At 36.3% G+C, this 112,783-nt stretch overlaps 1 protein-coding gene, 1 long non-coding RNA gene and 1 pseudogene across 2 annotated transcripts; 1 reads left to right on the top strand and 2 right to left on the bottom strand.

Annotated features, from left to right (window-relative positions):
• Nucleotides 1-1,775: 1,775 nt before the first annotated feature.
• On the bottom strand, nt 1,776-7,677 carry LOC114503804 (annotated as a pseudogene).
• A 20,709-nt stretch (nt 7,678-28,386) lies between these two features.
• On the bottom strand, nt 28,387-95,275 carry ABCA5 (ATP binding cassette subfamily A member 5). Its single transcript, XM_028519881.2, is given in 43 exon segments — nt 28,387-28,685; nt 29,191-29,246; nt 30,486-30,565; nt 31,170-31,319; nt 32,698-32,817; nt 33,583-33,677; nt 33,792-33,867; nt 34,216-34,391; nt 35,205-35,296; nt 35,398-35,512; nt 37,495-37,621; nt 39,457-39,548; nt 40,101-40,175; nt 43,094-43,177; nt 43,179-43,229; nt 43,616-43,653; nt 43,656-43,728; nt 46,126-46,296; nt 48,893-48,934; nt 48,937-48,992; nt 48,995-49,007; nt 51,857-51,994; nt 52,398-52,525; nt 54,753-54,922; nt 57,967-58,168; nt 61,270-61,389; nt 62,318-62,457; nt 62,652-62,742; nt 64,006-64,144; nt 65,143-65,262; nt 65,729-65,904; nt 67,297-67,407; nt 72,567-72,625; nt 73,695-73,863; nt 76,521-76,668; nt 78,140-78,328; nt 79,234-79,375; nt 80,959-81,188; nt 82,750-82,838; nt 83,695-83,856; nt 86,712-86,916; nt 88,485-88,601; nt 95,257-95,275. Coding segments are annotated over 42 exon segments (4,920 nt in total). The 5' UTR covers nt 88,587-88,601; nt 95,257-95,275; the 3' UTR covers nt 28,387-28,577.
• Nucleotides 95,276-99,563: 4,288 nt separating this feature from the next.
• LOC118502156 lies at nt 99,564-111,301 on the top strand. The gene is made up of 2 exons (XR_004904845.1): nt 99,564-99,998; nt 110,562-111,301. It is a non-coding gene; the product is annotated as an uncharacterized LOC118502156 (long non-coding RNA).
• Nucleotides 111,302-112,783: the final 1,482 nt, after the last annotated feature.

Raw genomic sequence — 112,783 nt, 5'->3', positions numbered from 1 at the left:
GTGTTTAAGGACAACAGTGTTGCAGTTAGTGCATGTGCTCTGGAGCCAAACTCTGGTATGAATTCTGCCTCTGTCATAGATGTGTGACCTTGTACCATCTATTTAATTTCCCCCCTCAGTTTCTTTTTTTATGTTATCTTTTTTAAAATTTTATTTTAATCATTGTTCAAGTACAGTTTTCTTCCCCTCAGTTTCTCATCCATAAAAATGGAGATAATTGCCCTGGCTCAGTTGGTTGGAGCATCATCCCATAACCGAAAGGCTGTGGGGTTTGATCCTCGGTCCAGGGATATGTGGGAGGCAACCAACTGATGCTTCTCTCTTGCATTGCAGTTTCTCTCACTCCCTCTTTTCTCCCTTTCTCTCTCTCTAAAAGCAATGGAAAATGTACTAAGGTGAGGATAAAAAAATGGAGATAATAACTGTATATGTGTATGGTTATTTGGAGGATTAAATTCATTAATATAAGGAAAGTTCACAGAACAATGCCTAGAAAAGTATAAAAGCTCACAAAACTACTTGTTGTTACTGATAGTCTTCCTCCTTTTCTTACTGCTACTATTATCCTGGAGCCCTATGGAGAAGACAGAAAAAACCTATAGAGGTATGTCGAGAACACAAGGCACAAATATATTTATTCCTCCTAGCAACTATAATCAAAAGTCCACTATGAAAGAGAATCAGCAGGCCAAAATAATGGGACTATTGCCAACCTCAAGAACTTAATAATAATAAATAGTATGACAAAGACTATAAAGATATGTAATTAAAGAACTAATGTAAGTAAGTAAAAACAGGAGGCAATGAAAAGGAAGACTAATAGCATAATGATCCATTAGAATGTATAAATATTTATAAGGATTAATAAAAGTTAAATTTAAAAACTTAATGGGAAAGTTTAATAGCAGATGAGACACAGGTGAAGAGAAAGTTAATAAACCAGAAATACTTCTGATGAAATCATATAAAATTCAGTGCAAAGAGAAAATAAGATGCAAACATATTTGAGAGGTTAGAACATGAAAGACAGAATGAGGGCATCCAGAACATATTTAATAGGCATTTTTAATGAGGAAAATAAAGAGAATAAATAAGAATGTTCAAAGATAAAATGTGTAAGAATTTTCCAGGACTGGAGACATGAAGCCTGAGCTCAGAAAGACATACAAATATCCAGTAGTCTTTCTATTTTAGAGTAGTCTTTCAAAACGAGAGAGAGAGAAAGAGAGGGAGGAGAGAGAAAATAGGGAAATATTTAAAAACCAATAAAATAATAAAGATATATTACCAACTAAGGCTCAACAGTTAACCAAAAGACACCACAAAACAATGCAATAATGTCCTCAAAGAGCTGAGAGAAAAATGAACTATTGACTTCAAATTCTATACCCAGCTAAATGTACTTCACATTACAAACAGAGTGAAATAAAGATATCTCCTCTTCCATAGTCAGGCTGAAGGAATACCAAACAATGCACTTCACATTACAAAACAAAATAATTATCTAAAAGCAAACTGAACTCTGACAGAAAGAGTTGCATGTCAGAAGGATTTGATAAATGAGTTGCCAAAACTAAATACTCATTGTAAGCAATAATTTTGTGGGAAAGAAAGCAGAACCATCAACTTATACATTTTTTCAGTTTGTGCTCATGGAATCTTAGGGGTTTCTGTAATTTTTGCAGAGTGTTAATTACTAGTTAAGAAAAGAGACAGTCGGTATGGGAGTGAAGAATGTTAGGGGTTTTCACAAGTGTACTATGTCATTGTTCTCCTCAGAGTTTGTCACGGGGCCCGATGCTATCTGAATTACTGTTTTTTTTTAATGTATTTGTCACTAGAAATCCTTCCATTCTCCTTAAAAGGCAGCCCTCTTGAGCTGGAATCTTAAAATAATGCAGGCTGGTCGGGGAGGCTTTCAACAGAATATGTTCTCGAATAAGGGAGACGAGTGATGACGGGGTCGGGGGCACCACTGTGGATGACAGTCTCACACAGGAGCGCTGTGCTTTTTCGCTAATGAGAAGAAAGTCGGAGCGTATGGTATGGGGAAAGCTGGTTGGTTGCTGGGGTTGTGGAAGCTTATGACAACATCCTCATCTAATTTGTCTCCATTTCCATACTCAAGCGGGAAGCATGATCTTCTGCTGAGAGTGAGGAGAAGGTTATGTTAGAGTTTGAGAAGCAAGAAGGTGGGATAAAGTTATTCGTTATCCAATTCAGTGAAAGACTGAATCAATTAGGGGGCTGTAGTGTATGTAGTTGGCAGGCAGAACCAAGGCTGCCCTGGAAGTCAGTGATCATTTAAGTGAGACTAGTCATTTTGTTCATGTGGATCTTTTACCAGTGTTCACCTGCACACCATATGTTTAACCAAAATTTGGGTTTTACCAGGCAATTATGAGGAAGGGGGAGAGGGTCAAACATTCATGTTTATATAATAGAGCAGCTACGGGCTGAGGTAAGCCTCTCTCCGAAAAGCTGAGGACTCCTAAGTAAAGATAGTAGATGACTCTTCTTTCTTGCCAGCACCTTTTGGTCCACTAGCTCCTGCATTATGCTTTCAAGCCAATGGCAGAGGGCTGACTCGTGTCCAGGAAGGTAGTGGACTTTGGGCTTGGCTACCAAATACAATGTCAAGGCTGTATTGAGGTCAAACAAAATACGTGATCATGGTTCAGTTTCTAAATAAAGAAACTTTCCAAGTAAACCAGAACTTAGCAGTCTGGCATATTAGAGCAAACCACAAGCTTTCTGGAACTTCAGCACCAGCAGTAGTAATTTTATCCACCTATTTCTTGTGTTTTGCAAGATTTTCTCTTGCAAACTTTAAAATTTTGCTCATGTGAGTTTTGAAGAACATGAACAGACATGGCCAGAGGGACGAGGATCAACTTCTCGGCACCAAGTGTTCGCAGACCTCTCCACAGAGCTACGGCAGCTGCCAGCATCTCGGTGCCTGCCCAAACCTCTGGGACCGGCCCTGCTCCCGCTCCAATCTTTGTTATCCCCAGTTTGGTCACATGATGTGGGTGCAGGTGCTACTCCTATGAGCTTGCAAACAGGAGATAAAGCTGTTCCCAGAAAAAGGGAAATTGTTGTGACCTCAGTCAACATGTCCAAATGTGACCAACACAGAATTTTACATAGTATGTTTAAAATCTTCACTGTTTCTGGAATTGTTTCTTTCTCTAGAGAACTTTGCTGATTGTGCCACTTAGTTTCACTCTTTCTGTGGTCTAATTCTCCTCATCTGGCCAAAGACATTTTTCATTAGTGGTCCATAGTATAGAGATCTAGACTGCCTAACGTGGTGGTTGGTTGTTGACAACTCTCTCAGCAACTGACTTAGGTCAGTTTTTTCCCCAGTGCCCATAATGCACTGTGTGATCATCACAGCGATGGTGCTAATGAGGCCACAGGGGCTGGTGAGACTGCTTTTTCTCCACTACAGAAATATACCTGCCAAGCTAATAGCATAGGCAGAGGTGTACCAGTCTCTCCCTGAGAAAGAGAAATGGCTAAGTTCTTACAATCCAAGCACCCGTTTTCTACGACCACTCCGAGCCTGCTCACAAGTTGTCATCTCTTTCACCCGGTATAATTTTAGTACAATTTCATTACAGGTGGATGTTTTCTGGCTGGGTCAGCTCTTCCCTAATCACTTCTGGGACAGCAGAATAACCAGATAGATAACCTACAATTCCAAGAAGTTTGCCTGTAGACTGAAATGCCACTGATGGAATTTAGACACTAATGATTTTTTCAACTTTATTTTTATTGTTGACACCGTTACAGATGTCCCCATTTTCCTCCCCTTTGTCCACCTCCACCCAGCCCCTGGCCCCTCTTTTCTCTGGCCATCACCACACTGGTGTCTGTGTCCATGGGTCATGCATATATGTCCTTTGGCAATCCCCTCACCTTCTTTCACTCAGTCCCCCTCTTCCCCCTCTCCTCTGACAGCTGTCAGTCTGTTCCATGTATCCGTGCCTCTGTTTCTATTTTGTTTGTCAGTTTATTTTGTTATTAGATTCCACATATAAATGAGATAATATGGTATTTGTCTTCCTCTGACTGGCTTATTTCACTTAGAATAATACTTTCCAGGTCCATCCCTGCTGTGGCAAGAGGTAAGATTGCCTTCTTTTTATGACCAAGCAATATTCCATTGCGTAAATGTACCATGGCTTTTTTATCCACCCATCTACTGATGGGAACTTGAGGATACACAGATAGCCAATAGACATATGAAAAAATGCTCAGCATCTCTAATCTTCAGAGAGATGCAAATTAAAACCACAGTGGGATATCACTTCATGTCTGCCAGTATGGCTATCATCAGTAAATCAACAAACAACAAGTGCTGGTGAGGGTGTGGAGAAAAGGGAACCCTAGTGCACTGTTGGTAAGGATGAACACTGGTGCAGTCACCATTGGCAACAGTATGGAGTTTCCTTAATAAATTAAAAATGAAACTGTCTTTTGAGCCAGCACTCCCACTTCTGCAAATATATCCAAAGAACTTTGAAACACTCATTGGAAAGCATTTGTGCACCCCTACATTCCTAGCAGCATTATTTATAATAGCCGGGATCTGGACACTAATGATTTTTAATTCCAAAGGGTCTGGGCATCATGGATGTTGTCTATCTTTCTGATCTTTGTCTTCCATTAGCACATATGTACCCATCTTTCTGGTGTCTGGAGCATTGTCTACAAAACACAAAAACTAAAGATGAACATTTTTTTATTTACATCATGTACCAAGCACAGAGCTGCAAATGGTAGGTGGTTAAATATTTGCTGAAGTAAATTTTACAGTGTATATACTTTATCAGAAAAGTTGTATTATTATAAGAAATAAGAAAATGAGAAAGCTAATGAAGTTATATACCTATATATATATGGAAATTCTAGGTGTACCCTTTAACCTCATCTTACTGTTGGTGGTTCAAAAGCTCACAAGAGCCACAGGTTATAACCTCATAGGTAAGTTATCCCCCTCAGAGAGCCTCTCTGATAGCCTCAGACAGTGTCATAAAACATTCAGTATCACACAAAACCTCTTGTCAAATTTCAAAGCTGTGCACTTTTTAAAAAATATATATTTTATTATGCTATTACAGTTGTCCCATTTCCCCCCTCACTCCCCTCGACCCTGCACACCCTCTCCCACCCACATTCCCCCCCTTTAGTTCATGTCCATGTGTCATAAGTTCTTTAGCTTCTACATTTCCCATACTATTCTTGCCCCCCCTTCTATTTTCTACCTACCATCTATGCTACTTATTCTCCATACCTTTTCCCCCTCTCTCTTCCCCCTACTCCCCTGTTGCTAACCCTCCATGTGATCTCCATTTCTGTGGTTCTGTTCCTGTTCTAGTTGTTTGCTTGGTTTGCTTTTGTTTTTGTTTTAGGTGTGGTTGTTAATAACTGCGAGTTTGCTGTCATTTTACCATTCATATTTTTTAATCTTCTTTTTCTTAGATACATCCCTTTAACATTTCATGTAATAAGAGCTTGGTGATGATGAACTCCTTTAACTTGACCTTATCTGAGAAGCACTTTATTTGCCCTTCCATTCTAAATCAAAGCTTTGCTGGATAGAGCAATCTCAGATGAAGGTCCTTGCCCTTCATGACTTGGAACACTTCTCTCCAGCCCCTTCTTGCCTGTAAGGTCTCTTTTAAGATACCTTAAATCAGCTGACAGTCTAATGGGAACTCCTTTGTAGGTAACTGCCTCCTTATCTTGCTGCTTCTAGGATTCTCTCCTTCAGTTTTACCTCAGCTAATGTAATTATGATGTGCCTTGGTGTGTTCCTCCTTGGATCCAACTTCTTTGGGACTCTCTGAGCTTCCTGGACTTCCTGGAAGTCCATTGTCTTTGCCAGAATGGGGAAGTTCTCCTTTATTGTTTGTTGAAATAACTTTTCCACTTGTTGCTCTTTCCCTTCTCCTTCTGGTACCCCTATAATTCAGATGTTGGAACGTTTAAAGATGTCCTGGAGGTTTCTAAGTCTCTCCTCAGTTTTTTGAATTCTTATTTCTTCATTCTTTTCTGTGTGGTTGTTTCTTTCTTCCTTCTGGTCCACTCCATTGATGTGAGACCCAGCTCTCTTTCCATCACTATTGGTTCCCTGTGTATTTTTCTTCATTTCACTTATCGTAGCTTTCATTTTTTTCATCTAATTTGTGACCAAAATCAACCAATTCTGTGAGCTTCCTGATCACCAGTGTTTTGAACTGTGCATCTGATAGGTTGGCTATCTCTTAGTTGCTTAAAAGAATGGGTTCTGGGGCTTTCATTTGGCCTTCTGTTTGAGCCATCTCTTCTTTCTTTTTTTTTTTTTTGGTCTGGTCATACCTGTTATGGTGAGGGGCGGAGCCTTAGGTGTTCACCAGGGCTGAGCACCCCAGTCGCTGGGTTGTGACATTGTATGTGGGGGCAGGGTTGAGAGGGAACAATGGTGCTTGCTCTGTTCTTCATGGGACCTCAGTCCCTTCCACCGCTTCCTCTGAGCAAACTGGGCCCCTCTGGTGCCAATTCCCATGTAGGTGGGCTTGTGCACCCCGTGGGACCCTCCAAGGACCTCTCCTGTGAGGCTGGGTGTCTCTCCATGTGCCTCAACTCCCACAGGTGTCCTCAATCAGTGTCCTGAGGCTCTATTTCCCAGTGCTGGGATCCTGGGTTGTGTGCAGTGCCTTGTTTCACAATTGCCACCTCACTGGGTCTGCTGGTTGCCACCCCTCGGCCAGGGTCTGCCAGCTGCAGTGTTGTGCACCCCGGATGCCTTACGCTCCTGGTCCCAACGCTCTCTGCTCTCCAAACCCAGACCTGTGCCCGGCTGCCCAACTCCACCCCTCTCACCCGTCTGGGTGAATGGGTCTGTTTCAACTTCTTGGTTGTCTGACTTTCATTCAGACCAATTTTCTGTCAGTCCTGGTTGTTATTCTGTTTCTAAATTATTGTCCCTATCTTGGTTGTGCGAGGAGGCATAGTGCATCCACTTATGCCTCTATCTTGGCCAGAAATCAGCTGTGTACTTTTTAATGTCAGCTTCTACTATAAAATAATGACTTTTGCTATCCTCTATTTCTTCATTGATAAATCTGTGATAGAGATTCCTGGCCACAGAACTTCAAGACTTTTGGTTGGTATAGGATCTTATGTTTACTAACTAGTACCTTGTTGAGTAATAACATCATCATCACTTTGACAATAGGTTCAGTGAGATTTCATACATGCAGGCACACCACAGATCCCATTAGAAGTTATAAATGGCATTTCTTAAATATTTCTTTGTGGGTTCAGGCTCCTTACATTTCACTGGTTCTTCAGAGTCAAAATCTGATCTCTTAATACAGCTCTAGGACAGTGTTCCTTGGGGCAAGAGGGAGGACTGTTTTCTTTGAGATGTTTCAAATCTTTATACTATTTTTCAAGAGATTCACAGAGGTCTGTGAGTAAGCTGTCAGTTTGCTCTTGATACTGAATTCCCAATCCAAATTTATTTAGAAGTTCATTGACTAAAGCGATCTCATCTCCTATTTTATTTAAGGTAGTCTTCCAAGTAGGTTCTTGGTCATAGTTTCTTAATGGTAGAGTTTTAAAAATATTACCAATCTTCTCTTTAATATGAGAGCATAATTGTTCCAGATCTGAGGAGGCCATTCTTTATGCTTCTCAAGCCAGCCCAGGAGCAAAAGCCAATGATATTTCTTTTTCTTTTCTTCTATTTTTTTAACCCCTCTCTTTGCCTTTTGCTCTGCAAGATGAGAAAATTCGAGATTGCTTAGGAACAAAGTCCCTCTTTACTTAAATTGCTACCATAGCCAGGGGATGGCTTTAGCTAAGTATCCAAAGTCCTTGCTAGTATTTTTTCTTCATCCACATGAACCTCAAGCTGCTCTAAGAGGGGAGAAACACAATCATGAAGTAGCACCTAGTAGAGTGAGCATTGACCTGCGCATGTTTGGCCTCAGCTAAGCTCTCCCATCTGTTCAGCTGTGGAGCAGGCTTTCCTTGAGCTTGATCAAGCTTGCAGACGCCCCCAGTAGAGGAGGACAACAGAATGGGCACTTTCAGATCCCACTTCACGTCCCACGGGTCACAATGCTCTCAGAGAGATGTAAGCTGGCTGTCAGCATCTTCCTTTAGTTTAGAAAATAAGCGCTCCAGAAGCTAACACAGTTATGTAGGGGTTATAAGAGGTTGAGATCTTTCTTCATTCCATTTCTGACATCATTTTAGGGCTTTTGTTAGTTTTGTTCATTTTAGTAGATAAGAGTGAGGGCGTTATGAAATGGCACTTTCCTTCTCATCACAGCCAACAGTCTCTATTTCCTTCCTTTCTTGATAGATTTCTGCTCCAGAGGAGCCGCCTGTCATAAAGTCTGGGGACAACCTGACGTGGACTGGTGGAACTCCTCAGCGATACTTCTATCAGAAGCTCAGACACATACAGGACCTCTGAGCTAGGAACACATTCTAGGAACATATTCCAAGTGATCGAGTAGATAGATGTTGAAGATCTACACGCAATATTCTTAGTTGCAGCATTGTATATGGCAGGGGAATTTAGAAAGACCCTCTGTGTCTTTCCATTGATTCTTGACTAAAATTTTGGGGTATATCCAAACATTGAAATAATGCACGGACATTACCAAAAAATGACACAGATCTATAATAAGCCAGGGAGTATGTTGTGAAATAAGGCAGTCACAAAACAGTAAATATGTTATCGTGTGCACATATATGATGGAAAAGGCACTGGCTAAGCAACATAATTCTTATATATTATAGCCCTGTATAAATTGTATGATTTTTTAACAGAGAACATGTATGATGTCAGAATTATTTAAAATTATATTTTCAGAAGTTCAGTGGATTGAATTTGCCATTTTAACCATTTTTTTAGCCTACAATTCAGTGACATTAATGACATTCACAGTGTTATACAATCATCATCACAATCTGGTTTCAAAACTCTTCTATTAAGAAGAAATTTTGTAAGCATTAAGCAATAAATAACTTCCCCTTTGACCCTTCGTCTCCTTGCCCTGGTGAGCTCTAAGCCACTTTCCGTTGCCATGAATTTGCCTATTCTAGATATTTCATATGAGTATTCATAGTAATACAACATTCATGCCTAGTTTACTTCAAGTAAATTTTATGCTATACTTTACCACAATTGAAAAAATAAAATGAATTGAGACATTGAGAATTTGTGGGCAATGAATGCCCTTCCTTTTATCTACAACCATTGGTACATTTTCCCTTCATTTGCCAGATCTTCCTTGGCACGTGCTTCTGTACTCATCCTACCGGGGCCTGGCACTGCTCTGCCTCAGACCCTGCATCCTGCAGAGATTTACAAGTCAGCAACTGCCTGTGACCTCTGACCTTGCCTCCACCAGACCTACCATCTTGCTGCTGCTTCCGACTTTGCTTTCAGGGTGGCTTCTGTGGCAGTTGGCTCTCTTGTCATTTCTGAAGAAGCCACATTCTGCATAGACGTTGTTGCCTTCCTGACCTCCTCACCTCACAGGTGTTCCATGGGTCACTTTCAGGCTGACTTTTTTATCTTTATTAAGATATAATTAACATATCACATTGTGTAAGCTTGAGAGGTACAACCACTCATTTGACACACTTACATGTTGCAAAATGATTACTGCCATGTCCTTTGCTGACACTGCCATCATGCCACATGGTTATCACTCCTTTCTGGTGGTGAGAACATTTAAGATTTACTCTCTCAGCAAATTTCAAATATGTAACACAGTACTGTTAACTATTATCATCATTCTGTGGGTTAGACCCCAGAACGTCCTTATCTTATAACTGGAACTACGTACCCTTAGATCGACATCACGCCGTTTCCCCACCCGTGCAGCTCTCAGTGACCACCACTTGACCCTCCATTCCTCTCTTTTCATTTGGCTTTTTCAGATTCCACACATAAGTGATACCATACAGCATGTCTTTCTCTGGCTTATCTCACTCAGCCTGATGCCCTCCAGGCCCATAATGCTGTCACAAATGGCAGGATTTCCCTCTGCCTCATGGCTGAATGATACTCCAGTATAGATAATACAAATGCTGTATCTTCCTTCCCATTCATCTGCAGAAGGACACTTAGGTTGTTTTCACATGTTAGTTGTTATGGATAATGCTTCAATGAACTTGGGAATGCTGACAGCTTTTTACTCTCCCATTTTCATTCCTTTTGGTTATATAATCCATAGTGGAAATGCTGGAACATATGTCAGTTCTACTTTTAATTTTTTGAGGAAACTCCATGGTCTTTTCCAATATGTACCAATTTGCATTCCCTCCAACGGTGCACAAGAGTTCAGTATCACACTGGGCTTCTTCAACACAAGCTGAATCTTATTGCTCTGGTGGCATTAAAGTGGTTTTGTTCTATTTTATCCAGAATCTCATGTGTTTGCAATGGGAGGAGAATCTGTGTTAAAAGTCGTGAACTCTGTGGGTTGAACTCTATATATGAATTTTATTAAGTATGACAGGCATGGGGCTTTCCAGACTCATAGAGGCTTCATGGGAAACGGCCCTCTGAGGGATGGGGGCCAAGGCTGCTCCTAATGTAAAACTGACCATAATTTTTATCATAGATACAAGGCTATAGGATATTCATCCTATGTGTTGTTGATGGCAAAATGTTCAGTTCAAATACAGCCAAAGTTGATCACAAGCTTTGGCTCTCTGGAAACCCAACTGGGAAATTCGGTGTTGGCAACACTGTGCTCAGAGAGAGGCAATGAGGCAGGAGGGACAATGTAGGTCATGCGGAAAGTTAAAGCCAAAAGTAAACTGAAGCTCAAAGTCAGCAAAAGACGTAGGTGGAGAAAAGAGGTACCAAGCAGCAGGTGCTATAGCCAGTTAACTGGGGGAAGAAGCAAGGCTCTCTATATTGATAAGCACAGCAGAACAAGAAGCTGAGATTCTCATTGGTGGGCTACTCTGTTGAAGTTTCACAGTCTCTGGCCGTGAAGATTCCTGTGGCTATCTTGAATTCACACTGACCTTCAAGCTATATCTCTCAGTCCTCTGTTTACTCTTGGATCTGCCTGGGATTACACTAGCCCTTCGTTGCCTGAGTTAGCACATGTGAGTCTATTTCTTGCAACCAGAGAAACCACAAAAATGGAGAAATAACTATCAGAAACAGAATTCTGGAAATAAGAAACCACCAGGATTATGGAGATCTTGCAATTAGTTAGGACTTCCTGATTGGAAAGCACCGAGAACATTCTACCTGTTCCAAATACGAGTTTCCTTGGTAGCCACACCTGTGGCCAAAGACGATGAAGCAATGCGCAACGACTAACTTCAAGGGTGTAAAGAATGAAAGAATGCAGAGGTGAATGCTTTTGGTTTATAGAAGTAGGAAACTCATAAATTTAAGTCCCAAATGCCCTACTCAAAGCAGCTACAGAAATCAGTTAGAGGAAGTCTTTCATCTGACAGCTGAGAGTGTCCATTGCCAAGCAGTTGCCTCAGAAAGAATCACAGAACACTGCTGCATCTTTTTTTGGTCAAGGCAAATCCTGTTTCACAGGAATGAGAACATTGGTGGAAAGTGGAAGGCATTAGTTTTTCCTGAGCTCCTCTTTTTGACAAATTGTCATAATTTGTCATAAATACATGGCAAACCTGAAACCATCATCTTCTCTGCTGGTTAAACCATTAGCACCAGGAAGAAGACTCATTAAAAAAAGTCTCAAGACTGCAGTAGGAATGTGAGGCAATCTCATATGCTAGCTGTTGAGTAACCGAAGCTTAGAGAATGATCTCAAAGCTTTGATTTTGGTTCCACAAAATCAGGATGTCTCAATATGGGTACTATTGACATTTTGAGCTGGATAATCTCTGTTGTTTGGGGCTGTTCTGTGGATGGTAGGGTGTTTAGCAGTATCCTTAGCCTCTGCCCACTAGATGTGAGCAGCAACTCCTGGCTGAGATATAATAAACAACTGTTGCTTGAAGACACTGGGTTTTGGGGTAGTTTCACATGCAGCATTTTTCTGGCACTAGCTAAATTACACAGGTATTATATATATATTTTTCCTTCAAGTCATAGAAGCAAAACTCTTATTTATTCTCTACTGCTAACATCAGAAAATCTAACACAGGTAAACTAATTAATTAGAATGCTTGCAAGAAAAACTTGTGCATACATCCAATTTCTTTTATAACCTAGTGAGTTTCTCTATTTAATAGTATGTGATACACAGATAAAGGACACTTAGCAGAATGCTGACTCTTGGAAGACCCACCACTGTCATCAGTTTCTTAAATTGTTTCCTTTCTTTTGTAACATCTATGATGTAAACTATTTAAAAAGAGAGAATAAACTATATGCATAAAAATAAACCATTCATTTATAGTTTTTCCCTTAGAAATTAAAGCTAGTGTCCTCATATTTATTCCAATGGCTGATGTCAGCTCCTCCATCATAGAATGATTTGTTGTGATCTCATTTGGGATGTTAACAAATTCATGATGTCAACTATAAAAAAATATATTAGAAAGCAATCCAGCTTTTCTTTCTTTTCATGTTCAGTATTTATATATTTCCATTAATTTAAAAATGGTAAACTGTTAATATTACCTGAATAATCTTGATGATTTTTGGTATTAATGGACATTAACTATGAGTCATTTGAAAAATTATGGGGGGGAGTGTCTATTGTGACCAATTTATTGTGGCAGGTGATGGAGAGAGAGCAGCACTCCAGATGTGAACATTCTCACTTTCAGGAAGTTTCACAGTTTACAATGGAGCTGGAGAAAGAAGGAGAGACAGTAAGTAGCCCATTGCACAATCAGCTCTTTAATTATAATTGAATAACTGCATTAAAGGAGAAGTAGAGAGTGCTATGAGAGCAAAACCAGGGAAAGCTTCCCTGAAGAAGTGGCATTTATACTAATAGCTGAAGGCTGTGATCTTATCTAAACGAAGATTATGTAGAGAGAGTAGAGAGTGGAGAAATTCTGGGCAGCAGAGACAGCATGTGCCAAGGGAAAAAGAAACACATACAGTACAACACATTGGAGGCATGGAAAAGAGGTCTGCAGCAGAAATAGAAATAGATATGGCTATATAGCTAGGGAGTAGATGCAGCTACAGAGATAAACTACTCCCAGAGTTCAGGCTAGAGATGGCAATGGCTCGGACTAGTGCTGGGGTGGCGTTGAGGTACACAGACTTGAGTTTAGGACTAACAGGGCCAGATGAGAGATTAGAGGTAATGGATGAGGCAGAGAAAATGATCACTGATGATTCCCCAGGTTCTATTTGGTCCAGAAGGTGGGTGGCTTTGGCATTTACTAACATAGAGAAAAAAATTTTAACTTCAGTCACATCTAGAGAAAAATACCCATGTTCAGTTTTGAACACGCCAGTTTTCATTGTTTACGAGGCATCAAGGAACTGATCACAACTGCACAATCAAATACATGGGATGAGCACAATGGTCAGCAAACTACGGTCCACTGACCGAATCTGGTCCTCTGATCCGTGATAAGGTTTTATTGGGGCACAGCCACACTCATTTGTTACTGTGTTATCTAATGGCTGCTTCCACGATGCAAGAGCAGAGTTAAATAGCTGTAGGAGAGACGGTGTGGCCCTCAGAGCCTACAATATTCGCTATCTGGCCCTTTAAGAGAAACTTTGCTGGCCTACAAGTTGAACAGGCTTCTTAGAGTAATAAGCATTAAATTGTAATTAAAGTTACGGAAATGAATGACATCATCTAGAGAAAATCATAGGATGCAGAAAAATGCCTAGGATACAACCTTGTGGAACTACAATTTATGGAAGTGGGAGTATAAAAATACTTAAAATAAGCTGGCAAGGAGACTGGGAAGGAAGGGCTAGAAGAGTGCGAGGAAACCAGTGCCTGCTGTTGTTTAGTTAAAAGGCAGGGTAAGGCGAAGAATGAAAAAGGTCAGTTATTAACTGACACAGGAGTTATCACTGACCTTAGAAAAAGCCATTTGGGGGTAGCATGGGGATGGAAATCATATTGAGCTTAGTTAACGGTTAAGGGAAGGGGGCTAGAGTACTTGAGGGGGAAATGTGGATGAGGGAGGGTCTTGAAAACAAGTGAAGAAATTGATAGCTTTGAATCCTGAAGAGAAGAATCTAGTTGAGAGAGAATCTAGTTGAAAGGGGGAAGTTGAAAAAAGAGGAAACAGAAGGGAGCATTCACTGTGTGGCTTCCCTAGTAATGTTGACAGAGTGGGATCCAGCCTGTGAACTGAGGAAGGATGTTAGGAATGACTCAGAAGGGAAAGCATGGGTGTAGTGAGTATGTAGGCCTGTAGTTTCGCAGGAACCGAGAGGCACTATGTCATCTCTGAAGAGTGTAGGGACAAGGTGGAGAGTGAGGCAGAGGTTGGAAGAAAGAAAAATTACTGAAGATTTAAAAGGAATCTTTGATGTTAGGCACTCACCACTATGATGCAGCATTAATTGCAGTTTGAAAAGCCACAAACCCTCTTGCCCAGTACTTGTTGAGGAACAAGAAAATTCATCTTGTATAGCCCAACAGTGTTCTGTAAAGAAGAAAAACATGCCCATCGTTATGCAAAGGGATGAATTAACTGAATGAAAACCTTGACTTTGGCTCTATAGGAGAATATCTAAATGTCTGCTCAGAGCCCATGATTACACAATCTAGAGCACTTGAAAAGCACTCTGCAAAGATGAAAGAAAGAATATTATTGAATGGTTGCACATCCTGCAGCAAAGATTGGTCAAGTTCAGGAATAGAAGTATATTACTTCTTCTCCTGATTTTATTAAGTTTTCAATCAGTCATTCTCAACTAGAGATTTGATGAAGCAGTAGAACAGATTATAATCAGTTCTCATATCTTCACCTGAGTATTAAAGGTGTTCTTTTATAATTTTGACTCGATATCCCTGATTAAACTTCAGCCTGCATAAGAAAGTATCCTGTTTAATGTATCCTAAAATCGTGTATCTTAAAAAGATACAAACACATTTAAATGGGAAGTGCGGTGAGGGAGGAAGTAGTGGTGAGGATGAAAGCAAAGGCTCTCTCGTATTTTTGCTTCATACAAGTCTGTACTGCTCTTTTTTTTTTTCAGGGTGGCTACTGGCTTGGTGGTTAAAGTAATTACTAATTAAAAAGAAAAATACTTGAAATAATTAACAGAAATACTTGAGAATTCAGTGGAGTTTTTTTCCGCCAAGACTATAAACTGCTTTGTATCACATGAAAATAATATGCCAGTAAAAATGAACTCTATGCAAAGAATCAAGTATAAAAGTCAGAAGTAAATGGCCCTAAAGGATATTATGCTAATAAATATGGCAGATAGAGAAAGATAAATCCCATATGATTTTACTTATATGTGGAATCTAAACAACATAATATACATATAACCTCATAGATGCAGAGAACAAATTGACAGTTGTGAAGGGACAGGGGTAGGGAGGGTGGGTGAAAAAGAAGAAAGGATTAAGATGCACAAATCACCGTTAGAAAGACAATCATATGAATGCAGAGTACAACAGAGAGAATCTAGTCAGTAATATTGTAATAACTAGGTACAGTGTCACATTGGCACTAAGCTTATTGGGGTGATCATTTTGTAAGTTATATGAATGTCTCATCACAATGTTGTACAACCCAAAACTCATATAATATTGTATTTCAACTATAATTTTTTAAAAAAATTTTAAACAAAAAAATAATAAATGGGACTTTAGGAGTGGGAAATCAGAAGCAAAATTACACTCCACTGTAGGGAACCATTCCATATGGCGTGGGAATGTAGCCCAGCTCCCACTTGGAAAGGCCAGTGGGAAGTGAAGTTCTAGCACACAGGAGCCACGCCCACGGGTAAGTTCTCCCATGGGGAATCAGGCCTGCATTGTACCTAAGCTGCTTATGAGACCTCCTTTTGTTAAAACTCCCTCCCCCTGAATTGAGGCAGCAAGTGCTTACTGTAACTTCCTAAAATCTGAGCTAAACCTCCCAAGCATGGAGTGTAACCAGTCCAACCACTTTTCCCTTTACATTTGCAAATATCCTTCTTTGATGTAATTAGCAACATCCTCTCCTTTGTTATCTGTAAAAGGTAATCACCTACAGCGGACCTGTGCATAGTAAATGAGAACCATCCTCGAGGTAATGTACCCAGAAAAACAATAAAAGTCTGTCCAGGCAGGGGTCAGGGCCCTCTCTCTCTCTTAGAGAGCGGCCATGCCCTTCCTTTTTCTCCACAGGACTTCTGTAGTCCGTGTGAACTTGTTCATAGCCGCCACAACATACGGATCCTGCTGGCCAGGATCTGCATCACTCCACCTGAAGATTCTTTGCAGTCACTACACTCTAAGAATTAAGCCCACAACATACATAACAGATGACTTTACAATCTGCAGAAATAACCCAGCCAGTAGGTGGCAAATAAATCTGTTACTAATGGAAGTTTTGGAAACCTCTGAAGTCCAATTTTCAAACTCTTCTTTGAATACTTTCCTATATTTCATGTATTTTATGTTCTAAGATTTTTACTAATTTTAACACTGTTTAAATCTCACTCAGGGTGATATCTACATGAAGAAGAAAAAGGTGTTACTTTTTATAGTGTGGCCACATCTTTCAAAACCACTTATCTTTCTAAACATAGAGGAAAATGTGAAATTTTTAGAGGACAATGCTGATTTCACTGATTTTCTCTAGAGAGCTACAGACACTGTCACGGCCAGAACAGGAACACTTGTGCCAAACAGCATGTTAGACAACACACATTGAGATGGCGAGAGAGGAGCTGTGATGGGGACAGGCTGGCGTGGGAGCTGGAGTTGGGTGTTTGTATAAAAGAAGGACAGACTCAAATGATTTAGAATAGGGGCCTTTTTTTCGTACTCTAACCTTTCTCAGGAGTGCACATCACAATAATAATGACTCACAACAGTATGCATGTCAAGGATGAGAGAAGTGAAGTGTATGTACAGTTTAAAAAAAACCCAACTAGCCTTGGCTGGCATAGCTCAGTGGATTGAGCGCGGGCTGTGAACCAAAGTGTCGCAGGTTCGATTCCCAGCCAGGGCACATGCCTGGGTTGCAGGCCACCGCCCCCAGCAACCGTACATTGATGTTTCTCTCTCTCTCTCTTTCTCCCTCCCTTCCCTCTCTAAAAAATAAATAAATAAAATCTTTAAAAAAAAGTGACAATAAAGTGGCTGGGATCATATTATTTAAAAACAAACAAAGAAAAAAACCAACTAAATCTCTTTCACGTCTCACCCACCTAATCTTACCTGTAGTTCCACACCAACCCTTGCCATATAAAACATACAATAATTTAGAATTATCAGGACAATATAATAATTTTAACAATGTCAATTAAGATGCTTGGCATTGGCTATATACTTTATGTCTTAACTACCTTATACAAAGTGAAAGGTAAAAATTTCACTTACTGTCAGGAAAATAAGAGTGAGGAACATGCAGTGTTAAAGATCTATATTAAAGATCTACAAAGATCTTTATATTAACTATAGATAGAACTAAGATCTATTGAACCCATCTGTTCAATTTCAACATGTCTCATCTCAAGTTTACGATTTATCTTCCTAATACTTAGTTCACTTGATCTTCTCTTTTCTCTCAAGACACTGGTTCAAAATTTTAATGGTAGTTGTTGTTATTACTGTTATTATGTAATATCTCTACTTCACAATCAAAATTAATTTAAATAGCAAGCTCTACTGGCTCTTTAGGGCTTATGTATATCTCCAGAAAGGACATTGTTTTTATTTGTCCTGTTGGATTAGTCCTTTCCCTGAACTGTAGGCCATGATAAAGTAACCAATCCTTGTCTCACATTCATTTCTACGGTGACACTGAAAGGCTAGCTTCTTGAATTGTCTTCTGGTGTGGGTGGATCTATTTTAAAGTTTTCAATTAAGTGTTTTGCATCCCAGATTTATATTTTGAATAAAGAAAAATAGTCCAGATATCTTTCAAGAAGTAATTGCATTTTTAATACTCATTTTCTTCCCTTCTTGTTCCCTAACATGAATCATACAATTTGTGTTAAGAACAGCTTTAGCTTTAATGATTGAATCTATTATTTTACCTTCACTTAATTAATTTTTACTTCTATTATGAGCTCTTCTATTATGAAATGTCTAAAGAATATGGAACAGAGAAATGTAAGCAAATTTCATATGCAACCTCTTCAAACTCAAAAAAAAAAAGTTAACACACATTTGCTTCAGTAAGGAAAAAAGTTACACGCATACTTAAAATTCCCTTTGTAAGCCCTCCCCAGATCTTATACCTGCCCCTCCATCCCAGATCATCTCATCCTATTCATTTTTACTTTACTGTTTATATATGGATTCCTACACAGAATATAGCATCTTGTTTTTGTTATAAAAATGGCATGATACTTTATACAAGGCCTGTCAAGAAAGTATCCGGCCATGTAATATGAAAAAGAGAGATTTTTATTGAAGATACAAGGTACCAGAAGCATTGTACATAGGACAAAGATACCTCAGACTCCTTCAAAGTAGGCTCCTTGGGACTTCACACAGTTCTCCCAATCACCATCAGCTGCCCCATTATATTTTCCTGAATCTCATCAATAGTCTGAAATCTCTTCCCTTTCAGAGATGATTTTAGTTTGTGGAAAAGCCAGAAGTTGCAGGGTGCCAAATTTGGGCTTTAGTGGGGCTGAGTTGCCTGGGTGATTTGATGTTTTACCCAAAAACTCTCCACGAGATATGATGCATGAGCAGGCATGTTGTCATGGTGAAGCTGCCAATCACCAGTTGCCCCTAGCTACAGCCTTCTGAATCATTCGAAGTTTCCAAGGAGGAATGTTCAAGCTTAATGCAAAATTTGACGCAGATTCATCACTCTACTCACCCTGTCCGTTTGAATGTGACAGCCACATAGTGCATGTCCTCCCTCAATGACATCTACCACCCCCACTGACTAGTACAGTGAAGTCATCATTGTTCACACATGTGCATTCCAGTCCACTCGCCTTGGCTGCCAGGTTACATCGATGTTGTGCAACCTGTTCTTGTTATATTAACAGTGGCTGGACTTTTTCTGGACGGACCTTGTATATCATTCTGCAACTTGTCTTTTTCATTTAATATTTTATTTATATTTTATATATTCATGTTGATACATGTAGATCTAGTTAATGTTTTATCTTTTTTAAAAATGAAATACACCCCTGAGAATACATTCATGTGAAAATGTTTGAATTTCTGTGTACACTTATTTTTCACCAAAATATTAACAATTACTTATATTTAATAGATTGATTGAAAATGATGATCTTCCCCTGGCTGGTGTAGCTCAGTGGATTGAGTGTGGGCTTCGAACCAAAGTGCCACAGGTTCGATTCCCAGTCAGGGTACATGCCTGGGTTGCAGGCCATAACCCCCAGCAACTGCACATTGATGTTTCTCTCTCTCTATCTCCCTCCCTTCCCTCTCTAAAAATAAGTAAATAAAATCTTTAAAAAAATGTAAAAAAAGAAAAAGAAAATGATGATCTTATTCTGTATACCTGTAAATCAAAAATCTCTCACGGATACTACACCAAATATTTGAACTACAAGTGGGAGCCTCATAATACTAAGGCATTGTGGTGGCACATTTACCTTTTAACCATGTAAGGTTGGGTGCTTATATATATTTACATATTATACTATTTCAATTCACCCTCAACATGACTTAAAAGGATTTCTGCAAAGGGACTGTATACTGAAATTATTCTAATAATGAACATAAAAGTGGGAAATAAGATGGCAGTCCATATTACAAGGTAAAATTATGATCACACATTTATAATTGATAAAAACTCATCCTTGGGGGTTGATTTTTCTTTTTTTGATTTTATTTTTCAGTTTACACTCAATATTATTTTGTATTAGGTTCAGGTATACAGCATAGTAGTTAGACAATCATGAAATTTACAAAGTGGTCCCCCTAATACTTCCAGTGCCCACCTGGCACCACACGTAGTTACTACAATGCTATTGAGTATTTCCCTCTGCTGTACTTTACATTCCTGCGACTATTTTGTAACCACGAATTTATAGTTCTTAAACTCCTTCGCCTTTCTCACCAAGACCCCCAATCCCCTTCCCCTCTGTGACCACCAGTCTGTTCTCTGTATCTGTGAGTCTGTTTCTAGATTAAGAACTTTCATCTTTATCTTATCCTTTCTAGTTTGCTATTGTTAATGCTTCATATCAACTCAGTAATACATGTATATAATGTACTTTTAAATACTAAATTTGTACACATATCAGGAGTGTATGATCAAAATTATTTTACTAATAAAGTTTGTAAAATTTTAAAATGCAAGGACATTGCTTTAGAAGTGGGATTTCTTTGTCCTGAGATATGTACAGCCTTGGCTTTATTAATGTTATCAACCTGCAGCCCCCAATTTTTTAAATGTAAATTTTAACTAACAACATATTAAACTTCCCATTTCACTATCTCCTCGCAAACTTTCTGCTATAAGAATTGTTACTATTTTGAAAATTGTATATGAAGTAATTGTTGGGTCACGAACTTACAAATCCTCTGAGAGGAATATGATACTACCTGTACCAAGCACAAGGAAAGACCAGAGAAGAGGCAGACACTGCAGATTGGCAGGTGGTGGTTTTATGAAGCAAAGGAGGTTACTTACAAGAGTAGTCTTAGGTGACTGCAGACTGACCTCTTTACCCACCAGCATCTTCATACAGAGGTCTCAACTGGGTGGACACAATACTGTCCAGACGGTATCAACAACACACTGCCCTCTCAAAGCTGCACCCTGAGAATGACTCCCACTCTGGGAAGGGTGGGCAGAATGCACATTCCAAGGACAGGCAATGGGTGAGGAACCCCCAGTAGCCTGTCCAGCTTGGGAGTCAACCAGCAGTCACATCCTCTTGATGACCTCCTCCAGCAATATCTGATTTTTGCCATTATAGTTTAAGAGAATTTGCTTCTCTATCATGTTGCATTTTCCCTCACCTAATATGACAAAACTATTTATTTGGGTAACTTTAATGATCTTCAATAAAATGTTTATGTTTTATCCTAAAAGTCTTCCAGGCTAAATATTCCAAACTCTGTTTCTCTGAAGAACACTTACCTTCCTTCGCTGTCTCGCAACTTTTGTCCAGACCCCTCAGGTTGCCCTCTAGTCAAGATCTCAAAGCAGGAGATTCAGACACACACTTAAGTTTGAAAAACCACTGTTTTTAACTAATATCAATTCTCACTTTACCATGAATTTTGTAACTGGCCACCTTTGATTGTCTTCTGTTGACTTGGCAGGAAGAGAAAACAATAGTGGAAATTCAGCCCCCTCCTGCCCCCACCAGCCACCTTTGGCAACACACAACTGCACGTGTGTGTGGAGGTGTGTGTGTACCCAGAACAATGTGCCTACTACACGCACTGCTCTTACCGAGAGAATTTGGTATTTTACAAGTGCCATAGGCCAGAAGCCAGACACCATGAAAAAGCTAAGTAGCACTCTCTGTGAGAGGAAGAGATAACAAATAAAAGCTCTTGAAGTCACTATGCCTGGAGTCACATCCTAGCTCACAATGGTTATATTTTTATTAACAATGATACCCCTTTCCTAAAGTTTTTGTTTTACCGCCTCTGCCCATCCCCCTCCCAGTTATCAGTGAGATTTACTTTCAGGATAAGAGATGATTACAGAAAAAGACTCCTTGCCTGCCTTTTGGAGGGAGAGAGAATCTGAAAAGTTTCAGATTTTGTGGCTCCTTAAGGGGACCAAAGGAGGTACTTAGAACTGGTATTTTAAAATTGCATCTCAAAAGCTCTTATCTACCCATAATTCCTGCCTTTCCTAATCTATGGCTCTTCTGTCTTCTGTTGCGTGGTTTCAACTGTTTTCTGCCTCACCCTTCACTTCTTTTTTATTCTGACATCCTGAACTCTGTTCTCTCCTATTTTTCAGTGTGAACCAGCAAAGGATGACCTTTGGCTCAGTAGAGTTCAGCCTCTAGCTTCCCAGACAGCCTTCCTGGCTCCAGCCTGGGCTCTCCTTAAGCCACTGCTCTTGCAGCCTTGCTCCCACCCTGTTCTGGTACGAAGAAGGTGCTGCTATCGTCTGGTGGTCAAAGGGTCCATACTTTGCCCCCTCTCTACTAGGCCCCTGAAGCATACACTGCTGACAGAGTAAGACACTGTGCCGCATGGTCACTGAGATGTGATGAAGAAGGAGAGAAGAGGAAGAGGAGGAAGAGAAAGAAGAGGACAAAGGACAAAGAGGAGGAAGAAGAAGAAGAGAGAGAGGAGGGGAAGGGGGAAGGGTCCCCCTTGATCAGTCCATGAAAGTCTTTCTGGTCCTGTTTCTTTCCTTCGAATATTCTACACACACTACACCTCAGGGCCTTTGTATTTGCTGTTCCCTATCTATAATGCTCTTCCACCAGCTCATCTCCTCCTCAGCATGATGTCGCATTTCAGTGCAGTCTCACCTACAACATCCACTCCATCTCCATCACTCCTGTCTCCCTTTTTCCCCATCTAACACATTATGTATTTTTTAGTAGTTTGTATCACACTACCACAGTAAAAGTTCAGTGAGAGCAAAGTGTTTCTTGTTTAATAATATATTCCCAGTGTTTGTAACAGTGCTTAATTTATAATAGGCATGCAACAAAATATCTGTGAAAATGTAAGCAAGAAAACACGACCTTAATGGCTTTGGACACTGTCATGGATGGTTCCCAAGCACTATCTAGTGTCTTAAATTTGGGAAAGGTAAATTCTAAAGCATGCATGCTTAGCAAGTACAGTGGCCCTTTTTATTCAAGCAGCCAAATAAAAGTTGTATTTGCATGTATTTGAAGACCAGATCTTCTGTTTTCTACTTTCTAGAAAGATTTACTCTTTTCCTGGAGAGTCAGAAGAGCCAAATGACTTACTTTTCGCCTTTAGATGTTAAACTATGGTGCATGTACTGCCTATTAACTTTATTAAAAAGTTAAAGCAAAAAGGTAATCCATGAAAAGTTAAAATATGTAACGGCATTAGAATTTATCAGCTTGTAAAGCTTGACCAAGAATGATTTTGATCTCACTCAATTGATTTCACATACTATTGATATGTTTGAATGTAGTCAATAGAAAACAAATATCAACAAAATAATAATTATATAATAATAGTATAATTTGCCCCCCCCAATTATAGCCAATACATAAGTAAGACAATGAGCATTTAGTATCTTTTCCTACAACTATGTAACAATGACAATGTATTAATAAGAACTAGATAAGGTGATCCAAAACAATAATGATATCATTTTATTAGTAAAATGACCATATACTATGGTTACTGAAACACAGAAGAATTATAAAACAAAAAGGGAAATAAAATTGCAGCCCAAGTGAGGGATTCATTTAGCTAGTTTTTAATTAAAAGGTTATACTGTAGTCACAACAGAACTTGGAAAATCCTACAATGATAAAGTTAGGTGAAACCTAACAATAAAACTTAAGTGGAAAGAAAAATATTAGTTGTAAAAATCTGGAACTTTGGTAAGTCCCAGCTGAAAGCTCAAAAGGTCGAAGCACAAACATGAAACAAGGGCCACCTGCCGGCACAGCTGCCAGCCTCCTCTTTGCAAGGAGACCCAGGTGTCACGCTGACATTAGCACTGCCCTACATCACAGGCAGCCCTTGATCAGTTCCCGTCATTAACTGAACAACCTGACCAGCACTCGCTCCTTATCTCAAGTGATCAAATGTCTCCTTCATGACCCGAGAGGGTCCTTTTACTGGTATACGTGTAACCCTAGGAAAGGCATGGGCAGAAAAGGTAAAAATAAGTAATAAAAATAATGATTGTAGTGATATTTTTTGGCATCCTATATTTATGCAAGTGTGGTAGCAAGCCTTCTAACAGGTAGTTTTCTGTATGCTATTTTGAAAATGCTTGAAATTATTAAGAAGTTAATTTGCTTAATTTAACAGGTAATTGATCAAATTTGAGAGAGTTGCTTAGATGCTTGGAAAAAAGCTGTTCATTAAATTTAAAAATTTTTTAAAATTTATTTTTCAGTTACAGTTGACATACATTATATTAGATTCAGGTACACAACACAGTAATTAGACATTTATGTACTTCACAGTCAGCTTGATAAATCTACTACCCATCTGACACCATACATAGTTACTTATAGCCTAAGTGTTTGAGAGAATCAAATTTATTTGAAAATTCTAAGAAAATTAATAAGTAGGTAAGTAGTATTAAATATCTGGAAATAATTTAGTATGTTAAATATAATTAACATTTTTACACTGTACTTGAAAACAAAATTACTAACAATTATAGGGCCATATTTTTTCTTCATGTTTAATGAGTCACTCATTTTCATTTATCAGTAGTAAATAACAAATAATTCATTTCAGTATACAAAATAAAGTGTTGTCTTAAATTTTCAGTTCTTAAAGCTTATTGTTAACCATATTTATTTTTTTTAAAGGGCAACATTACCTACATATAACATCTTATGAATAAAAAATAAGTAAACTTTTACCTTATAAGAATAGCTGATATAAAAATTGTACACCCAAGAATAAATTTTCATTTTGTGTTATATGCTCTCTCAGAAAAGGAAAAATCAATGTTAGCAATATTAAAAATACATTAAGGATAAGCATTTCTATTTTTAAATAATTAATGCCTATATATGTATTACATAAAAATACAGTATGGTATTTCATCAGAGTACAATCAATATGAAATATTGACACAATTAAACAATGACAACACATTCTAAGTAGAATTGTGCTCCAATACAAGTGTGAATACAACTAGCAAAGTGTTTGTCACATCAGAGCCCTTTACATCAGGACCTCTCTTCCTCCCGTTGGACTCTAAGGTCTTACAAGACCAAACTGAGTCGTCTTCCTACCCAAAGGAACCACTGCTTGAAACACAGTCACTAATAAGCCTGTTAAATTAAGTAATTCTAAAAACATTTTCATGATTAAAATCGAAATATTGGTTTAAAGCAGTTTGTGTCGATTTAAAGGACAAAAGAAAATCTATAGCCTTTTACTACTAACAAACTGGAAAATAAAATTAAGAGCCCATGAAGTGAAGTGTAAAGTACACTTAATCAGGTTTTTAATTGTTGCCAACAGCTTGATTGCTAAGTGTTGCAGACAGAGGTTTGCCTTATTAGTCAGTACCCACAGACGGTCAGTCAAGTCCAGCTTTTACTTTTTTTTTTAAAGATTTTATTTATTTATTTTTAGAGAGGGAAGGGAGGGAGATAGAGAGAGAGAGAGAAACATCAATGTGCGGTTGCTGGGGGTCATGGCCTGCAACCCAGGCATGTACCCTGACTGGGAATCGAACCTGCAACACTTTGGTTCACAGCCTGCACTCAATCCACTGAGCTACACCAGCCAGGCAGCTTTTACTTTTAAAATTTGATCGTGGACAGAAAACATAAATGAGGTGATGAGTTTCTTGCCAACTGTTGCCTAATATATGCATTTATATGTATTTGTATTGCTATAGAAAAAATGTTTGAGATCCGTAATGTAAGACATTTTGAAATAAATATATATTCAATGACATGATCAGTACTCTGTAAATAAACATAAACTTTATATTTGACTTTCTTTCCTAAGAAATAGTTAAATTATACTTCTGAAGAGGAAAAACTTTATTATTGTGAAAAAGGGAACAGAATGTTCCTACAAATAATTTAATTCATGATCAAACTATTCACGCTAAGTATGTAAAAACTAAATAAAATTAATTAACATGTCTTTTCAAATACAGGAACACGATAATAAGAAAGGAACAATGTAGCAGAAAAGAACGTGATTATGACTAGTCAGCATAATCTCAACTCTCACTTTGTGAGAAAACAGTTTTACTTTCCATTGATCACACACACACAGTCGTGCGTGAAAGTGATCAAATACTGTGCAAGAGTAGGTCGTGTTCCACACTAGTCACACTCTACTTCAAAAGAATACACCCTTCTCAGTCTGGTCAGGTTCAAAAGAACTCCTTTTTTAGTCACTGCCCTAGTAAACTGTAGATTTATTCTTTACACTCAGTTGAAGTGTTCAAGATAATGTATAGCTACAAAAACACATCCCGAATGAGAAGCCCCTGAGTATTTATACGACTATTGGACACTAAACAACAGCTCTTTAAATTTATGACACCATTTATCAATGACTTGTTTAAAAAATGCAACGTGTTAGCCCTCGCCAGGTGGCTCGGTTGGCTAAAGCATCATCCCATACAGGTTGCGGGTTTGATCCCTGGTCAGGGCACATAGGGAAGGCAACTGGTCAAAGTTTCTCTCGCACATCATTTCTCTCTCACATCAATGTTTCTCCTTCTCCCTTCCTGTCTCTCAAATCAATTCTTTTAAAAATGCAATGTGCTATTTACTAATTTATCTACAAAGATAAAGATTTTTCTTTCAAATGTGTCTGGAATTATATTAATCATGCACTACCTATGTCTGGTACTGAAGACTTAAAGTAAGATTCTCAAATGAAGACTCCAACAGCTTGGTATCATGAGGCAAGTTACTGTCACTTAATAACAAAAGAGTAAAAACTAGTGCCAGCTACATCTTACAAGAAAAACTAACTTAGCTGTGGGTTACAGGTTCTAAGCAGAAACTGTAAGACAGCTCTTTCAGATCAGTTAGAAGGCCTCTGAGATAGCTGGTAAAGAGGGCATCCCCAGCAACGCAGGCAGCAGTTACCGAAGCAATGGGCTGGGAGGATACCAGTCTCGTACCTCGTGCCGAGACCAAAAAGGAACATTATTTTAAATCAGTTGCTAGAGTCTAAAAATCACAGATGTCTTATTATACAGCAGAGCTAAAAGTTCATTAAGTTTGCCTATTTTAAATAGTTAATAATTTCAATAAAGGGTTTGGCTATTCAAAGTATATAATTTAGTACCAGATTCTTCTGTTGCTGCCGTTACCACACTCCCAATATACTTGCTTTGGCAAAGTTAACATTTTCATTCATCTGGCTGAACTATAATGTCAATGAGTATTATTTATAGTACATTTTACATATAGTCTATACCTGGGCTCTACAAGAAGTACAGCTGACCCTTGAACAACATGCGTTTGAACTGTGCAGGTCCACTTACACAGTTTTTTTTTTTTTTCAATAAATATGTACAGAACAGTAAATGTATTTTCTCTTCCTTATGGTGTTCTTGGTAACATTTTCTTTTCTCTAGCTGAATTTATTGTAAGAATACAGTACATAATACTCATAACATACAAAATATGAATTAAATGACTGCTAACATTATCCATAAGGCTTCCAGTCAACAGCAGGCTATGAGCAGTTAAACTTCTGAGGCGTGAGAAGTTATACACAAATTTTCAACGGCATGGTGGGGAGGGGACCGGCACCGCTAACCCACGCGTTGTTCAAGAGTCAACTCTATTTTCTGAGATTATATTAACCACAACCTTATTTCAACTCCAACAGAGTCAAGGTCTGCCTTCTTCCTACAGACAATTATGTACATATGAATTTTACAAGAAGCAAAAGAAATGTAACTTGAAAAAGCTAAGTTAACGTATTTTGCCATGTATAATGTGCACTCTTCCCCAAATATTTGAGGGAAAAATAAGGACGCACATAAGTAGTACCTGAAATACCTTGTATCTGTTCTGGTGTTTTGTAATTATTTGTTACATAACATTTCTTGTACCATAATATGTTCAAAAATAAATGCTAAAATTCCTTTATAATACAAAGAAAACCAAATAAATAAAAAACTGAAATAAAAAAATAAAGATTTTTTCCCCCTGAAAGTTTGTGCCAAGGATGTGGGTGCACATTATACCGGCAAAATAGTGTAGTTAACTGTCTAAAATCAGGAACAGAAAAAGGTCTGATTTAATTTATTATGGCTGATGAGTGCCACCTAGTGGATGTCACTTCCCACACACTTCTATCTGCAGTAACATTGTTTAGCTTCTTAGAATGTCAACTTTCACTCAAAATTCCTTTTTAAAATTAAAAAGGAAAAGCAAGAAACTTTTGATTTCTGTCTCCTTTCTATGTATTATTTATATATTAGTTTTTTACTTAGTTTGGAACATTACATACTTGTGTAACAAGACTATACAAAATGAAAAATAAAGATAATTGAAATAAAACTATTCTATCACTATTTCTTTAAATCATAAATTTAGAAGCACAGTTTTTGAAAGGTAAAAGTGTCAATATTCAACTTCACATACAGACTATAGTTCATTATACTTTATATATAGACATGCAGTTGCAATTAATTATACATCAAGTTTAATTTGAAGAAAAGCAAAACAGACAACCACAGCATTTCAATTAAGGAAGTTAGGGAATTTCCAAGTGCTTTCACAGTTCTTCAGTTACCATTAAAATGATACATTTTTTTAAACCAAAGTTAAAATACAGTGAAAAACAAATTCAGTAAGCAGATTGAGCAATACAAATTCAAAACACTACTCTGTCCTCCTGTGTTCTGTCCCACCAAAGGGTGCTGTTGAAAGTTCCACAACTATTATCTTCTTCCTCTTGCTCTTTAGTGAGTTCAACAAAAACCTAAATGAAAGTCAATAAGTGAGTACAGTATTCTATATCTCAGTTACCTCACAGACTTTTTAACTAAAACAGAAAAGGTATAAGGCTATATACCTAATTACATTAACGATTCAAGTATTAAAAGATCTGTTACTATTAATAAATTTAAACAGAAAAATCTCCATTAATCACATAACAAAGATGAATATTTTGGTCAATTAATGGATTATTTTTTATTAACACATTTAAGTAGCAGTCATAAATAATTTATGTAAATATTTAAACAATGTAATTTGATACGCCAATATGAAATACCATCATCCTGGCCCATTTACTTTACTAAAATTTGAGCTATTCAAAATAAACTGATGGAACACCTAGAGTTTTTAAAAATTATACAAAAGTTTAGAAATATTGTATAACAATTTGTCTCTGGTTCATGAACTCCCTTTCCAATGTAAACCTGAACAGTTAGATATTAGACACTTCCTTCTGTAAAAGAATTTTAAAAAAATGTTTAAAGTACCTGTTCCAATGTTGCTTGAGAAAAGCTATATTCTTCAATGGCAAATGTATGTTTAGCTGTTAAAATATGAAAACAATATTTTACTTATTAATATTTTAAAGAATTAAAACAGCAGTAACTGCTAAGTAGATAACAATCTATCTTTCTAAAAAATCTCTGTAATCAACTCCTTGAAATCTGAAGCTGCCCAAACATGCCCTTCTCCTCTGTCCTGCTTCGTCTCTCCTCAGCACCCCGCAATCTATGGGCCTAGACACACCATAACTAACACCACTTGCCTCTCGTTGCCTTTTCCCAGAGTCTCCTCTTTATCTTCTTCCTCAGTGTTCCTTTTCCATCTCTTGTGATCTCTGCTCTCTATTTCCCATTGCCCAGCTCCAATACAGCCTGTTCTTGCCTTCTTGAATTAGATTCGGGACATTGCTCATATGTCTAATACACTTTTTAATATTTATTTCAGGTCTTTTTGCAACCTAACGCTAACTTTTCTGGTTTTTTATTTATTTAAAAAAATTTATTATTATTATTTTTTATTCCTGTTCATTCTATTACAGTTATCCCAATTTTCCCCCTTCATCCTCCTCTGTCCAGCCCACCCACTCCCTACCCCCGCTCTCACAGCCCATCCCCACACCTTTGTCCATGTCCATGGGTCTATTTATTCTTTTAATTTAATTCTCCCTAAGTAGTTTGGGTGTTCTCTTTAATAAAAAGGAAATCACCAGGAAATACAGGTTGTTTCATAGTTATAAATACTGTAAAATAACCTGCATTTGAAAACTTGGCCCATCCAGGAGCTTACCTCCCTCTACTGTCACCAGCACATCTTTATCCTACCTACCATGGATTTCAAATAGGCCAAGATTCAACTGAGCTTCTTCAAAGGTTTTAGGAATGACCATGGCCCTGCACTATGAATTTTCATCTCCTCTCTCCTGATGGGACTAAGTCTTGCTACCATTTCTACTTCTATGGATTCAAGAAACTCAATGTTCCCAGTTCCGGACTGAACTAGTGAGGGCTAACGCAGCTGAACTTTGCCAGAGACGCAATGTGAAAAACTGTTGTTATGTCTATCAAAATAGTAAAAGGCTCATGTTGCAATACATGTGATCTATCAAATCCCTACAGTATTAGTATTTACCTGTATCTTAGGTTAAATTAATAGAAGGTTATAATATTTTCCTGTTTATCACGGTACCTACAGCAAACTGAGTCCCAGCTTCTAAACTTTTAAAATAGAATTCTTTTATAATTTGAAAGCTATCTTACCATATTCTTCAAATATTACTTACCTTCTTCCAGCTTAGAAAAAGATTGTGAAAGGGACTGAACATCTTCTTTAGGAATTTTAAAAGCCAAAATTGAAGAAAAACTGAAAACAAAGATAAAATTTTAAATTACTACTACTGTGTTTTAAAGCTCAAGTTCAAACTCTTTTTACATTTTAAAATTATTTAGATAAACAGATTACAATTGTTTGACATCTTAAAATTTTCCACCCACAAAAAATGTTTGCAATCTTAAAAATTTCCATGCACAATAAAATAACTCTCATTACTACTAAGTAAGAACTTTAAAAAGTTTAAATAGTGTTATATATATCAATTGACTGGTTGATTGATTTTAGAGAGAAAGGAGAGAGAAAGAGAGAGACACACATCAATTTGTTGTTCCACTTATTTATTCATTCGTTGGTTGATTCTTGTACAGTATGTGCCGCCCTGACTGGGGGGATCAAGCCCACAACCTTGGCATATTGGGACGATGCTCCAGCCACCTGAGCACCCAGCCATGGCCAATAGTATCATGTACTGAAACATGTAATGCTAAATTAGATATAAAACTCCAGTCATTAGACTACATTAATCCAATATTAGTTACCAATACAGACTTTTCCCCCTTATCCTTAACATAATAACAAACTTTTATGATTATTACTCTACAAAAAAATATAATTGAAATGTTAAAATCTTTACCTTTCCTGACGGCTTGCGTTTGGGAAAATATACTGAATTTCTCTTTGAAGGCGGTCTATTTCTAAGTTTTCTATCCAGTCCTTTAATTTAATTTCCAAAAAGTAACCTTTTCCAAATTTACTCTTTAGATGCTGGACTGTCCCAATACATCTGTAGTGATTTTTAAAAGAAAGCTCAGATATAAGATGACAGTTTCAAAAAATAGTTTCTCAGCTAATCAATGACTTAAATAAAATGTTTATGAGGAAATAGTTTTAAATTTATAAAAAAGTTGCAAATATAATACAGAGAGTCTCCACAAACTCCTCACCCAGTTTCAGTGTCCCTAGTATTATCACCTTACAAGCCATAGCACATTTGTCAAAATTAAGAAACCAGCCTTGGTATATTACTGTTAACTGCATTTGGGTTTCACCAGATTTTCCACTCACGTTCTTTTCCTGCTCCAGGATCTACCCAGGATTCCACATTACACTTAGTTGTCAGGGCTCTTTCGTCTCCACTGATGTGTGACAGTTTTTTAATGCTTTCCTTCTTTTCCATGACTTTGGAGAATTTCAGAATGTTCCTCAGTTTGGAGTACTTTGATCTTTTCTTATGATTAGACTGGGGTTGTGGGTTTTTACAGAAAATGCCCCAGATCTGAAGTACCTTCCTTATCGTATCGTGCCGGGCGATACACGATACCCACAGGGCATTGTTTGGATCAGGAAGCCGTGTCTGTCAGGTTTGCCCACTGTTAAGTGAGTGTCCTCCCCTCTCTGAACCTTAGAAGAGGCTGGCTACATCCAGACCACACCTGGGGAGATAGGGGATTAAGCTCCCCTTTCCAGAGGGGGTAATATCCATGTATTTTTTTAAATTTATTTTCACTGTTTATACTATTAAAGATGTCTCCATTACCTCACCTTTCCCTGTAAGGAAAATTTGTTTCTTCATACACATTTATTTATTTATTTACTCATTTATTTATATGAGTATGTTCATGCATATTTATTTATATTTTGAATTATAATCCAATACACTGCCTAGCAACTTTTAAAAATAACAGACCTTACACCTGAGAGTAACACTCCGAATTGTTGAATAATTAAGCCAGTTCCCAATGCAAAGCAGCTAGCCATATTTTGGGGAAAAAATGTACATATCTCTGAGTAATTCTATAGAAAGCAAATTGATTCAAAAACTCAAACAAGAAAATAAATGTTTTTGATCCTCACCTGAGGATGTTTATTAATTTTAGATAAAGTGGAAGGGAAGAGAAGAAAGACAGAGACATCAATGTGAGAAACATCAATCAGTTGCCTCCGCACACGCCCGGACCGGGGGTCAAAGCCACAACCTGGGGAGGTGTCCTGACCCAGAATCAAACCCACAACCCTACGGTATACAGGACGGTGCTGTTTACAGAGCCACCCCACCAGGGCACGGGGAGTATTTTTAATGTTTAAATTAATATGCATTTGTCAATGATGACATTTAAAATCTACCCCCACCCCACTCCCCAAATGGCTATTCAGACATCTACCTTAACTGCCCAGACACCATGATGGCCACTCGGTCACAGACAGCCTCTGCCTCCTCCATATAGTGAGTGGTCAGAATAGCAGCCCGCTTTTTGTTTTTAAATGCAGTTCGAATTGCTCGCCTACAGAACGTAAAACAGAAAAAGAGGAAAGGATCTGAGTGTTGATAAAAATACCTGGGTTTTTAAAAATCTAACAAGTTGGTTAATTAGGGTTATTAAAGCACCAAATTTCAATTGCTACAGTTATATTTTTGCCCAATTATGGCTTTTCTATTTATTTATTCCCCTTATTTTTAAAAGCTTGTCAAATAGACAGAAATTCCATGATTTCAAATGTCTCCATGCTTTAAAAAATGAATTGTAAAGATTGATGTCTTTTCATATTATAACAAAATAGCCATAAAATCATAGAAAAACCTTAACATGAATCTAAACCAAACTTACATTTTATAGACATATACCTAAACCCAAAAAGCTGGTTACTTAATTGGCACTGTGAATTCTTAGAAAGAGTTCCAACATAAATTCAAGACAGTATTATTATGAGAAAGAACTACAATTTATATGTCAAATGACAAGAAAAAAGTCTTTTAAAAGCTCTTCAGACAGCAGTACTCTTTATTTTAATAATTACCTATATATACTCATTTTTGTTCTGAAGTATATGAAATACTCATACTTCATGAAAAATATGATAAAGTTTTAAAAGTTTAAGGGATTCTCTACAAATTAAAATATTTAATTTTAATTACTATTTCATTATTTGTATAGGATTTAAAATCAACAGGCATATATACAACTAATATAAAACCATTTGTATAATAAAATAAACTATTCTTTTATTTCAGCATAACGTGTCACCAGGGCATTTAATGTTATACTCACCACATGTGCTGTTTGGCCTTAGGATCCATACCTGTTGATGGTTCATCTAGCAAAGTAATCTGGGGGTTCCCCAGCATGCTCAGAGCAAAACACAACTAAATGGAAAGAAAATGGGGGAGGGGGCTTCAAAACCAGGAATTTTATCATGACAGTATCAGGCACTAAACTATCAATAAAACATGCACGTATTTGTTGTTTAATGAAAGTACCTTTCGCTTGATTCCTGCAGGTAGTTTCTTTACAGTTTTCTGAAGATGTTCTTTTAAATCAAGTGCGTTTGTTATTCTGTAAAATAGACAATATGAAATAAGTGCATTATCATTCACTCTGATCACTGACATCCTTTTATCCAGAACACTAAACTTTCTACAATCAGACCTCCAATTTATATTATTTTAAACAAATCAATGTCCTGACTAAAGGTCCACTTTCAATTAAAATAAGTTTAATTCTACAATTAGAAATGGAAAAATTCCGTTTATTTTCATAGTTGCCATAATTCTGTAAAGAATGTATTATAAGGTAATGACCATTTTCTATGAAAATTATGATACAAAGAAATGCCTGTTATAAAAATTTTTAAATGTGGAACATCAACTTTCATGTAGGTAACAAAAAGATTCTAAAGTTTACCGATTTGTGATTTCCTTTAGGTCACTTGGACTCATTCCCTTCACAGCTCCATAAATTTCAAAATGCTCCTGCAACGTAATATCTGGCCACAGTGGGTTCATCTGAGGACAGTATCCCATACACTTAATGGAATCATCATCCTCAGTTGGGTCTGATGAATAATCTCCTAGAAATACCTACAGAAATACAAACCAATTTTAAATAACTATTTTGCTTAATTTACATCATGAAGGAAGTAGCAGGTAAATTAAATCAAATTCCTTCCTAGAGCTAGGGCAAGATTTTTACTCCTTTTGATGAAGAAAAGACATGCACAGCTAAACAGAGTTCAGTGACATGGCCAATAATAGTGATTAGGAATGCAGCATTGATTTGGAAAGCAAGCCCAGTTTTAACTAGGATGATCCAGGGCTTAAACTGGAAGGTGAAATTGGAGCCAGGAACTTAAGCAAATCTGGTCACTGGGACTTCTACAAGGTAAAGAATAGCCAACATAAAAAATAATTAAGGCAAAAACCCAAAGAAAAGAGTGTGCCTGGCATTTTCCAGGAAAGCAATGAGCCAGTGCGGTTGGTGTGAAGTGAGCAAGAGAAGAGGAGTCAGGATCAGAGCAGTTTGTGACGTTTCCACAAAGTGATGAATGATGTCCTTGTGATCGAAGACCAACTGATGGTAATGAAAACACCAGCAGCCATGCCTCCTCGAGTTACCACTACTGCCTTCCATTAAGTTGGTGGACAAATCACTCATGCATGTAACAATTATAAAAGCAGAAACACTTTATATGTGTGTCTGCATGTATGTTATAAAAATTTTATTATGTGCATATTATTTTCATAGACAACTAAAAATCACAATTTTTATACTACAAATTTAATATTAAAAACATAATATTTAAGCATCGAAATCCTAATTTGCGATTAAAAACTGCCTTTAATGAAAATTATGAATCATACTCAATATATCCCACACATCCTTATGTGCCATACCTGGCCTGAAGTTGGTTCAAGTTCACCAACCAGAATGTTAATAATTGTGCTTTTGCCTGCGCCATTTGGGCCCAGCAGTCCCAAGATCTCTCCTACAGGAAATGAAAGAAAAATCATCATATGTAAATCAAATTTAAAATGGAAATTACCCTTCTGAAAACATTATTTAAGAAAAAACTAATTAAATACCAGCCTTTTTTCACACAGAAAGAGACGTATTTAGTTGCCACTTTCTTCACTTTTCTTGTAAGAAAATCTTTCTTGTTATCATATTCCTTATGCAAATTGCTGACCATAATGGCTGGTTTCTAACAAGGGAAACAGGATTTAAAAAGAGAGTTATAAATCAGAAACCTGTCATTAAATACCAGGCTGCACACAACTCACATCCATATCGTAAGAACTGTATTTGCAAACACGTATGAATGAGTCATGGACGGCGGAGGAGACTGACTATGAGAGAGCGGGTGGGCTGGCTGGAGGGGGGCACAGGGAAAAAACTGAGACTATAACAGAATAAAAAGTAAAAAAAATAAAGTAGAAAAAAAGAACTATATTTGCTAATAAAGGATACTATACAAATAAATGTCCATTTGTTGCTGAAATAATGTCATATTCAAAACTAACTGGACAATCTCACAGTGGTGGCCAGAGCAGCGGTCATGGGATGGCCACACGTGCCCAGCAGAGCAGAGGGGGGCAGCCCAAGAGCCCGGGGAACTTTCTGGAGCCAATAAGGGATACAGCAGTTCGGTCAATATTGTTTTAACATGCCTGAAATAAATCAGATGTTCTCAGTGCACCTGAGTCTTGGTGCGCAGACATGGGGATCCAAATGGAGAAGCATAAAGAAGGCCAACAAGCTGTTGCTAATAAAGCTTTGAACCTGCGCTTCCCAAACCAGTTCAGAAACCATCCAAAAGCAATGTTAATAATAGCCCAGCACAGACAGCACTCCAACCAACTGTGGGACGTGATTGGGCTTGCTATGGAAAGGGGAGAGCCTGCTCTCTACAGGCCTTTAGATCCAAAGCCTTTCCATACAATACAGAGCTAATTACAAATTCAGGACGGGCACCATCAGAGGACTTCTCAGAACTCATGATGTTTATACACATTATAACACTTCTACAAGCCCTGGCTGGCATAGCTCAGTGGATTGAGCTTGGGCTGTGAACCAAAGTGTCGCAGGTTCCATTCCCATTCAGGGTACATGCCTGGGTTGCAGGCCATGACCCCCAGCAACCGCACATTGATGTTTCTCTCTCTCTCTCTTTCTCTCTCCCTTCCCTCTCTAAAAAATAAATAAATAAAATCTTTAAAAAAAAAACTTCTACAAATGTACGTACTGTATAAGATTCCCCATACTCATTTGGCCATGGATCCTGTTATGTTAATGAATCACATGTGGATACAGAACAAAATTTAGGAAACGCTGGTTTTCGTGATTTGCTCGAGGTCCTCACAACTAGTTAAAAGATGATGCATTTCATTCAGTTTGACCAGGAATGTCAGAAACACCCAGTGAAGAGTCTTTGAAATAAATAAGCCATGGGTTGATGACTGAGTTTAACAATATCTTGGAAAATATTAAGTCTAGACTTTCAGTGGATGCAACTTTGTCAAACTGCCAGCAGAGCTGCAATTATGTTTGAAGTTACTCTGACTAAATCTTTTTAAAAAACAGTGTTTCAAATGACCCAAGTAGTATCTGTATTGTTTTTAGTGAGTTCAATTAATCAAATAGTGATTTAAAAAAAACCATTTGTACCTGCCATACTAGTTTCTCTTGGAATAGAACAGCTGTGTTTTGCTGTTGTTTTTAAAGAGGGGAATCTGTTTCCTTTAGTCTTACAGGTTTGGGAAATGCTGGGTCAAGGAAAAGCTGAAAGTTTTCTTAATGTAGAATTTCTCAGACCTCTTACTTTTCAACTTTTGTGTATATTTTATCTTTTGATTTTTTGTATTACTTTTATATATTAATATTTAAAAAATTAATTTGAAATTAATGTAAACATCAGGACATTCCTGCATTTCAGCATCTAATCTGCCATTGTCAGTTTTACAGATATGCTCTCAGGATATTCTCTGGACATATTTTTTTTTTTACTTTAAGAAAATTTCATTCTCTAACAATAATGTGAATCTTTTTTTAATTTGAAATATATCTTGAAGATCATTAAAAAAAGTGGACAAAATATTTTTCAAAAATACTTTTTTTCAGATTGATTCATATAGAAAGAAAACATATTTCAGGTTAATTCCTATTCGTGAATAAAGGCGGCATTACCTCTTCACAGCACTGGCAGCTCATCAGCTCTCTGACCTTTAGTCTTTCAGCTCTGACATCTTCATCTTCATCTTCATTGTTCGGTGGTTCTGGAACCTTCCTATTTTTGGATTTTGTTGAAAGGGTCCTAAACATATCAAGATAGTAGATTTTCAGATAATTAAAATAGTAAGAAACTAAAGCACTACAAAGAGAAAAATATGAAAAAATACACCAATATGAGATTCGTGGTTATCTGTGAAAGATGGAAAAGGAGCTATTTTTCATTCACTGATACCATTTAGATGATATTATCTAAATTCATTCATTTATACCAATATTATTTATGACCAGTATGTGTCAGGCACTACTTCACAAAAAAATAAAAAGATAAAACAACCACCACCAAAAAAAGAGGGGCCGCTCCCTCAAAAGAATTGACAGTCTGGGTATAAATCAGACTCCACTGAGCACATGTAAAGGGCTGACACTGGAACCAACAGAGACCACCACAAAGGTAGGCAGAGGAAAAAAATGCTTCCAAGGGAAAATCTGACTTTAAGTACAAGCGAGGAAAATAGGAGTCGACACATGGGAAAAAACAGAATAAGGGAAAAGTATACAGAGAAAATATCAAGCACATGGAGGCTGCAGATTAAATAAATTGAGCCTACTTGACAAGACAGAAGAGCAAGTCATTAGCTATCTTACTGAAAATAGTTTCAACAGAGAGATAAGGATAGAACACATGAATCACCAGGGAAATGCAAACGAAAACCACAACGAGACACCACTTCATACCCACTAGAATGGCTAAAATAAAAAAGATAAACAGTAGCAAATACTGGCAAGAATTTGGAGGAAACAGAACACGTCCCTAACGGGAATGTACAGTGGCCTCCCCTTTCGGGCAGTTCTGCAGTCTACAGTTTCAGTGACTTGCCATCAACATCAACGGCAGTCCAGAAAATATTAAATGGAAAACTCCAGAAACAAACATTCATAAGTTTTAAGTGTCATGCTGTTCCGAGTAGCACGATGAAATCTCACACCGCTCTACTCCCTACTCTGTCCCAGTGGGGACATGAGTCATCCCTTTGCTATCAAGTCCCCCCAGGTTATCAAATTGACCATTTCAGTATCACAGTGCTAATGTTCAAGTAACCCTTATTTTACTTCATAAATGTCCCTAAAGCATAAGACAGCAATACTGGCTATTCAGACATGCCAAGGAGAAGCCATAAAGTGCTTTCTTTAAGTAGAAAGGTGTGTATATATAAGAAAAAACACATCATACGTAGGGTGTGGCACTATCTGTGATTTCAGGCATCCACTGGGGGTTTTGGAGCATGTCTGCCACAGACAAGGGGACGCTAATGTAAAATGATGCAACCAGTTTAGAAAACAACAGTCTATCAGTTCTTCAAAAGGTTAAACATAGTTACCATGTGACCCATCAATTCCATTCCTAGGTATCCTCCCAGGAGAAATAAAGATGCATGCCCACACAAATACCTGTACACAAATATCCATAGCAGCTACATTTGTACTAGCCAAAAAGTTCGAACAACTAAAATGTCCATCAACTAACAAATAGAGAAAGTGTGGCATAATCATAAAATGTAATTATTACTCAGCATAAAAAAAGGAGTGAAGTACTACTACATGCTACAACATGGATGTGACTTAAAAACATTACACTAAGTAAAGGAAGCCAGACCCAAAATAAAAAGACGATGTATTGTATAATTCCACTTACATGAATGTTTGAAATTGGCAAATCTATTATTTGGAGATAGCAAGTAGATTTGTGATTATATAATATAGGGCTAGGGAGCATGGGTGCGTGCAGGGAAGAGTGACTACTAATGGGTACAGAGTTTCTTTTTGGGGTGATAAAAATTATCTAAAATAAGATTACAGTAAAAGTTGCACAACTCTAAACATGTTAAAAAATTTTAAAACTTAAAAAAATGAACTAACCTGAAAAAGGGATCCTTTCTTATTGATCTGCCTCCATATTTTTTCTCATAGTACTGTAAGAGGAAAACCCATAATACACACTGCAGGTAAGGCTGAAAAACACAGAATAGCTCATGAATGAATCTCTTTTTTCTCTGTCAACAGAACAAAGACCACATACCTTAGTTTCCTTACAACACCAAAAAAATTAACCAAATTTTTTTTGTATGTCTTATCATTTAAGAATAGATTTTGATACAAGCCAAGGTAGATTTTTAGTAAGATAATCTTTCATGTATTTTTCTCTCTGTAAAGTTCATTTCTATCTCTGTAAAGTTCACTGGTTATCAACTTCACAAAATAAAAAGAAAAAAAGAAAGAATAAAAAGAAAAAAAAGCATTCGTTTATAGCTTCTAAGGAAGACAGAATCATAATTAAACAGCATTGTTAACATGAAAAAGCCAAGAATATTAAAATGAACATATTCAGTAAATGAAAAGTATTACCATCAAAATGCACACCCACTCGTATTAACTAATGCACTTAACTTTTTATGCGCCTTCATATTTATGCAACAGGATAGAAACTAAAAAGAGTTAAATTCGTACAACCAAACTCTTCTCAAGGTAGCATGCTAACACAGAAACATTTTGTTATTGCTTACCGATATAACAGCCACGAAAAGCCTATCCCATGGATTATGAGTTTCCTCATTGTTTTGACCATTCTTCCAAGAAACCTAAGAAAAATGATTGAAAATGTATACGCTGCTGTGAGGCTGTGACATGATAATTAGTCTTTGACTCTAGTTCTGGTGCAGAGCGTCTGATACCGTTGGAATTTCCTGTGTGTCGGAGGTAACAAGAGTACCTTTTATTATTTGAAAAAAGCCCCTTTCTGTTTTGTTGCCTGTTCCTTTTGACGTGTGTGCAGAGGCTTTCTAGCTTGGTCAGTCCCAGTCATTTATTTTTGCCTTTACTTCCCTCGCCTTTGGGATCAAACTGATGAAATGTTGCCTGTGACCAAGGTCCATAAGTTTAGTACCTGTTTTCTTCTACATAATTTTATTGTTTCAGATCATATGTAGGCCTTTGGTGCATTTTGAATTAATTTTTGTACATGGGGACAAACTGTAATCCAGTTTCATTCTTTTGCATGTGGCATTCCAGCATCATGTATCGAAGAGGCTTTCTTTACTCCACTGTGTTTTTGGCATTTTGTTCCTTTTGTTGCAATTCCAAAAGGAATTGTTTTTTCATTTCTTTTTCTAAAGTTTTATTGTCATATAAAAGCAAGCTATGGATTTTGTACATTGGTTTCCTATCCTGCAACTTTATTGCATTTGTTTATTGTTCCTAATAGTTTTTTGGTGGAGTCTCTAGGGTTTTCTATGTACAGAATCATGTCATCTGCAAAAAGTTACACTTTCGATTCCCATTTCTGAACGGGAGATGGTCTTCGCAAACAACAGATCCAACAAGGGGTTAATACCCAAAATATGTAAAGAACTCACACAACTCAACACCAAATGAACAATCCAATTAAAAATGAGCTGAGGACCTGAACAGATACTTCTCCTAAGACACACAAATGGCCAACAGATATATATAAGATGTTCAATTTCACTATTAGAAAAAATGCACATCAAAACTACATTGAGGTACTACCCTACACCCATTTATCAACAAGATACATAATAACAAGTGTTGGAGAGGCTGTGAAGAAAAGGGAACCCCTCATTCACTGCTAGTGGGCATGTGATGTAGACTGGTACAGCCGCTATGAAAAACAGTCTGGCAGTTCCTTAAAAAATTAGGAGTAGAGTTATCACTTGAGCCAGCAATCCCTCTTCTGGGTATCTACCCAGAAAACTTGAAAACATTTATTGGCAAAGATACATGCACCCCTATGTTCACTGCAGCATTATTCACAGTGGCCAAGACATGGATACAACCAAAGTGTCCTTCAATAGAATAGTGGATAAAGAAGATGTGGTACATTTACACAATGAATACTGCTCAGCCCTAAGATTAGATGAAATACTGCCACTTGTGACAAGATGGATGGACCTTGAGGATATGCTAAGTGAAATAAGTCAAAAAAAGCTAAGAACCATATGATTTCACTCATGTATGGGATATAAAACTGAAACTCACTGACACAGACAACAGTATGGTGGTTACCAGAGGGAAGAAGATGGTGGGGCGGTGGGGTAAAGGGGGCCAAATATTTGGTGATGGAAAATGATTTGACTTTGGGTGGTAGTCACACAATGCAATATACAGCTCGTGTATCATAGGAATGTATACCTGAAACCTATATAATCCTATTACCAATGTCAATAAATTTAATACATTTAAAATAATAATGATGATGATGATGATGAAACAAACCCCTTTCAACTGAAGTTGAGGTGGCTGTTAGAAGATGAGGGCTGGTTGCCAGAGGAACCAACCAGGTGATTAGAGGGCTGGAACTTCAATGCCATCCATTCACGACCCATAAGGGGGGAAAGCAGTTTAGAGATTAAGTCATCATGCCTAAGTATGGAAGTTCATAAAAACCCAAAACACGGTTTGAAGAGCTTTCAGGTTGATGAATGCATCCACATGCTACAGAACGGCACACTCCACACTCCACAGGGGCAGAAGCTCCTGTACTGGGGACCTTCTGTACTTTGCCCTATGCATCTCTTAACCTGCCTATTCAATTGCATATAATAAGCTGGATAGGAAATACTGTTCCCTGAGTTCTGTAAGCCATAATAGCAAATTACTGGAGCTGAGAAGGGTCATAGGAACCCGGGTTTATAGCCAACTCAGACGGAAGGAACCCCACTACTTGTAACTGGCATCTGAAGTGGGGGAAGCAGTCTTATGGGACTGAGCTCTTAATCTTTTTTTAAGTGGAGTCTGTGCTAACTCAGGTAGTTCATGTAAGTATTGCTTCATGTGAGGAAAACAACCCACACATTTGGTGTCATAATAGTTTCATTTTAGCTGCAATGTGTAGAAATATTTGGATTAAAATTTTAAAAATGCATTTTGTTCAGCAAATATGTATTCTGTATAAACAAGTTAGCTATTACTATTAATAGCTATGATTGTTCTTAGATTACATTTTACCCCATCCCAAAATATGGGGGGAGAAAAAAACATATTAAACTGATCAAAAGGGAGGGGGGGTGGGTAAGAGATTAGTGAATAGAATTAATAACAATCATCCTAAGTCACTTAATTTTTTTAATCATATGGAATTTTTTAGTTATCCAGGCTAAATAAAACTAATCTGTGGCTTTTTCTTTGAAAAAATAAAACAACTCTATACTTTATTTCTATTATCCCTTTAAAGGACAATATATTATTTAATCCTTGCTAACTGAAGTCAGATCATACTTACAATTTATGCACATACACCATTTGGGGCATCAGAGAACATCTAATAGACATAGTCCTTCTCCTCTGAGACTTTAAGGTTTAAAAACATGCTTAAAAAGATTCCACAGTGATTTTAAACTGCTTCATTAATAACATTTAAATCAAGTAGTAGCAACTAACGTGGGGTTTTTTTAAGAATTGCTTTCAGTACAAGACCTAAGATGTCAAAGGTTAAGCACTATTTATGTTTTTTAAATATTAAAACACCTAATAGACCTACCTTTATGAAACAAATCAGACAACCTAAAAGTGGATAGATTGGAATGGCTATGCAAAAGGTATAATGGAGAACAACTGTAATCGTTGTATCCCAGAAAGTAAGTGATTTCGGTGACTGCAATGCAAACCAACGCTGTCTAAAGAAAAAAAATAAGAAACAAGTGAAAACGTGTTTAGAGATTTCATACTCAACATTAACTATGTTGTCAATCTTCTATTAAAACATGGAACCAGAGATGATACTTGGCAGGGAGTCCCAGCACTGGCACCAGTTGCTTTTGGCTGGCATCCTCGCCATGCAGTTCTAAAATGCTTTCAATATCACCCCTCACAGAGGGGATGATGCAGAAGACAAATACACAGACAATGAGATGCTGCCAGCTATCTAAGTCCTTAGAAAAGACACAGCATATTTTTCAGTATTAACCTGAGAGAATTCATGACTCTTTTTTCTAGTATAAACATGAGTTTCAAATAAGCTGCTATGAAAATTTGAAATGAAATAATATAAAGTGTGACTTACCACAGAATAGATAAATGACCAGATTTCTTTGGTATTTACAATTTTTTAAAAGTGAAAGAAGTAATATAGGTAAACAGAATAACTGATGGAACATAACCAATAAGACAAAAAACCTGTAAAACAAAAATAAGTAATTTTACAAAAATATGAATAACTAGCAATGCACAGAAATAAAGTATTAAAGTATTAAAGAAATTATTCTTCAAATTTTATTGCTTAAGAAATCACTCCAAAAATTGAAATTGTGGTTACTTGAGGAGTTACCATGCACATTGCTCCTGAACAATAAAACTCGTGCCTTTAACTAATTAATTAATTTAAACTGAACAGTTTTCTTTGCCAAGTACAATGCTATCTTTTAGTCTGTTCCAAAAGCAGATGAAGCTGGTTAAAACTTTTTCTCAATGAACTATTAGTTACCATTTTAATATATGGCACTTAATGCATTTTGTATATTTAAAAAAGCCTTATTAATTTACAATACAAAAATATGTAAAATCAGTATGATCTCTGGCAAAACAGAAGTTTACTTTCAGCAACCCAGACATCATCTAGCTCTATTTTCCTCACATAAATCATTCATATAAAAGGGTCTCTAGTAGTCACTTATTTACACATGAACATGAATGCAAATCATATGCTTCCTTAGTATTTCAAACCATATTTTAGATTATGAATCAAAGCAGTTCCTTGCAAAATTATTTTAAGGCACAGGGACAAGTAAGGCATTTTAAGAAAGAACTGCTTCAGTTTCAAGGAATTATTTTATAATGGTTGTAAGTTATTGCTTTAAAAATTATTTACTGGCTGGCGTAGCTCAGTGGATTGAGCGTGGGCTGGGAACCTAAGTGTCCCAGGTTCGATTCCCAGCCAGGGCACATTCCTGGGTTGCAGGCCAGAACCCCCAGCAACCGCACATTGATGTTTCTCTCTCTCTCTCTCTCTCTCTCTTTTCTCTCTCTCTCTTCCCTTCCTTCCCTCTCTAAAAATAAATAAATAAATCTTTAAAAAATTTTATTTAAATTACACTGATTACAGGTATCATATATTGGGCTGGCCAAAAAGTTTGTCCTGTTTTTAAATAGAAATAAGATACGCATTTTTCATTTTCACCGACTTTATTGAACAATGTATTCACCATTTTGTTCCACTACCTTAGACCATCTCTCACACAACTTTGTAACTGCATCTTCCAAAACATTTTGAGCAAAGAGCTGTTCCAGGTGCTTTTTGTAGTTTTCCAGGGAACTGAAATTTTTCCCTTTAAGAGAATTTTGTAAACACTGAAATAAATGAAAATCCAAAAGTGCAATGTCTGGTGAACACGGTGGGTGAATCAGAGCTTCCCAGGCAAGCTGTAACAGTTTTTGCATGGTCACCAAAAAACACACGGTCTTGTGTTATCCTGATGTAAGATTATGGGTTGTCTATTGACTAGCTCCGGGCGCTTTTCATGGAGTGCTGCTTTTCAGTTGGTCTAATTGGGAGCAGTACTTGTTGGAATTAATTTTGGTTTTCCAGAAGGAGCTCATAATAAAGGACTCCCTTCCAGTCCTACCATATACAACACCACCTTCTTTGGATGAAGACCAGCCGTTGATGTGGTTGGTGGTGGTTCATTTTGCATGCCCCATGATTTTCTGTCCTACATTACTGTAAAGTATCCACTTTTCATCAACTGTCACAATTGTTTTAAAAACAAAACATTTTGGTGAAGTTAAAGTAGAGAATCGCATGCAGAACAGTCAAGAATGGTTTTTTGTTTTTGTTTTTTTTTTTTTTTTTGCTTAACTTATGTAGAACCCGAACATCAAAGTGATTAACACAACTGAGCTGGTGCCAATGATTTTCAGTGCCTGATGTGGATATTTTGAGTGTGTCGGCTATGTCCTGCATGGTACAACACGACCCTGTTCTCAGTTAATGTCTCAATTTGATCCTTATTACTGCTAACTTCAACTGATCTATTTGACCGTGGAGCATCATCCAGTGAGAAATCTCCAGCATGAAACTTTGCAAACCACTTTTGACACGTTTGATCAGTCACAGCACCTTCTCCACACGCTATACAAATTTTTTTGTATTTCAGTTGCGTTTTATGTTTCTTGAAATAATAAAGTATAATATGCCAAAATATTGCTTTTTCATCTTCAATATTAAAATGACTACATAAAAATTCACTAAGTTTCATAATTGTTTTAAATGCATGCTGATATGACAGCTGTCACAATAACAGTCTAAGAAAATTGTTTTGAGTGAAGTTAAAGACAACTAAACACTACTAGAACCATCTTACAGGAAAAGACGAACGAACTTTTTGGCCAACCCAATACAATAATTAAATAGACACTGGTTCTGGCTGGTTGAGTAATTAGAAACTGCTCCCAATTAACTTTTCTAGTCAAAAAGTTAATATCCAAATTACTCAACCAGCCAATTGTCAGGTTTGTAAAGACTCCATTTTTTAAAATAGCATTTATATAGAATGAGTACAACTGATGATAACTTACCACAGAAAGGAATTTTACAGGATAAAAATATAATCCATAATGAAATGCAAATAAACTTCCCAGCATCAAAATAAGAACAGCATAAAATATAGGGATATCAACAATAGCTTGTCCAATCCAATATGCAGATGGCAAAAGACCTGAAAGTTTAAGTTGAGTATAAGCTTTGATCTAAAAATAAATAAAAGGAAAAAAGTGATTATACTTTTAAATATTTTACAAACAAAAACTCTAGCAAATTATTGTAGAACTCTTAATTTTTAGATCAACAACAAAAGTTTATATTCCAGGAATATAGGTAATAAAAGCCCTCCTTATAGCTGAATATAAATTCGATTTAGCATTTATAACTTCGATCATTATTTCTGAGTAATGATTTCAATGAAATTTTCAGAACCAGATTACAGCAGTGCTGCTAAGAAACACAAAACTAAGATAAAACAAAAAGTCACCGGGGTTAGAGCTATACAATAGTGATTCTACATCACAGTAGTCAAAACACGACTGCTTATGGAAACAGATGGAAAGATATGCTCTAAACAACAAAAAGAATCTCACTTTTAAAAAATGTCCTTTCTCAAAAACACTAATAAATGGCCAACTACCCTCTGAGCTTACATGAGGCTTTCAACTTATGTATAAATAATGCATTTAAAAGCTTTTTATATATTCTTGTGTAGTACATAAATGAAAGCTGTTATTGCTACCACAAGTAAATAGCATTTTCATGAATACTAAGAGTAACTTAATTAATGCTAGTTTTTCTTTCTAATGCTCTCATTACTTAATTTGAAATTTTAAAAACCTTTTACAAGTCCATATGCCTAATATTTTTATTCAGTTGATTTCTGTCATCTATTAAAAAATCACCCCTGATAATCAAAAGTTGTAAAATGAAAGAACTAGCCATAGAATGAGGTAAGGGAATCATGGGATATACAGTTAAGATGAAGAGGAGAATGATTTTTAAAAAGGGACAACTTTTATGTTCAATGAATTATAAAAACAAAAAAATAAATTTCAATATAAGGATAAAAACATAACCCAAGTCAAATACAATTATTTTTGATAACTCAGATGAATGTTTTTGTTATTCATACAATGCTGGTGGGAATGTCAAGCAGCAAATCCACTCTGGAAAACAGTTCGACAATTTTTATAAAACTACCAGCAAGCTTTCAGCATTTACACACACAGCACCATACTCTTGGGCATTTATGCCAGAGGCATAAAAACTTATGTTCACACAAAAATCTGTACACAAATGTTCACTGCAGTTTAATTCTTAATAGTCAAAAATTGGAAACAACCCAAACCCACACCATGAAATACTAACCAGCAATAAAACAATGAAGTAATGACACATGCAAATTGGATGGCTCTCCAGAGAATTATGCTGACTGACAACAGCCAATCTCAAAAGAAAACATGATGTTATTCCATTAAATATTTTTGAAACATCAAAATTATAGAAATGGAGAACAAATTAGTGATTTCCAGAGGTCAGGGAGGGGGCAAGGTGGATAGGTGGGCTTGAGAAAGGCATTAGAAGGGACCTTTGTGGGGACAGGACTATTCTGTCTCTTGATGTCAGTACCCTGGTTTTCTATGGACTACAGTTTTGCAAGATGTTTTTATTGGGGAAAAGTGAATAAGGGTACACAGGATCTCATTGTATTATTTTTTACAACCTAATATAAATCTACAATTACCTCAAAATAAAAATTTGAATTAAAACCATTTAAAGTGGAAACAAAAAGAGAAAAATGCAATTGTCCAGTAAGTTTTATCTAAGTAGCAAAGATTATAGGTCATTTTATTTTCTTTATACTTCCCTATATTTTCTAAATTATAGGTGTACAGGTGTAACAGGTTGTAACAAATTGAGTATACTTTTAAAATATCTACTGAGACTCATGTATTACTTTTATATGAGGCTTAACCTCATTATTAATCCACTGTATAAATTAATTTAATAAATTTGTTTCCATTGAACTAAGTAAAGAGACACAATGACCAATTTTTTGTAGAGGAGTAAGAAAGAGACAATCTCAGCAGAGTGGAAGAGTGGAAGACTTTGAACTGTCGAAAGCTGTTAAGATCACCTGCATCTGCTTGGGTGGAGGATATTAAAAAGAGAAAGGAACAGAAAAGAAGGTGAAAGATGCTAAAAACCTCTATACAACTGCAGTTTTTCCTCAGCCCTTGTGATGACAGTCATTTTCCACCTTCTTTTTTATCACTTAACATCAAATTAAGTGCCTTATACAATCAATATATTCCATTAAAGGTTAGAGGGGTGTGTACCAATAAGAACATAAGGTTCGTAGTTCCCAGATCCACTAGTTAAACAAGATGAGTCAACCTGGACCCATTATGTGAATATTCCCATCCTCCATTTACTGACCTAGAAAGTGGGTAACAAAAAACTTACCTCATACTGTTGTAAGGATTAAAGGATATAACTTTTAAAGAAGATGGCAAGAATTTGAGTAATAATTGATACTTATTACTACAAGGTGAGGCAAATGTAGGTTTACAGTTGTTCATATGAAAAATAATATAATAATAACAATACAAGAATAAACTCTGTGTTTCCTGTACTTACAACTACAAACCTACTTTGCCCTACCTGTATTACTATAAGAAATAATAAATGTATTTACACACCATTTGCTTACTCCTGAAATAATAATTATACATAAGTCTTGCATTCATGCAAATATGTTCTTATTAGCAAACTATACCTGTAATTTTCTGTCATTACCTTGTGATTCTCTGCATTTTCCATGGCAAAGTAAGGGTGGCATTGCAAGTAACACTGATTCCAAGTAAAGCTGCTTGAAAGTACAGCTCAATTTTAAAAATATATCTGTAATTTCCTGAAAAAGAACCACACAATAAGAAATGGAACTGAGAATCACTTGATATCATCTTAGGACCTTCTGTTTTCTTTTTTTTCTTCTTGTTAAACTTATTGGGGTCACAATGGTTAACAGGGTCATGTAGGTTTCAAGTATACATGACGGTGATACGTGATCTGTGTACTGCACGATGTGCCCACCACTGATAGCACTTTCTGAAAGACTGTTGGAACCCCTGGACAATACATTAGGGTAACCATCCTAGGCAGAGTCTGTACGAAGAAACGGGTGGCAGAGGTAACCGGCAGTGAGCCATAGTACCAACTTTGCTACGTACTAAATAGCTGTAAGATCCTGAGCAAATCACTGTACTTCCATTTTCTTATATACAACACTGAATATGGCATAGAAATTAAACTTTACCACTTAAAGTAATAATTGCATGAAAAGCTGTTAATATATCCATCAGTGGCCCCATGCAATGAACATGACTATCTCAGAATCATCTTTGGTGCCTTCATTAGTTTTCCTAGACTATAGGCGAGCTGGAGTCTTGGGGCCCTACTTCTCTCCAAACGGCCCCAGACCAGGAGCTGCTTCTCCCAAGCAGGGGGACTATAGCTGCCACAGGCCCCAAAGGTCCCTAGCTGTCCCAGGGGTGGTGCAGACAGCAACCTTTTCCAAACAACCTTGTAAACAGCTGGTGCCCAAATGCAAACAACTAAGAACCAAGAGCACTTTGTTACCTCCCATCCTCAACAAGGCCATTTCCTTGCCCTCGTTCTGTAAGATATGCCCATGGGACAGGGAAAATACTCTGCGCTAGAATGGAATCGTTTGACTGTCTAGTAGACACTGTGGCCCTGGCACACCCCTTCACAGGACTACGAGGAAACAGTGCATCTTGTTGACCCTGGCCTTCTGAGTTTTTAGCAATAGAGCCAATTCCTCAATTCATGCCATGTGACATTACAGAATTTTTTCCCCAAACTCTGGTACATTACAGTGGAGAGAACCAACAAATATGTAAGATAATTACATATCTTAGTACAAGAAGTGAAGATTAATGAGACTACAATTGGATTCAACCACACAGAATCTGATGAATTATGAAAAAGTGTGGACCATATAAGACTACGTCAATGAACAGTGAGCTTTAAAATATCTCATTTCCCTTCAGTTTTTAAAAATAGTATGGCTATATGTCAGTGTTTGATGGAAAATGAAAATTGCAAGATCTATTGTAAAAGTTATGGATACAGACAAATGAAGTAACATCATAAAAACAGGTATGAGAATCATAGATTTTGAATTGTGATTACTCTGGAGCTGGAGAAATGAGATCAAGTAAAAGTACACTGGAGATTTCAAATGTATCTTTGAAATTTAAAACTTTTTCCAAGTATAACAAGGTATTAACATTTGAAACATTTGGGTAATAGACAATGGTGATTTTCTGTAGGCTTGAAATATTTCACAATAAAAAAATAAGAAGGGATAACTTCTACAACTTTGATGATTTCAGTATCACCTACGCACTGGTGACTCATAAATATTTATTTCCTACCCAGAAATCTCCCCAGATTGATATAGCCAAATGCCCATTAAATGTCCAGCAGGCACAGATGCCAGAACAACTCAGTAGATTCAGTATCTGAAATCAGTATCTCTGTTCTCTCAAAACAAAACAAAAATCTCTCTTCTGCCTATATTCTCAAAATCAGTAAATGATACTACCATGCACCATATTACCCAAAACTATAAAAATTATAGGCTTCTTTCTTCTTTTCACCTCACAAATTCAACAGTGATGAAGTATGCCATATATTTCTTCAACATCTTTTTGCCCCGTCATTATGATTCTGCCCCTGAATTAACTCTCACACTCACCATCACCTCTCATTTAAGCTATTTAGTAAAAGAATCTTTGATTTGATTTCCTTAACTTTCTTCCAGCACAATTCTCCTCACAGAAATCCCTCACTACCCTGGTGCCAAGGAACTTTTTAAAATGTAAATTTAATGTTATTTTGTCCCCATATCTATATATAGCTGTAACAAAAGAATACTAAATTAATCTTTGGTGTGACTTCCATTTAAAGACGGCAAAAGATTACTAAAAAAGTTTTGGGTGTAGATCACATGGGCATAAGACAGAAAGTAGATTACTGGCCAGCTGGTGGTGGAGGTGGGAGAAACCAGGAGTGATTTACTAACAGATACAGGGATTCTGGGGGAATGATGAAATATAAAACTGATTATGCAATGGGTACAGAACTCTTCAAATGTAATAAAAACCACTGAGCCGTACACTTTAAATGGGTGAATTAGATGGTATAAGATGTACATACATGTCAATAAACTGTTAAAGACAGTATGGCAATAGAGAATAAAACACGCTATTACAGAAAGATATTTGCCCATTTATTTTTCAATATACAAAAACACAAGCGATAAGAACTAAGAGAAAATGTTGGGTATTTTTCTGGAGATGGGTTAATTTTCATATTTGTGACCAACAGTACCACCTAGAAGAATTGTCTGGGTGACTTCTCAAGTTTCTTTCAATATCCAGTTTCCAGATTTTAGTCCAACAATATTCATTTTTAAATCACATTAACTTTTCTCTGATTAATATAAAAAATACTTACACTTATAAATATATCAGCACCAACACAGAACACCTCCTTGATCCTGAAGCAAATGAATACTGAGGACTCCTAAACCCAGATGTAACCTATCCCCAACTCACGTTTCAAGAAGACTAGGAGATGTCAAAAGATGAGCTTCTTCACATTTTGTTACTATCGTTTATTTGGCTCTTAATACTTATTTTATACACACAAACACACTTTAAGTTTGCTTACTTGAATGAATGGGGTGTTCCAGACCTGGATGCTTTCAGTCACATTCAAATGATAAAGGTAGTAGTTGCTAATGATATTCATCAGCACAGGCAAAGAGTAAACCATAGTGCTGTTGAAAACAGCTGTAAAGACATACTCCTACAATTTAAAAAAGAGAGACTTATTACATACCATATATAAACAGATACACTGTTGCTAGGTACCAAGGTTTTCTCATTCACTAGGCTAATTCCCATTATCCACACTGACAGCTAGGCAGCAAATCGTAGAAATAATACTCAATGATAAAGATACCCTGGTTTGGAATCTATACATATTTTTAGTCTTTTAAATAAAAATATAACATAAAATTAAATCCCTTTAAGCTTTACTTATTGGTAATCCATCAGGGCATCAAATATATTATAAATATTACTATTTCCAGAAGTTAATCCTAATTTGCAACTAATGGGGCCAAATCAGCAAATGATTAATTTTAGAGGAAATATCATAATCTTTTATAACTTTCAAATGGGTACTCACTCGTGTACACTGCTCTTACCTTGTCTGAGGGCAGCACATTCAAAGCTGCGCTATGGGGAGCGGCGGATACATAGTCACTGCCATTAAACATCGTCACCACTATGTTCTGCTTTGTGAAGAAGCTAATGAGGTCACCGATATCTGAGTCTGGCATTAGAAAATAAGCAAAGAGTAAAGGATCAGTTCAAATGAGAAACATACACAGGCTTTTAATAATTTTGGAAAGGCTCTCCCTCCTTTACAAAATACTTTATCTTCGTAAACCAAGACACAGTTAAGAACACAAGCTCTGGAGCCAGTCAGCCCGGATTCAAATCCAATCAATACGTACATGGACCGTAGAACAGAACCTGAGAGAGTAACTGTGAAAATTTTAGCAGCTGCTGCTGCTACCGCTGCGGCTACAACTACTACTCACATTGAAATTCTATTTGTCATACCTGAAATTAGGTTACAGTTACAGTAAAAATCTGGCAATTTGATATAACAAGATAACCTGCAGGCTCAAAAAGGTAGAAGTCATGGTATGAAATTAGGTAACATCACTCCTTAGGGGATTTTCATGTGCTCTGAACAGACAAGTTTTATAAATATTAACTGCCTTAATTGCCTTAAAATATTAAAACACACAATTATCAAGTCTCCATCTATATTCTTTAAATTGCCCAGAGCCAAGGAAAAAACTCTGAATCTTGTCTAAGGTTTAAATTCATACCAGCATGCCTGATGAATGAAAAATTTCACTCATCACAAAAGCCAGGACTCAAGGAAAGACAAATGTGACTTTGAGAAAAATTGAAACCAACCAAAGGAAAACACTATCAGTGACTAAGTAGTATGGCAGGGTGGACCATACTACTGTGGCCTTGGTGACATTACATTTATTCCTAACCTCGTGTCTTAATTGATCGCTCACCCCCAGTTTGCCTGAGTGGCTCTGTACTCTTGAGAAGAGAGCTGTATTATAACTAAGGGAACTGTGTATACACAGGAGCCAATGATGCTTTAAGAAAACAGGGCTTTTTCTAGGACCAACAATAAGGCCGAAAAAAATATGGGATACATATGTAAGCAACTCCTGAAATACTAAAATATAACTGAAGGGTCAAAACTGAAAATACTAGAACTTCTGCGGATCACTTCAGAGTGAACTCAAAGCAGAATGATTGGAGGTACATGCACAATTCCCCAAACACACAAAAATGTCACAGGATCAGAGTATAAGGCTCCATGCAGTACCACATTTTAGTCACATGAAATGTGCATTAAAACTCAAAACAAGAATTATAATAAAATTAAAAAATTACGAAACATAACATTTTCTATCAAAAGTAGTTTTCTATTACTGAATACACTTTTCCTCCAAAAGAATAAAAGTTTTACAATAAACTGAGAGCCATATTTTAAGATTAAATGATTTTAAGAGTAATTTATAATCATCTCCAACTATGATTATTTGAACACTAGGCAAAGCTCTTCAGTTAACAATGAATTGAAAGGAAAGATACTAAAATAAAAGTGAAGTGCTGGGGAGATGTTAAACCCTAAAGAGTTTTGGAGTATAGAAAGGGTTGTATGAAATACAACTTTTAACATATTTCAGCAAGGTAAGCTAATGAAGAGGCTACTGTTTTGCTGCAAGTTTGCCAGTTAGCTAATCTAGACTTGTTCTTCAAGCCCCTGGGACTACTGTACAAACTATCTTTGCAGATGGGAGATGTTGAAGGAACTACTGATCATGTAGGAATAAAAGTCTGCATTTGGTTTTATTATTTTGACAAGCAGAATCCTATGCCAGTTGTTTTTTTAATTTGTTCTGCTTGTTGCTCAGGCCATGTGTTTTTAAATTATTCTTCATATGTGACAGTTACATAATAAGAATAATCCAAATAGCCACTGCAAATGTAATGTATTTAATTATAAATATTTACACCTAAGGCACTTATTCTTACTTCTGATTTTCCAGATAGCCCTTGAAAATTTTGGCTATACTGCAATAAATATTACATGCAGTAATTCTAAAGTGAGTGTTTCCAACTTTTGAAATTTATTTTGCTCATCACAAACTTTGAGTGAAACATGCTACTCCAGCATGTTTCAGAATAATGCTGCTACTATTAAAAAAGGAAACTCTATGATTATAAGCAATATAAATTAGAATATTTTTTAAAACTGTCATCTATACTTTAACCAAAATTTCATTTCTGTAATATATAGCTCAGCCACAATAAAGACTCTTATTAAATTTAGATTTGTGCAGACACAACATGCCTTTAACTTACATACATTCCTAAAATCCGTACCTTGGCCCCGTCTTCCCCCTCACCCCTACACCCCAACCAACACACATTCACAGACCTTCACACACTCTCACCAGTAGAATTTTGAAGAAGCAGACTGGTTTTGTATTTATGAGGTTTATCTCCAGGTTTTAGGAAATATAAGTCCGGAACAAGTTTAATGGGAACCACGGCATTTTTAAAAGAGCGATGCACCAAAAACATAAAAATCTGAACTGCAAAAAAAGTTAAAAGCAGAAGCAACCTGAAAGGAAAAAAGATAACACAACTCAAGGCACATTAACATGTAAATCTGTTTTTAAAATGTTCCTTTCCATGACAGTTAAGAGGTACTTATTTTTTTTTTTTAAAGTTAAAGGGAAAAACTTGTAAAACATAGCTCTTTTCAGTAGAATTTCTACTCTCCAAAACGATCTCATGACAATATTCAATAGAAATTCAGTATTTAATGACAAAATTAAAGGTTATAAAAGCATATTTTAGATCAAAGTTACTCTGAAATTTTATACGGTTTATAAATACGCAGTTACAGCTTTTAAAGAACCAGACATTATGTCAAATTTTCATCTCTATTCTCTTATAGAAACTATTTCCTGCTCTCTCTCTATTCTTAATTACTGTCCTTTTTTTTTATTTTAATTGTTATTCAAGTACAGTTTTCTGCCTTTTACTCCCATTCCAGCCCACCGCCCCCAGCCCTCCCCACCTCCCTCCCATTTCCACCCCCACCTTAGTTTTTGTCCATGTGTCCTTTATACTTGTTCTTGTCAACCCTTCCCTTTTTCCCCTGAAATTCCTTCCCTTCTCCCCTCTGGTCACTGTCCAAAAACACTGAAATAGAGAACAGGCTGATAATTACTGTCCTTGCATTTTAGAAAATGTGTGATATAAAAATATTTCAGATATAAGAAAATAAAAATACAGTGAAACTTTGAATAATTGATAACTTTGAAATTTTATCCTAACTGCAAAACAACATGTGCTAGAGTCAGTTATAAGGATCATTACTGGCAGCTGACCCACTACATAATTCTGTTACCCATTCAAAATGCCCTTCTGTCTGGAAGGCAGTCACCTTTCTATCTCATTGGGGGAAATAGCTCCACACTGTATGTGATGTGTGTCCCAGGTAGGCAGAGAGAGCTTGGATTATCACGCTTAAATATTCTGTCATTCTCAGAAACCCTACAATTTTTTAAAAAATCTTTCTTACCTTGTTGTAAATATACCTACATCAGCATTTCCAAAAGCATATTGCATGAAACTCCAGTTCCATAATAATAGGTGTTTTAAGTTTAAAAAATTCATGATTAAAAAACGTTTGAATGATAGGATTTGGATTTGGGGCTGGTGAGTCTCTAGGGAGATGCTGGGGGTTCTGAGGAAGGAGCAGGGCAGGCCCCTGCGGGCCTCACTGCTGTCCAGAGGAGGGGCTGGGTCTCGCTCCCCAGCAACTTTCTTTCAGATATTTGTGATTCTACAGAGTGAATTTTTTTAAAGGTTTTTTTAAATTTATTTATTTTTAGAGAGGGAAGGGAGGGAGATAGAGAGGGAGAGAGAGAAATATCAATGTGGGGTTGCTGGGGGTCACGGCCTGCAACCCAGGCATGTACCCTGACTGGGAATCGAACCTGTGACACTCAGTAAATTTTTGAGAGCATTAGTGATGGTGAAATGTGAGTCTGTAGGCAAAAAGATTTCAGGTAGGACCAAGGGGGGGTTTCCCAGGAACAGTCACAATGTATCTGCTGCTTTGGGAGGGGGTGTCATACCAGAAAGAACAAGGAAATATGTGGGCAAGTTTGCTTTTTGTATCCTATTTTAATGACAATAGAAAGATGTATTGTAGCTCTGGGCTTCAAGTGTCCTGTGTTTGTAACCATCTTTTTTGCTTTATTTTAATATTATTTTTCCTAAAGACACTGATTTTCCTGCATCTTTCAAAACAAAACAAAACACAACACACAAAAAAGACAAATTTGGAAACTGCAGGTTAAATAAAGTTGATGTAATTTCGTTACCATACAACCTCTCCTGTGTTTTATTATGCTAATGAACAATTCTTTAAGAAAGGAAATATAAAATAATCTCCTAAAGGTATAAATGGTCAAATGCATATTTGACTACAGAACAAGTTTTTGCTATGAACTGAATGAGTCACCCTTCCCCCCAATTCATACATTGGGGCCCTAACCTCTAATGTGATAGTATTTGGAAATGAGGCCCTTGGGAAATACTCAGGGTTAAATGAGGTCGTGAAGGTGGGGACCCCGTGAAGGGACACAGGAGGGCTTGCTCTGTGCCGTCTCCCTCTCCGCAGGTGCGCAGAGCTCACGTGGGCTCCACAGCAAGGTGGTGGTCCGCGTGCAAGCCAGGAAGCGGGAATCCTCACCGCACATGGACCATGCTGGGGCCCTGACCTGACCTCCAGCCTCTAGAACTCCGAGATGATAAATTTCTGTTGTTCAAGCCACTCAGTCTATATTATTTTATTATGGCAGCCCAAGCTAAGTAAGATACTTCTACTGTTTTTCAGGAAATATGAGGGTAATGTTCAAATAAACTGAAACATATATATTCTTTCAGTAATGCTGACAGAGGAATATATCAGATATTTATTTGATAATAAATTTGGACCAAAAAAGTAAGTGAATTCAGCATATTTCAAACATATAACAAAGCTCTTGATTCTTGATTGAGTTTTATTTCTACTGCTATTTTGAATCTAACAAGATAGGTGTATGGTATGTTAAAGTACTTAATAGCATTTCCAAACAATTCAATTGCCTAGCACCCCAGCACCGTATGGGACCCTCACAGAGAACAGGGAAGGTAAGTGAAAAGGACGTCATTTAGATCCCTGCTCTCGCAGCTGCAGAGCCTCCTTCGTATTTCAGTGTCTTCATCTAATGAATGGCGGGCGGTAAAACTTATTCATCCTGCTGTTTACTAATATGTATTAGTAACAGATGCAAAATAATTATGAAAACAGAATAAAATTTAAAAACAGTGACAGTAATTCAAAAATTTTACACAATTAGAGAATATTATGTCACTCTATTATTTTATAAATAAGACAAAAACTGCTAGTTTAAAAAAGGGTAAGGTTCTAACAGTGTTTGATGAAATTACCATAGTATATTTTTCTCTCTGACACATGAAGTTATAGTTTTAATCTTTCAAAACCACAGAGATTACTTACATATGTCTACATTTTACAAATTAAAATGGTAAACACATTTGTATCCTTAAAAAAACAATGTATCAGGTAAAAAGTGACATACTTACACTGATCTCACGGATTTGCTTTCGCGTTTCAAGGTAAGGAAATGAAACTTGGCTACCGTGTGCACCTGCTGTCTCCAAAGGCTCACGGTGCTCACTAGAGACGCCCGGGTCTCGGAAAGAATGAGTAAGCTCTGCTCCATCGCATCAAAGGATTTTGAATCCACTTCTTCCTCAAGTGGCTGCTGAGTAAATACACTGTAATCTATTTGCCAAGACAAAATAAAAAGGTAGAAAATTATGATACATTCCTTAGAAAGATGAAAATCTTTCTGAAGCACATGGGGGGATCAATGGTGATGGAAGGAGATTTGACCTGGGGTAGTGAACATGCAATACAGATGATGTATTATAGAGTTGTATACCTGAAACCTGTATAATTTTATTAAGCAAAGTCATCCCAATAAATTCAATATAAAAAATAAGTAAATAAATAAAGAAGCACACATATGGCAGTGATGTAGGGCAAACGGAACCCTCATATACTTTGGCAATACTATTAAAACTGAACAGACGCACAGCTTACAACCCAAGAAATGCTATTAGGTATAAACCCAACTGAAATATGTACATATGTTCACCAAAACACACATAGAAGAATATCCTTCGGGAGCACCATATCTAGAATAGTCATAAAGTGGGAAGAATTCAAAAGGCTATCAACAGGTGATAAATAAGTAAGTTGTGAAATACTCCTGTAATAAAATAGTATACAACAAGGAAAGTAAACAAACTACTATTCAAGTACGGTAGTATGAATCTTATAGTAGTATGAATAACATTAAGTAAAAGAAGTCAAACACAGCCCTGGCTGGTGTGGCTCAGTGGATTGAGTGCTGGCCTGAGAATCAAAGGGTCACCAGTTTGATTCCCAGTCAGGACACATGCCTGGGTTGCAGGCCAGGTCCCCAGTAGGGCGTGCACAAGAGGCAACCACATAATGATGTTTCTCTCCCTCCTTTTTTCTCTCTTTTCCTCTCTCTAAAAATAAATAAATAAAATATTAAGAATAAAAAAAGAAGTCAAATACAAAAGAGACCTGCTATGAGTGATTCCATTAGGCCAAAAACAGACAAAACTAATCAAGGAGGAACAGAAATCACAGTGTTATTTTTATAACAGTGACTTAACTTCAAACAGATTTAAAAAATAATAATTAAGATGGAAACTGGCTTCAGTATGAGCCACAAAGACTTTTTAGACTTATGCTAAATGTTAAACATGAATAAACATTAAAATTTTAAAGAGTGGAATGAGATAATGCATAAGATAACATTTATGCACAACCTGGCTGTTCTGGCATCCTACCAAATCAACAGTTTAGATGGATGACTTTATAAGATGAACAGTCTAATCCCTCTCTTCCCTGATTCAGCAAACTAATCAAATTAAAAGCAGGTGCTCAATACTGAACAACACAATCATGGTGTTCAGTAAGCACCAACTCACCTTCCATGAATTTGATATATACTAACACTTAAAAGTAAAACACTTAAAATTGGCCAAACTAAAGGCAAGCTGATGTTAGAAGGAAATTTATTTTTTACGGCGGACTTAATGGTACTATGGAAAAAAATCCAGCAATAGCTAAACAGAGTACACCCTTCTTAGCTTTATTCCCACTACTCAAACACTTCTACAAACTACTTCATATACCTCAAAATCCATAGGTACAAGCACTACATGCACAGGCATCTTCCCCGTCTAATTCTCTCCCACTCTCCGAGTTACTGCAAACATATTCACTGATAATGCATGCTACATCCTGACTTCTAACCTCCTCTCTTTCCTCTACCCCCATACCTTTATCTCCACTCCATTTCATCAAACTGGATGCATACTCAAATTTAAGATCTTGTTCTCTCTCCAACTGCATAAGATCCAAAATTTTTATGTGAAATTTCCCTCCGACTATGATCTGATATGATGTCCTCATCATAAACTTGACTTTTCTACTGTCTCCACATTGGAGGGAAGCACCCATTTCCTTTTCTCCCTGACCTTCCACTGCACCATCCTGCCACTTCAGTCATTACACGTCTCAACTCACAATCTCACCTTACACTCCACAGATTCAGCTTTGATCTTGACTGCACTGAAATGGCTCTTGTCAAGGTTACCACTGGCTTCCACACTGCCACATGCCTCAGTGTCTTCTATTTTACCAAAAACATCTCTTGTGTTCTCATCTTACTCTTCACAGCAGTCAACACAAAATTGCTCACTCTCTCTTTCCTAAAATGCCATTTTGTCTCAGCTTTTAACATCTTTTTCGGCTCCTCCTCAGTTAGCCCCTTTTGGCCCTTCATTGCTCTACTTCAGGGCTTGGCCCTCTATTTTTATCTACACTCTGCACCTAAGTGATTCCAGTCAATCCCGTGGCACCATTTATATATGAGTAACTCCAGAATTAATATTTTTCACTTAGCTCCAAGTATGTGAACCCAACTGCCCACTATACCACTTGTATGTCTAATAAGCATCTGAAACAATAAAGCCAAAATACAGGCCTAAATTCCCTCTTTCCACAAACCTGCTTCTTCCCCATTCTTAGGAAATGGCAATTCCATTCCCAGTTCTCAAGCCGAAAGCTAGAAATCATTCTTGATTCTTCCCTTTCCCCAGTTCCTAACACTTAATCCATCAGCAGTCATCACCAGTATCACTGCTATAACCCAAATCTGTTCACATTTCTCTATTTTCACTACCATCCTAGTTGAAGCTAATTTTTCTGACTGGTCTTCCCGCTTCCACGCTTCCTTTACAACCCACTCATCATTCAACAACCATCATTTACTCCTTTGCTTTGAAGTTCTCTGATAGCCTCACACAGCACAAGGAAAACAACCCAAATTCTTTTCCAGATGTTCAAGGATGATCGGGGCCCTTGCAGACCCCTCCGGCCTTCTTGGCTCACTCAACTCCTGCCCTGGTGCCCTTGTCAGTCACCAAAGACATTCAGCTCATTCCTCAATTAACACCTTTGCAGTAGCAGTTCCCTTTATCTGGAAAGCTCTGCAACAAAATCCTCACCTGGACTTTTCTTGCCTTCCAGGTCTCAGTTTGAGTTTCATCTCAGCAGAGTCCTCCTTGAAAACACAATCTAAAGTTATCTCCCTACCAAGACCACCCTATTATTTCCTTCATAACTCCTATCGCTATTAATAAATATCTCAATTACTTATTTACCTGTTGATTTCAGCCCTTTCTTTCCTAAAACATAAATTTCACATGTTTATAACTACTTGTCTTACTTGCCATCTGTCTGGTGCACTGCCTAAAACATTTTGTTACTTTTGTTTTTACCTGCTTGGTCAATTTCTGCTTCAACTTCTAGCTTTAAGAATACATCTTCCAAAGTTGTCATGGAAACACCATAAGAAATAACACCCAAACTTGAATGTGTGTCTAGAGCAGAAAATAAACCTAGAAGAGAATATGACAGAATGTCATGTAGTTAGGCATACTATCATGAATTATTCTAAAAATGTTCTTTAAAAATAGGATATGTCTGAATTTACTCCACTGGCACAGTGGTTCTCAAACTTTTTGGCCTTGGGGCCCTTTTAACATTCTTTTTAATTGGTAAAAACTCCAAGGAATGTTTGTTTATAGAAATATATCTGTTAGATATTTATCATATTATGAGTTAAAGGAAATATTTTACAGACAGAGTGATAGGCAGGGTATGTTAGGTTGGCATAGGTACTTCCTCCTGGTTAATGATTTTGTTTTAATTCTTGAAAGAAACCAATTAACACAAAAGCTTCTATCTGATTACGAGATAAATGCTATGGAAATTCTGCACATATATGCACATTACTAATATCCTTTTGGTTCTTAAGAGATCCCTAAACAGATACAGGAAACTGAATTTGAATTCCTTCCTCACTATAAAGTGGAAAACTAGGGCCACATTTAAAATAATTCAGTGGTTTACCATACAATCATGGATTTTATCTGAAACCAAGAAAATGGAAAAGCACTTGAGGACATACACAACTATATGTGTGTATGTATATATGTGTATATACAAATATATGTGTGTGTGAATATATGTACATGTATACATACAAGTACATGGAGCAATTTCTTTCCTGACAACAAAGCAAACACAGTTATTTACTTAAGTTAACAGACTAGTTACAGTTTCCTGCATGCTCTTTGTGAAAAAAGAAACATGTTAGCTAGTAGTATTTCTGACTTTCTAAAGCAAATAAGGCAGAAATGGATTATTAACTCTGGCCACCTGGGAGCATGTGAATATTACACAGAAGAGTAAACAAGGTAGAGCAAGAATATCTATTCCCAGTGCAAGATCCTGGTTTAACAACCCAGAAATTGAAAGTAATACCTGAAAATTTGTCCATGTCCTTTAAAGGCAAGCTATACACAAGCTGTTGGTCGTTCTGCTGCAGTAAAGTAGCTCCAGGTATATGTTGTTTAACAAGAGAAGACAGAGATTCTGTGGCACAGTATCTGTCTATGTACATGCTAGAAAAAAACAAAAACCATAATTTTTTATGATTACTCAGTAAATAACCAAAAGTAATCTCTGAATGCTTTCAATTAAAGTGAGTGCCATAAAAAAAAAAAAGGGCCAAAGCACATTATGGCAAGCCCTAAATATAATATCAATAGATCAAGAATATAATATAGAATAGAGCTAATAAAGAATGAATAGATACCTCAGGCGGTAGCCAATCCCCCATTTACTTTTGAGAAACAGTGAGGAACCAACACATTTCAACATTCCTTGTGATATGACAGCTTTCCTATCTGCAAACAGAGATTTGCGTTTTTCAATTTTTAAGTTAGTAAAAGCATTAACAATTGGCATTCATATTTTATGGGTTATCACATGAGAACCAATGTATTGGCTGGCTAGATTATCACAACTTTATGAGGAAGACACTAGGTTAGCATCACCTGTTCTTCAGATGAGTCCATTGAGGTGATGAGAAAACACACAATGTGTCCACGTTTCACATATTAAATGACAAGGCCATGAAGTATACCCAGGCTGTCTAACACTACCGTCTACTTTCCTAAAACTCTTCCAAATATGTGTCTCTTCCTAAGACTTACTAATGCAAGCACTTTCATGATTTCCTTTGTAACCAGAGGGAAAAACAATAACAAAAAGGCAACAAAAATAAAATATTAGTTTTTTTTTAAAAACAGAAATACTACTGGAAAAACGAATGGCACACCAAAGTTTTCTGTCTATATATTATAAACAGAAAGATGTTGCTCTAGAATTTCAAACTCCTGGATCTTGTCACAGTTATTAAAATCATGTGTTGGATTTTTTTTGTTATACATGTGTTTGTGTTGAGAATTGTGCAGAAAACAGTTAACACAGCAGACCTGAGACTATTATTATTAGAGAGCCCTGCTTACAATGTTGGTTCTTAACTCGTGTCTGGAAACCTGGATTTTAGGAGTGTTCCCACCATTCCTAAAACAGTTAGAGGTGGCTCACTGTACTTAAACTTCACAAGCAATGTAGAGTATACTTAGCACCTGCTTTTGTTCCGGGAGTCGTAATTTGGGTATATACTAGGCAGAGGGTGCCTACACAACCATGCCCAACAAAAACCTTAGGCCCTGAGTGTTAATGAGCTTCCCTAGTAGACATTCCACACACATTCTTAACAATGCATTGCTAGACAAATGAAGCATATCCTATGTGACTCCGCTAGGAGAGGATTCTTGGAAGTTTGTGTCTAGTTTCCTCCGGACTTTGTCCTGTGTGCCTTTTCAACGTGCTGACTTTGCTTTGTACCTTTTAGTCTCCCTGTAATGAACCCATATGCATGAGCATGACCGTGCTGATGTTTGTGAGTTCTCCTAGCAAATGATTTAACCTTGAGTAGTCTGTCAGCCTCCCCAACACAAATATATGTAATTTAAAAAACTTTTTAAACCTTTTCTTATTAAAAGCATCAGCTTCTTCATTCCTCAAAATTTGGCATCTCTATGTCCAACCTCCATTTGGCCCCATGACCTCATCCTTCAAAGATAAAGTAAAAATCTCACCAGCAAGAATGTCAGCTTCATCCATGAAATGAGTACTAAACACTGTAACTCGATTAGATTTTCTGTATTTTAGAAGATTCCAAACAATATGACGAGAACAGGGGTCCATTCCAGCTGTTGGTTCATCTAGCAATAGTATCTGCATGAAACAGGGTAGAGGGGGCAGAGAATCCTCATGAGAACTAAAATATCTAAAATTTATATGTGGACTGAAAAGTTCCCCCATTTCTAATTGTTATTTCCAATTGGAAGTCTATTAGATCTGAGTAGTTCACTCATGTGAGCACAGATTTTAAAAATGATCAGTTTGGCATATGAATGTTTTCCTTGGTTTAATTATAAAAGACTAATATCTATAATATATATACATGTACTGACAATCAGATAAATAAAAACAAAGCATTAAGTATACTGCTTTTATCTGAACAATTAAATTCTGTAAATATACCAACTGCTTACTAGAGGAATATATCCTGTATTATGGTTCAAGGGAAGCAATCCCTTGACTCAGAACCCAGAGTCGCCCCCAAACTGCAGCAGCAAGGGCAAGAGTGAAAGGATGGTAGGGACCAACAGCTCTCCTGGCTGCAGGCATGTGTGTACACAGCAGCCTCCTAGCACCTTACAAAGCAGTCTATCAACTAGTCCTGTTTCCACAGGGCAGAGAACAGCACAAAAGAGACACATACAAAATTAAATCAGAAGGATGGTGAAAAACTAAACTATTCCTTTGATTTTGTTCTATTTCAAAAATTTTATTATGAACTATTATAGATATATGGAAAATTGTAGAGAATAAAAGAACAGTACTGTTATAGCCACCAGAGAAATTTAACAAATGTTATTTCTGGCCATATTTTCCTCAGATCTTTTTTTTAAAGAAACAAAACACTGTAGATATAACTAAAGGCCATCCTTTCCATTCCTTTTCCTAAAGGTGGACATGATCATGAAGATGTTATATATCTTTCTGACTACAATTTTAAAACCTTATGACTATAATTACATTTATAATAACATACAGTAATTATGGGTGTTTACATTTTATAATGTGTGTGTATATATCTTCCTACAACCCACCATTTTTTTATTTAACAATTTAAAATGGTCTCATCAGTGACAATAATATTTGTTTACCTTTGGATTCCCAAGAACTGCAATTCCTAAAGACAGTTTTCTTTTTTGACCACCACTTAACTTTTTAGCTTGATTATCTTTGATAGCCTGCATGTCTAAATCCAGTAAAACCTTCTGCACCTGTAAAAGTAAAGCATGAATAATGTTATTTTTTAAACCACACCATTTACATAATTATCAATATTAGTTTTTGCATTCCAATTTTAACATCAACTTTTAAAATGCTGTTTTAGTATACAGTTTAATTTTGACAATATTCATACATAATTTCAAAGTAACAGATACAAAGATTCCTGCTGGAAAGGTCTGTTTTACTTTCGTGTGAGCTCCTGGGTAGCGGGGAAGAGAATCAGCGCAAAAGCTGTATGGGTGATGTGAAAGAAAAGAAATACCTATATACTAGTGGCCTCCCAATAAAACAATGACAATTTTGTGTGCAAAAACTTTTACTTAAAGTTGCAATTCTTTGTAATGATTTTGTTTATTGATTCAGAACAGGTTATAAAAAGATTTATTATGCAAGTTACTATAAAAGCCTATTGATTTACAGGAAATAAAAGCAAAGGTTTCAACATGAATAACGTACTTCTTGTATTATATTATTAGCTGGTATTCCTTTGATTGAAGCCAAAATGGATAAGTTTTCTTCTACTGTCAAAACATCAAAGTGTATATCTAACTGTGGACAAATGCCAATCATTTTTCTTGCTTCAAACATTTCGTCTATTTCTGAGACGCTGTGTCCATATATCGATGCAAACCCTGAAACCGAAATGTATCTTTAAATTCATATTAAATATATTAAGTATTAAAAACCATACATGCTTCAATATGTACTAACAATGTCCAATTACTTATATATAGTAGACATATAAGGTAAGAATTAATATAAATTTGGAAAATACAATGCACCCTCATTTTCATACTGTTGGTGATTTACTCCCACTTATGTTCCAATCTCATTTTCCCTCATTTTCAGGACATAATCATAATAGAAAGAGCAAGGAGCCAGAAGTTCAACTGGTACATTATTCACACTTTCATTCCAGTAACAATGTTCCTTCATTCCCAGGCATTACACAACAGTAGAGAGAACAAAGAGATATAAATATTCCCCTAATAACTAGCAGAGGGATCTTGAGAAATCACTTAATCTGAATTCCAGCTTCTTCTTATATAAACTTAATACAAAAAGCATCCCAATCAAGAATTGTTACGCCAATGTGATAATGTATGTAGGATCAAAACAAAAATCAAACATTCTCATATAAATGTATACTACCATAAGAGAGGGACACAATTATAGATAAGCAACAAACTTTTAAAAGTTAAACTACATTTAAAAAGATGCAGATTTGATACACAGAAATTTGGCCCTTTCTCAAAGTAAAATATTGCATTGCCACTCTCTTTGCTTATTGTGGGAATATGGAAGTGCCATGTTCAATTCTTACCTATAAGGCAATCACATATAACAATGATGTGTTTGAGATATTGTTCTTAAAATTCTAATTTAGAGGCCCTAGCTGGCGTAGCTCAGTGGATTGAGCGCAGGCTGGGAACCAAAGTGTCCCAGGTTCGATTCCCAGCCAGGGTACATGCCTCGGTTGCAGGCCATAACCCCCAGCAACTGCACATTGATGTTTCTCTCTCTCTGTCTCCCTCCCTTCCCTCTCTAAAAATAAATAAATAAAATTTAAAAAAAATTCTAATTTAGGAAATCATATTGACATGTATTGTGCTTTCCTTTTGAACTACAGTATTGTATAATTAGAAATCTGTGTCTATTTTCTCAACCTGAAATGTCTGTAAGTCTCATTTAATATCCAACTTTTTACTTATTTATCCTTTGTTGAAAATGAAAAATCAACACACACACACACACACAAAATATCTGATAAAAATAGGTACAAAATTAGAACCTTTTCACTTTACTGAACATGACTGGATCATCTTTTACTTCCTACTGAGAAACAAATGTTTATAACCCAGGAAAGATGAAACACCTTTAGAGACACAGATGTTGGTCCCAAATCATTGACAAAAGTTGATCAGTACACATTTCAAGGGTAATTATGCTATGTCCAACACCTTAGTTAATAATACTAATAAAGCAAGTCAGAGATTTTTTTTTTTACGTCAGAAAACCCTCACCATCAGAAGGTGGGCACAGTCCGCAAAGAATATTCATCAGTGTGCTCTTTCCTGTTCCACTGTGGCCAAGTAATGCAGTAATCTGACCCTCGTATATATCAAATGACAAATCTAGTTCAGGAAAAAAGAAGATTCAAATATAATTTTTATTTCTATTGAGCTATACAAGATAATTCATACTACTTGAGCAATCCTGACATAAGTCAATAACTTTAAAGCCAGATTTAAAGTTACCATCATACTTAAGTGCATAATATTATTGCATAATAATTCTTTGTTATAGTCAATAGTATGAATAATAAGTAATAAAAATAAACTTTTTTATTACACTGATTTAGAGGGTGTACAAAATATTAGGGGCAGGTCTGTATACCTTGTCTTGGGAATTTCCAAGGCAATTAAAACTGATCAACAGACAAAAGTTTGTTCCCAAGGATATTTATAGGCATGTTAAATATATTGGCAAAAGAACTAGACACTGACCTAGCATGGGAACAGCTAGGTTAATGCCTGAATGGTTTAATATAAATAAAGAAAAAAAGAACAAAAAAATGTCACTGAATGGATGAATCAATCATGAAGGAAGACAGAAAACAGGGATCTGGAAACCCATTTTCAAATACAGGGGTGGACAAAAGTAGTACTGTTGTGAATACACAAAATAGTTTATTTTTGTGTTTTTGTTTATTCATTATTGTATTTGTATTACAACTGTAAACTACTTTTGCCATTGCTGCAAATATAGCCTTTCATTTAATGAAGGTGATCTGGGATTTATTTAGTATCTCTGGAGCTGCAGACCAGAAGCAAAAATGAGTCCTCTTTCAAAGATTACATTATCCAGTGCATCAAATTATCTCTATAATTATTCGTACACAATATGCAGCACTTAGCCAAAATTAACGAGGGAGGAGAAAGCAAGGTAAGACCAAAAACCAATAGAAATAGACTTAGAGGTGATTTAAAAATCATATGGTACCATGTTTACAAGAGAATGCTGGCAAAGAACTAAAAACTATATAAAAGAACAAAGTAGAAAGATAAAAACTGTAAAAGATAAATGAAAAAGATTTCAAAAGATAGTTTAGCAGCAGATTATACCCAACTATAGAGAAAATTAGTGAACAATAAGAAAAGTCAGGAGAAAATACCTAGACTACAGCACAGAGAGACAGAAGTATAAAAAATTTCAGGAAAGAGAAAACAAAAGACAAATGGGATAAAAACGGAAAGTAATAGCATGTAATAAAAAAACAGAGTGCAACTGAGCACTAGCTGTGAACCAAAGGGTTGCTAGTGTGATTCCCAGTCAGGACACATGCCTGGATTGCAGGCCAGGTCCCCAGTAGGGCCACATGAGAGGCAACCACACACTGATGTTTCTCTCCCGCTTTTTCTCCTTCCCTTCCCCTCTCTAAAAATAAATAAAATCTTTAAAAAAAAAACAGAGGGAGAAAATACTGAAAAAGAAATGGCTGAGAATTCTCTAAAACAGAGTAAAGACATCAGCCTCAGATTGAAGAAGTACCATACAGCCAAAGCAGAACAAATGTAAAATAATAAACAGCATATTATTATATTATTATTATTATAGTAACATATTATTATAGTAAAACTGCTGAAAACAAAAAATAAACAATGAACATCAATCAGTAACACTGGTTATTAGATAAATGCAAATTAAATTAACATATTGTTGTACTCCACCACAATAGCTAGAGTTAGAAGAGCTGACAATACCAAAGGTTGGCGAAGACATACAGCAATTGGAACTGTCATACCTTCTGGTCAAAAGGATACCAACTTTAGAAAAATGTTCAAAGTACTTAACAAAGTTAAACATACACTCGTGACCTAGAAATTCTACTCAAGTATAGTCATTCACTACTTAATAATGGCCATACATTCTGAAATGCACTGTTAGGCAATTTCATCATTTTGTGAACACTATGGAGTGTAGCAACTGAAAGAGCCATACTCTCATACAACCTGCAGTGCAACAGGTTAGTTTCCACCAGTATCACCACAAAAACATGAGTAATGCTACAATGTTACAATGGCTACTATGTCACTAGGTGATAGGAATTTTTCAGCTCCATTTGTAATTTTATGGGATTACCTTCAATATGTGGTCCATCATTGACCAAAACATCATTGCGTGGTGCATGACTGTATTAAGAAAAAAATAAACCTTTGTATATTCATGCAAAAGAAAACTAGACAGCAATGATAAAGAACAAAGTGCTATGCCATAAAGCACAATGGATAAGTCTCTTAGACATAACACTGGTTATTCCACTAATAGGAAATTCTGGTACAGACTAAAGCAATTCACACTGATAGACCTCGTAATGAATAGTGGCTGCATCCAGGGCAGGATGGCATTGACTGGAAAGGGGCATAAGCAAACCTTCAGTGTGCTAAAGATGTTCTCTGTCTGGGTAGTGGTTACATGACTACATACATTTGTAAAACACTCACTAAACTGTACATTTAAGATTTTTGTATTTTATTAAGTTATAATGTAAGAAAAAGAAAGTTAAAAAGTCAAAAATATTTTTAAAAGTTCAAAATATTCAACCAAAGGAAAAGCAGTAAAAGTAAAGAAAAACACAGGAAAAAGGAGACAGACAATAACAAAGTAACAAATGATTAAAACTCAAGTATAACAATAATCTCATTAAATGAAAATGTACTAAACATTCTAATTAGAAGAAAAAGATTTTCAGATCAGATTTTGAAATTACAATGACAACTATACAGTACTTAACAGACACTTTCAACAATAGATTGAAAGAAAAATGGTGAAAAAACATGTTATCATGAAATCACTGGACTAAAGGAAGCCCTAACTCTGAATATATGAATATACTAGTGTATGTTATCTAATTACACGGTCTGAAAAATATGTAAAAGAAAACAGTGACAGCCCTGACTGGTATGGCTCAGTGGGTCAGGCATCATCCCACAAACCAAAAGGTTGCCGGTTCAATTCCCGGTCAGGACACAAGCCCGGGTTGTGGGCCAGGCCCCCATTCCCGGTTGGGGAGCATGTAAGAGGCAACCCACTGATGTTACTCTCACACATCAATGTTTCTCTCTTCCCTTCCCTTCTCTGTAAAAATAAATTCTTTTTAAAAAAGACACTTTTTTAAAAAAGCAATAGCATAAGTGCAAAAAAATAGACAAATTCACAATCATAATTGAAGATTGTTATTTTTTATTTCTCTCTCTCAATAAATGATAGAAGTGCTTCCACAAAAAATAAATTGGTAAACATACAGAAGATTTCAAAACACAACTAATCAACTTGACTGGTTATGAAACACAACACACAACTGCAGGACATGCATTTTGTGCGAGTGCTCACAGAATGTGTACAAAATCTGACCCACATGTTGGGCCACCTAATCCCAATAAATTTCAAAAGGCTAAAAATAAATAATAATGCTATATTGTCTGACTATGGTGGAATTATGTGAGATAAATATAAATCACCATATACTTAAAATCAAAACATAAATAACCCATTCAAAAAAACTACAGTGAAAATTAGAAATATTTAAAACTGAATAATGAAAACAACCTGTCAAAACTTGTGCAATGCAGCTAATACCATGCTTAAATGAAAATTTACATATTTAAAATTCATCATTATAAAATGATCTATGTATCTATCTTAAGAATGTAGGGGGGAAACAGAATTAAACGTAAAGTCAAAAACAATAAAACAAGAAAGAAAAAAAATTAGAAAACAGAAAACAAATTTATAATACACAGGATCAACAAAGGCAAAAGTTCGTTCTTTTAAGAGATTTTTTTTTACTGAAAAACCATGAAAGAAAGAAAGAAAGGCAGGAAGGAAGAAAACAAACCCTACAGATCTTAGTAACATGAAAAGACTTTAAACAAATTTCTGGCAATAAATTTGAAAATAATAAAATGAAAGGTATCTAGAAAAATCAGTGTATGTTGGGCCAATGGTTCTCCAGTAGGGGTTGGGGGTTAACATTCCCCCTTCACCTCCCACCTAATCCCCAGAAGCATCTGGGAAGGCCTGAAGATGTTTCTGGTGGTCACACCTGAGGAAGAGGGAGGCTACTAGGGGTATACAGTAGGTAGAGACCAGGGATGCTGCTTTTGCTTGTACATTTTATGTATCAGTTTGGCTAGAGCTATGACACCCAGCTATTTGGTCAAACACTAAAGTAAATGTTGCTATGAAGGTATTTTATAGATGTGATTGACATTTACAGTCAGCTGACTTTCGGTAAAGAAGATTAGCCCTGGCTGGTGTGGCTCAGTGGATTGAGCACGGGCTGCGAGCCAAAGGGTCACTGGTTTGATTCCCAGTCAGGGCACATGCCTGGGTTGCGGGCCAGGTCCCCAGTGGGGACCACATGATAGGCAACCTCACATTGTTTCTTTCTTTCTCTTTCTTCCTCTCTTCCCCGCTCTCTAAAAATAAATAAATAAAATCTTAAAAAAAATTAAAAGACTACCCACAGTAACACTGGTGAACTCCATCCAATCAGTCAAAGGCCCAAAGAGCAAAAACAGGTTTCCTGGAGGAGAAATCTAACTCAATATGATAGCATAGATTTCCTCTGAAATCCGTCTGAGTTTCCCACCCTCCTGCCTGCCTGCTGGATGCCCCTATGAATTTTGGACTCAAGACTGCAACTTCAACTACTGCCTGAGTTTCCAAGCAGCCAGCTTGCCCTACACATTTCAAATTTGCCAGAAACCACAATCATATGAACCAATTCCTTAAACATAATTTCCCTTCTTCCCTCCTGCCCTCTCTCAACCAGCTCACTCGCTCTCTGTATGTGTGTATACAACTATACATATTGTTGGTTCTGAAGAACCCAGAATGACAAATCGCTATACATTCTACAATTCACAGGACAACCCCTCACAAAAAAGAATTATTAGATCCAAAATAGCAGTAGTGGTGAGGTTGAGAAACTCTTTGCAGGTCAAAAGAAAAAAAAAGCAACCAACCCATAAACACATGAATGATAATACATGGAAAATGGACATAGATTTGTTCAAATAGTTGAATATTTTTCATCTTGATATTACTTTTATCTTTTACTACTTTGATATTAGTTTTATTTTGAATATTAACCACATAAATAAATATAAGTATCCCTAAAGGAAAAAGAAAATTGTGGTAAAGTTGTTTAAATTTCCCACAAATTATGCAAATTGTTTTTCCATTTGTACTTTAATACTGTGGACTGAATAGTAAGAAAGCTACTTACTTCTCAAAGCCTCTACATTTTCACCTTTCTTTCTGTATGTCTTCTGAATACCACTGATTCTGAAAAACACCATTTTCTACTTTTAAGTATTTAAAGCAATTTATAAATGTGTGTTTCCATCTACATTTTTATTAAATCTGTCATATTTCATAGAAATACTAATAAAGTCCCTTCCTACTAAAATAATTAACCAGAGTTGACAATAATTATAAAAGTAGTTTAAAGAAACTTCAAGAGAAATATACAGTATTCCTCTCCATTTTAAATGCCAGTCATTCATTTTTCATAAGCCAACTTCTAAAAACAAAGTGAAGCATTTGACTCAAGCAATTCAGAGATTTGTTTTCATCTTTGATACTTTTCTGCTTGCATCAAATACTCGTTACATCAGTTAAGGGAAGTTAAAAACCAAATGCTATTTATTCACATCAGTGTACATTTCAAACTCTCTACAAATGTGAAGTGATTCACTCATTTCCCTTTAAATGTTTTACCTAAGTTTTATTAACCAGTTTGAATTTTACCCTTGAGAGGGCAGACCACTGGCCCACTAATCATATCCTAAGTATTTCATTCACTCTCCCTAGCTTTTATATATTATTCTTAAACTTAAAAAATAAATTATACTTCACTTTTCCTGTAATTTGTATTTCCTTTTGCTTTCTAGTTATTATTATTTAAGTTGGTTTTGATTGACCTAGTAAAAATAGTGATTAATTTCTTTGGTCTTTAGAAATTAAACTGATATTCTAATTATGTCACAATACCTAAAAGTCTATGAAATTAACAGAGGACAATTTAATATTATATAACTTAGACAACATATCCTGAATCGAATTATAAAGTTAATAATTATTATGTTTTGATTGACAAAGTTTAAAATAACTCAGTAAAAACCTAGTTTTATTACTTTCAATTTTTTTCTATGAAACATAACATTTCAAATCTAGCAGCAACCTTTTTCTAAATGGTTGCAAAGAAAATAAGAACTTAAAATATAAGTAGCCCTTATTAACACTGTTTTAAAAACATACATTACTTACATACGTTATTTAAAAGATAGGATTTAAACGGGGCATTGTCCCATCAGCAGTTCTTATGCCTAAATTGTCAAAGATTGAATCATACCTTATGGCTTCTTTTCCTGTAAATTCTGAAGAAACAGGCTCAACAATTTCACTAAAACTAATGTTCCCATTAACATTGCCCTCAGATAACTCCTTATAATTTCTTTTGTTCTTTGACCAATATGATGGCTTCAGAAAATATAAAGATGATCTCCGTAAGCCAAATTCCCCTGAAAAATAAAAAACTGAGTTATCATAAATTATTTCTGAAAAATTAGTTTTAAAATCATAAAGGCAGTATGTGAGCTATATGACAACTTAAATGCGAAGTTCAAATATAACGTAGTAAATCCATATTGTGTGAAAAATAAGTTCTAATGACAAATAACTCAGTCCATAAATAGTTTCAGAGTTGCTAAGAGTGTATGGGAATGTACAGGAAAGTAAAACACATTTCCTGCCCAAAGGACCTTAAATCTTTATGAGCGCGCACACACACACACACACACACACACACACACACATATTTACCAAGTGGCTAAAACATAATGCAGAACATGAGGCACGTCATCCAAAATGCTAGAGTCCAGAAGAAGAAAAGTTTGTATCTATATAGGAGATATATCCTGAAAGCCTAAATATATCATCTTACTCTTTAAAAATAGGAGGTATTTAGAAAAATAAATATAGTTCATAGAGAATACTTTTTAGAATTAGGAGACTAATACAGCAACAGGACAGATATAGATTTATGTATATGGCAGACAGTGACAGTTGCCCACATAGGATGTACCCATTTTCCCCCCTTTCTTCCCCCAAACCGACACTCTCTATTTTTTAAAAGAATTTATTTATTTATTTTAGCCAGAAGGGAAGGTAGGGGAAAACAGAGGGTGAGAAACACTGATGTGTGATTGCCACTTGTGCATCCCCTACTGAGGATCTGGCCCACAACCCAGGTACGTGCTCTGACTAGGGATCAAACCGCCAACCCTTTGGTTTGCAGGCTGGCACACAATCCACTGAGCCACACCAGCCAGGGCTAGTGCTTACTCTTTAAATATCTACTAATCTTCTAGATGGCCACCTGTTTCAAAGAAATCTGATCTCAATTACACAGAAGATTCTAATCGATTTAATCAGTTCTTGGCATGCTCTAGTAGCTGTTACTGCTCCAGATATAAACACGTGACTAATAAGACAGAAGGAAAGAGCTTAGTTGGGGGAAAGGTACACCCTCCATCTTCCACTGGCCATGAACACAGAAGTGTAACACCCTGCGGCCATGAGGAGGGCAAATCTGCCAGACTCTGAGACAAAGGTGCCAAAAGCACGGAGCAAGTGGATCCCCAATGACATAATTGAGAAAGTCAAACAGCTTGAAGTCCATCTTATCTCTTGACTACAAGTCAAACAATTGATTTCCTTCTTGGTTAAGCCAATTAGATTTTCTATTATGAGTAGCTAAAAAGAACCTGATACACTGGAAATGTGTTTAAATAGGTTAGTAAGACTGTACAAATGAATATTAAATACAATAAGGAGACAATGATAAGGAGAGATTAAATATATAAAAGTATTATGGAGGCTATTAATATATAATGAGTTTCTGTTTAATTAATACACCTATTTAATAAGGATATGCCCACTAAGTTTTTTCAGAGGTGATTAATTTGATTAAAGGGAATGGTGAAGTTCTTAGATTTAAGTTAGGTAATTAAATAAGCAGTATTACAACAGTCTAGACTAGTGCTGCCCAATACAACTCTCTGTAATGATGTAAATGTCCTGTCCATAATGAATATGGCAACAATTGTATGTGGCTACTAGCACTTACAATGTGGCTTGTACTACGAGGAAATGAATTGTTAATTTATTTAATTCTAATTAATTTAAAATTTAAAAGCCACAACCCTGGTCAGTGTGGCTCAGCTGGAGCATCACCCTGTAAACCCAAAGGTCACAGGTTCAATTCCCAGTCAGGGCAAATGCCTAGGTTGCAGGTTTAGTCCCTGGTTGGCATGCCTTCAGGAGCAACTGATTGCTGTTTCTCTCCCTCTCTCTCTTCCCCTCTCTCTAAAATCAATAAGCATGTCCTCGGGTAAGGATTTAAAAAAAGAAAAAAAATTTAAAAGCTACATGTGTCTAGCAGATACCATAAAACAATGCAGGTCTAGAACATAGACAAAAGTAAAGAGGAACTTAAGAAAAAAGTTAACGGGGTACTGGATATTTAATAGATCAGTGATTTTCAACCATGTTTATCTCATGGCACACATCAAACTAATTACTAAAATTCTATAACACATCAAAAAAATATTTTTCCTCATCTGACAAAAAAATAGGTATCATTTTGATTCATTCACACCATATGGCTATTGTTATGTAGTCATTTTTTTATTTGACAGTCTAAGGGAAAAGAGGTCAGTGCTCCTGATTAAACAGTCAAATATTGCACGTTTTAAATATTCTCGTGGCATAATGGTTGAAAATCGCTGCTACAGATGTAGGAAAGGAGATGAGGGGAATGGTAGGAGATGCAAGACTGCTTCCTAGTTCTGGACCTTAGAGGGTAAAATAATGAAACACTTTAGCCAAAGAAGATTGACATAAGGAAGTTAAGAAGTTCAGTTAGGGACTTACGACTTTCAAAACAAACTGCTCTCTTTTTACACAATCTGCCCATGTTCGCCAGTAGTTAAGACATACAGTATAAATATATATATATATATATATATATATATATGTATATATTTAAAATTAAATTAAAAGCTTTAACACAAATGTAAGTTGGGCACTCTGGCTAGAAAAAATTAAAATTAAGTTGACCCTATGTGGACAAAAAAATCCTAAAAATCTTTAAAGGTAAAACCAATAGTCTGCCTACCTGGGATGACTTGATCAAGATAAACAGCCAAGAGCACATAGAATATACTATTAAGCGCTAGCACAATAATAGTAATAATTAGAGGATATGGGCCTTTGGTCAAATTAGAAAATAAAGCACCTTCATTAATATCTTCCAAATGCATGACCTGAAAAACAGAAACACCAATTTTATTACATAAAAATGATTTAAAATACTGGTAAGCAGAAGTTAACACTGCTTAGGGTTACTTCTTATAGCCAGAGTGACAGTAGTCAAACTGGGCCTTTTAACAGATTAAAGTCTTCCAAATTAGAAATATAAATTTATAAGAAAAACAGTAAGAACTTTACCGAACTATGAGTTTATCACAGAAATCTGTTTCAATCATGTATTTAATGTTGTGCTTCTAAAACCAGTGTATAGTATACATCCTTTCTCTGAGGCATTTAATTATTAATACTATTATGAAATGAAATAAATATTAAATATGATGTTAATCCTAACTAATGCAAACAAAAGGGTTGTGGTCCACAAAGAAGGCAAACAAATCAAGCATTAGAGGATAAAATTATAGTCAGCATCTTTTCAATACTAAAAAAAAACAGAAGGTACTATAATTAATTAACATAATTATTAACACAAATATGAAGTTCTTCATAGTAAATATATGTGGTAGAGCAGAAAAAAATGTATTAGAGTTTGGGACTTCATTTGGGTCCTAGACCTGTCTTTAAGTGAATAAACTTTAACTTCCATTCTGAATTTCAGACTCCTCATCTGTGAAATGAAGGAGATGAACAGTTCCTTCCACTCACAACAAAGACCTATGAATCTATAATTCTACCTTCCAAAGTGAAGGGAACTCAGTGGATTTCCAAAATGTGTAACATCAACTCTTAGGTCTTAAGTAATCAAAATTCATTTAACTCAACATTGTTATAAATAATCTATCTTAATTCTCATAAATAAGAATATTCTTACTTGAACAATGATTAAAATTAAAAAAAAAGAATATTCTACCTAACCAATATGAATAATCTCATACTAAGTAATTACACTGACCAAATTAATTTTGTTACACAAATCATCTCCTTATGAGAATTTTTCCCTAAGAATCTGACAGTTCCTTTAAAGACTAACAAAAATCAAATTTAGAAATCTAAATATTATTTAAGTGAATGACAATCCCATGAATCCTGGGCCAATAAAATCCACTAGGTCTACTTATTTTACTCTTACAGTCATGAAAAATTTGTTCTGCTCCATACAGAATTCTCTCCAGGCACACATCTGAGATTATTTTACATTGGGCAGCAATGTAACCAGGCCATAAAGCAATTTAAACTAATGACTTTCAACAAATAGAGTAATTGCAATGGACTAGAATCCTGAGATATACTGAAGCAGAAAGTAAAGGGCTTATAAACAGAGAATATAAATTAAAAATGGAGAGAATATAGATTAGAAATGAGAATAAATGAAACCAATATAAAATATACTCCAGATTTCAAATATCATTCCTTTCTCGTGTTGAAATTTTTTTTTTTTTTGCAAATCAGAGATAGCATTCATGGTAGTGTAACATGCTGTATGACATACAAAATATGCAGTGAAAGCAACATAAATGTATCACCTACCTGTGCAATACCAATCAAAAAAGTACACTGACAGAAGGGACTCAGAAGCCACACTAACGATTTGGGAAAACTTTCCATGAAGACTATCAAAAGGCCAACAAATCCAAAAGCCACAGTGACTAAAAATTCAACTATTCCCACATGTTTTGACTTTTTAAAAATAGGTGTCAGCATTAAAGCAAAAAATACCTATAAAATACAAATGTTAAGGTTAATGCTTCGTTCACATACACTGGTATTAAAACAAATCAATTAATTGCTAAATGCTCTAGTATTTTACTTTCATAAAAATAGTAATATACATTTAAGAATTTAAACTGACAAATTATCTATATAACAGGCAAACATGATCACCTGTACTTTATAAACCCTAAACAGCTATGCATTTCTGCAGTTGATGCGTACATATATAAACAAAACAATAAAGCTTTTTAAAAGCTTTACATGAGCTTTTAAATACAAGTACCATCTTTAAAATTTTATGTATCGATATGAAACAAAACCAGTTAAAAACTGGGCAATTACATAGAGAAGTATACAAGTAATATGTAAATCATTATGTTAAAGAAAACAGGTGAGAGTCAAATAATTAACAACTGGTATAGCATGGGTACATGAACCAATCAGAATGGAAACCAGAACCACTTAAAGCCTGGTCATTAACACCCAGCATTCAGCCAATATATCAAATGAATACCTACGAGCTGTTATTTACAAAGACATATCTTTATACGGCATCATCCTGTAATATAAATTAATTTGAAACAGTGAGAATTTCAGGAAAACAAAGGCATAACAAGTCCACTACTGCACACTCTTAATTACACAAGTTACATGAAGATAGTAAAAGACAGACTCAAAGGATTTGTATGAGAAAACAAATTAGATGAAAATAGGTTATATTTAAACCTGAGATTATTTTGTACATTTCCTAAAAATATGGAGGTACAATGATGCTATATGTAAGTCATTTATCAGTGGCCTTGTAACAATCTCTTTCTTGGGAAATTGACTATAAATAAAGAATAAGATTTTGCTATGTTAATCAAATATTTTGGCAGTTTTTTATTTCCACTCCAAGTTGAAATACTTACAGATGATTGACCATACAGGAAAAAAAGTAGAAATATCACAATGCAGCTACTTTGAGGGAATAACGAAGAAGCTGTTGCAATGACTGCCATAAGAATGGACATCAGAAAAATCAAACTTGTATAGAGAAGAACCCAGGAGAGCCTAAAATGAGAATTCAAATACATTTACAGTTAAAAGCATAGGTTCTGACAGTTAAAAACAAATCACATTAAATAAAATTTCATCTTTATTTCAGACACTTTATCTTTAAAATTAAGTCAATCTATTCATTTCTGTTTGTTCTTTTATTGAAAATCGATGCTCTTATAAGTAATTAAAATACAGTAGCAGTTAAGTTATATTCTGAAACATGAAATGGTGATTATCTATGCAAGAGTCAAAAAACAAATGAATAACAATTCATGATTAATTTAAATCTAGTATTTCAAAAGTTCAATAACAAAATATTTCTGATTTCCTTAAAATACAAGAGTCACTAACAATTTTCTTTATGGCATGTGCTACAATAAAACCTTTGATAACTTATGGAAGTTTAAACAATAAATACTACCTCACCAATCAACAACATAATCCCTACACATTTACACATCAGATCAAGAAGATCAACAATAGATTCACTATATTTGCTCAAAAATTCTCCTTCAATTAGAGCTCAATGAAATTTCTACAGCATTTAGTTTTATTTTATGTTTATTGTTCAAGTAGTAGATCATGATTTAACATATGCTATCATAAAAATCACTGAAATAGGGATAAAGGATATCTAAGTTACCAAAATTGAATGCATTAGTCTACAGAGGTAAAATTGAGGCACTGAAAGATTGATTTGCCTAAATTCTTCCAGCTACTGTTCTCTCACAAAGTACTTTAATAATACAATGCATCTTAAAAACCAGTCACTACTAAAATGACAGGAGAAAAAAAGAACAAAGAAAATATGTTATACACAACAATCCCATTAGGTAAAGTGTTATAATTCATTGTTGCATTGGGCTAAATGGAATAAAATTTTGTAAAATGGACTATAATGCCAACTCACATGCTTATTAACTTTTCTCCCAAAATACATTACTTTTTCTCCCTAAATGAGGTCAAAATAAATCTTCTTACAACATATTGGGGAAGTAAGGAAAATACACCTAGAATTACTAACAAAAATGCATGTCTTATAAAATTATCATTGTATAAAAAATGGCTCACTTGTAAAAACATTTTTCTTCATTTGTTTCTTTACAAATTATTTGTATATTTTCATCTTAATTCACATAAATAACTTTTTTCCTCAGGAAAAAAGCCCATAAACTACATATACAAACTTCAATCATTTCAACTAAATTTTTAATAACATGTATATACTATGATATTGGGGGAGGACTACACCAGGCAATTAATTTCTAACTTTCCAAGACCTCACATATTCTACGCACTGTAGAATACCCTGAAATGCATGGTGCACACTTCATCTATGCAAACAAAATGTGAAATAAAATTAAACATGTCGTGTTACCATACTTTCCAAATCTCAATTTTCTTCTGTTCAGACAAGCCAATCAATCGCTGAAGCTTGTTAAATAGTCTCAAATTTTAAGACAAAGACAATCATTGTAAGGAAACAGAATCAGTACCCCTCTTACCAAGCCAGGTGAATAACAAAATTAAAATTCTGAATATTTGCATATTTAACATAATTATTAATCATACTGAATAAGCCTTTATTAACATACCAAAAGGCCGTGTCATGAAGTCCCATTATCTTTAAAAACTCTTTTAACTTCTTCTCTTTTTCTGCCACAATATGAATTGCCAAAAAGTATCCAAAGGGTGAAAATGCTATTATTAAGTATATTAAAATTACTCCTCGGGGAAAGGTATCTATTTCTACAATAGCAGTTTCTCCCATAATAACAGCTTTAGTTGACTCCAGCTCCTTCCACAGAGAAACATTCGTCTTCAACTATAATTGGAAAATGGTAAATACATTCGATTACTTTTGTTCTGATAATAGTCCTTAACAAAATGTGATAAATACACACAAAAATAGTCAATAACCTAGTACAAATATAATCCTCAAGTGGCTACACACCTAAAATAAAATGATTGACCCCAATATCATAATAGGGTAGAATATTGATTTTATTTATTCTGGAAACAGACCATCAAGTTTAAAGTCTAAAGTTGGGAAGTATACAAATTTTGATAAAATAATTTGTCAAAGAAAATATAATTTCACAATTATTATTTTAAGTATATTAAAATAATTATTATGTTAATAATTTAGGCAATTATTTAGGTATATTAACAAAAATATGCATTTATAAAATTGAGGAATTAAAGAATGATTATTAGTACCCTGAAAGAATGACTGTGGTTAAAAATGTTCATTTAAATAGTATTTTTTAAAAAGCATATAGTATGCCCTTCTCTTGTTTAAAGATGTATATATGTTCCTCATGTATAAATAGAACAACATAAAACTATGCCCTGTGATACTTCTACCTAACATTCAACTGAATGTCTAAAATGAGACCTGCTTGGCCTGTTCGTCCAGGGTGGTCTGGTTTGCAGATGGTTCAAGTCTTTCACCCAAACACAAATAAGTACTAAAACACCAGCAAAGTGGTATATCATATATTACACTGTCTTTACCTTAAACTTTTGTATTACTGAATTTATGTAATATTACATATGTATAATACATATACCATGTGTGAGAGTTTATAAGACAATTCTATATATATCATCTCATTTGGTTCTTATAACAACCCTGTTAAACAAAGCATTATTATAGTCATTTTATTACATAGCAGTCTGACAACTAAGAGAGATAGGTCTCGTGTTCATCTTTACAAAACGTGAAACACTGGATCAGGTCTAAGCATGTCTTTAAAATATAACTGTCACATGTATATGCAATCCTGTTAGCAGTGTAGTACTAAAAAAAAAGACTTGGGAGCCAAAAAGCCATAGTTTGAACTAGTTTTGCCACTAATTAAGCTTTGGAAAAATTACTTAATTTCCCTGTGCTTCAGTTTCATATATAAAATGGACATAATAATAGCACCAATCTCATGGGGTTGGTAAAGATTAAACTGGTTAATATTAGCATATAACTTAGAATAATGTTTGGCAAATAAATGACACGTTTCTTAAATTAATAAAACCTACTACTATAATTAAGACAAAAATATGCACTTTCTTTAAGTTATTTTTATTCAAGGGGCAACATCTGCAAATGTAGATCTTTCATAAATATTTCCTACGGTCGACCCAGATAAAATAATACAGATATGTAGAATGCTGAATCATATGCCTAGAAACCATCCAATAAATATGGGTCTCAAAAATATTAAAACAGAAACTATCACTTCTTCCTTATCTTTTTTTCTTAAAGGAGTTGTAATAAGTTATGTATTTTATACATTTGGCAGCAGTCAAACCAAATCCTATTGTAAAGACATAGGGCTGAATTGTTAAAATACGGTTTGGCTTTATTTTTCTTCCTTTATCGTATTTACCTGTATAATGGCAGCATCTATGGATGCTTGTAAAATTGTGAATCCGGAGGACCAGTACTGAACAGCCTCACATGATTTTGAACAGCCAGCTATGGGGAGGCAAATGTGAGACATAAGATTTCGCAACACTTGCAAATGCCGTTTTTTAAAGATAACATGTGGAGGCTTACCAAAGTAATATGATCACTCAATCTATACAGGACCAAAGAAAATAAGCAATTATCTTTCAAAGACAAATAATATCACATTCCTGATCGATTATTTGAAATTTCTGAAATACGTTAACACATGTTAGGATAATGAATGGTAAATGAAAACAAATGGAAAGAAATGAATTGTAAACATGGTTATCTAAAATAAGTCACTTTTCTGTTTTAACATCAGTTACTCTGCAATGACAGCCTCAAAGCATTTCTAGATGCAGAGACAAGTCTGGGTTAAGATAATAGAAAAAAATTCTCTAAGGGAAAAATTCAGTTCTTAGCATAGTGACTTCAACATTGCTCAACAAATGTTTATTGTTAATAACATCTCTTCATAAGTTTAAGCACTGAAGGCTATTTTCCATGTTTCAAACATAAAACTAATAAAGTTTGCTGATGGGAAACTTTGAAATTTTAGATGTGTAATATACCATTTCTGAAAACAACTATATAGAGGAAAAAATACAGATTTGTAAAGTCATATATTTCAAGATACATTTTCATTTTGTTACTGTAATTATATAGATGTATTAAAAGACATAAACTGTTCTATATGCAGATGTAGATAGGTAGTTATTTGAGTATATTCATATTTTTATGCTACACTTGACAGTTTTCTTATCTGAAAAAGTATATTTGAAAAATGCCAATGCTGGACCCCATTAAAATTTTGCATATGTACTAAGAGCAGCAAAAAGATGCATTTTAACTGATTTTCTATTATATTTTTAGAGCTATTTACCTCTTGAATCCATATAAATTGAAGATACTGGTATCATATCAGGAAAAAAACGGAGTTCGTAGGACATGAAGTCTTTGAAAATCACACCTACAAAGTTGTTGCTCTTAACAAGGCTGGATGCTAGCAATTCTTTTTCACTTGTATATTCTTCAGTAATTATGACTATAAAATATTATAACAATATAGTTAACTCGCAAATGAAAATAGTTTACCTAATACAATAGACCAAATTTACCATTATATTTGACATATGTAATATTTTATAAACATTTGTTTTATGCTCTAGCTTCTTAGAGAACGAAGAGCCTTCTAAAAAATCCTAAAAAACAAAAATAGTAAATTTTACACACTATTTAACTGTCATTTAATTACATAAATTATGTCTGTGTAATACAAGTTATTAGTATAAGAGTACATACTTCATATGTAATGGGAGCAGTTCACTTACCTATCTCCAAGTAAATCTATACAAATAACTCCTTAATAAATGAATGGGTATTTTATTTTCAATTTTTTTATTGTATTTTTTCCATTACCATCTTTCCCCCATACCCTCTCCCACCTCCAGTTACCTGCCTCCCCTTCCCCCACCTCACAATCACCATACTGTTGTCCTTGTCCATGAGTTCTTTCTTTTTTTTTTCTTTTTTTGCTGGATCCCTCCACCCCCTGACCCCCCACCCAAAGCTGTCCATCTGCTCTCTATGGTTCTGTCCCTGTGTTGCTTGTTAGTTCGGTTTGTTCATTAGATTCCACATAATGAGTAAAATCATATGGTACTTGTGTTTCTCTGGCTTATCAAATATTTCTTCTTATGAAGAAAATTCCATAATCCTTCTCAGATACTAAATATGTATTTTAGTAACTATGATACAACCCTTCTTTGAGTAAAAATTGCCACTTAAACCCAATATTGCTTGTTCTTTTCTAGGAAGATACATCAAGAATACACCATAGTCATCATTCAGCTCCTTTCACGTCAGATAACCCTAATGTTCAAATATTTTCTTGAGATTTTATTTATAAGAAACTAGTTTTAATAAGAAACTAGTTTTAATAAGAAACTAGTTTTAATAAGAAACTAGTTTTATAAGAAACTAGAAACTGTACAGAGCTTCAGAACAGGTGGTAAAATGGAGAGAACATAGGATCAGAATGTAACTTCATTACTTATTAGCTGTGTGAGCACAGGTAAACAATTCTCTAAACTTGAGTACCCTCATCCACAATATCTACCTGATCACACTGGGATGTTCATATGAAATGTAGCCACAAATATGAAAATATTTCATCAATTATAAAGCATTACTTAAACAATTATCATGATTTTCTAGACATTTAAGTGGACATGCAATTCAGGACTGATTTGGATGCAAAGGGTGTTAAGTTCAACATCCACTCAGTCACGTTACCGTGTATGTATGTGTAACATGCTTGTGGATAGTTCTGTTATTAAAAGGACAGAACTTCTACAAAACCCATATATGTTTCTACTATTTTAGCACTTAAGTTAATATATATTGACTTGAATTTCTTTGGTGTATATGATTTCTCCTACTTAAGACTTACCAATGAATTTTGTTCTCAACATTTCTGATCAGCTTTTGAGCTGGTATGCTAAATTCTTATAGATATCCATGCTACTTGTGCTTAATATAACAAACTGACAAACATGTTATATACCAATAAGATAGGTGTTTGACAAAAATATTAAATAGCAATAAGCAAAAAAGAAATCAATGGAGGAAAAGTTGTTTGACTCCTGATTGTATAAATATCTTCTATTCAATGACACACTATCCAATAATGCAATATAACATATACTAGAAGTTAATTATAACTATCCTATATAAGGCATGTTAATCTGTTATTTTCTACAATTGAGCATTTCATTAAATCAATCACCACAGTATGCATATTTCTGTGACTTTCTTCAGTTCCTACCTTAGGTTCTTTCTCAGTCACTTTAGACCCATTAGTAACTCATTGATTACACTGTTTTCTAGTTCATTTCTTTGTGAGAAGTACTAACTAAGGAAAATAGACTTAGGTACTTAGCAACAGTCACAGTCTTCAAAACTAAGTACTTCTTTGGTTTTCACCATATACCTCCATAAATAAGCATGGCAATATGGTAAGGTCACTGCTTTATAATCTTAATCATATATTTCCAGCTTCTTAATTATTATATGAGACAGACTCAAAATGAAATATTCCTTCAAATCTCTTATCCCAGGGATGTCAAATTCATTTTCACCAGGGGCCACATCAGCCTTGCAGTTGCCTTCAAAGGACTGAACGTAATTTTAGGGCTGTATAAATGTAACTACTCCTTAACTAGAGGCAAGAAGCTCAGCACTGCTGCCCAGTGGAAACAAGGTGCCAAGGTGCCGGGCCTGATAAAACAAGGTGGAGGGCCAGATTCAGTCCAAGGGCCTTGTGTTTGCCACCTGTGTTTTATTCTGTATAAATATACTTATTTTATAAACGGCCTAAGGATTAAATATAAACTACTAAAACATAAAATTAGCCCTGGACAGTGTAGCTCAGTTGGTTGGAGCATCATCCTGTAGACCAAAAGGTCACAGGTTTGATTCCTGGTTACAGCACATACCTAGGTTGTGGGTTCAGACCCTAGTCAGGGCACATGCGAGGAACAGTCAATCGATGTTTCTCTCTCACAGCGATGTTTCTCTCCCTCCCTCTCTCTCTCCCTCCTTCTCTCTCTCCCTCCCTTCCCCTCTCTCTAAAATCAAGAAGCATGCTCTTGGGTGAGGATTAAATAAATAAACAAGCAAGCAAACAAATAATATATGCTTTCTATTATCAAACATATAAATTAAGGGTTTCACAAGAAAAATAAGGCAGAAGAATTAAATGATTTTAATATTTTTATAAAACTATACTTTGGTGAAGGGGCATGTCTAAGAGTTAAGAATATTATTTACTCAATAAAGCTAGTGGGAAAATACTGCAGAAGCTTTCTGTAACACAATACATATAAAAGCTCACAATACCATCAGAAAGGTGATCAGTTGAAACCTTTTGCATGATGCTTCTTGTAATATTTGTCGCTGGAGTATATCCAAGAATTAGATTAGAGAGAACGGATTTGTCCATAGAGTTAAGTTCCATGTCAGGCACTTCTTCATATTTCTTATTTGGATGCATCATGCTAATCAATATTAACCAAAATAAAAAAAATAGTGGAAATAGAATTTCCTATAATAAAGAAAATAAAATGATTATGAAGTGTAACAATGGTAACAAAATTCATCAAGATTTCTATGGAAATAATATAACTAAGAAAAAAAAAACATGAGAAATTTGGCTCTTTTCCTAAGTACAAAAAGTAAAAGCAATTCTATCCTAAATGAAATATTGTGTTGATTATCTCACTTAACTCAACAGGCATATTAATTTTCCTTTACATTTAGTTTTACTGCAATATTGGGCTGCCCAAAATGTTCATGTGGTTTTTTTGTAAAATGACTCTAGTAGCACCTTGTTGTCTTTAACTTCATTCGAAACAATTTTGTTAATTGTCTTGTGACAGCTGTCAGATCAGTGTGCATTTAAAAAGAGGTATCAAAAATGGTAAATTTTTATGTAGCCATTTTAATAATGAATATGGAAGAAAATGCATTTTTCAGCACATTATGCTTTATTATTTCAAGAATGGTGAAAACGCCAACTGAAACACACAAAAAAGACTTGTGCAGTGTATGGAGAAGGTCCTGTGACTGATCAAACACGTCAAAAGTAGCCTGCAAAGTTTCGTGCTGGAGATTTCTCAGTGGACCATGCTCTACAGTAAGGGAGACCCCTTGAAGTTGATAGTGATCAAATTAAGACATTAATTGAGAACATTCAATATTACACCACACAGGACATAGCTGACACACTCAAAATATTAAAATCAATAAAGTTATTGGTGAAAATGAAAAATGTATCTTTTATTTTATAGAGAAAAACTAAACAGACTCTTTGGCTAGCCCAATATTTTAAAATTGAAGTTACATAATAAAAAGATACAAACTAAGATGTAAACATATAAATGTAAAATACAATAAAATATAAAATATAATAAATTCACTCATGTATAACTTTATTTAAAAGAACTTATCAAACATCCCTAATAAGGATCATCATGAAAATGTCTTTATTTAATTCTAAATTAAAACTCATGCTTTAATCATACCTAAATAAATTGAATTGTCCACGTGAATAGGGATGAACTATCTATTATCATCTTACTATTTAATTGTTCTGCTGGGTTTCAGGAGAAGATAAACAATATATTTTCATCCTTTAAAATGATTAATAATCAGTTAGCCAGAGTTCTTACTTTCTTTTAACTTTTGAAGTCATGTATGCTTTAAAATATTACTTTAAACAAATATGACATTATTTTGGTATCATTAGGCAATTTAATCCAGAGGCCAAAAGTTGGGAAACTATAGGGGAAAAACTGTGAAATAATGTTCCACAACATTGTCTGTGAAATTTATTTTTCATTTCATGCAACTTGGGAAATGCGTGCCTAAAAGTTCAAAATTAAGTACTAATATCAGAAATTAATTAAATTTAAGAATCATTAGAATTTTTAACATTTAGAAAATTGGTAATTAGTAAAAGGTTATCCTGTGGATAACCTTTTTACTTCACAAGCAAAGTAAACTAAAAATATGAAATTAGGATAAAAATGTATCCAGCAAAATAAACATCTCTTAAAGATGAATGCACAATAAACTGCAATAAGGCATAAGAAATAAAAACATTTAACTTACCTGAACACTACTTTTTTTAGTCCTGCATTTAATTAGGTAATTCTTCAGCAGGAGTGTTCTTGTCTGTCTCCAAACTCCCACCTCCCTGATTGCAGTAGCCATGTTTTCTGAATCAGTCTATGAAAGGGGGGGAGATTCAAAGAAAAAAAAAATGGAACCACATAGTTTAGAATATGCCAATTTTAATACCAAAACAGAGAGATGGCTTAATCTCAAGTAAGGTGAACCTGAACACACAGGAAGTTGTCTGTCCCTCCTGGACAGAATGCATGCAATGGCAATTTGAAGGCCCTGGAAAGTAAGCTGTAGCATGTGAAACAAGAGGGAAGCAGAATTATAACTACTGCCCAACCAACAGTGGACTTACACTTTTTCCCTGGAGTGCGCTAGAAATAAGCACCAGGGCACCAATCTTTTTTCTTTTCTACTTTCTCTTGTGACCCTGTCCCCCAGTAATCCCATGATAGTAGTGCCAGACTGCAGTAACAAAAGTTTAATGCAGGCAAAACTGTAAAGCAGGGGAACCTTTCTCTCCATCAAGTGGAGCTACGGTCCCAAAAGGGTGGGGCCAAATCCTACGGTTTTCTCCTCTACCTCCCACCAGAGGCCCCTGGGTGCGTGCAGTGGATGTGGTTGCAGATGTGTGTAGGCCAATGATGCAAATAAACCATAGCTTTCTGGATGGAGGATGGAAAAGAGGAAAGTAGCAGGGAAGGCAAATAAAAAGGAGCTCAGGAAAGAAACATAGTAAAGTTATTTATTACCACCTGGACTAACCCCCAAACTGGGCATACATGGATCTAATCCTATTCTGTGTACCAAAGACTTGAAGAAGTGAACAGATGTCAGACCACTGCCCAGATCCAGACCTGTCACTGGGTGTCACACATGGAGCAGATCCAAACTGAACTGCAAACCCTTTTGAGTGAAATCCTAAGTCAAGGTCTTTAGGCTAATGTTCTTGCTACATGGTCTTAGTGTTTATTTCTTATGACAGGAATTCATTTACTCATGCATTCATTCATTCCATGAATGCCTACTGACTACTTCACGTGCTTGTCTATTCCTTAGGGAGCTGAGAGGATAAAAGGTTTCCAGACCTTATAGCGTATAAAAATCACCCAAGAAATTTGTAAAATCCACTTTATATGTGTTCCCCTCAATTAAGTCTGAGAACAGCCAACAAATTTGAATTTTTAGTAAACAACCAGGTGACTTTGATGGTGGCACCTGGACCACATTTTGAGAAATAAAATGAGAGAGGCAGGATGTAAAGCAGGATACTTTCCACCCAAGTGACAGGTGCTGTGAGAAGTGTTGGCTGACGGAGCTGCGGTGGGTGTGCAGGTGGGGTCCTTAGTTGATGGAAGCAGGGGATAGCTACTTAAAGGAAAGAATATACAAACAAGCTCTGAAAGATAAGTAGAATTCTACCAGCTCAAGACATGGATGGAAGGCATTTTGGACAGAAAATAGCTTAAGGCAAGAGGGGAGGTGGGAGGGAATAATGGGGAAGGTGGAAAGGGATTTCAGGAAGGACTATAAAGGACACATGGACAAAACCAAGAGGGGGGGTGGAATCAGGGGAGGGAGGTGGGGATGGCTATGGGGGGGGAGTGGTGGGGGGATATGCAGACAACTGTACTTGAGCAACAGTAAAGTAAATTTAAAAAAAGAAAACCGCTTAGGCAAACGTTGGGTGTCAAGTCTCCTTCCCAACCCTGAGAGAATTCTCCAAAAGCCTACATTGAACAATATTTCCCACTTTAAACTCCTCTTCAGAAGTATTTCCAACATTAATAAATGGTTAGATGAAGGGATAAATTAATTTATCAAGTGTTTAATAGCCTATGGATGGTGGCATACTCGATCTTCAGTGACATGCCGATAGCAAGGTACAAAACTTGCCAAGGGATGCCTGTAGCTCCACAGAAAATAATTTTAGTACTTGATGCAGCAAGAGATGATGACTGAGTGGCCCCTCTTACTTCCAGCACTTTCACATGTATCCTCTCATGCAAGAAATAAACAGTCAAATTATATTTGTTCATCCAAAAAAAGGAAAAAAAAACCCAAACTGAAATTAGAGCCACAGCTCAAAGTGTGGGTAGAAACCTGCAACCTGAACCTCACTGGGTTGACAGCAGGCTAAAAGAAAATATCAACACTCTCCACAGGAATAAAACAAAACTCAAAAGTTTCTTACAATCCAAAATTATTTGGCAAGTGAATCATGTGGAACATATTGACTCTTTTAAGAAATGAAAATCAATAGAAGCTAATGCCAAGATTTTGCAATTATCTGACAAAAATTTTCAAGCAGCTATTAAAAAAGTGCTTCAGCAAGTGCAGGTCTTCAAACACGTCAAAGGAAAAGGTTGCAAAGAATGCCTGGACTCTCCCACGTGTTAACACTGGCTGGAGCTGGCAGCAGAGTCGAGCAGACAGTATCCAGGAGTTCGCTCCCTGGTGACACAGTTCGCACAGCACGTGTCAGAGATGGACATGGTGGAGAGGACCACAGAACACTGAAGAGCAGCTCTCTGAGTGGACAGCATACGTAAGACCCTCTCTTTTGCAACATATATTAGAGGATGATCCTTGAAATACAAGTTCACAACTGAAATACAGTAAAACGTCTAATAGCTTTTTTAACATATAATTTTTAGAACTTATAATATTCGATGTAGTTCTAACTCAAACTCTTACCAATGCAGTATCTTTAAAACTCTTTAACAAACTCAGTGCTTAACTGGTAAGAACAATAACAAAGACAGAAATAAGGGAATAAAAATTTTTAAAAATTTTTCAAGTGACTTTTCACTGCTTCACAGCATACCTGGGGAATGTGTTAAGTTTGCTGTACAGCTTTAAATAATAATTATATAAGTTTTAAACACCAAATATCATTACAGAATTCATCAAATATGTAACTTTTCTAGGTGAATGCTTTCCTAGAAAAAATAATTCACACTAAATCTAATAAATTGCAAGAAAATTGAAAGCTTACTAAAGCCCATCCTCCTTTTGTAATATATTAATAATTGGCTTAAAGACCACAAGTTACATAATCCAAAATTCAGTATCAAATTTTCATTTATTAATTTATTAATGAAGTATTGATTACTACACTGACATGCTATGAAACATATTTCGCCTTTCTCAAAGCAATACAAAAATATACATGATCTTTAGAAATAACTGTTAGGGAAAAATAATTTGGAATGCATTAGTTTTATTTCTGAGAAATAAATTCAGATTACAGCATATAAACAAACTGAATCATCATGATGTTCATAGCCTCCTGGTAACAGGTATGGTCAATCACCTTAGCAAGCTTGAAAGAGCCTCAGAAAGGCTGAAACTGTTCCCTGTCTCCAACAGATGACTGTTAGAGGTTACTTCCAGGCCACACAAACAAAGCTGATTATATCACTCTTTTGTTCCACATCTACATCCAATAAACTATAATTGCAGTTACCAAATTGTGTCAGCACTGTTTATTTGTTTACATGTCTTAATCTTGAACTTGATCATGAGATCCTTGACAAAAAAGAAACAAATCTGCCTTATTTATCTTTGCTTCTCTAACACCGAGGATAATATTATAACCAATATTGCCTTCCTGCAAATTACTTTATCAGTGCTTGCTGAGTGTCCTTGTATATAGATCAAAGGCCTGCAAATTACAGTGGAGGAGGTGGTGGCTAAATCCATCCTGTTTTGCAGAGCCTGAGTTAAGAATGTTGCTTCACATTTTTTAATGGTTATGTGTGTGCGTGGGGGGGGGGGGAGATCAAAGAATAATAATTTGTGACATGTAAAAATTATATGAAATTCAAATTTCATGTCTATAAATAAAGTGTTATTGGAACACAGACATGCTCATTCATTTCTTTATTGTCTATGACTGCTTTGGTGCTAAACAGCAGAGCTAAGCAACTGAAACAGAGACCAGATGGTCTGCAAAACCTAAAATATTTGCTATCTGGCTCTTTACAGAAAGTCTACTGACCCCTGTTATGGATTAAAGGACTAAGAAAGAAGAAAAGTGGCAAATTCATTTAACATTTACTGAGAAATTTATGCACTAAACATAATGACAAAAAATAAGTTAGACTCTGTCATTGATTTTACAGACAGATAAAATTTAATATAACGTGATCAGTGTAAGGTGGGGAGAAGAGCTCAAAAAAGACTGGAATGGAAATTCCATGCAGAGAAAAAAAGAATGGAAACGCCTGAGTCCTAGAAGGCCTTAGCTTGCATGAAGAACAAGGATACCTGCACTATGGTGGAGGCACAGGCAAAGCGAATTTGCAAGGTCTAGACAACTGTAAAAACAGGTCATGGAAATGGGTTGTGAAATACCTACCTTGCCAAACCAAATTACACACAATTTTGTGTACCCATTACAGCACCCCATTATTAGGCTTTTCATACCTCAGTGTGATTGTTTCATTGCTTGGCAATCACACATTTCACTGGTCCATTCACTTGCCCAAACCCCCAAACCTCCAAGCATCACCTGCAGAATCACCCTCAGATTATGATCTGATTCCTACTTCACTGAGAAAAGTGAAGCTATCAGAAATTTCAAAAATACCCCAGTAATCCTTCTACCCATTTACCTGTAGCTATGCCTAATGTAATGTTATTAAACTGAAAACTCTGTTCATTAGAACTTTGAGCCATAAATGCTTAAATGAAATCTGTTATTATCTATACAGGGCAGGGCCAAAGTAGGTGTACAGTTGTGTGTCCACGAAACTCAATTTATTCTTATATTCTTATTTATTATTGTATTATTTTCTATAGAACAACTGTAAACCTACTTTTGCCCCATCCTGTACTTTTAACTTAACCTTTATTTTTTGGAGGAAGAGGTTACAAACATACTTGGCAGGTGACTTGAAAGAAATCCTGCCCACACTGGCTTCTCAACTAATGAAATAAAAGCAACATAAAATCAAGCCTTTCAATTAACAGGGAATAAATTATAAATGTTCTCTACTATTCTAAAATTCACTGAAGGTAGTGTAAATAATACAACAAAACACTAATTGTCGATATGACTTAACCTAAATTTTATGACAGTATTTCTTGCTAAATGGTAAAATAATAATGCAATGGTACATGATAAGCTATCCAATACCTTTTCTTAATGGATCCTAAAAGCTTGTGCTTACAACTATTTAAAGCCAAATAATCCACACACTAGTGAAGAATACTACTTAAATATTACAAAATTATTTTATAAGGTCATCTTCTGAATTAAATTCAAGGACAGATTATAAATTGTATTAATTTTGGTACTCTTGGCACATAGTTTAGTATCTGGAAAATAAGACATTCAAATGAACATGGAATATACTAATAAGTTTGTTTTTACCCTCAATGCAAGATTTCCCTATACTACAAACCCTTTTGAAGACAAATACACTTAAACAGCACATATTAAAAAATTACTATGTTCTTAGTTTGATTTTAACCCAAATACCCCAAGGACCCTAACTGCCCTAATTAATGCTCTCTTGTCTGGAGTTTTTCCTGAAAACATGTAATATCTTTCTTTGGGCAGACACAAAATATAAAGCATCAGAATTTAGAGTCTGGCATCCCTGGATTGAGACTTCGACAAGAGACTTAACCTCTTGGCGGCTCATTTTCTACATTTGCACAACTAGAATAACCCCTCCACCCTCCCAGGGCTGCTGTCACGGTTAAAGGAGTGAATACCGAGTGTGGTTCATACTCGGGAGTCCAATGTATACTCGTGTCCCCTTCTGTTCCTTCAGAATGCCCTTGATGGAAAGTAGACATGAATGTCTTCCTTCTTTAAGACTTGTTTATTTTAAAATGCACATCTAAGCCTCTGGAGCCCAAGACAAACCCTCCTCGGGCTACTATCGCCTCAAACCGAGCTCAGTGCCTCCAGCCTCCCTAACTTTCATATATACTGCAATATTTGCACGCGTGGGACATTTCTTTGGGGTTTCAGAATCAGGGTATCTTCCCCCCCCCCCAAACCGTGTCACAAGATGTGCGCATTTTCACCTCACCCAATTCCCTTCCGTATGCACGCTGGTGATGAGCACGAACCCTCAGGAATAACAAATACGCTAATTAATGATCCTGCTGCTCGGAGGGGACCTAACTGCACAACATCTCCCATCTGTCATCACACCCTGAGGATGGACACCACCACGTCCAACCAGACGCAGCGTCGTGGTCGCCCCACTGCCGGTCCCGGGTCCTGGGTCCTGGACGGACCCCCTCAGCATCCTCGGCATCCGCACACCATCGCCCTGGGAAGAGCAAACCGCATCCAACCGTGTCTCCTGCGCACTGGGATTGCTCCCCGGAGACTGAGCTGGCTGGCTAGGCCTCCTTCCGACGCCCGCTGCCTCCACACCTCAGACCCGCGACCCTTGCCCCTCCCGCCGCCACTCTCACGCCAGCCCTTCAACGGCCGCCTCCCACTGCCAGGCTCAACCCCTTTGGACCCCCAGGGGCGGTTTTCCCAGCTGAGGCACCAACATCTCCGCCCTCCGCTCCACCCTCACCTTAGAGTCCAGCCCGATCAGCGGAGGTGACAGGCCTGGACGCGCTCAGTCTGCGAGAAAAGTAAGTGAGGGTGAGACCCCGTGCACGAGCACGCGCGCGTTCCCGCTGCTGCACCCCGTGCACCCTCAGAGCTGCAGGGCTGGCTACGCTCCGAGAAAGAGGTGCTTGGTGCCGGAAGTCGGGCTCCGCCTCCAGCTGAACTCACCTGGGGGCGGGACTCCTAGAGGACGCGCGCTTCCGCTGCTCGGCCCAGCGGGACCAGGCACTGGCTGGGAAGGCAGAGAGTCCCGGGAGGGGCGTGCTCCGGGGGGCGGGGCTCCAAGAGGCGGGACCGACGGGGCAAGCTGAGACGCAGATCCCTCGCGCCGGGGAGCTGCAGAGCCTCGGAGCCTTGGGAGCCCAGAGTCGTGTGACTTCCCTGTGGGGACCTCGCCGCGCTCCCCGGTGAGGCACAGGCCGAAGGAACCGGCTTGTAGTCGGGAGCTAGTGTGTGAGTCCGAATCCCTGTGACCTTGGCCTGCAGCCCTCGCCGCAGCTGCTTCCCTGTGACATCTAGTTTTAGGAATATGTTCTTATATGTTTTCCGGGCGTTTAAACGGTCCTCTCCTAGGACTGCATTTTGATTCCCTCGGCAGCCCCTTCTTTCCGCAGCGTCTGGGGTGCAGTGACCTCGTTGTCATAACCGCTGCTTCGGGCCTCGCGTCAGACACCGACCTGAACACCTGGACGTTCAGGATGCTTTTTGTTTCTGAAGTGTTCTCTTGCGAGTCTGGGGAAGTGGCAGTTCCTGACTTTCGAAAACGGCCTGAGGCACATGGTATCCTTCAGAGGGTCTCTATCACCATGTTTTCGCTAAGAATATAAACTGATGTTTTGAGATTTATTTCCCAAAGTGACCTAAATGGTAGTCAAACTTAGCATCACCGATTTTCCTCTTCTGATTTCTGTATGGCCACATTTCTTTGCTCAGTTTTTTACTTTGGATAATTTAAATGTTTTTTTTTTTTTTTTTTTTTTTTAATTTCTGTCAATTCCCTGGCTGGTGTAGCTCAGTGGATTGAGCGAGGGCTGGGAACCAAAGTGTCCCGGGTTCGATTCCCAGCCAGGGTACATTCCTGGGTTGCAGGCCAGAACCCCCAGCAACTGCACATTGATGTTTCTCTCTCTCTCTATCTTTCTATCTCCCTCCCTTCCCTCTCTAAAAATAAATAAATAAAATCTTTAAAAAAAATTTCTGTCAATTCTATGGACATTGTGTGTTTTTTAAACTTATCTTTGTTTTTCTCAAATTTAAGCCAAATCTCCCCACCAGTCACAATGCTAAGTTCTACCAGAAAAAAAAAAGAAAGAAAAGAAAGAAATCAAGTTTTGTTTATCCTATCAAATATGTATTGAGTAGGAAATTCAAAGAGCTTTAGCAAGAATCCATGATGATTAAAAATATGGCAGTGGAAGTTGGGGGAAAGGAAATAGACTGTCCTAGAAACTACACCAGAATACTGAAGAAGGCAGGTAATGAAAAGTATTCATGATCTATTTTTTTCTTTTGAAATATCTAGAAGGGCCCTGGCTGGTGTGGCTCAGTGGAGTGAGTGCTGGCCTGTGAACCAAAGGGTCACCAGTTGGATTCCCAGTCAGGCTGCAGGCCTAGATTGCCAGCTGGGTCCCTAGTGGGGGGAATGTGAGAGGCAACCACACATGGATGCTTCTCTCCCTCCCTTAAAAAAAAAGAAAGAAATATCTAGAATGTTTTTGTTACAAATTCAGAAATTTTTTTGCATTTTATTTAGATTTTTCAACCACAGTTTGCACTGACTACCATTCTGCACCAGTTTCAGTTGTACAGCAAAGTGGAGGAAAACCATGCACTCTACAGAGTGGTCCTCTCCCTGCCCAACCACCTACCTGGCCCCACACTCCATTATCTCAATAGTATTGACTATGAGAAGAATGCATTCTTAATAGCCTTAAATCTGTGGGCAAATAAATGTAGATCAAAGATAAACTTGGTAAAAAAAATGTGTTACTGAATTATTAATTCACCCCCAACCCTCCAATTATACTTCCGACTTGTAGCCTTAACCTGCTTTAACATCAGTAGTTTACTCATCTTTCTACCACTATTCAAGGCATTTGTTTCCTGAGTTTCTTATTCTTGTGCTGTTCTTTATTCGTTCTGTCAGCTTATGCCTCTACTCCTGCTTCAAGATAACAGGACCAAAAACCAATGATTTTGTAAAAATCTCACCCCCCCCAGACAAAATTATTTCAGTTTCCCCTCAACAGCACAACACCTTGTCCATATCATTTTATTTATGTACTGTTTCTTCAATGAAATTGTAACTAGTATGGGATTAAGAGCTTTTTCTTATACCATTATACATTTCCAGATTTTATGTATCATAGTGTACAGTGAATGTTGTTGGTCCTACTACTGATGAGAAAACACATGTACAAGAGTATGCAAATACTGTTGTCATTATTATCCCTGCAAGATGTCCACAAACTCAACAAAATAGACCTTTAAAAAAAGGAAGGGAAATTCTTATGGAACGAGTGGCAAAATTGTAATGATCATGTGGCTGTGGGAATAACATGACAATACTAAAAAAGAGTGCCCTGAGTATTGTATTGGCCATGACATATTTTCTATTGAGTGGGATGCCTATCAGATTGCATGACCCTTGTAAACAATGTAGCCACATAATTTCAACCTACATTTCCATAGTTACCAGGTCCAACTATTCAATAAGCATCTGCAGGGAAGATGTTACTCTCTGAGTTTCTGTATCTAGGAAAGAGCAAACAAGCCACGATGCCTGGTTGTCATGGTGGCCACCTAAATCCCCACGCCTCATTAATAGATTCTTAGACAGATCACATGGGAATACATAGGTCATAGAAGTCGTAGATTGAGATTTAACAACTTGCCTCGCTGGACAAAATGAATAGGGAACCAAAATTTTGACGGTATTTAATGCAGAGAAAGAGAATCAGATCTGCTACCCAAAATACCAAACTACAGTATAACCTTCTGCTGGTGAACAGTGGATTCTTTTTGTTTTGATTTTGTTCTTGCCTTATTTAATGGTTTTCTTACATTTTTTTAGCCAAAATTAAAAGCAAAATTTCTAAATTGTAAGGACAATGCATTCCTGATATCTTATCAGTACATTATTTTGTATGATTATCAATACATTGAAGATCCCATTACCATTTTTAAAATTTATTACTGTCAAACACCATTATTAATTATTTTTAAACATTTGCCATTTCTACAAGCTAAAAATAAAGTGCTAAGAGAATGATGTGGTTTCTAAAATCAGGGTTTAAGTTAGGTGTAATTTCAAATCGGTACTTTTTTCCAGAACAGGGCAAAACATATAAAGAAACACAGTCTTTTTTTTTTTAATCATTGTTCAAATACAGTTTTCTCCTTTTTACTCCCAATCCAGTCCCCCCTCCCACCCTCCCCACTTCCCTCCCATTACCACCCTCCCCTTAGTTTATGACCATGTGTCCTTTAAGTTTGTTCCTGTGAACCCTTCCCACTGTCCCCTTAAATTCCCCCTTCTCTCCCCTCCGGTCACCGTCAGCCTGTCCTCTATTTCAGTGTCTTTGGTTATATTTTGCTTGTTTCTTTGTTTTATTATTTAGGTTCCTGTTAAAGGTGAGATCATATGGTATTTGTCTTTCACTGCCTGGCTTGTTTCGCTAAGCATAATGTTTTCCAGCTCCATCCATGCTGTTGCAAAGGGTATGAGCTCCTTCTTTCTTTCTGCTGCATAGAATTCCATTGTGTAAATGTACCATAGTTTTTTGATCCATTCATTTACTGATGGGCATCTAGGTTGCTTCCAGCACCTAGCTATTGTAAATTGTGCTGCTATGAACATCGGGGTGCAAAGGTTCTTTTGTATTGGTGTTTCAGTGTTCTTAGGATATAGTCCCAGCAGTGGAATTGCTGGGTCAAAAGGCAGATCCATTTTTAGTTTTCTGAGGAAGTTCCATACTGCTTTCCATAGTGGTTGTACAAGTCTGCAGTCCCACCAGCAGTGCACTAGGGATCCCTTTTCTCCACAACCTCCCAACACTTGTTGTTTGTTGCTTTGTTTATGATGGCCATTCTGTCTGGTGTGAAGTGGTATCTCATTGTGGTTTTAATTTGCATCTCTCTGATAGCTAGTGATATTGAACATCGTATCATGTGTCTTTGAATTTTCTGTATGTCCTCCTTGGAGAAGTGTCTGTTCAAGTCCTTTGCCCACTTTTTAATTGGATTCCTTGTCTTCTTAGAGTGCAGTTGTGTAAGTTCTTTATATATTTTGGAGATTAAACCCTTGTCTGAGGTATCATTGGCAAATATGTTTTCCCATACAGTTGGTTCTCTTTTAATTTTGATACTGTTTTCTTTAGCTGTGCAGAAGTTTTTAATTTTGATGAGGTCCCATTTGCTTATTCTTTCCTTTATGTCCCTTGCTCTAGGGGACACGTCAAGAAACACAGTCCTGACTGAGAAAGTAGAAAAAGAATTCCACAATGTTAACAATAGAATCCCAAACTACCATCTCAAATATGGCTGAGATTGTTATTTAATTGCCTAAGGAAATGATTAATTAATAATGGGTAGAGGGGTGAAGAAGAGAATGACTTCTGAAAGTAGTTTTAGTTTGGCTTTTATTACTACTACTAATGTTGTTGTTGTTGTTGTTGTTTTATTACATTTAAAAGAATTCAAAGTATTATATTCTTTGTTTATATTTCCCAAACAGAAAAGTTATTTTAAAAAATTAATCTCAAGGAGATGAATAATTGAAGACTACCCTGCCAAATTTGATGTCTAAAAAGTCAACCAACCAAAGTGCCTGTATAGGTACTCAAAGGTATATGAAGTGCCTAGCCTTCTTGCTTAGCACGAACCCCAACTTTGCAGCTGAACAAAAAAAGGTAAAGAAATCAACATTTATTTTGAGAGACCAAAAATAAGTATCAAATAGGAGATAATATTTGTTTCACTTTTAAACTATGTGGTGCAAACTATGAAGTAATATAGATGAATTATTGAGGGCTGGAGTTACCTGGTATCTTCAAGAGGAAAAGATGGGGAGATTTGTTTAACTGTAGTGGGCAGAGGGAAATAAGCCTGAATAGGTTTTAATAAATACAAAATTATTAGCTTGCCTAAGACATAATGCAAAGGCTCAAAAAGAGACTCGACACCATCTGTGTGTTCTTTCTCTACTCAGTAAGGAAAAGACTTTAAAGTAGTAAAGGTGAAACAATGTAGAAAGAGAACCGAAACTTGAGATAGGTGAGGAGATAGTAAGCAAACACCTATCTGTTTCCAATATGTTCATGTGTTCCAGGCACAAATTACATCCCACAGCTGTTTATAGGTAACCTAAGACCCATTGCTATTAAGTTCAAAGAAACTATAAAAAATGAAAAAGATGATAGATCACCTGCTTTAAAAATTGTTTAAAAGGTAGACACTAAAAACTTTAAAACAGAAAAGTAAAATTCCAGAGTACATAATTAAATATATTTTATGAACATTTATAAGAGTTTGATTTTATTTTTCAATGAAAATGAAAATTGCACAGTCGATATAAATTAATTTCAGCAAAGCATTTATTCTTTCATGATATTTGTGGGTGGAACTCTAAAATAAGGGCTTGATATAATTACAACTAGGTAAAGTCAAAGTTAGTTGCATAATTGTAGCCAAACTTTTGTTTATAATTTTTCATCAGTTATACAGGTGAGGCCATAATGATCATTTTGGTCAAATCAGAGGATGAATAAAGCCTACATAGCATAGAAAATGTGACTGAAGTCAGAATCAAGAAACAAAATCATTAACAATTTAAACTCTGAGCTAAAATCTAAAGATAAAATTTAATAGAAACATCTGAAAATCCCTACATTTATTCAAATTGAAAAATAAAACTGCAGAACTACAAAATTGGATAGATTCTGGTTTAGCCATGTAAAAACCAGAGGTTTTTGTGTCTGCCAAGATCAATGTGAATTAATAATATAGTAGGTAGCTTGTAGTGATGCCTATAACACTTTTGGTTGAAAAACCGTGCCTTTCATTTGGGGGATCCCCTGGTCAGTATTTCCCATAGACTTCACTAGTCCTCTAGAATAGGAATAGGCAGAATAATGACCCTGGTCCACTCAAAGATGTCCACATCCTGATCCCTGGAACCTGTGAGTATGTTACCTTACATCGAAAAAGAGGATGAAGTTTGCTAATCAGCTGACTTTTAAATAGGGAGATTATCCTGGATTATCTAGGTGGGCCCAATGTAATCCCAAGGGTCCTTAAAAGCAGAAGAGGGAGGCAGAAGAGAAAGTCAGAGTGATAATGCCATAATAGAAGAATTCAATCCTTCCTTGCTGGCGATGAAGGTGAAGGAATGCATGCAGGTGGCCTCCAGACTGGAAAAAACAAGGAAACCTCTCCCAGATCCTCAAGAAACAAATGCAGCCCTGCCACACCTTGATTTTATCCTAGACAGAATGTGTGTTGGACTTCTAACCTACTGAACCGTAGTATAATAAAATTGAGTTGTTTTAAGTCACTAAGATTGTGGTAATTTATGAGCAGCAATAGAAAAATAATACAGCTTTTACCACTTGTTTTCATTCTCTGCAAAGGAGCTGCTATTATTTAGCAACAAAATGCCCCTTATTTTCTTGTCTCCCTGTAGGTAAGCAACATTATGCCATAGAAGGGAACTGTTACTTAAAAATTATGGGTTCAGAAATTTAATAACTGATGAGGCTGCATAATCACTCATGCATAATTAGCCTCTATAATCACTAGTTTTCTAATTTGTGAAAATGGGTTTTAAAATACCCTCTTTGACTCTTTGTGTTGCTTCACAGTTTTTGAGATGAGGTGTATGAAATAATAAAAGCCAACTATTAAGGGCTTAATATGTGCTATACATTTTTCTGTGTGCTTTATAGGTAGTCTTTTATTTAATCTCTACAATGACAATGTGAGCCAACTACTATTGTTCCTTCATTGAGGTAGAGAGAAATTAAGTACTCTGAATACTACAAAGCACCAGAGATCATAAAGAAGTTAAAATCATGTAGGGAATGGATGTACAATAAATAAAAAAGTTTACTAATAATTTCCCTGAAAATGTTTTTTCATTTAAGCTTTATTGATAGTAACTTTTAATATTTGTTCCTTATACATTTCCATGACAGTTAATCTCTTCATTAATCTATTCATTCTGTAAATAATATTTATGGAGTGCCTATTAGACAGATGGAGCTAAAGTAGGTTTACAGTTGTTCATATGGAAAACAATACAATAATCAATAAATAATACAAGAATAAACTTCCGCATATGTACAACTGTAAACCTACGTTTGCCCCACCCTGTATGTTACGTACTATCCTAGGCATTAGGAATAAAAGAATAAATAAAACAGACATGGTACCAGCTGTTAAGAAGTTTAGACTGTAATGAGGGCTATAGATAAAAACAGGAAGTGACAATGGAGTGTGGTGAGTAGCATCCTGGGGATCGGTGATGGCAGGAGGATGTAAGTGACTCATCTAATTCAGACCTGAGAGTTCAAGGAATATTGTCCAGAGGAAGTCACATCTATATTAAGATCTGAAGGCTAAGTAGGAGTTACTTAAAGAGGAAGTAGCAAGTATTCTGGTAGAAGAACACTGTTACCTTCAGGATTTCAGCCTCTTCCTCATTTATACCTGTCACCTATCTCTGACAACATAATAGGCTCTGGCCAGATAGCTCAGTTGGTTAGAGCATCCTATCCAGATCCCCCTTCTCTCTCTCTCTATCCCTCCCTTTTTTTCTCTCTCTCTCATCAGTTTTAAAGAATAAATAAATCCTGCTTTAAGGTTCATTCCAAAATGCAATTTGATGTTAAGTCCCTGACATGAAATTTTCAAATGTTTCATATTTAACAAGCTCTTTGTCTGTAATCCATTTTTATCTGACCCCACATTTTCTTAACCCAATAATAAAAACAATGCTGTCTTAGATTACTTTATTTCCAGACCCAGTTAACATGGCCTACTTTTATTAGCTAATTATAATATAAGTGGCAAGTGAAAAAATAAAGAGGTAAATGTTTTCTAGAATTTCATTCCTGTCGTACCGTTCTTTTACCACTAGATGGCACTTGTATACCTGAGAGACAAAAATGCTGTTTTCATTTAGGTCAGGACATTGAGAAGTAATTCCCCAAACCAGAATTTATGTGATCCTGGTCCTTAAATTTAGCCTTAAAAAATGAGCCTGACATCTTCCTTTCCTTTTGCATATATAAGACAGTAAGAAATTTAAAAGTAAATTACCTGTACATACCTGCCCATCCTGTACTGTCATCCCCACCCATGCTTTATTTGCATTTCTTTTATTTTTACTTCCTAATAATACTATCATTCTAACATCTAACCTGGTAAGTTGGACTACTTGTTGTTCCATGTTTCTGCTTTCCACCCTCCTGTCTTCTTATTTAAGCATATGCTTTTCCATCAATTTATAAGAACCACTCCCTCTCCTCTAATACTTACCCCTCCATATTACATTTAGAACTCCCATTCAGTCTTCAAGACAAATCAACTTACATCTTTTCCATGAAATTTTTTCTTTTACTACCCAAAAAAATGCCTTCTTCCTATTTCTCTTTCATTCTTTTCACAAGCTTAGTATTCTGTTTAATAATGTATGTATTGTAGTATGCATTATTCTAAATCTATATGCATCTCTATGGCACATAAAGACTTTCTGCCTTATGATTTTATATGAACATTTCTTAATCTCTGTAATAAATGTTTGTCTCTTGAGTGCAGAGACTGTCTTAGCCATCTTTATATTTCCTAAAATATTTAGCAGAATATTATTCACTGAGTTGATTTGAATGGTAATGTGCATAAGAACATTGCTAAACTCTAAGAATAAAAAATGAGATGATGATTCTTAGTGATAAGGTCTTGGATAATTTGGGTTAACATTAAACAGCAAAACTATGGAACCAAAATCATCTTTCTACTTAGAAATGAGATTCATGGCATAAGCCTCCCACCTCTTCCAAACTTACAGAAATGATGAATACCTATTTTCAAGTATAAGTCTGAGCTCAAAATTGAGAAAGCAAAGCTTCAGATACCAGATGTGAAGAAGAAATTCAAAGTAGTAAGGGCCAGAAGTTGAGTTTTTTAACCCTATGTAGGGCCAAGAAATGTGGCTTAAAGCCACTTATAGAGGAGCTAAAACTTGAATTCCTGTATAAGTTAGAACTCTAAAGAGGTTTTCTACTTGAAGGTTAATGAAGTTGCCACTCTTATCTTTTACACAGTAGTCCAGGTTGGGTGGAGGTGGAAAGTAACATTCACTGAAGATGAACTCTCAAAATTTGCATACCACATAAAGGACCAATCTACCACAAGGAGGAGTCAGCAGATATATCAAACTGAAAAATATTTGTACCCAATAACTTCAGTTAATTAAACAACCTGAAATGACTACAAAAAAATTTAAAAATATAAAAGAAAAAATAGGCTTTCAGTCAAGATGGAAGTGTAGGTACACACACTGTGCCTCCTCGCACAGCCAAAAGGACAACAACAATTTAAAAACAAAAACCAACCAGAACTGGCAGAAAATCAAACTGTAGGGAAGTCCTACAACCAAGGAGTTAAAGAAGACACATTCATCCAGCTAGTAGGAGGGGCAGAGACAGGCAGCTGGGCAGACTTGAGTCAAGGCAGCAGCTGGTTGACCCAGTGAGGCTGTGGATTGTGGAGTGGGGCACGCAAGGCTGCAGCTGACAGACCCAGCGAGTCTGTGGCTTGTGGAGTGGGCAGTCCCACATTCCCGCACAGATTAACCAGGAGAAACAACTGGGGAGCGGGACGGACTGCGCAACCCAGGACCCCAGTGCAGGGAAATAAAGCCTCAAACCACTGATTGCAAACACCTGTGGGGGTTCAGGCAGGGAGAGAAACTCCCAGCCTCACAGGAGAGTTTGTTGGAGAGACCCACAGAGTCCTAGAACATATACAAACTCACCCACCAGGGAATCAGCACCAGAAGGGCCCAATTTGCTTGTGGGAAGTGGGGGAAGTGACTGAAATCTGGCAGAGTGAGCAGCAAGTGCCATTGTTCCCTCTCATACCCCCCCCCACACACACACACAATGTCACAAACCAACGATGTGGGTTGCCCCGCCTTGGTGAACACCTAAGGCTCCGCCCCTCATATGTAACAGGCACACATCAAGACAAAAAAAGTGGCCCACATGAAAGAACAGATCAAAGCTCAAGAAAAAATACAACTAAGCAACAAAGAGATAGCCAACCTATCAGATGCACAGTTCAAAACACTGGTAATCAGGATGCTCACAGAATTGGTTGAATTTGGTCACAAATTAAATGAAAAAAATGAAGGCTACACTAAGTGAAATAAAGGAAAATGTACAGGGAACCAATAGTGATGGGAAGGAAACTGGGACTCAGATCAATGGTGTGGACCAGAAGGAAGAAAGAAATATCCAACCAGAAAAGAATGAAGAAACAAGAATTCAAAAAAATGAGGAGAGGCTTAGGAACCTCCAGGACATCTTTAAACATTCCAACATCTGAATTATAGGGGTACCAGAAGGAGAAGAGGAAGAGCAACAAGTGGCAAAGTTATTAGAACAAATAATAAAGGAGAACTTCCATAATCTGGCAAAGGAAATAGACTTCCAGGAAGTTCAGGAAGCTCAGAGAGTCCCAAAGAAGTTGGACCCAAGGAGGAACACACCAAGTCACATCATAATTACATTACCCAAGATTAAAATGAAGGAGAGAATCCTAGAAGCATCAAGAGAAAAGGAGACAGTTACCTACAACGTAGTTCCCATCAGATTGTCAGCTGATTTCTCAAAAGAGACCTTACAGGCAAGAAGGGGCTGGAAAGAAGTATTCCAAGTCATGAAAGGCAAGGACCTACATCCAAGATTGGTCTACCCAGCAAAGCTTTCATTTAGAATGGAAGGGCAGATAAAGTGCTTCTCAGATAAGGTCAAGTTAAAGGAGTTCATCATCACCAAGCTCTTATTATATGAAATGTTAAAGGGATTTATCTAAGAAAAAGAAGATAAAAAATATGAATAGTAAAATGACAGCAAACTCGCAGTTATTAACAACCACACCTAAAACAAAAACAAAAGCAAGCCAAGCAAACTAGAACAAGAACAGAACCACAGAAATGGAGATTACATGGAGGATTATCAGCAGAGGAGTGGGAGGGGGAGAGAAGGAAAAAGGTACAGAGAATAAGTAGCATAAATGGTAGGTAGAAAATAGAAATGGGGAGGGTAAGAATAGTATGGGAAATGTAGAAGCCAAAGAACTTATATGTATGACCCATAGACATGAATGAAAGATGGGGAATGTGGGTGGAGGGGGTGTGCAGGGTGGATGGGAGTAGGGGGGAAAATGGGACAACTGTAATAGCATAATCAATAAAATATATTTTTAAATATATATAAAAGAAAAATAAAATGAAAGCACCAGATTAGATGAAAATAGAAATATCTAGAAAAGAATAGGACTTTATAGATTCATTAAATTTTTTTAATTTTATTTATTGATTTTTAGAGAGAGAGAAAGGGGGAGAGAGAGAGAAACATCAATTTGTTGTTCCACTTATTTATGCATTCATTGGTTGATTCTTGAATATGCCCTGACTGGGAATCAAATCTACAGCCTTGCTATACTGGGACAGTGCTCTAACCAACTGAGCTACTTGGCCAGGGCTAATTTTTTAAACAAATATTTATTGAACATTTACAAAATTCTAGCACTATTTTAGGTACTGGAGATAAAATGGTGAAGATACACAAATTGAGTTTATATTTTATTTTATGTTAATAAAGGAACTACCTCAACAAATAGGTTAAACAGATGGACTGGAGACATCAAGAGAGATGATTATTAAATCAGAAAATGAGCCCAAGGAAATTACAGCACAGAGGATTTTTTTAAAATGGAGACTATTAAAGCAAAGTTAAGTGATGTGGAAGAAAATAAGAAGGTCCAACATATATCTAATAGAAGTTCTGAAGAGAGAGAAAAGATGTAATGAAGGGGAGGTACTATTCAAAGGGAGAATGGCAGAGAATTCCTCAGAAACAAAGAAGAACATAGCTGTGGAATAATATGAGTCCTCAATAGGATATATTTTTAAAAGAAACCTATATCTAGATTCTTCTAGTTAAAACTAAAGAGAACCAAAGACAAGGAGAAAACTACAATAGTAAAGAAGGAGAAGAAAAGGAGGAAGGAAGGGGAGAGAGAGAGAGAGAAATAACACCTACATAGTATCTGCATTGACAAAAGAAATCTCATTGGTAAAAATAAAATTGAAATGAAAAATTTTCTTTTTTTTAAAAACTAATGGCTTTAAATTGTATTGTTTCAAGGGTTTTTTAAATTTAATTTAATTTTTTTTTTTTAGAGAGGGAAGGGAGAGAGAGAGAGAGGGAGGGGGAGAGAGAAAGAGAAACATCAATGTGCGGTTGCTGGGGGTTATGGCCTGCAACCCAGGAATGTACTCTGGCTGGGAATCGAACCTGGGACACTTTGGTTCCCAGCCCGTGCTCAATCCACTGAGCTACGCCAGCCAGGGGAAACGAAAAATTTTCAGTGCTAAGTAAATTAGTCCTCACCCTCAAAATTTTGTAGAGACACACATATTGTTTCTATTGAACCATTTGAGAGTAAGTTGCATACTTCATAGCCCTTTATCCCTAAATACTATGGTGTGTATTATCTAAGATTTGGCATAGTCTCCTGCACATACATAATTATTCATTTGTTTTCTTTCAGTTTTTCTTTTAAGAGGGGCAATATCTACTTTTTGTTGGCCCCTACAAGTACTATTTTATCCACAGGGGCTAGAATAGTACCCATCATGTGCAGACCAGGAGTAGACAAACTGTCTGTAAAGGTTTAGAGATAGGCATTTTAGGCTTTGCAGTCCAAGAGGCAAAATCTGGGATTTTATATAGATACATATGTAAAGAGCAAAATCAAATTTATGTAACTTTTTAAATTAATGTAATTTAGAATATAATACCAGCAAATGAATGTGATTTTTTGTAATACTACAGAGCTGGATTAGGGAGGAGGCGAAGGTAGGCAGCAGTGGTTTGGCCAAAAGAAGTCAGTGAAGCAGACACAATCCTTTGGGAGAGGAAGTAACACCAGGACGAAACAGACAGCAGCGGTTGCTGGTAGCCCCACTTACACCTCTAGTCCTGATGGGGCTCTCAAGTGTTTTGTGAGCTCAAAGAACTAAGGTGATTTAAGAATACTTTCAGCCCGAGGGAGTCTAGTCAGGGAAGATCTAGGAAAGAGTCAAAATATGTAGGTGAGTAGGGAGGAGGTAAAGGCCAAGAAGGCTGAACCTGGTCTCTGTAGTAACTACTCAACTCTGATGTTGTAGCAGGAAAGCAGCCATAGAAAATATGTAGACTAATTAGCATGGCTGTTCCAATCAGACTTTATTTATGGCCACTGAAGTTGAATTTTGTGCAATGTTTACATGACACAAAATATTTTTTGTTCACTAAAAATGCAAACATCATTCTTAGTGGACCAGACAAAAACAAAATTTGGGCTGGATTTGGCCCTGTGATACTCAGATGGAAGGAAGTGTTAAAGGACAAAAGAACTTAGTGATGCAATCATGAGTCATATACAAATACAAAATGAACATATGTCAAAGATTTTATTTAACTCATTTAATAATGGAGGGATCAATAAGATGTTACAACTGGTTCAAAGGAGAATTCAAACAACACACAGATACACAATCAGGAATCTGAAATAAATTCACTCATGGATGCAAAATTGGTCCATATCCACAGGGCAATGATCATCTGTATTCCTCTGGACAAAATTCATTTGCCTTTATGCGGTGAGAATCATCTGCATTATTCTAGCTGTTCTGCAATTTACAGAATTATAAAGCAATTAAAAGACAACAAGAGGCCCTGGACCTTACCTTTACAGCTACATTAGGGCAACTAACACCATTTGCCAGTTAAAAAAATCAAGCATGATGAAATCTTTAAAACATGTACTTATTCGAAAGTGTCGAATTTATACCTTCAGCTGCTTTATAACTTAATAATATGGGGGTCGCAGAAACATTATATTTCAACTCCTCCATCACAAGAATACTGCTTATAACCTCAAGGACTTTGTGGAGGATCGGGGCAATAAAGTGGCTTTCAAATTGTAGATTCAAATCACAGTTCCAATACATAATGGCTGTTTGATCTTGGGGAAATAAATTAACATCTCTCAGTCTCAGTAACTTCACCCTTTAAATGGAAATAATAATAGTAACTGTTTCGCAGGGTGGTTATGAGAATTTAACGATGTAATACAAGTGGCACAGGTAGCATACAGCTTGGCACAGACTAATCTCGCAATACGGTTATGTTACTATTTTTCTTTTAGATCAGGGCTTAATAACTTCTAATTTGTTTAAAACACATTGTCTTGAGCAGTCTTGATAAAGGTGTGACTTACTATTTTATGCTATCGTATGGCACATTGGCATGCTATTAAAGGTTTCCTCTTCTGGCAGAATCCCAATACACTTACTCTCTAGCTCCTAGTCAAAGTGGAGTGACATGAATTGTAGCTTTCCTGGGCTACTTTCTATGAGAAGTATACCTGTCAACAGAAAGAGGAGAAACACCACCTGATTTTCAATAGGAGTCAAAATGTCCTTTGAGTTACACACAAGTCTTTTCTAAAAGTCTCCAATGGAACTATGTGAACATTATTTTCCAGCGTGAATTCAATTATATTTGATCCTAATATAAGGAAACATCATTCATCTATAAGACTATTAAAAAACTGGCATTTTCCACTACAAGGGGCACAGAGAAAAAATTAAATCTGAACTGATTTTCATTCCAAGTAAATTATACACACCTAATTCCACATTTTGCTGTTCAGTGTAAAGAGCATTAGACATTTGAGAAATTAGAATTGCTATACCTGCACTGTGAAATTGAACAAAACAAGCAGTACTGAAATGCCTTTTTTAGAACCACAAAAGTTTTAATTTTTTCTGAAATAGAACATTTTTTCTATATGAAGAACTGGCATTTTTATTCCATAGCCTACCCACTCATCAGTCTGCTCAAATTATCATTCCAATTCCTCAACTCAGTGGTTTGTTGTTTTTTTCCTCTATTTATGGCAATTGAAAACCAACATAGATGCTGTAAAAATAACCTTAAGATGCAAACTCCAAACCCATAGGAACAATTTCCTAGGTTAAGGGCATTTATGGCTGGGTTTTCTATGAAACAAATGTTCGTTAAGATTAACTTTTGAAATATCCTTTGTTTGACATTGGATTGCCCTCTTCTGGCACTAGGGTCAACACAGGTGAATTTAATTTTCTCTTTTCTTTTTTTCGATTATCGGCTCTGCAGGCACCTCTTCCATGGAAACCCAACAAGCTTTAAGAGGACAGAACTGCCCTTGAAAATGCTGAAATGGGGGAAAACAGCTTGAGAATGTTGTGAGGCAAGACAGACTGACGTGAAAGATATTTTCATTTCCACTCCCTTGGTGCCAACTCAGGGCAAAGTTGGGAAAACAGTGCATGTGCTGTAAAGTAATACTGAATGGAACAGGTGAGTGAGAATGGAGTAAGAATGGAAAAGTGAGTCAGACATAAAGTCACAACACCGTGAATTTATCCTCAAGGTAATTGTCAGTGCCAATAGTGCACAAATTTCTTTTACTGTTTAATAGTAAATTAATTTATGCTGTAAATATTTGCATTCTCCACAGAGCACAGCATAATGTTCTCAGTACAGGAGTAGATGGGGCATGGAATTTAGTTCTTAATTTCATTCTGTTTCTGAAGTCACCAGTTTCTGTTGCATGCTGAAGGAGAGAAAATTATTCTATGTGAACAAATAACAGTTTAGGGTGCATGGTGGGGAAAAGGGTGTTCCGCTACCATGGCTTTATTGAAAAGTATGATAAAAGAAGTTACTGAGGGAGCGTATACTTTGTTTCTATAGCAATGTTTCTGTATTACACTTTTCTAACAAGAATGACAATTTTTTTTGCAAGATAGGTGGGGGTTTTAAGTTGAAAAGAACCTATATCATAGGTCTTTGAGTGTGGATGTTATTAATAAATGGCCCTGAAACCACCTCAAGTCTTAGTTCTTAGCTTTTCTTTCCTACAAATAGAAAAGTGGAGACAATAAAATGATGGAAAGTTTTAAATTTTTTTCTTATGTGTTTGTTGGCTTTGTTTTGAGATTCCTGAGTGGACATTTTTATCTCTATGAAATATTACTGACACTGGGAATTTCAAAATATAGTGGTACATCCATGAAAGAATTTCACAGAAGCTAAGTCTAATTCGATGAAATAAAATATTAAAAGAATGATCTTTATTCTTTTGTAAACCTAATGTATGTTTCTTCGCAGATGAGACTGCTGAGTGAACACACAAACAGCTATTTTTGTTTGGTGTCTAATAATGCCTCACCTCATTTCCAACATAGGGAATCCTCAAATTTTCTAAACACAGTTAAATTGTAGGCTTCAAGGGGAATAAAAATGAGCCAGATCTTACTCTGATAAAGAAAGCTCTTTCCTGCTCCCTCTCCTTAAGTTTGATGTGATCCCTTCTGAAACTAAACTTTTATTAATGTGGCCTATGCTTAAACATGACTTTTATTCTTGTGGATTGGTTTTCTTTTCTTCTTACACTCTTTCTCTTAATCTCTTAAGTCTTTCTATATGAGCATATTTAGAAAACAATTTATAAACATTTTCATGGATAAGTAATCTATGCAAATATCTCATAATTATTTAATTATAGGCTTATAAGATTTAATGTGTAGTCTTGCTACGTTGTTACTTAGTTGTGAATCTTCTAGTAACCAAGTAGATATGTTAGCTTATTCCTAAATAAATAGGTATATTACAGAAAGCAGATATAAGAGGGCCCTAAACTCAGGTGTTTGTAGTTCTAATTTATTTTTATGAGTACTTATTCTCCATACAGTTCCCATTTTGCCTACTGGCTGAAAATTTAATCTAATGTTGTAAATGTCAAATAAAGTCAATGACCTCAGTAGTTTATTATTGAATTCAGAGCCACCCAAATCCAAACCTCAAACCTTGGACTGATATCAAGTGGAGTTCATTAATGGATAATCATTACATACTTCTGGCTTTTAATTTTACTATGGAGATGCTATAGTTTTGGGTTATATTAACAAACATAGTTGCTACTTTAAGACTATGTAAGACATGTATGTCTTAGTCTGTTCAGACTGCCATACAAAAATACCATAAACTCAGTGGCTTAAACCACAGACTTCTATTTCTCACAGTTCTGGAGGCTGGGAAGTCCAAGATCAAGGCCCTGACAGATGTCTGGTGAGAACCCACTTCCTGGTTCACAGATGGCCATTTTCATTGCAGCCTTATGTGGCAGAGAGGGTGAGAGACCTCCCTGGGGTCTCTTTTCTAAGGGCACTAATCTCATTCATGAGGACTCCACCCTCATGACCTAATACCCTCTAGAAGGCCTCCACTTCTTGATACCATCACATTGGAGGATAGGATTTCAATATACGCACTGGGGGAACACAAACATTCAGGCTGTAACTATGTAGCTGCAG

This window comes from Phyllostomus discolor, chromosome 8 (assembly GCF_004126475.2).
Source record: "Phyllostomus discolor isolate MPI-MPIP mPhyDis1 chromosome 8, mPhyDis1.pri.v3, whole genome shotgun sequence".
Taxonomy (NCBI): domain Eukaryota; kingdom Metazoa; phylum Chordata; class Mammalia; order Chiroptera; family Phyllostomidae; genus Phyllostomus; species Phyllostomus discolor.
The sequence above is the reverse complement of the archived record's forward strand: the minus strand, read 5'-3'. Positions and strand labels throughout refer to the sequence as shown.